The following is a 115,206-nucleotide window of genomic DNA, read 5'->3' on the forward strand; positions in this document are numbered from 1 at the left end:
AATGAAAGGGGAAAAACCATATGAACATCTCAATAGATGCCCAAAAAAAAGCATTTGACAAAATTTCTTCACGCTAAAAACTCTTTACAAATTAAGTATAGAGGAACATATGTCAACATAATAAAGGCCCTACATGACAAGCTCATGACTAACATAATACTTACTCAGTGGTGAAAGGAACAAGACAGCCCTGGCTGGTTTAGCTCAGTGGTTGGAACATTGGCCCAGGGACTGAAGGGTCCCAGGTTCAATTCCAGCCAAGTGCACATACCTCGGTTACAGGCTTAATCCCCTGCCCCTGTTAAGGCATGAGTGGGAGGCAACCAATCGATGTCTCTCTCTCACATCAATGTTTCTCTCTCTCTCTCCCGTCCATCCTTTCTGGAAAGCCATGGAAAAAATATATACTTAGGTGAGGATTTTTAAAAAAAAGAAAGGAACAAAACAAAGGTGCACACTCTTGCCACTCATATTCAACATACTACTCAAAGTTTTATCCATAAGAATCAGGTAGTCAAAAGAAATAAAGGCATCAAAATTGAAAAGATATAACTTAAATTGTCTATATTTACAGATGATATAATTTTGCATGTAGAAAATTCTAAAGACTCCACCCAAAAATTGTTAACAAATTAACAAATTCAATGAAGTTGCAGAATACAAAATTAGCATGCAAATATCAGTAGCAGTTCTCTACACTAACAACAAATATCTGGAGAAAAACTAACCCATTTATGATAACATGAAGAACAATAAAATAGGAATAAATTTAACCAAAGAGATGACAGACCTCTACACTGAAAACTATAAGACATTAGTGAAAAAAATCAAAGAAGACACAAATAAATTAAAGGGTATCAACATGTTCATGGATTGGTAGAATTAATATTGTCAAAATGTCAGACTACTCAAAGCCATCTATAGATTCAATGCAGTCCTTACAGATATTCTGATGGCATTTTTTAGAGAAGTAAAAAAAAAAAATCCTAAAATTTATATCAAACCACAAAATACCCAGAATAGGCAAAGCAATGCTATGAAAAATGGACAAACTGGAAGGCATCACACTTCCTCATTTCAAACTATATTATAAAGCTATAGTAATAACAAAAACCACATTAACTCTGGCCCGTGTGGTTCAGTTGGTTGGAGCCTTCTCCTGTGCACCAAAGGGTCATGGGTTCAATTCTGGTAAGGGCACAGGCCCGGGTTGCTCCGGACCAGTACGGAAGGCAAACAATCTCACATCCATGTTCCTTTCCCTCTCTCTCTGCAATAAAAAACCCCCCAAAAAAATCCTTGGATGAGAATAAAAAACAAAACACATTACAATATTGGCATTAAAACAGACACATTGATCAGTGGAACTGAATAGAGAATCCAGAAACAAATCCATGCATATATGGCCAGTGACAAAAATATTCAATGGAGAAAAGACAGTCTCTTCAATAAATGGTGCTGGAAAAATTAAATATCCATATGTAAAAGAACAGTTTATTTCTTTTTAATGTGTCTGTCCAGTTTTCCCAAAAAATTTTGTTGAAGAGGCTGTTCTTTCTCCCATTGTATATTTTTGGCTCCTTTGTCATAAATTAAATGACCATATATGTGTGAATCTACTTCTGGACTTTCTTATGCTCCATTGATTTATATGTCTGTTTTTATTCTAATACCATAGGATTTTGATTACTGTATCTTTGTAAAGTAGCTGGAAATCAGGAAGCACAATGCCTCCAGCTTTGTTTTTCTTTATCAAGATTGCTTTGTCTATTTGGGGATTAGTGTTTCCATACAAATTTTAATATTGTTTGTCCTATTTCTATAAAAAATGTTATTGAAGTATTTATTATAATTCCACTGAATCTGTACATTGCTTTGGGTAGTGTGAACATTTTCACATAGTTAATTCTCTCTTGTTTTTAAATGTATCTTTATTGATTTCAGAGAAGGGAAAGGAGAGGGAGAGAGAGAAATAAAAACATCAATGATGAGAGAGTCATTAATCGGCTGCCTCCTGCACACCCCCGACTGGAGATCGAGCCTGCAACCCAGGCATGTGCCCTGACCGGTAATCGAACGCCGATCACCTGGATCCTAGGTCCATGCTCAACCACTGAACCACGCCCAGCCGGGCTAATTAATTCTTTTTTAAAAATTAGATTTACTGAGGTAACATTGGTTAATAATATTATATAAATTTCAAGTGTACAACATTATAATTTGATATCTGTGTACTTGATTGCTTTCTCACCACCAAAAGTCTAGTTTCCTTCTGTTACCTTTCTCTGTTATTTATTTATTTTATAATGGTATTGTTTTATTTTTTATTGTTGACATTATTACAGATGTCCCCTATTTTCCCCCTACTTCCTCCTTCCACCCAGCCCCTACCCCACCCCAAGCCTTCACCACACTGTTGTCTGTGTCCTAGAGCTATGCATATACACATATAAGTTCTTTGATTAATCTCTTCCCATCTCCCAGCACCCTCCCCTCTGACATCAGTCTGTTCCATGCATCCATGCCTCTGGACCTATTTTGTTTGACAGTTCATTTTGTTCATTAGATTCCATATATAAGTGAGATCATGTGGTACTTGTCTTTCTCTGACTGGTTTATTTCACTTAGTGTAATGATCTCCAGGTACATCCATGCTACTGCAAAGGGTAAGAGATCCTTCTTTTTATAGTTGCATAGTATTCCACTGTATAATTGTACCACAGCTTTTTTATCCGCTCATCTACTGATGGGCACTTGGGCTGTTTCCAGATCTTAGCTATTGTAAATAGCGCTACTATGAACATAAGGATGTGTATATTTTTTCTGATTGGTGTTTCAGGGTTCTTAGAATTTATTCCCAGAAATGGGGTCACTGGATCAAACAACAGTTCCATTTTTAATTTTTAAAGTAAATTACATACTGTTTTCCATAGTGGCTGCACCAGTCTGCATTCCCACTAGCAGTGTACTAGGTTTCCCTTTTCTCCACATCATTGCCAGCACTTGTTGTTTGTTATTTATTGATGATAGCCATTCTGGCAGATGTGAGGTGATACCTCACTGTAGTTTTAATTTGTATATCTCTGATGATTTAGAGACTTCGAGAATTTTTTCATATGTCTCTTGGCTATCTGTTATGTCTTCTTTGGAAAAGTGTCTATTCAGGTCCTTTGCACATTTTTAGATTGGATTGTTTGTCTTTATTTTGTTGAGTTGTATGTGTTCATTATATGTTTTGGAAATTAACCCCTTATCAGATGTATCATTGGCAAAGATGTTCTCCCATACAGTAGGCTCCCTTTTCACTTTGGTGATGGTTGCTTTTGCTTTGCAGAAGCTTTTTAGTTTTATGTAGTCTCATTTGTTAATTTTTTCTTTTGTTTCGCTTTCCCTAAGAGATGTATCATAGAAAATTCTGCTACCTGAGATGCCTGAGATTTACTCCATTGTATGCTCTTGCTCCTTTGTAAAAAATTAGTTGACCATAATGGCATGGGTCGATTTCTGGGGTCTCTGTTCTGTTCCATTGTTCTATATAACTGTTCTTGTGCCAGCACCAGGCTGTTTTGATTACAATAGCTTTATGGTATAGTTTGACATCTGGTATTGTGATCACTCCAATTTTGTTCTTCTTTCTCAAGATTGCTGTGGCTATTTATTTGGGTTTTTGTTTTTATGGGTTTTTTTTTTTTTTTTTTAGTTCCATATAAATTTTTGGAATATTTATTCTAGATCTGTGAAATACATGATGGTGTTTTAATAGGGATTTCACTGAACTTATAGATTGCTTTGGGTAAGCATGGACATTTTAATGATGTTAATTCTTCCAATCCATGAACACAGTATATGCTTCTACTTATTTGTATCTTCCTCTATTTCTTTTTCAATATCCTATAGTTTTTCAAATATAGCTCTTTTACCTCCTTGATGGTTTATTCCTAGGTATCTTAATTTTTTATTGCAATTGTAAATGGGATTGTTTTTTTAGTTTCTCTTTCTGAGAGTTCATTATTGGTGTATAAAAATGCCATTGATTTCTGGATGTTAATTTTGTATCCAGCTACTTTGCTGAATTCATTTATTGAATCCAGTAGTATTTTGGTGGAGTCTTTGGGTTTTTCTATGTACAGTATCATGTCATCTGCAAATAGCTTTACTTCCTCCTTTCCAATTAGGGTGCCTTTTATTTTTTTCCTTGTCTGATTGCCGTGGCTAAGACTTCCAGTACTGTGTTGAATAAGAATGGTGAAAGTGGACATCCCTGTTTGTTCCTGTTCTTAAGGGAAATGCTTTTAGTTTTTGCCCACTGAGTGTGATGTTGTCTGTAGATTTGCCATATATGGCCTTTATTATGTTGAGGTATGATTTCTCTATTTCCAATTTGCTGAGAGTTTTCACACAAAAATGGGTGCTGGATTTTGTCAAATGCTTTTTCTGTGTCTATTGATAAGACCAAGTAATTTTTCTCCATTTTGTTTTTGTGATGTATCACATTTATTGATTTGTAAATATTGTACGAGCCTTGGATCTCCAGAAAAAAACCCACTTGGTCTTGGAGTATGATCTTTTAAATATACTGCTTGGTGTGATTTGCTAATATTTTGTTAAGGATTTTAGCATGCATGTTGATCAGAGATATTGGCCTGTAATTTTCTTTATTTGTAGTGTCTTTACCTGGTTTTGGAATTAGGATGATGCTGGCTTCATAAAAAGAGTTTGGAAGTCTTCCTTTCTCTGGAACTTTTTGGAATAGTTTGAGGAGGATAGGTGGTAATTCTTTGAATATTTGGTAGAACTCACCTGTGAAGCCATCCAGTCCAAGACTTTCGTTTTGGGAGACTTTTGATTACTGTTTCAGTTTCACTAGTTGTTATCAGCCCACTTAGGTTTTTTGATTCTTTCTGATTGAGTTTTGGAAAATTGTATGTTTTTAGGTATTTTTCCATTTTGCCCAGGTTGTCTGTTTTATTGGTATATAGTTGTTTATAGTATTTTCTTACAATCCTTTGTAATTCTGTTGGGTCAGTTGTTATTTCACCTTTTTCATTTCTGATTTTATTTATTTAGGTTCTTCCTGTTTCTTGATGAGTCTGGCTAAAGGTTCATCAATCTTTATCTTTCCAAAGTAACAGCTCTTGGATTCATTGATCTTTTGTATATATAATATAGTCTCTATGCCATTTATTTCTACTCTAATCTTTATTATTTCCTTCCTTCTACTTACTCTCGGTCTTTCTTGTTGTTACCTTTCTAATTCTCTTAGTTGTAGGGTTAGATAAATTATTTGAGCTTTTTTTTGTTTCTTGAGGTGGTCCTGTAATGCTTTGAACTTCCCCTCTCAGGACTGCTTTTGCTGTGTCCCATAGATTTTGGGTTGTTGTGTGCTCATTTTCATTTTTTCTCAGATAGTTTTGATTTCTTCCTTGATTTCATTGGTAACCCATTCATTGTTTAATAACAATAAATGATTAGTTTCCATGAGTTTGAATGTTTTGGGGTGTTTTTATTTTAGTTGATTTCTAGTTTCATGCCATTGTGATCCAAGAAGATGCTTGATATGATTTCAGTCCTCTTGAATTTGTAGAGACTTATTTTGTGTCCTAACATGTGGTCTATCTTTAAGAATGTTCCATGGCCTCTTGAGAAGAATGTATATTCTGCAGCTTTGGGATGAAATGTTCTGTAAATACAAATTAAATCCATCTAATCTAGTGAGTCATTTAAGGTTGCTGTTTTCTTGTTGATTTTTGGTCTGGAAAATCTCTCCAATTATGTCAGTGCGGTGTTAAAGTGCCCTGCTATGACTGTATTGCTGTCATTCTCTCCCTTACAGTCCTCCAGGAGTTTTAAAATATATTTTGGTGCTCCTATATTGGGTATATATATGTTTACCAGGGTTATATCTTCTTTTTGGAATGATCCCTTAAGTATTATATAGTCACCTTCTTTGGCTCTTGTTATGGCCTTTATTTTGAATTTTAATTTGTCAGATATGTAAATTGCTACCACTGCTTTTCTCTAGTGCTTTTTTTTGCATAGAAAACTTTTTCCGTCCCTTCATTTTCAGTCTGTGTGAGTCTTTTGTTCTGAGGTGCATCTCTTGAAGACAGCATATATCTGGGTCATGTTTTCTTTTTATTTATTCATTTATTTATTTTAATCCTCATCTGAGGATATTTTTCCATTGATTTTCAAAGAGTGTGGAAAAGAGAGAGAGGAGAGAGAGAGGAACATTGATGTGAGAAAGACACATTGATAGATCACCTCCAGCTCTTGCCCTGACTGGGGTGGAGCCTGCAACCGAGGTATTTGCCCTTGATGGGAATCAAACCTGGGACCCTTCAGTCTGCAAGCCTTCGCCTTAACTGCTGAGCCAAACCAGCGAGGGCTGGGCCATGTTTTCTTATCCATTCAGCTACCCTAAGTCTTTTGATTGGAGCATTTAATCCATTTACATTTATGGTTATTATTGATGGGTTCTTATTTACTGCCATTTTTATTCTTTATGCCTATGTTCCTCTCTCCATCTCTATTTCTTCTTTTTCTTACAATAGCTCCTTTAACATTTCTTGCAATGTTGGTTTGGTGGTTATAAACTCCTTTAGCCTTTTTTGTCTGGAAAGCTCTTTAGTTCACCTTCAATGCTGAATGGTAAACTTGCTGGATAGAGTAGTCTTGGTTTCAGATCCTTGCTTTTCATTACTTTGAATACTTCATGCCATTCCCTTGAGTCCTATAGTGTTTCTGTTGAGAAATCAGCTGACAGCCTTATGGGAGCTTCTTTGTAGGTAACTGGCTCTCTGTCTCTTGCTTCCTTTAAAATAATTTCTTTGTCTTTAACTTTTGCCATTTTAATTATGATGTGTCTTGCTGTGGGTCTCTATGTTTATTTTGATTGTGACTGTCTGTGTTTCCTGAACTCCTGTGACTTTTTCCTTCACCAAGTTAGGGAAGATTTCTGTCATTATTTCTTCAAACAGTTTCTCTATCCCTTGCTCACTTTCTTCTCCCTCTGTTACTTCTACGATGAGAATGTTGCACCATTTCATTTTGTCCCACAGTTCCCTTACACTGTCCTCAGGCTTTTTAAGTATTTTTTCTCTTTGATGCTCTAATTGAGTGATTTTTTTCTACCTTGTCTTTTAATTTGCTGATTTGGCCTTCAGCCTCTTCTAACCTACTGTTGATTCTCCATTTTTGCTGCTTCTTTGTGTTTGTTCTGTGTATCAGATAAGACCGCTATGCCTCCCAGTTTTTGTGGGGTATGATCTAAAAAGGAAATTGAGAAAATATTTCCATTTACAATAACATCAAAGTGAATCAAATTACTTAGAAATACATTTAACCCAAACTACAAAACATTGCTGAAAGAATTTAAAGAAAACCTACATAAACTGAAAGATATCTCATATGCGTGGAACATTCTATGTTTGTACATTGGAAGGCTCAATATTGTTGAAATGACAATACTTCCCAAATTGATCTAAAACCTTTCTGAAAATTGTAAAGGCCTTTCTCCCCCTAGAAAAGTGAAAGTCAATCCTAAAAGTCATATGGAATTGAAAGGGACCATAATAAGCCAAAACAATCTTGAAAACTTATGGTTCTGAATAGCTCTCACTTCGAGATTTCAAAACTTAATACACAGCTATAATAATCACAAAAGTGTGGTACTGGAAGAAGGATACACACACACACACACATGCACACAATGGACGTCTCCACTGATAAACATTTCGGTTTACGAACGCTGTAAACCCGGAATTAAATGCTTCACTTTTCAAACATGCCTCAGACAGAAGTCGAACATGCCACATGGCTTCCACTGAGTGCAAGATCCTGAGGCCTAGTTGTCAGCTGTTGATCCCTCGGTTTTCAAACGTTTCAGAGCTCGAACAGTCTTCCTGAATAGATTACATTCGAAAACCGAGGTACCACTGTGTGTGTGTGTGTGTGTGTATGTGTATAAATAAATAAATAAATATATATGAAATATATATGCTGGTGGGATAAAATTGAAAGTCCATAAATAAACCCATATATCTATGGTCAGTTGATTTTTGACAAGGGTGCTAAGACAATTAAATGGGCTAAGAATTGTATCTTCAACAAAGAGTTCTGGGAAAACCAGATATCCATGCACAAAATAATGAATTTGGTCTCCTTCATCACACCAAGCATCATAATTAACTCAAAATGGATCAAGGACTTAAATATAAGGCTAAAAACATTTAAAAACACATAGGAGTACATTTTCATGACACTGGATTTGGCAGTGTTTTCTTAGCAATGGCATCAGAAGTACAAGCAATAAACAAAACAAATACATAACTGAATTTCATAAAAATGTTAAACTTGCATACATTAAAATTACTGTAAGAAAGTAAAAGGATCCCAGCCAGTGTGGCTCAGAGGTTGAGCATCAACCTGTGTTCCAGGAGATCACGGTTTGATTCCTGGTCAGGACACACACCCAGGTTGTGGGCTTGATCCCCAGTAGGGGGTATGCTGAAGGCAGCCAACCAATGACTCTCTCTCATCATTGATGTCTCTATCTCTCCCTCTCCTTTCCTCTCTCTGAAATCAATAAAAACATATATTTTTTAAAAATCTGCAGATTGAAAAAAAAAGAAAGTGAGAAAATATTCTCCAGAGAAAGGGAGAAAATATTTTCAAATCGTGTATCTGAGAAGGACCTCATATCCAGAATTTTAAAGAATATTTACAACACAACAAAAGACAAACAATCCAATTTAAAAGTGAACAAATAACTTCAATGAACATTTCTCCAAAGAAGGTACTCAAATATCAAACACATGAAAAGGTGCTTATAATTATTAATTATCAGGGAAATGAAAATTGAAACCACAATGAAATACTACTTCACACCCACTAAGATGGCTGTAATGGGAAAAAAAGGGGTTGAATCACTTCTAAAATAAGTATTTTCCCCACAGATTTATAATCTCACAGTGTCAAAATACTAAATTCCCATTATAATTATAGTAATTGTTTTGATTATAGGTTTGTGTCTAGATTATCCTGTTCAAGAGAACAGATTAATAATTTGTGTGCAAGCATCATTTATAAGCTTCTGTTTAAAAACCTAAACATCTAAGCATTGGAGAGAATGGGTAAATTATGAAAATATCTTTATGCTGATTTTAATGAAAGTACTACAAAAATGTTTAAGACAATATCTAATAAGCTGAGCAAATGTCTATTCTACGTAGAAAAGAGCACACCATGAAAATGCATATGCAAAATTATTCTAGTTTTGTAAGAGCTTATTAAAAAGGCAATGGAAAGTGTTCATATTTTGCTATCAGGTGTGTGGAATGGGAGGCGAGCTTGCACTTGCTTATTTTTTTCATGTCGATTTTTTAAATTTAACACCATGCCCACATTGTGCATACAATTCTTTTGCAATTGATGAGAGAGAGAGAGAGAGAAGAAAAAAAATTATCCTCAAGAAGTAAAGTCTGGAATGACCAGTCAGTAAAAATTACCTAGAGATCACCCAGCTGGGGTGGCTCAGTGGTTGAGAATCGACTTATGATCCAGGAGATCCAAGTTTGATTCCCTGTCAGGGCACATGCCCGGGTTGCAGGCTCCATGGGGGGGAAGGGTTGCAGGAGGCAGCTGATCAATGATTCTCTCATCATTGATGTTTCTATCTCTCTCTCTCCCTTCCTTTCTCTGAAATCAATAAAGATGTATTTTTTAAAAAATTACCTAGATATTGATTGGGTCAAGGCCGCAGACTGAGCACTAGTGCATTTCTCTCATTCTACCACAAATCTCTTTAAATGAAAGGGCAGGATTCTGTATATAAAGAATAACTCCAGAAAAGCACAGGGGAAAAGAAAGGGCTAATTCCTAGAAGATGTAAGGCAGATGGGGCAGGGGCACTGAGGTGGGGGGTGGGGGTAGGGTGGGGTGAGGGTGGGCACTTTGGGGGCCCCAAATTGGAGAAAGGAATGCTAAGTGGTTAGGTAGGGAGGTTGTGGGTTAGGCTGTGCCTGATTTTGAAAGGGGGCGGGTCGGGGAGCAGAGAATCGCTGCGGGAGCCCAGGGCAGAGGTGGGCCTGAGACTTGGGGGGCGGGGGCAACCCAGTGTTTGGCAGGAAGGGAAGGCCTCTCTCCTGGCAGGAAGCTGCGCTACGGAGTGGGGGAGGAGACGGCTGCAGTAGTGGCTGGTGGGATCCTGATGTGGCAGAGGGGCCTCTGCCGCCGACTGGGAGGCAGAGGGTCCGTGAGCACAGTGCTGGAGACACAGCCGCCACCCTCTTCGCCTGCCGGCACGCCCTCCCAGACACGCTCCTCATCTACGGATCCTCCCCAACCAGCTTTTGCAAGCTCCCTTCTTCGTGCTTGCTGATCCTCTTTCCCCTTCAGGCTCACAGCGAAGGCAGCAGAGAAGTGCGGGATTTGGGCACGTGAGGCCCGCGATCCTCGGCTTTCGGGAGTCTGTGTCACCTCGCACAGTGTTGGAAATCAGGCGGGAGGAATAGGTGGTGCCCCCTATTTCTTTGATCCTGACCGCAGCTCTCTCTCTTTTGCGTAGCTGGAACGAACTGGGGAGGAAGGTTACTGCAGGCACGCACCAGTATGCCTTGATTTCCAGCTTTCCAGTGTAGCTTTCGGGAAAAACTTAGGCGTGGGTGCATGGAGTGCACTGATTAGGAGACAAAGCTCACCGTGTCATGCATTGAATTTATTTTTTCTTAATTTCCTTTCTTGGACTGCCTTGCTACTGTGCTCCTCTCAAGCATGAAGACCCCTTTCGGAAAGGCGGCTGCAGGGCAGCGGTCCAGAACAGGCTCAAGGCATGTCAGTGTACCTGTTACCGTGATGAAGAGAAAGGCTGCACACAAGAAGCAGAGGAGCAGACCGCCCTCCCAGCCTCAGAGGAACATCGTGGGCTGCAGAATTCGGCACGGATGGAAAGATGGAGATGAACCTCTAACACAGTGGAAAGGAACCGTTCTGGATCAGGTACCTGTAAATCCCTCTCTGTATCTTATCAAATATGATGGATTTGACTGTGTTTATGGATTGGAACTGCACAGAGATGAAAGAGTGTCATCACTTGAAGTCTTTCCTAATAGAGTTGCATCATCTAGAATCAGTGATACACACTTAACAGAAATTATGATTGGCAAAGCAGTGGAACATATTTTTGAGACAGAGGAAGGTTCCAAAAATGAATGGAGGGGGATGGTCTTAGCTCAGGCACCTGTTATGAAAACATGGTTTTACATTACCTATGAGAAAGATCCTGTATTATATATGTACCAGCTCTTAGATGATTATAAAGACGGTGATCTACGCATCCTTCCTGATTCCAATGATTCTTCTCCTGCAGAGAGGGAGCCAGGAGAAGTCATAGACAGCCTAGTAGGTAAACAGGTGGAATATGCCAAAGAGGATGGCTCCAAGAGAACTGGCATGGTCATTCATCAGGTAGAAGCAAAACCCTCTGTGTACTTCATCAAATTTGATGACGATTTACATATCTATGTCTACGATTTGGTAAAAACATCTTAGACGTCATCTTGAAATTTGCCAAACATGAGAGACTATTTGTAAAATCTATGCACACACAAAGTCTTGATTGTTTTCCAGTTTGTAAGAACCATCTTCTCCCTTTCTGCATGCTTTTGCTTGGCAAAACAAAACAAAACAAAACAGGAACTTACACTCAGACATTTTTGGAAGAAATCTTTTGCCCGTCTCTCCAACCTTTTTTACAGGTTCCTTCCCACAGGAGAATGATTGATTTATCTAATTAATGAGAAGGGTAAAGTCCTGACATCCATTGGCCCATACTGTTATCTTTGGTGGTGTTAATAGGTTAAATGTACCAGAACACCTGTTGCCTCATTCTTTTGGGTGTGTGGACTCTCTTTACTCATTGAACTATGAAGCTTCCTGAGATATTCAGTATGACTGGCTAAGTTTCTTTGAAACTCCAACTCTTCCCTCCAGGTAATTTCAAAATGTAATTTGGGGAAGAGTGGGAATCCCATTTTGGTCTTCTAAGTTGCATTTTCATTTCTAACTGTACTGAAAGTAAGACTAACATATTGCTCCCTTTCTGATTCTTGCATCTATTGCTGCTCAACTTGTTTCAAAATCAAGAGGGCAATTACTTTTCATTTTAGTACATAAGGGTAGGCTGAGAAACCTTATGAAATTGATAAGAGGGCAAGTGTTTGTCAAGGTTTTTCATCAGTGGCATTAGGGCCTCTGTTGCCTGCAATATCCCTGGGTAGCACCTGTAGACATGGAGTGGGTTTTAACAAACAGGCTGTGCAAGCAGATGTTAGCACAAGTAGGCTTTGCCAACCCAATGGAGCATTAAGCCAGGCTCTAGCTAGAGTTCTCAGTCACAGGGTAAAGCCTGAGTTTAACAAGTGTTGTCAGGTCTGTCCAGGACCTCAAAATGAAAAGAGCAAAAACCTGGAATCAGGCTGAGATACAGATTTCTTTCCCATACCAAGAGAAACTCTGAGAAATTTTAGATTAACTTTTAGATTTGATTCTTAGGAGACTTCTGAGTCCCAGCATATGAGGTGGGCAAGACACTTGCTAGAACTAAGAAAGGCTTCCTTGTGTAAACTGGTGCACTCATCTATCATGTTGTCCTAGCAGAACTGTGGAACATATAGAATAGAATCAGTGCCATATGATCAATAGGCTTAATGATGTTTTAAGAGCTTAATGCTGGCATCGGTAGGTAGAAATCTAATAGTTACTTATTAGTGTTTTGTTTTTCAACTTTACCCTGTTTGTTGGCTGGTACTAAGATACTCATATGTGGGTAAGGGTGAGGCCTAGTGCAGCAGAAAAATAAGTAATGGAATGGGTAATGTGCCTTCCATTATTGACGGCATCGGTGAAGGTTAACCAAAGCCTAGGAGAAACGGTTGAAAAATAAGTAAGGTTTTGGAGAGAAGCACCTGGCAAAGGCCAACACTTTCTCATTGGGTTTCTGTAGAAGTTCCATTAGCAATAACAGATGGGCCTTGGACTTCTGAAAATTTGGGGCTGGGACTCTGTGGCAACACAAACACTTGGTAAATATCTTTTAAATTAGTTTAAGTTCACAAGTCATGAACAGACAGACTAGCATTCTGCTGAGGATGAAACCAAGAAAGTAGTCTGTTTTCTCCCATGTTTTCTCTACTTTTTTTTTTTTTTTTTAATATATTTTTATTGATTTCAGAGAGAGGAAAGGAGAGGGAGAGAGAGAGAGATAGAAACATCAATGATGAGAGAGTCATTGATAGAGCCCGCAACCAGGGCATGTGCCCTGACCGGGAATTGAACCCTGATCGATCCCAGGTCGACACTCAACCGCTGAGCCACGCCCGGCCGAGCTACTTGTCTTTCTTTTGATGCTGCTAAGTCTCTGTTCAGGTACTCGACTGACAACAGCAATGTAGGTCTCTACTACCCTGTGTACTAAGTCCTGGGAACATAAATTTGCTTCTAGTGGCCAGGAATTAGTGTGCTTTCTAATTTTTTGGGTGTGAAGATGATTCTGTGGTCACCTTTTGTCCTATTGATATTGATACTGTGAACTCTTAAAAATATATAACATGCAGTTATGGGGTTAAATTAATTCAGCTCCTAAAGTCCTGAAGGAACTACGCCTAATCAAGATGAAGACAGCCCAGGCTGTAGCTGCAGAAGGAACCGTACATCTATCCAGACATCTTTGTGAGATCTGTATGGCTGAAATGAGAAAAACAAGAAATTGTGAAAGGCAAAATTTTGGACTTTAATTCCTTTGGACTTTAAAATAGAAATTTAATTAGGAGCATTCCTTTCTCCTTTGGAGTTTAATAATTGGAGTGAGTTTTAATATAGTTCAAATTAAGGCATTTTCATTATGTTCTTGATATTCTAATTTTTAGAGTATTTTAATGTGCTATCTTTGGGGCTCATTGTGTAATTTTTGTAAACTATATCATATATTGTGCTTGGACATAATTATAAATTAGGGATAAAATAGTGAGTGAATTTTCAGCCTGGGGTATAATGCAACTTGGAATTCATTTCATTAATGTTCTATTCTGACTTATTTCAGAGCCTTCTAGGGTTAAAAACAGAACTGCTCACCAGTCTTCCACAGATGGAAGCAAGACATTCCTAAGATACTGCTGGTCTCCCCCACAGGGGCAGCCATAGTCTTGAGTGTTGACCACTATGGCTTAGAGAACAAAAATGTCCACGGGTATGATAGGATATATCTTTTGTCTCTCTCCATGTTCCTGACTCAAGAAAAAAATAATAAAGGACTTCCTCTCTCAAAAATATTTGGAAGAAAACTTCTGCCTATCTCCACTTGCCATTCATTCAGTCTTCCATGTGGGAGGAAGAATAACTTGATAAAATTTAAAAAGGGTTATTAGGGATAGGCAGCCTAAGTCTCTCTTGCCTCTTCAGCTCATTCCTTACAGCATGGCATGGGAAAGAATGTAGGCCCTCACTACATGGCTGGGTAAGCATCTACTTTACACTTGGGGTAGAAGTACATTTCAGGCTCAGGTCCAAACCATGTTCTCCAGTCCAGATCTATCAGTAATAAAGCTGGTATCTATTTTTATTCTTTTAAAAATGTTAATATATAAATTGTTTTTGGGGAAAAACACCTATCCCTGGTAAAAATGAAATGGTACTAAAGGGTATAAAGTAAAGAGTAGGTCTCCTTTCCCCCTTCCCACCCTTATCTCAGTCCCTCAGTCCCACTTTCCAAAGGTAACCACTGTTACCAGTTACTATGTATGCTTCCAGAGATAATCCATGTATATGCAAGCATATTATGTGTGTATATCAGTTTTTTATACAAATGGTGGCATATTGTACATGCTGTTCTGAATTTTGCTTTTTCACTTAACAATATATTAAAGCTGATATTTACCCCTCTTTGATTCCTGTATTTTTTAGTTGATTTAGAATTTGGAGGGGAAGGAGGTGTGACTAATTCAAACCTTCAAACCTGAATCTGGTTTAATGAAAACTTACATGTCCCTACAAACCCACCATTTCTGCCTGGCAAATTTTTTTAACTAGTAGAATGTGAAGTATATGTGAACATGATTGATACTGTGGAAGGAATGCCTTGAGAGAGGCCTGTATATATATTTTTCTTTCAGTGTTGAGAGTATTATAGATGTCCCCCATTTCCCCCCCATTACTCCCCTCCCTCCGCCTCCCACCCCTCCCCAATTCTTCATCTATATATTGTCTGTATCCATGAATATTTTTATTGAGGTATGTTAAAGGGGAAATCAACTGTAAATTGAAGTTGTGGGAAAACTTAAGGTAATATAATAAGTAACCCAAAAATTAAATAAACAATATTTTTTTATTGCAACATGCACTCACATATACTGTCATGTACAAATTTATGATAGTTTTTACTTGCTTTTTCTATATGCTTTACTGCATATAACAGTAAACCTATTTTAAACAGATTTAAACAGTTACCAAGCATCATTAATTCGTGTGACTAAACTAATCAAGAGGTTAGATGGGCTTCAGGCACAGTTTGATTGAGGCTCAGGCTCAGTGTGTGATTATTTAGGATTTTCTCTACTCTACTTGTCAATTTCATTCTCAGTTTGCCTTTGACTTTTCTCATGGTAGCAAAATTAGACCAGCAGTTCCAAGCTATCGCAGTCCAGAGATAAATAACCTATGTCCTGTAATGTATTCTGAACTTGCTTAGGTCACATACCTGGTTCAATCACTGAAGTTTCATGGATGAAACGCACTGAATGGCTTAGCCAGGGCATGTGCTCCATCCCTGAACCTAGGATATATCTCCCTAGAACCAAATGGATTCCTAGTAAATTCAAGGGCATGAGGAATGAATGCCATGAACCAATCACAAATGTCTAGTATTGCTTCTTACTTTGGGTAGCAAGCATCCATGGACATCTTTCTTCCCACATATCTACTTTCAAAAGTGCCCACACCTACATGTAGTGAATTTATGTTTTCAAAGGGGAAAAACCTAGTCTTATCCAGTTACTGCATTTTAGCATTGAGATTTCTAGTTGATATGCAGCCATCTTCAGATTCATTACCCTAGCAGTCTTGTCACCTGCAGTTAAATTATAAACTACCCTTCACCACAACATACCCCATATACAATTGTGGAGAAATAAGCAGGGAAAAATACCATTTTAAAAAGGGAGGAAATAGAAAACAATATAGAGTAGTTTCTGGTTCAAAGAATATCATAAACTGTTAGACAAGGAATCCCTGCCCTGGCAGTAAAGTAAGTCCTCTGGTCAGCCAGCCTCTTTTTGTTCTCTAAAAGGCAATCCCATCGAGACATATCTTAGGCGAATATCCCTTCTGGGAGATGGAGAGATTTACCAGGCTACTTCAATTTATATCATCTTGTGCCTGGAAGTTGTTCTGGGGTTAAACTGTTTGTTGTTGGCTAGACTTGGACTTGCTTAATATAATAGTTCTCAAACTTAAGCACATATTAGAATCACCTGGAGAACTTGTTAAAATACTGATTGCTGGGACCCACCAACAGACACTGTGATTCAGTAGGTCTAGGTCTATACATTTCTAAAAAGTTGTCACAGGAGAGTGATGCTGCTGGTCCTGGGACCCACACATTGAGAATCACTAAGTTATAGGTGGCAATTGTGTGAGGAATGTTCAGAGTCATTATTTCCTTAACGTAACTGATAATAAATTTACCTGGGGTGCTTGCTAAAATATAAATTCCCAAGGCTCACCTTAGATTTAATGAATCAAAATATCTTGCTAAGCAAGTAGGGAAACCTGAAAAAGCTGTACCAGATATCCCAGGTGATTCTTATCATCATATCAGTACTGATTGAGAAATACTGGTCTTGGAAATTAAGCCATTTGTGGCAATATGGATGTATCTTGAGAGTATTATGCTAAGTGAAATAAGACAGGTAGAAAAGAAAAAAAATGTATGTTTTCACTCATGTGGAGTAAAAAACAAAAAAGTAACAAAAACTAACAAAGCAAACAAAAACAAACTCATAGCTACTGACAGCATAATGGTGGTTACCAGAGAAGAAGGGGTGGAGGAGGGTGAATTGGTAAAAGTATAAAATATATAGAAGGGAGTATGGAGGCTGGGTGGAGGTGAGTAAATGGGGGGGGTGTTAAATGGGGGACAGCTGTAATAAATAAAATAAAATAAAATAATAAAATAAAATATATGGTAAAGAAGGAAACTAGACTTTTATTGGTGAGCATGCAACAGAGTATAAAGGTATCAAATTATAATGTTGTACACCTGAAAATTATATAATGTTATTAATAAATGTTACCTCTAAATTTAAGTAAAAATAAATGATAAAGAAAAATGTTACTGAAGTTCACATAAGGAAACATTGAGCACAAGTACTATGTTTGGCAGAATAATGGCCCCCTAATATATCCATGTCCTAATTTCCAAACCTTGTGATTATGGTATCTTAGATAGCAAAAGGGACTTTACACATGTGATTAGCTATCTTCAGATGGGGAGATTGTCCTGGATTATTCAGATGAGGGCAATGTAATCACAAAGCAGGAAGATCAGTCAGAAAAGGAGATTTTATGATGGAAGTAGAGTCAGAGAGTGACAGTGAAACAAGAGGGAGAGATTTGAAGATGTTACACTGCTGGCTTTGAAGATAAAAGAAGAGGACTTGAGCCTAGGAATGCAGGTGGCTTCTAAAAGCTAGGAAAGGCAAAGAAACAAATTCTCAGAAGGAGTGCATTAGAAGGAATGCAGCCCTTTGACTCAGTTGAGACTTCTGACTTTTAGACCTGTTAGAGAATAAATTTAAGGGTTTTTTTTTTGTTTTTGTTTTTTAAGAAATAGTTAAAAACAGGCAGGGAAAGAAATGTAACCTACAAAGGAACCCCCATTAGGCAATCACTGGATAACTCAGTTAAAACTCTACAGTTCAAGAAAGAATGGAATGACATGTTCAAAATGTTGAAAGATATAAGAGAGGGTTTATTTCTGGGTTCTCTGTTCTTTCCATTGATCTATGTGTCTGTTTTTGTGCCAGCACCATACTGTTTTGATTATTATAACTTTGTAGTATAGTTTGAATCAGGGAGCATGATATCTTCGACTTTGTTCTTCTTTCTCAGGATTGCTTTGGCTATCTGGGGTCTTTTCAGCTTCCATATAAATTTTAGTATTATTTGTTTTACTTCTAAGAATGATATTGGTATTTTGATAGGAATTGCATTGAATCTATAAATCGCTTTGGGTAACATGATCATTTTAACAGTATTAATCCATCCTATTAATGAGCATGGTGTATCCTTCCATTTATTTGTGTCTTCAATTGTTTTAGAGTTTTCAGAGTAGAGGTCTTTCACCTCTTTAGTTAAGTTTATTACTAAGTGTTCGATTTTTTTTATGCATTTGTGAATCGGATTGTTTTCTTCATTTTCCCTTTTGATTCTTCATTATTAGTGTACAGGAACATGACGAATTTCTGTATATTAATTGTGTATTCTGCTATTCTGCTGAATTCTTTTATTAATTCAATTATTTTTGGTGTATTCTATGAGGTTTTCTATAAATAGTATTGTGTCATTGTAAATAGTGACAGTTTTACTTCTTCCTTTCATATTTGGATGCTTTTAATTTCTTTTTCTTGTCTGATTGCTGTGGCTAAGACTTCTAGTACTATGTTGAATAATAGTGGTAAAAGTGGGCATCCTTGTCTTGTTTCTGATTTAAAAATGGGCAGAGGATCTGTATAGACTTTTTCCCCCGCAAAGAAGACATGCAAATGGCCAATAGGTACAAGAAAAAGTGATTAACGTCACGAATCGTTAGGGGAATGCAAATCAAAACCACATAGATATCACTTCCCACCTATTAGAATGGTTATTATAAAAAAGTCAAGAACTAGCAAGTGTTGGTTAGGATGTGGAACAAAAGGGAACCCTTGTGAATTGTTGCTTGGAATGTAAATTGGTTCAGCCACTATGGAAAACAGTATGAAAGTTACTCAAAAAATTAAAAATGACACTACCATATAATCCAGCAATTCCAGTTCTGGGTATTTCTCAAAAGAAAATAAAAACACCAACTCGAAAAGATATATATATCCCCATGTTCATTTTAGTATTATTTTTTATTTATTTAGTATTATTTACATCATTTACAATAGCAAAGATATAGAAGTGTGCATGAATAAGTAAATAAAATGTTTATATATCATACACATACAACAGAATATTATTTAGCCATAAAAATAATAAAGTCTTGACATTTGTGACAACATGAATGGAATTTGAGGGCATTATGCTAATTTAAATACGTAAGACAGAGAAAGACAAAGGCTGTATGATTTCACTTATATGTGGAATCTTTAAAAAAAAAAAAAAAAAAAAAGCTTAGAGAACAGATTGATGATGGGGGCCAGAGGCAAGGGTTGAGGGTGCACAAAATGGGCGAAATGAGTCTAAAGGTACAAACTTCCCACCATAAAATAAAGAAGTCATGGGGATATGATGTACATCATTGGAACAATAGTTAATAATACTGTATTGCATATTTGAAAGTTACTAAAGAGAAGGTTGAGGGTGCACAAAATGGGCGAAATGAGTCTAAAGGTACAAACTTCCCACCATAAAATAAAGAAGTCATGGGGATATGATGTACATCATGAGAACAATAGTTAATAATACTGTATTGCATATTTGAAAGTTACTAAAGAGAAGATCTTAAAAATTTTCATCACAAGAAAAAAAAATCTGTAAAATGAATGGTGATGAATATTTTAAAATTGAATTTATTGGAGTGACACTGGTTAACAAAATTATACAGGTTTCAGGTGGATAATTCTATAATATATTATCTGTACACTGTATTGTGTGTTCACTACCCCAAGTCAAGTCTCCATCCATCACCATTGGTCTCCTTTATAGATCCCTCCATCTCTCTCCACCTCCCCTTTCCCCAGCAATCACCATGTTGATGAATGTTAAACAGACTTATTGCTGTGGTCATTTTGCAGTGTATACAAATATCAAATTATTATGTTGTACACCTGAAACTAATGTATGTCAACTATACCTCATTTTAAAAAGTTTCAAACTGTTCTTTCATCTTTAATTTTTGAAGAGTCTGGGAAATTTTGGCATTAATTTTTCTTTTAATTTTGGTTGAATTTACCTATGAAACCATCTGGTCCTAGGCTCTTCTTTCTTGGGAAGTTTTTGATTACTGATTCAATCTTTTTACTTGTTATTTGTCTGTTCAAATTTTCTATTTCTTTATTCAGACTTGGTAGGTTCACGTTTCCAGAAATGCATCCACTTCTTCTAGGTTTTCCAGATTGTTGGTCTATAATTTTTATAATAGTTTCTTATGATCCTTTGCAGATCTGTAGCATTAGTAGTAATGTCTCCTCTGATTTATTATTTTACTGATTTGACTTCTCTCCTTTTTTTAAGTCTAGATAAAGTTATGCCAATTTTGTTTATCTTTCAAAAACCAACTATTAGTGTTGTTGATTTTTTCTTTTAAAAATTTTAATTAATTTAGTTATTTATTTTCCAGTTTTATTGAAATATAATTGACCTATAACATTGCATTAATTTAAGGTATACATTTCTGATCTTTTCTGTTGTGTTTCTATTCTCTTTCATTTATTTCTTCGATCTTTGTTATCTCACTCTATCTGGTACCTTAGATTTTTGTTTGTTCTTTTTCTAGTTCCTTGAGGTATAAATTTAAGGTTATATATTTGAGATTTCTTTTTTCTTTTTTTAAATATATCTTTATTGATTTCAGAGGGAGGAAAGGAGAGGGAGAGAGAGATAGAAACATCAATGATGAGAGAGTCATTGATCGGCTGCCTCCTGCACACAACCCGGGGATCAAGCCCGCAACCCGAGCATGTGCCCTGACCCGGAATCGAACTCCCATCTCCTGGATCCTAAGTCGATGCTCAACCGCTGAGCCACGCCCGGCCGGGCGAGATTTCTTTTTTCTTAGTGCAGAAATTTATCACTAATAAACATCTCTCCTAGCACAGCTTTTGCTGCATCTAATATGTTTTGGTACGTTTTTTTATTCAACTTTTATTAGTTGTAAGATTTTTCAGTTTTCCTTTTGATTTCATCTTGACCCTTTGGTTGTTAAGAAGCATGTGGTTTAATCTCCACATGTCAACATAAGAAACAGCCAAAGCTGCAGATAATTTTTATGAATTTATTTAAGTTTATTTGAGCCAAACTTACAATACATCAGGAAGCAAGATCTTAAATGCTCTGAAGAATGACAGTTTTGCAGCTCCTTTTATACATTTGTAATTAAGAAGGAAACTTAATAAAGATTACATGAAGGTGGGAGAAAGCAAAATGGGGAAATCTCTTTGATTGGAATACAAGATAGTTAACAAGATTATGTGTTCCCTTGAAGATGGTTGTGCCTCTGAGGGATCTGAAAAAAGGGGTTACTTCTGGCATTTTATAGATGGGTTAACTTAGATGCACAATAACAATGGACAAGGCTTCCTTAAGGCCAGGCAAAGATAAACCTTTTACAGGCCTGGAGAGTGATTACCCACCATGACCTGCCCACTTAAGAATTTATGATCAGGCCATCTTGTGAGGTTACTTTTTATAAAACCCTCCTTTTCATTCACAATTCTCCATTTTGGTCATAAATTAATCTGAAAGATGCATTTATGTCTAACGTTTTGATCAGACAGTGTGGTCTCAGACCATCAGGAAGAATCATTCCTAGGAAATCTCAGCATTGATGCTGCCTTGTTGAAACAGTGGAACATTGGGGATGGTGCAATAATGGATCTATTGGATGTGAGGTAAGGCCAAATTTTCCCCCAAAGTGAAGGGCAGGTAAATGGAAGGCAGTCAGGCCTTATGGCCTTCATTGTGAAAACACACACACACACACACACACACACACACACACACACACACACACACCCCACTCTGGATTATTTCTATCCTGTGAACTATCATGATTTGCGTTTTGCCTTCTGTCTCATTTTTCTATGACATCTAGTATAACATTTCCATTAGTCATAAAAAAAGAGTATTAAAAGCTATCTTATAAATGTTCAGTAGCTTGGCAATATTGCAAGGTATCTCTTTTAGTAGTGTCCACTTATAAATTCCTTTATCTAAGTCCAGCTTAAATCCATGTTGATGCCAGAGATCTTGGAAGAACCAAGCTGCTGTCTTGGATTTCCCATAGTCCTGACTATGTTTACGCATACATAATATGCTAGAAGTTTTTCATCACTTATTTTACAATGCTTCCCATGCAATTTAACATTAAAGAATATTTTGAGGTGTTCTAGAGGCCCTTCTGGAACACCACAAAGTTATTTCTACATATAATGACATTTTAACCCTTTAAATCTCAATTTCTAATGAAAACTAAGAATAAAAACCCAAAGAAAAACTAAACTATTATTCTGACTAAATCATTAGCAGACAGGAAAAGAAAATTTAAAAAATAAATTCTGAGTTTAATATTGATCCATAGACATACAGGCCTTTTCAATGTCTTGGGATAACTGTCTACCTCTGATGTCAGTAGCTTCTCATCCTAGAGGAGACTTTAATGTCTGTTGTTGGTGGAGACAAGTATCAGAGACAGGGGTAGATGTATACCTTGTAGCCGAAACCAAGGTTCAGCTGCCTGCTGCCACGAAAGCCAAACTTGTAAGACAGGTGCTGGTGAAAAAGGAAAGAGGTTTATCCAGGTGCTGGCCATCTGGGGGATGAGGAACTCTTGTCCTAAAGCCCACTTCCCCATCTCAGTGTAGGCAGAGGTTTTTATAAGGAGAGAGAGGGAAAGGAGAACAAAGAAATCAAGGAGAAAGGGTTGAAAAGTTCTCTACCTGGAGGCCAGCACAGTTTATTCTGATAAGGACCTTGGAACTGGTCAAGTGATAGTCTGGTGTGTGTGATCTTGGTCTTCATTATCCTGGTTCTACATCATCCTGGTTCTACAGTTGAAGGTCAGCGAATCTCCCAGAACTGGGATGACTGAAGGTCGGAGTCTGTATCTTTTGAAGTTAGTTCCTAGGGTTCTTATACAAACATGCTGTTTATCTACAAGCTACATATTAGTCAGAGTCAGCATTTATAGAAACAATGTAAAAAATATGGTGGGGTGGGTTATAATTCCCCACTGTTACAATTTAAGGTTAAGCAACTTTTTCAGATGAGAAATGTGAAACCATGAATTAACCCCTTTAAGTTTTATTGCACATAACTGCACATGGATTAGTTAGTAACACCTGATAATTTCCCTTCCAATGAGGTTGGAGAGTTTTTTATTTGATGTCTTTACCAATAAACAATATCTGGTTGTAAGACATGGTCTCTGAAGACTTCGTTTCCTAAGAGGGCACTATGAAATTAATCAATTACTAATTTATGAATTTCTTTATGCTGGTTAATAAGTAAATCCTTGATAATAACACAGAATATCTCCTCTTAATAAGGTTGGCTCATGTACTGTATCCAGATGCACAGAGTGACCAGTGACTGTTTCATGTGGAGAAAGGCAATGTTTACCAAAAGAAGTAGACCTCAGTCTGAAGAGAACTATAGAGAGACCTTTTGGCTAAGGAAGATTAAAAGCTTTATAAAAGTTAGCTAGTTGATTTTAAATTGTACCATTTGTACATTCCACCAATCCAGAGGACTAGGGGTGACAAGAATAATGAAAATGCTATAGAATAGGCCATATGTTACATATGAATTGCATTATTTGCTCAGTGAAATGAGTCCTTCAGTCCACGTAACTCAGAGGGAATTCCCAAACTGGGAATTATTTTTTCCAATAAAAATTTACCTACCATTAATTCTGTTGCTCTCCTGCAAGAGAATGCCTCAACCCAATGAGAGAACACACAAATCATAACTAATATATTTGTATCCTTGAAATGGTGTCATTTAAATAAAATCCAATTGACATACCTCGAGTGGGAAATGTCCCTGAGATTCATGAGGTGGTTTTCCAAAATTATATTTTAGACAGATAGAACTTCTGCTATATTTATGAGTTAACTAGGAGAAGTTTTCTTGTAATATTGTTTACTCCATGAAATAATATTTTCAGGACCCCAATGTGTTAGTTGAGGTACATGTTGAAGTATAGGCAATTGAGCTCCTTATAGGTAAGACTGATTCTTCACTGGGTCCAAACCATATCTATTTCTCTGGGTTAAAGGTTCCCCCTTTTGTTGCCATATCTTTTTTTTTTTTTAACAGGAGAAAATAAAAGTTTAATACATTCACATGGATAATTCATATAGACATGGTAAGTTAATGAAAATTCTAGAGACAGTGAGGCAACGTTATCTATATAAGGTATTTTTTTGGACAAAGGAGAAAGGGGGAAACAAGCATTAGATTTCAGAAGTGAGAAAAGGTGATTTACAGGTAGTGAGGAAAAGCAGAAAGGAACACGCACGGCAGCAGAATTCTTGCTAGGTAACTCAGAAACTATGAGACGGGGAAGAGGGGCAGTTTATGGAGCAAACAAGCACCTGCCTGAAGCCTTCTTGCTTGCCATACTTAATTTTTTTTTCCAGAGAGAGTGGAAGGAAGAAATTGAGAGATAGAAACATTGATGTGTCATTGACCGGTTGCCTCCTGCACGCCCCCCCACCAGAGCCTGGGATCGAGCCTGCAACCAAAGTACATGCCTTTGGCTGGAATCGAACGTGGGATCCTTCAGTCTTCAGGCTGAAGCTCTAACCACTGAGCCAAACCAGCTAAGCCTACCAAACTTAATTGTAATTAGGCTAAGGCTGCATACTAAGATGCCCTTCCTGAAGCAGGCTTCTCTTTGTGAATTTTTTCAGTTGTAAAAGGTGGGGAGGGTCAAAGGTTCTTTCTGAGTCTTTTTTCTTAATAAACAGCTTTAAATCAATTCTCAAAAAAGCAGCGTCAGGGCAGCAGAATTTTGGTTCCTTCATAAGCAATTGTGAATTGCCTGTTAAACCAGTATTCTTTACATTGATAAATTTATGAACAAATTAATTTCTAGAAATATACTTCCTCATAGCACAATTTTAAAAAATACACATACAGTAAAATTTACTTTATTGTACAATCTTATGAGTTTTTTGTTTTTGTTTTTTTAGTAAATGTAAAGCTTTATTTTTTTTATTGTTGACAGTATTACAAATGCCCCCCATTTTCCCCCTTCACCCAGCCGGTGCTCCACCCCAAGCTTTCACTACATTATGTGCATAGCTCTGTGTCCAGGAGCTATGCATATATGCATATATGTTCTTTGGTTAATCTCTTCTTATCCCCCCAACGCCCCTTCCCTCTGAGGTTTGTCAGTCTGTTCCATGTATCCATGCCTCAGGACCTATTTTGTTCATCAGTTTGTTTGTTGATTAGATTGCACATATAAATGAGATCATGTAATATTTGTCTCTCTCTGACTGGCTTATTTTGCTTAGCATAATAATCTCCAGGTTCATCCATGCTATCAAAAAGGATAAGAGATCCTTCTTTTTTTAAAAAAAATCTTTCTTGCCTTATTATTATTATTTTTTAAATATATCTTTATTGATTTCAGAGAGAGGGAAAGAGAGAGATAGAAACATCAATGATGAGAGAGTCATTGTTCAGCTGCCTCCTGCATGCCCCCGACTGGGGATCAAGCCTGCAATCCGGGCATGTGCCCTGACCGGGAATTGAACCCTTGAACCCCGATCGCCTGGATCCTAGGTCGACACTTAACCACTGAGCCACATCCAGCCAGGCGAGATCCTTCTTTTTAATAGCTGTGTAGTATTCCATGGTGTAAATGTCCCACAGCTTTTTTATCCACTCATCTACTGATAGACATTGGAGCTGTTTCCAAATCTTAGCTATTGTAAATAATGCTGCTATGAACATAGGGATGCATATATTCACTGCCATATATTCTTTTACTCTTCTGTAGCTGTTTTTTTTTTTTTTTTGAATTGAAAAATTGAGAATATTTTATTAATTTAGCAGGGAGCAAAGTACATTCTCATGTTTGGATAATTTGACTGCCAATTGCTGATTGATTTGCTGCAGCATCAGCTAAATGATTTCTTTTTGCTTCCATGGTGGCAGCTTTAGAATGTCCTGGAATACTGATAATTGCAAATTTTCTCAACTGCTCTATGGCATCCAATAATTCTGCAACCTTTTTTTCTCTTTCTACAACCTGTGTGTGTTTTTTCCAATAGATCACCCTGAGGAAGTTAAGAAGCTTTGTTACTTCCATAGCATTCTAAATTCATGAGCTGTACAGAGGTACAGAGACTATAGGTGTAAATATTGGCTATTTGATCTTTGGTCAATTTAAAAGCTTGAGTTAAAGCAATTAATCTGACTTGTTGGGTAGATTTTACTTCAGGTAAATGAAACCTTTCAATTAAATCCATTATGGAAGGTATTGCATATTCAGCTCTGTAATGCCCCTGTTCGTCTTTAAGATCCATCTGTGAACCAAATTAAGTCAGCATTATCAATAAGAGTTTCCTGTAAATCATTCCTAGAAGCAAGAAAGTGTTCAGTAAAAATGAACTAACAAACCAAACAGTGACAGACCCATAGATAGCGAGCAGGCTGACAGTGTGGGGCTGAGTGGGGGGTGGGGGTGGAGGGATCAAGCAAAAAAGAAAAAAACGGAAAAAAACTGATGGACATGGACAACAGTGTTGTGGTTGCCAGGGAGAGGGTGAGTGGAGGGGGGTGAAGAAGGGTATAGGGGGATAAATGGTGATGGACAGAAACTTGATTTTGGGTGGTGAACATACACACAATACAGTGTACAGATGATGTCTTGTAGAATTGTGCAACCTGAAACCTATATAATTTTGTTAGTCAGTGTCACCCAAATAAATTCAATAAAAAGGAAGGAAAATAATTTCTAAAATGCCCAGGTTGGGTGACTCAGTTGGTTGGAGCATTGTCCTGTACACCAAAAAGGTTGTGGGTTCAATTCCCAGTCAGGCCACATACCTATATTGCTGGTTTGTATGCAAAGCAAGGGATTGAAGTTTCTCTCTCACATAAATGTTTCTCTCTCTCTCTCTTCCCCCTTTCCTCTCTCTCTCAAATCTATAAAACATACCCTTGGGTGAGGATCAAAAAAAGGACAGTGTTCAGTCAGTAAAATGCAATAATGGGTGTCTTCATCCTTTAATAAAGGTAGTAAAGTTGCTGTATTAAGACTGTTGCATTGAGCTAAAGTAATTTTAGAAGCAGAAAGCAGGAGTAATTCATAAGAAACCAGTTGGCTGACTGAGTAATACTGAGTATCCTGAGAGTTTAGCAAAGATTCAACAGGATGAGGAACATAAGCGGTTAAAGCAGAGCCCATAACTATCTTTTCTGTTGTTTGCAAAACATGGCTGTAGCAGAAATGACCTTCATACAAGGAGGGAGTGCCTTTGCTACTGAGTAAAACTACTGGCTTTAATATCCTATAGGTCTATGATTTCTGACTTAAGATTTCTATCATTTATTTTCATGTATGAAAATAAAAGAAATTTATAATTAGGATGTCCAAAGCAAAAGCTTTAAATAGTTATTCCATTAGAGATTCTACAGCTTGTTTTGCTTCAGGATTCCATTGGATTAAGTCAGGTAGACCTGATTTTTAATAAGTCATATAGAGGCTGAGCCATTAATGAAAAATTTGGAACCCAGTTGCAACAGTATTCAGTCAACCCCACAAAACCACTAGGCTGCTTCTTGTTCTCAGAAGAGGAAAGGATAGGATTCCTCTGAGTATTTCAGGGTTAATTAGTAGCCTATCTTTAGATATGAGATGACTAAGGTATTTTACTTGGGGCAAATAGAATTGAAGCTTGTCCTTTGAGACCTTACGTCCTTTTATAGCTAGCTGTTGTAATAGGTAAATTGTATCCTTTGGGAAGTTTATTAATGTTCTAAAGCATAAAAGTAAATCACATACATATTGAAATAAATTGGACCTCTGGGAAAATCAACATCATTTAAATCAGCCTTTAGTATTTGAGGGAAATAGGTGGCATTCTCTATATATCCCTGGGCATTACAGTCCAAGTAAATTGGTGATCTTCCCAGGCGAAGGCAAAGAGATATTAACTGTCTTTTTCTATAGAAATGCTACAAAACTCACTACATAAATATATTACTGAAAAGTAATTGGCAGTCCTCAAGAATGGCTGAAAATAAGTTACGTAGATTTGGACCCACAGGATGTCTGGGAATAACTATTTTGTTTATAGTTCTGAGATCCTGTATAAATCTCCATCCTTTACCATTGAGTTTCTTTACTGGGAGAATAGGAGAATTGCAGGGGCTCATACATGGAATCATAAGCTCCCTTTTTAAAGTAATCTCATATAATGAGCTTAATTTCAGCCAGTACATGAAGACTGTTGTGGGGCTCACTGACCTTGGAGGCATAATTTCCCTGTTAAATTTAATTTTTCTTTTGAGCCAATTAAAAAAACAAAAAAACAAAATTATGAGCAGCCACATAAGAACAGCTCAAACAAAGTCAGGAACCTCTACCTAAAGCAGGTAGGTTCGGGATTCCAAGGAAAGTCACCCAAGTTCACCTGATGCAAAGCGGGGAGCCAGTGGAGCACAGTAATCTCCTGCTGGTACCTAGCACCGAGTCCACGGGATGATCTGGGGTTGGGTTCTTCAGAGTTCTGCTGTGCCATGCCAAGTAAATGTCAATATAAGAAATGTCCAAACATGTAGAAAATTTATGAGTTTATTTGAGTCAAACGGAGGATATGCCTGAAAACAAATATCTCAACAGACCTAGAAGAATGCTTCAGAGAATAACAGCTTGTAGTTTATTTAGCACATTGAAATTAAGGAGGGAACATAAGGAAGTTTACATGAAGGTGAGAAAAAGCAAGGCGGGGATTAGATTACAGTATAGTTAAGATTATGTGCTCTCCTATCTTCTCGGACAATTACACAATGGAGTACTATGCAGCTGTAAAAAAGAAGGATCCCTTACCCTTTGAGACAGCATGGTGAGACCTGGAGAGTATTATGCTAAGCGAAATAAGCCAGACAGAGAAAGACAAGTATCACAGTATCTTACTCATATGTGGAATCTAATGAACAAAATAAACTGATGAACAAAATAGATCCAAAGACCTACATAGAAGCACTGAAGAGACTGATGAATCTCAGAGGGAAAATTCTGGGATTACCAAAAAAGAAATTCTTAGGTTAACACACCTTTGAAATCCCTTTTTCAGACCTCTGCTTCTAGGGGTGGGTGGGTGGGGAGAGATTAACCTAAGAATTATGCATATGTGCATAACCCCCGGACACAGACAATAATGTGGTGAAAGCCTGGAGGGGGGGTGTGTGCAGGGTGGAGGGGTTCAGTGGGGGAAAAGGGGACATTTGTAATAATTTCAACAATAAAGATAAATTAAAGCATAAAAAAGAAAAGAGATTATGTGCTTTCTTGATTGTGCTTGGTCAAGCTTTAAAAGGAGGGATCTGAAAGGGTGGTCACGTATTAGAAGCAGAGGTCTGAAACAGGCATTTCAAAGGTGTGTTAACCTAGATGCACAGAAACAATGGACAGGGCATGCCTCAAGGTTGACTAGCCACCATGATATGCCCAGTTAGGAATTTATGATCAGATTACCCTGTGAAGTTACTTTCTATAGAACCGCCTTCTCAATCCACATAATTATTTAATGACAGTCTTTGTTGTTACAGCTTTTGGCTTAAAGTCTATTTTCTTCTGATAACAGCATAGCTACCCCTGCTCTATTTTGATTTCTTTTTTTTGTAAAATATATTTTTCCATGTCTTAACTTTGAATCTATGTGTCTTTCAAGCTGAACTGAGTCTATTGTAGGTAGAATAAACTTGGGTCTTGTTTTTAGGTGTTTTTTTTCTCCATTTAGCCACTTTTTGCTTGGAGCATTTAATCCATTTACACTTAAAGTAATTATTGATAGGTAAGGACTTACTATTGCCACCTTATTAATTGTTTTAGTTGTTTTTTTGTTCCTTTGTTCTTTTTCTCCCCCCCTTTTTTTTTTTCATTTTTATAAATAAAATTAAACCATCCCACCCTTCTAGGAGCTCAAGGTGCTGACAACAGTTGGAACAGAAGTTATTCACCAAGAACAAAGCCCTTCAGGTTGCCAGCGTTTCACAGGGTAAAATGGAGAGATCTCCCCTCCTAGTTGGAAGTGTGTGAAGCTTCTAAAAGCCAGCCCTACACCCTACAAGGTGGCTGCTCTGCCTTTGTTCTTTTCTTGCTGTCTTCCTTTGAGAATTAATGATTCCCCATAGTTATACTCTGATTTCTTTCTCTTTATCTTGTCTGTATGTACTGTAGCTTTTTGCTTTGTGGTTACAGTGAGGCTTAAACATCTTATAATATGTATTTATATTGTGTACCTATTAACAAACTATTATGGTATAGCTGTTTTTAATACTGTTTTTCTTTAACTTTTATACTAGATTTAAGTGGTTAATACCGTCACATTACAGTATTAGAATATCCAGAATTTGACTATATACCAATTTTACCAGTGTTTTATTATCTTCATGTTACTAGTTAACACTCTTTTACTTCAGCTTGAATAACACCTTTCAGAATTTCTTTTAAGGTATGTCTAGTGGTGATGAATTACCTCAGCTTTTGTTGAAGAACTTTGTTGGATGGAGTATTCTTGGTTGGCAGTTTTTATCTTTGATTGCTTTGAATATATTATCCTATTCTCTCCTGGCCCCCAGTTTCTCTCCTGAGAAATCTGCTAAAAGGCTTAAGTGAGTTCATTTGTATGAGGTTTTTTTCTTGATGCTTTTTAAATCCTTTATTTTTGACAGTTTTTAAATATCATGTCTTGGAAAAGATCATTTTAGATTGAAATTTTAGGGTATCTTATTAGTTTCATGAACTTCAATGTTCAAAACTCTCCAGTTTAGGGAACTTCTAAGCCATTTTTATTTTTTTAAATGTTTTTATTGATTTTAGAGAAGGAGGGAGAGGGAGAGAAATATAGAAACTGATATTTCTCTCTCAGCCAATCGATGAGAGAGAAACATCGATTGGCTGCCTCCTGCATGCTTCCCACCAGGGATTGAGCCCACAGTCATATGCTCTGACCAGGATTGAATCAGCGACCTCTTGGTGCATGGGTCGATGCTCAATCACTAAGCCACACCAGCCAGGCCAATTTTTAAAATTTAAGTTAGCTTTCTGGCCCTTTCTCCATCTCTTCTCCTTCTGGGAGTACAACAATGTGTAGAATGTTTCTGTTAAGTTTGTTCCATAAATCCCTTAGCAATTTTTATTAAAAAAAATTTTTTTGCTCTTCTGACTGGATAATTTCAAATAATCTGTCTTCAAACACACCCTTGCAGGACAATTGGTTCTGTCCAAAATGTCCACTAAGACATTTGGTCCATGCCAAAAGATTCCTGAAATTTGCTCTTGTCCAAAACGTCCACAGAGACATTTGGTTCATACCAAATGGTTTAAAATTTGGTCCTATCAAAAGTGTCCATAAACATATTTGTCCCACACAAAATTGTCCTTGATATTTCCTTCTGTCAAAAGTGTCCACTCTTAAATAATGTCTCTGGGTTCAAATAACCAAAATATTTATTTATACTTTCGTTTTTCAAGATTAATAAATGAAAAAATAATTATGTTTTATTGGTTCAATAATTGTGTTGTGGCTGTATTGTCAATGATAACTGTTGGGGTTTTTTGTTTGTTTTGTTTTGTTTTGTTTTGCCTTGTTAGCCTAGCTAGTGATGGCACTTGTCAAGGACCAAATATCCAGGACCTTTTGGTGTGGACCAAATGTCTGCCACTCAATCTCACCGATTCTTTCTTCTGCTTTTCCAATCTGCTGTTGAAGATTTCTATTAAAGTTTTCAGTTCAGTCGTTATATTTTTCAGTTCCAAATGTTCTATTGATTTTCTTTTATATTTTATATGTCTTCGTTGAACTTCTCATTTTATTTTTCTATTGTTTTCCCGATTTTGTTACATTGTTCATCTCTGTTGTTTTGTAGCTTTCTGAGCATCTTTAGAACAATTATTTAATTCCTTTTTGGCAATTATTCTATGCCCATTCCTTTGAGGTTACGTAGTTACCAAAAATTACTGTGTCTTTTGGTGGTGCCATGGTCTCCTGATTCTTTGTGATCCACGTAGTCTTGCATAGGTGTTTGCAAATTTGAAAAAGCAGTCACCTCTTCCACATTTTACAGATTGACATTGGTAAGAAAAGATCTTCACCTGGCTCAGCCAGCACAGCTTGGTGGTTGAATGTTGACTTATGAACCAGGAGGTGATGGTTCAATTCCTGGTCAGGGCACATGCCTGGGTTGCCGGCTCAATCCCTAATGGAGGGCGTGCAGGCGGCAGCCGATCAATGACTCTCATCATTGATGTTTCTAACTCTCTCTCCCTTTCCTTTCCTCTCCCTGAAATCAATAAAAACATATTTTAAAAAAAAGATCTTCACCTGAAGGTGAAGGCACATTGGAGTTTGCAGCATGCTGTCATCTCTGTTCTAGTGGTGAAGGATACCAAGTACAGGGATATATGGCCAGGGGGCATGGTGTCTTATTAGTTTGGGCTGCAGGGTTCCGCAGAATTGACAATGACCTTTTCTTTGTCAAGCCCTGTGGAAGGTCCTTAGAAGCTTGAAGGGCAGGCATCAGAGATAGATTCAGTGGGGTGCACACATTCAGCTGCAGGAACCAGCTGGAGTTGCCTGTGTAGTGGAAGGGGCTGGTGCAAAAACACATTAGTGGTGTGAAGTAGGGCAAGCAACAAGGTTTGGGGCCAACTCCAGGTTCACTTGCAGTTGCTGGAACCTTGGCTTTTGGCATGCAGTACTGTGGCTGCTGGGACTTGACACAAGCATGGCAACAGAGACCAATATTAGGAGTCAGGCCAGGGACATGCAGAAGCATAACTGGTGGAGCTAGCTATAGATGAGCCCAGTGGTGTAGGCCAGTGACAGAAGACAAAACGGGTTCTGAGTCAACAAGCAGCTGTGGTGGCTTTGGTTGCTAGTGTGTACTTTCATGGCTGAAGTATCTTACCATGGTTACACATAACAATAGAAGCGGAGGATGTATCTCTGGCTGTGAGAGTGAAGATGCACATCTGTAGGGGCTAGCCTTAAGAATGCCCATGATTTTGGGAGTTTGTTATGGAGGTCTTGGCTGGCACTGTACATTTGTGCATCAGCATAGACTTGGAGTGGCTGCTAGTAAAAGTCAAAGGCTCTGGAATAGGTGGAAATAGGGTGGAGGACTCATGTGGCTGGCATCTGCAAACACGAATACCTGTGAGGTAAAACCTGGTGAAATTTGCAGGTCTGTGGCAGCTGTGCTGGCCATTGGTTTGTTCAGTGGTGAAAGCAGCTGAAACGGTCTTCTGCAGAGCTGGTCACTGGAAACCATGGTCATTCTTAATGCATGGCTGAAACTGGTAACCTCTGTTTTTCTTCTTTGTTTCTAGCCATCTATATATCTCAGCTCTGTTAGCCTTTGGGTGGAGTAAAACCAAATCTGGTTCTTCTTGCAGTGCCACAAAAGGCTAGAGAAGCTTTTCACTCACTTCATTCTCCCTTTTCCCATCAGGGGAACTATTTCTAGCTGGGTAGTTCCCTCTCGGTAATGAGCAACCCTGGCTTTGGAGATGGAATGATGCAGACAAAATGAACCTATCTTTCCTTCCCTTTTTGTGCGATTATTTTCATATATTTGTTCCAAAGTGTGTTGAACTTTAAAAAATATATATATATTATTATTGTTGAAAGTATTACAGATAACCCCTCCTTTTTCCCTCATTGATCCCCTCCACACCACATCTGACCCCGCACCCCAGGCCTTTGCCACACTATTGTCTGTATCCATGGGTTATGCATAAATGCATATAACATCTTTGATTAATCTCTCCCCATCGACTCCCTCACCCCCACCTTCTCACTGAGATTCATCAGTCTGTTCCATGCTTCTATGTCTCTGGATCTATTTTGTTCCTCAGTCTATTTTGTTTATTAGATTCCACATAGGAGTGAGATCATGTAAAACTGAATCAAGGAAAATCAGTAAATCAGAATAGGCTAGTAGCAATTGAGTAAATCGAAGCAGTAATAAAAAAAACTCCCAGCAAACAAAAGCCCTAGTCTGGACGGCTTCATAAAGGACCTTTCTATTTCCTTAAATTGTAGGGTTAGATGGTTTACTAAAAATTTTCCTTGCTTCTTGAGGTAGGCCTGTAGTGATATGAATTTCCTTCTTAGGACTGCTTTCACTGTGTCCTATAGATTTTGGGTTGTTGTGTGTTCATTTTCATTTGTTTCCAGGAAGTTTTTCATTTCTTTCTTGATCTTATTGGTAACCATTCATTGCTTAATAACATGCTATTTAGCCTCCATGTGTTTGAATGTTTTTGACTGTTTTTACTGTAATTGATTACTAACTTCATGCCATTGTGATCTGAGATGCTTGATATGATTTCAATCTTCTTGAACTTGTAGAGACTTGTTTTGTGTCCTAACATGACCCATGTGCACTTGAGAGGAATGTATCTTCTGCAGCTTTGGGGTGAAATGTTTTGTAAGAGTCAATTAAATCCATCTGATCTAGTGTGCCATTTAGAGTCACTGTTTCTGTGTTGATTTTAGTCTGGAAGATCTATCCAGTGAAGTCAGTGGGGTGTTAAAGTCCACGACTATGACAGTATTGGTGTTGATCCCTCCCTTAAAGTTCTTAAGGTTATTATTGATAGGTCCTTATTTATTGTCCTTTAAATTCTTTATGCCTATGTTTCTCTTTCTATTTCTTCTTCTTATTACACAGGTTCCTTTAACATTTCCTGCAATGCTGGTTTGGTGGTGATAAACCCCTTTAGCCCGTTTGTCTGGGAAGCTCTTTATTTCACCATTTATTTTGAATGATAGCCTGGCTGGATAGAGTAGTCTTGGTTTCAGATCCTTCTTTTGCATTACCTTGAATACTTCATGCTATTCCCTTCTGGCCTGTAGTTTCTGATGGGAAGTCAGCTGACAGCCTTAAGGAAGCTCCTTTGTAGGTAACAGATTGCTTTCTCTTGCTGCCTTTAAAGTTCTCTGTCTTGAATTTTTGGCATTTTAATTATGATGTGTCTGGGCATGGGCCTCTTTGGATTCTTCTTGCATGGGACACTCTGTGCCTCCTGAACTTGTGTCACTTTTTCCTTCACCAGGTTAGGGAAGTTTTCTGCCATTATTTCTTCAAACAAATTCTCTATCTCTGGTTTATTCTCTTCCTCTTTTGGCACTCCTATGATGCGAATAATGTTCCATTTCATGTTGTCCCACAGCTCCCCTAACTGTGCTCCTGTTTTTTGTTTTTTCTTTTTGGATCTCTGAGTGATTTTTCTCTACCCTCTCTTCTAATTTGCTGATCTGATCCTCAGCTTCCTCTAGTATGCTGTTTATTCCTTCCAATGTGTTCTTTATTTCTCCTATGTCATTCTACATTTCTGACTGGTCATTTTAAATAGCTTCTATATATTTTTTTCATGCTGATGAGCATCCTTACAATCAGTATTCTGAACTCTATATCTGATAGATTGCTTATCTCCACTTCATTTAGCTCTTTCCTAGAGATTTCTCTTGTTCTTTCATTTGGGACTTGTTTTTTTGTTTCTCCATTTTGGCTACCTATTTGGGTTTGTTTCTATGTATTAAGTAGGCCCCCTAGGACTCTCAGTCTTTTTGAAAGGTCTCTGGTGCAGGCCAATGTCAGATGCTGTTTGTGACTGGCCTGAGCACCCTGTTTGGAGCTATCAACAACCCACGGCTTTAGGTCCCCTTCTTTGGGGCTGGGTGCGGTTCAACAGCATCAAGATGCACATCTAAGTCTGCTTTTCCAAGGCCTGGGTCCACAGATCAGGCAAAGACTCAAAGCACTCTGAGGTCTGCCTGCAGGTTGGTTAATCTGATTCTGTTAATGAGCCTCAGGCTGTAGAAACTCCAGGGGTAGGGTGAGAGGTTTTCCAGCAGGGTCAGGCAATTGCTTTCCCCTCAGGCAAAAGCTCCTTGGAAGATAAATGTCTGCTTCTGCAGTATGGGGGAATGACTCAGCACAGGAATCCAGAGAGGTGCCCTCTGAACTCTATCTCCAGAGCCCACCACCCTAGATTCTCTTCATACAGCTCCAGTCCACTCTGCCATCCTTCTGCTGGAGCCCAAGGTGAGTGGCTATATGCAAAACTTTGTATGTTGGTTCTTAAGAGGGTGCCTGCATTTCCAGCCATCTTTCCCTGGCAGATGGAAACCTGACTGCTTTTCACAGCCAGATGTTATGTGGGCACCTTTCTCAGTTCTGGTGCTCCTGGCTGGGAAGCTTAGGCTGGGGTTTAGGCCCCAGAGTCCTCAGTGGGAACCTCCCACAGCTGAGATATCCGCCTGAACCCTCATCTGCTGCCCGTGGGAGCCCATCCAGCCTTCTTGTGCCTCCGTACTTCCTACCAGTCTCTATGTGGTGTCCTCTTTTCCTCCTTGATTATGAAAGTGCTGTCCAGCTCGTCTTCAGTTACAGTTGATTATTCAGGATGGCTTTTCTATATTTTAGTTGTAATCCCAGTTTGGCCATGGGAGAGTGTCAGTGTAGCTTCCATTCAGTCTGCTGCCATCTTTAATCTCTGAACTTTCTTAAGGTTACTCCAGTGCTCTTCCAGAGCTGATTTTGTTCAAACAGAGCTGCAAACTATTGATCTTTGATAGGGGACAATGGCTTCGGTAGCCAACATGGCCATCTGGTGACAGCCTAGGTATAGTACAATTTTTCATTTATTTTCAATATTTAGCTTCTCTATACCACATAAAAAGGATGCTCAAAGTATATAAACTTAATATTAGGTTCAGTAATTAGTGTTTTAGTTGCTTATATTACTTAGAAATGACCCAGACACTTAATAAATATCTATTACTTAACTTGGCATAACTCTATGATTGCAAGACAGCAAAGTAAATTTGGAAGCTCTTTTTAGGCAGACATACTGTAATAGCAATAAAATCTAACCATCATCTCAAGTCATTTCTTTGTTATCTACTTTTAACCTTATTTTGATAAGAAAATCAGATAGAATAAAAATATATGCTGACATTGTATTTAATGCTGATAACTCAGAAGGTACAGCTGTTTTTATTTAACAAACAGAATTACACTAATCTTATTTACCAAAGACTTTCAAAATTCATGTTAGTTTGAACAACCTTTGAACTTGCCCTTATATTTCTGGTAGTTTTAATAATATTTAATTTATATTAGCTCTCATTTATCTCTAAGTCAATTTAAATAGGAGTCATAATATTTTTATAAATTACTTTGGTAATTTCCATCTGGAGATAGAAAAATATCACATATACATAACATAAATGCATACACGCACACACAGACAGACAGATGCAAATAGAGATCTTATATATTTTATTGTAAAAATTAACCATGAATTGGGCAACACAGCAATAAAAACTTACTTGTTTATATAAAATAGCTGCCTCGCATCTTACTCCTCTTTATATTTATATCTCAATTGTGTTTTTGGACAAAATGAGACAAGTAAAGGTTACATGGTCAATATGAGGGATAATGCTTTTTACCCATATTTGTGGTGAAGACTTTATTTTATCTTGATACGCAATCTTACGATATTTGTAGACTATATTTAGGCTCAAGTGGTATCTAATGGCTATCTAGGGGTCACCAAAATTATCTGATTGGATAAACAGTTCAGTCTGTTTTCAATTAGCCATTTTACTTTTCAGCATCAGGCACTTGCTCTTGTTGAAACTTCAGTCCCCTGAGAGGCCCTGATAGGGGTGTGGGACGAAAGTTCAAGCAACTGTAGGGACCTGATGGGCTGAAGAAGGAAAAGTGTGGCAAGGATGGGCAGAGGAAGGAGGAAGTAGTAATCTGACATATCAAAGGATTCAAGAGAGTGAACAAAATATCAGAGGTGTTAAACAGGGGGAGGAGGAGTAGAAACAATGAAAATGGAGAGGTCTTAGAGCAGCCAGTATGGGGAGATTGCAAGATTCTCAAGGAGGCCAGAAAGTTCCAAATTATCCCCAGCAAAATCATGCCAGTGAGAAGGAAGTGGACAGAGTTGGCAAAAGGAGGAGGACAAAATAAACAAATAAAATATAGAAAGACATAGATACAGAGAACAGCCTGATGGTTGTCAGAGGGGAGGGAAGTTGGGGCCTGAGTGAAAAAGGTGAAGAGATTAAGGAGTACTACCAATTGGTAGTTACAGGATAGTCACAGAGATGTAGATTGCCACAGAAAGAATACAGTAATTACTGTCGTGACGGCTATGTGTGGGGCCAGGGGGGTGCTTGGGGTGTCAGGGATACCATTCTTTAGACTACATGATTTTGTGACCACGGTGCTGTACATCTGAAACTAGTGCAGAATGGTGTTAAGTGTAAACTGTAATTGAAAAATCAATCAGTTACTTAATTAAATAAAAACAGTAAGAAGGATGCAGCCCCACCTCAGTTTAGGGTCAAAGGAAAAATGTGGAAGGGACACAATAAGGGCTACACATATTGCAAACATTTCCTTTGTGGAAAAAAAGGGAAAGGCAGCAGTAGTAGCAGCTTCTCCTGGGTCAGGAAATATTGGTTTAAGGCTGACTCTTATAGGACATCCCTATGTTACATTAAACATTTTGCTCTCTCTTGACCTGTTCCATACTCAGTGTAAGTGAGGAGGTGAAGTAGTTAATCTTAAATGCCCAAACAGCTCTAGAATTCGAATCTGTTCTCACCAACAAACCTTGTTTGTGTATGCTTAATGCCTTAACTTCTATGTACCCAATTAGTAATCTTCTATGTATCTAATTAACAAGTTGAGAGGAGTGATATTAGAGGAATGCTGGTGTGAGAGATCCCCTTGGCCCCTCCCCCTGAAATTTCAACAAATTAACCAACTATAATTCAACAAAGAATTCCCTACTCAACACAGAGGCATGCCTGAGACCTGCACATTGAAACATCTAAAGGTGGGCAACCTTGAATAAGCTGGGAGACAAGAAGGGAGGAAAGCTCAGACAGTCCTCAGATGCAGCCCTGCAGTCATGAGTTTGAGGCATGGCCGGAAGAGGGGAGGAAGCCCACGGTAGCAGGCTCTTCCTTTGGCCAGAACAAACAGAGCGCTGCTGTAGGCAGTCCAGCAGGGCAAGCAGAGAAAAGAGTGACTGAGCCAGCAGTTGCCTGATACAGCATGGGATTCTGCCTTGTGGCTGTCCACTGTTGGGTGTGGGTGTTTCTGTCCAAGAAACGGAACCCCAGAGCCCTGCCACCCCTTGGACTCCCAAGCCCCTTGGATTTGTTTTACATTTTATCCGTAAAACAAGACCTATTGAAGCGGAACCACTATTTCCCTCTTTGACTGATCCTTGTGTTTGGTGCTTAGGGCTGGACCCCATGAAGGTCTGGGGCCTCCATTAAAGTTAGGGCAAAACAAAGCCTACCTGCAAGCAGCATGGCTGTGCTGACTTACGGAAGCCAGAAGCCATGGAGGTCAAGTCTGGGAGATCACAGAGGTAAAAAAATCTTGCGATTTAGTGCCATCTACTGGAAAATAGTAGAAAGACCTCTTCAGAGAATGCTGCTATAGAAGGAAATTTATGCCTAGATAAAGGAGAGGAGCAAATACCATGAAGAGACACAGTAATGAGGATGATCAGAAAGAAAATTAAAAATCTCCAGAAAGCAAGCTGGAACACATGGAAATATGTGATATAAATGACAGAGATTTCAAGATTGCAGTTCTGAAAATATTCCACAAGATGCAAGAAAATACAGACAGGCAATTCAGTGCACTCAGAAAACAGATCAATGAACAAAATGAGTACCTTACCAAAGAGACTGAAACTTATAAAAGAACCAATCAGAAATCCTGGAAATGAAGCATGCAATTAAGGAGATTAGGAATGAGCTACTGAGTATAGAAAACAGAGCCAATCAGATAGAGGAAAGAATTAGTGATATCAAAGATAGGAATCTAGAAATGATGCAGAGGGAAGAAAGGAGAGACCTGAACGTAAAGAAAAATGAAAGAGCTCTATGAGAACTATCTGACTCTATCAGAAAAATCAATATTAGAATAATAGGCATTCCAGAAGAAGAAGAGAGGAAGAAGGGAACAGAGAGTCTATTCAAACAAATAGTGGATGAGAACTTCCCAAACCTATAGAAAAACCTAGATCCTTGAATTCAAGAAGCAAACAGAACACCTATTTATCTAAATCCAAAGAGGCCCTCTCCAAGGCACATTGTATTAAAATTGTCAAAAAATATGGCCAAGAAAAAATTCTCAAAGTAGCCAAGGAAAAGAAAGAAGTGATTTGCAAAGGAAAACCCACTAGAATTCCATCCGATTTTTAGCAGAAACTACAAAGCAGAAGAGAGGAAAACCAAATATTCAAATGTCTGAAAGAAATTACTAGCCACAAATAATATATCCAGCAAAATTACCCTTTAAATATGAAGGAGAAATAAAGATGTTTCCAGACATACAGAAGCTGAGAGATTTTATCACCAGAAAACCTCCAAAACCTCCATTGCAGGAAATACTCAAGGGAGTTATTTTACCTGAAACAAAGAACATAAGGTCACCACCACACTACAAGTAAGATCACCAAAAAACTTACAGCATAAATAGGGATAATTTGTGACAACAAAAACATAAAAGAGGAGGGAGTAAAGGTCTAAACTGGCAAAGGAGGATGAACATCATATGCACTCAAAAGAAAAAAAAAAACACTATTGTACACATGCAACTATATTTTTAATAAACCTAATGGTAACCACACACAAAAATCCCGAAACTAGGACACATAGCTTAAAAAAAGGGGAACCCTGGTACATTGCTGGTGGGAATGCAGACTGGTGCAGCCACTATGGAAAACAGTATGGAGGTTCCTCAAAAAATTCAAAATGGAACTACGTTTTGACCTAGTGATCCCACTTCTAGGAATATATCCTAAGAATCCTGAAACACTAATCAGAAAGAATATATGCACCCTTATGTTTATAGCAGCATTATTTACAATAGCTAAGACCTGGAAACAGCCCAAGTGCCCATCAGTATACTGATGAGTGGATAAAAAAGCTGTGGGTCATTTATACCATGGGATACTATGCAGCTGTAAAGAAGTATCTCTTACCTTTTGGGACAGTATGGATGGACCTGGAGAATATTATGCTAAGTGAAATAAGCCAGTCAGAGAAAGACAAATATCACATGATCTCACTTATATGTGGAATCTAAAGAACATAATAAACTGGTGAACATAGATTCAGTGACATAGAAGCATGGAACAGACTGACGAATCTGAGAGGGAAGGTGGGGATGGGTGGGTGGGTGGTAGAGATTAACCAAGGAATTTATATGCAGATATATATAACCCATTAGGCTTGGGGTGGGGAGTAGGTGGGGTGTGGAAGGGGTTAATGTGGAGAAAAGGGGACATCTGTAATATTTTCAACAATAAAGGTAAGTTAAAAAAAATAAGAGGACACAGAGGAAAGAAGTATGAAACACCACCAAACAAACGGAGGCACAGAGCCACCAGAAAACAAAAGATAAAATGGCTATAGGAAATCATCATACATCAATAATTATCCTAAATGTAAATGGTCTCAATTTACCAATAAAGAAGCACAGAGTAGCAGATTGGATAAAAACAAAAAACAAAATACAAACTCAACCATATGCTGCCTTCAAGAGACACACGTAAGTTGCAAAGACAAAGGTAGATTCAAAGTGAAAGGGTGGAAAATGATTCTCCAAGCAAATAACATCCACAGAAAAGCAGGTGTAGCCATACTTATATCTGACAAAATAGATTTCAATACAACAAAGATAACAAGAGACAAAGATGGGCACTTAATGATAAAGGGGACACTACATCAAGAAAACATAACACTTCTTAATATATATGCACCCAACTAAGGAGCACCAAAATATATAAAGCAACTACTAACAGAACTAAGGGGAGAAATAGATCAAAACACAATCATAGTTGGGGACCTTAATACTCCATTGGTGGCTCTAGACAGATCAACCAAACCGAGATCAATAAAGAAATATCGGCCTTAAATGAAACGCTGGACCAAATGGATATAATTGACATTTACAAAGCCTTTCATCCCAGAACATCAGATTATACATTCTTCTCCAGTGCACATGGAACATTATCAAGGACAGACCATATGTTGTGTCACAGTACTAGCATCAACACATTGAAGAAGACTGAAATTATACCAAGCATATTCTCTGACCAAGATGCCTTGACATTAGAAATCAACTGCAAAAAGGAAGTAAAGAAACCCACAAATACATGGATATTGAACAACATATTACTAAAAAATAACTGGATCAAAGAAGAAATAAAAGGTGAGATCAAAAAATATATAGAGAGATAAATGAGAATGACAATACAACATATCAAAATTTCTGGGATGCAGCAAAAGCAGTAATAAGAGGGAAGTTTATATCATTACAGACCTATCTCAAGAAACAAGAGAAATCCCAAGTAAAAAACCTAACATCACATCTTAAAGAACTAGAAAAAGAACAAAAGCAACCCAAAGTCAGCAGGAGAAAGGAAATCATAAAAATTAGAGCAGAATTGAATGAAATAGAGAACAAAAAGACTATACAAAAAATTAATAAAACTAAAAGCTGGCTCTTTGAAAAGATTAATAAAACTGACAAACCCCTGGCTAGACACACTAAGGAAAAAAGGGAAAAGACCCATGTAAACAAAATCAGAAATGAGAGAGATCACCACAGACATCACAGATATACAAAGGATCATACTAGAATATTATGAAAGACTATATGCCACCAAATTCAATAACCTAGAAGAAATGGATAAGTTCCTAGAAATATATAACCTTCTTAGACTAAATCATGAAGAATTGTAAAAACTAAATAGACCGACCAGCAGTGAGGAAATTGAAACAACCATCAAAAATCTCCCCCCAAAAATAAACATCCAGGACCAGATGGCTTCACCAGTGAATTCTACCAAACATTCAAAGAAGATTTAAAACCTATCTTCCTCAAACTCTTCCGAAGAACTGAAGAAGGGGCAATACTTTCTAACCCACTTTATGAGGCCAATATAACCCTGATACTAAAACCTGGCAAGGATAACACACAAAAAAGAAAACTACAGACCAATATCTCTGATGAATACAGATGCAAAAATCCTGAACAAAATACTAGCAAATGTAATAAAGCAGTACATCAAAAAAATAATACATCACAATCAAGTGGGATTCATTCCAGGGCCACAAGGATGGTTCAACATACATAAATCAGTCAATATAATAAAACACATTAACAAAAATAAAAATCACATGATCTTATCAATAGATGCAGAAACACTCCATAAAATAGGAATAGAAGGAAAGCACCTTAACAGAATAAAGGCCATATATAAACCCTCAGCTAATATCATACTCAATGGTGAAAAACTGAAAGCTTTTCCTCTGAGATCAGGAACAAGAGAAGGATGTCCACTCTCACCACTCTTATTCAACATAGTTCTAGAAGTGCTAGCCACAGCAATAAGGCAAGAGAAAGAAATAAAAGGATGGAAGAAGTAAAATTGTCACTTTTTGAGGATGACATGATTCTGTATATAGAAAACCCTAAAGACTCCACCAAAAATCTATTAGAAACAATAAACTAATACAGTAAAGTTGCAGGATACAAAATTAATGTACAAAAATCCATTGCCTACCTGTATACTAACAACAAAACTTCAGAAAAAGAAATGAAAACAATTGAGACATTGACATTTTATCTACTGGTTCACAATGAGGCATGAAATTTAAGAGAAGACAGAACAGAAAAATATTACTGAAATATAAACAGTGAAAAAGATTGGAACATTGAGGGAAATAGCATTGTTGGAAAGAAAGGACCCAAGTCATGAAGACCATTTGATGCCTGACTGAAAAGTTGTTCTTTATTCAAGAGGGGGATATTTTATGAATATTCTGCAGCTCAGCTTTCCTGGGGCACACTTTCACCTACAAACTTTGAATTCACACACGGCACTTTCTCCTTTTTCTGTTTTGTGGTGCTATTATCAGAGGTCATATCAATAGAGTTAAAGCTTTTGCAAAGGATATCACCACTATGATATAGTAATAAATTTTTAGATGCACTGGCATATTTAAACCCAATTTTATGTAAGTCCCAATTTTATGTAAGTTCAGTGTATCCAAGTGGACAATGTGAAGGGAAGAATTATATTTCATAATACCTGAATCACAAGAGCAGTTAGGACAATGGATCTAAGACAAAAGGAAATGCAAATTATAACTGGCTGGCCTTATAAAATTAAGGCAATAGAGGAAGAATAAATGCAGGACCAGGTGAATTTTAAAGTACTATGTAAGCAATGTGCTTTGAAAACAATCGCAGGCTTTGTCCTAATAAGACCCCCTAGGCATCTATCTCACAACACTCTAAAATGCATATTCGTGTTCAAAGATATTCTACACAGTTACTATAATCATACTGCCTTGGAATAGCTGAGCATGAAGCAAGTCACCAGGTAAACCAAGATATAGCCATTGATGGAATAGCATGTGGACATGGTAAACCTGAATACCTTGAGGGGGAGAAGGGAAGGGGCAATGCTATAATGTGGAAAAGGAAGAACCCAATGTATTTGCTAAAGAATGAGGTATCCTGAAGTGCTAGTCTTTTAAATGTGCCTTTCCTCTGAAAAGTCTGTATGGAAGCCAGTGCTTTCCCCTAGTAGTTCTGCTCTTCCCCCAGGGTTTTGGCAGGCCCTGAGGTCCTGTTTTCCTGAGTCTTTCCCTCTGCTGGTACTAGAGGTAAAACTGAGAATGCAGTGGTGCTTGTGTTAAACAAAACACTTCCACAGCTGAAAGCTTTTCTGAAGGAAGGGTTTATATAGCCAAAATGCTAGCTAGAAAGGATCAGGTCCCAGTGCCTACAGGTTAAACCAGCACAAGCAGGGCTGGGTGAAAACAACAAACATGCCCTCTGTCCTGGAGTTGATGGGCACTTTGTTACAGTTTGTGGAATAGGTAAGTTGTTTTGAAAATATTTACATTGGGTATAGATAAAGAGAGTGGGAGAAAATGAAGCAGGGCTAGTTCTGGGACAGGTGCATAATCCTTAAGGAAAATGTTTTTGCTTAAGGATTGATGGTGGGCAAGAGTCCAGAAAGTTCATGTGTAAGCATAAAGCTGGGGTGCATGCTGGTTGGTGGTGCCTGACTATTCTCTTTAGATAATGGAGGGAACAGCCACCTGGAAATTAATTCAAACATTCAACATACATTCAGGAATGTAAGTAGCCTTTTGTTGGTTTTGCCCTGTAGTTTTTAAAAATTTTTCTTTCTTTTTTTTTTTAAGTTCTCACCTGAGGATATTTTTCCATTGATTTTTAGAGAGTGGAAGGGAGGGAGGAGGGGGTGAGAGAGAGAGAAACATCAATGTGAGAGAGACACATTGATTGGTTGCCTCCCAAGCACAAACCCCGACCCAAACAGGGCATTGAGCCTGCAACCAAGGCATGTACCCTTGACTGGGAATCAAACCCGAGACCCCTGGGTCCGTGGGCCGACACTCTAACCACTAAGCCAAACCAGCGAGGGGCAAATTTTATTTTTCAATTACAGTTTACATTCAATATTACTTTGTATTAGTTTCTGTTGTGCAACATAATGATTAAACAATCATATACTTTACAAAGTGTTCCTCCCAATATTTCCGGTACTACCTGGCACCATACATATTTATTACAATCTTATTGACTATATTCCCTATGCTGTATTCTACATCCCCATGACTATTTTGTAACTACCAATTTGTACTTAATCCCTTCACCTTTTTCACCCAGTCCCCCAACCTCCCCTTCTTGCCATGCCCTTTTGAACTGAGTACCCTCTCTTGTCTCTTCCTTCCACCCTCTGGCCTGCTGTAATTTAATTTAGGATATCTCAGAATTTTCTCCTTGTCACTTGGATGGTGGCCACCAGCACACTTTCACCACGGAATGTGAACTCTGGTGAAACTTGGGCCTCCAATGAGGGCAGGGATCACAAAATATCCTTGACAAAGGCAAAGCAGAATGGTATGTACCAGAGAATGGGTGCTTTTTAAGTAACAAGGTCCACACTTACAAAGGATATTTTAAAGGAGCACTTAAGTCCAAACTGTTAAAAAAAAGAGAAAAAAAGAGCCCGGCCGGGCATGGCTCAGCGGTTGAGCGTCGACCTGGGATCCAGGCGATCGGGGTTCGATTCCCGGTCAGGGCACATGCCCGGGTTGCGGGCTTGATCAATGACTTTTTCATCATTGATGTTCCTGTCTCTCTTTCTCCCTCTCCTTTCCCCTCTCTGAAATCAATAAAGATATATTTTTAAAAAAAAGAAAGTATTTTCCCTAGAACTGATAGGGAGAGGTTGAGATTGTGAAAGAAGAGTTTGGTCGAATAAATTCATTCTTATTCTGACCTTTCCTGGCTTTTTTTTTTTCTTTCCAATTCGGAGTCACTGAAACCTCCAATGTGGCCCCGGTGCTTGCCCCTGTTGAACAAACTCAAAGAGTCTGGACACTTTGCTAGAAATAAATAATACAATTTATTCAAGGGTATTAGGGTTTACAAACTAGAAACATTGCTAGGAAATAGCCAGAGTCTTCCAAAACAAAAGAAAAAGAAAAGCTAAGTGTCTTATAGTAAAAGGTACATTCTTGAGAAAAATCAGTCCTGCATTCTTAGCCTCTGGATTGGTCCAAGATGGTAATTCTCTAGATGACCAGTGATGTGGACACTGCATGTCATGTGGTCTGGATACATGAAAATTCTTTCCTTCATCCTTCAGGGGTTAAATCAGAGGGTTATCTGGAGGTTTGATGTATGTACCGGCATTGAGGCAGGACTGGAAAGTTCATAACTTTGTCTCAGTCTAGTTAAAACAAGAATAGAATAGTTTCCTCATACCTTAACCTACTTGATATTAGTAATTAGCAGCTTGACTATAGTGGCTCCATTTTATTTCTGCACTCCATTCCTAATTTTCCCCTTTTGATCAGGATTTTTCTTTCAGAAACCGTCATAGATCAAACAAAACATTTTAAAGTCCCTCGATGCCAAGGTGACAATGCCTTTCTTGGGTCCATTATGTCCCATGTAGGGGAGATGTGGGCAAGAGACATGCTTACCATATATGAGTTTATATTCAGTTCAATATTTGTGCAATTTTTATGTTGAAGCCTTAGGATAGGTCCAATTAGAACATTATTATATATATTTTAAAACCAGTTTAAGTCTTGAAAATAGGACAGTTCAGTTAAACAGCCGTCTCATTTCAGGAGGTGATGATGCAGGTGGTTCCCAAATTTAGGCCTATGGTACAAGCAATCTGGTATTTACTAAGAGGCATCCCTATGGAAACAAAAAGATAAGCAAAGGTTACTTACTGATGCAGAGTATAATCCTAATGTCTCATTTCTGAAGACTGCCAGTTGAAAAGATTTCTAGAATGTCTGGGTTAAAGAATCTCTAGGTGGAGTAAAGGGAGGAAGTGATGATCTGATAGACTGCAAAATGAATGTCTCTGGTGATTTTTTTTTTTGCAACTGGCATTGAGATTGTGCATGTATAAGGTGTTGTGATTGTTCTGAAGTTTATATTGCTGTCCCACTTTAACTTGCATGACTTTTGGAAAAGAGCAGTTTTAATTTTCAATGATTTCAAGTCAGAAGGCTGGGAGAAAAATTGGAAATGTTAGTTTGGAGAGTCAGCCAGATGTTGTAGGAAACAAGAACAATTCTGGTCCAGTCCAACATACAGGTAGGAAAATAAAAACTTCAAAATATAATGAATAGCACTGGAATTTAATATCCAAAATGGTGTATTACTCAAATATAATTTTTTCAGAATCACCTAATTTTTTAAAAAGATAGCCAAATTAAGACCAAGGTGTTTCCAAAATAGGTCTATTTAAAAAAAAATCTTTTTCTGTTATTTACATAGAAGCAGCAAAATTGGGCTTTTAAAAATTGGCTTTGCTGGAATTTTTCATAAGGTATCTTCGGATTGAATTTTAAAAGGCCTTTTGAGGCCAGAAAAGTCAAGGCAAGGACTTGCCATTCAACTCTGCCTGCAATACCTATAGATTTGGTGAGTTCCTTTCCTCTCAAGGTTCCAAAATATCTTGAGTTTCCTGTGTCTGCCAGGAAGTGACCTTTCTTACTTACCTGGTAAGGCTGCTTGGGGCCCTGGAAGGAAGGTATCAGGCTGATATTTGCAAGGGTTTTACTGGCCTACATAAGTCAAACTTAGCTCCTTACAGCTGTTTGGTCATATCTGAGTCTATGCATGTCTCTTTCAAATATGACATTCCAGTTAAAGCCTTTATAATATAATCAGTTTCCAATTGTGTTCTGTTACAAAGAAAACAGATTCTTATTGAACTTATGCAATAACAAATAAGAATACTCACACAGAGTTTCTGAATTCTGGAGGAATCAAGTAGGGAGAAAAAGACAAATGTTTCAATTCTGCTCACGAAGGTATATTTTACCAAATTGCTCTAAGTCATAGGTAGCTTAAGAGAAAAAGTTTTCTTATATCTGCAAAACAAAAGATTAAAGAACCAGTAATATTTCAAACAGAAGTCACAGAAATTATAATCATTCTTATCAGTTCATTCAGTCCCTTGTTATTAATTTTTGTTGCTCTTGATCTTTTTGTTAATAGCACTTTATGAATCCAGTTTTTCCATTAGTTTTCTTGACTATGCCTGATGATCGAGGGTGTTGGGGTTAGTGGTAGATAACTCCAAAAAGTTTGCAAGGTTTTCCATCAAGGTTTGTATGATTTACTTAGTAAAGTGTGTGCCTTAAACACTAGAGATTGTGGAAGGTATGCCCCAACTTGCAAACACATTTTCTGACCATTTCTTTGCCACTGAGAATGGCATTAGCCTTTTGGCAAGGAAAGGCTTCAACTCATCTGGAAAACACATACAAGAACATATCAAGAACCCATAATAAGTGGAAGTTGAATGGTCAGCTTAAATGCACTATGGAGAATGAAGGAATGCAAAAAAACAACAAAAGAGCTTTGGCGAGGCAGCGTTGAAGAACCAAGTGGTTGTCTTGGGTTTTCTATAGTCCTGTTTGTTTAAGTTTATAGCTATTCTTTACCCATCTTAGTTTCTCTGATTTAGGAGCAGATTGTTGCCATGTTACAAGGTTATCAAAGTCAGGCACCGAGGGGTCAGTTTTGCAGAAGCAGAATGGACTTCATCTGCTTGTGCCACAATCTTTATAGATTTTGTTGATGTTGCCTTTACATGAAAGTCAGCTAAAAGAATTTCCTTGATACTCAGGTTCAGTTCTTTTAGTATGAGCCTCAATTTTTAAGACAGATATCTTATTCAAGAACATATCAGAATTCCAGGAATTTCCCACATTTTCTGGAACATTTATACACCTATACAGACACAACATGCAGAAGGCTTAATATTTGGACAGAGATTATTATGAAATAATACTTCATATATTGACCAAAGTAATAATAAAATATTTCAAAGACAAATATAGAAGGTTAGCTCTTACTATTGAGATGATTCAGTTTTATTAAGTAACCAAAGACCTGATTAAGATGACATAAAACACAGAATATTATTTAGATAGAACACAGAATCATTGCTTTCTTGGCAGAAAACTTTTCACAATATCTAATTAAGAGAAGTCCAAAAAAAGTTTGTTCTTCTAGGAGATGAAATGGTACTCACTTTACTTCTATTCAACTTATTAGAAGTCCTAGCCACAGCAATTAAGCAAATATATATTATCCAAATTGGGAAGAAATAAATAAAATTATCCCTGTTTGCTGATGACATGATCATATATGTAGAAATTCTTAAAAGGTCCCACCAAAGAAACTGTTAAACCTAATAAACAAATTCAGTAAAATTGCAGGATACAAAATCAACACACCAAAGTTGTACAAAATTCACATTTTTATACACTAACAATGAATTATCTGAAAAAGAAATTATGAAAAAGCCACCTAGAGTAGCATAAAAAATAGAAATAAACTTAACCAAGGCAGTGAAAGATCTGTAAAGTAAAAACTAAAACAATGATGAAAGAAATTGATGAAGGCACAAATAAATTGAAAGTTATCCCATATTCTTGAATTGAAAAAATTAGTATTGTTAATATCTTCATACTACCCAAGCACAATCTATAGATTCAATGCAATCCTTATCAAAATTCCAATGGCATTTTTCACAGAAAGAATCCTAAAAGTCACATGAAAATGTAAAATACCCCCAAATAGCTCTAAAAAATTGTGAGAAAAAATAGCGAAGCTAGAGGCATCACACTTTCTGATTTTTATCTATATTACAAAGCTACAGTCAGCAAAAGAGTATATGGTGTTGGCATAAAAACAGGCACATAGACAGATGAAATTGAATAAAGCACAGAAATAAACCTATGCACATATGGTTAACTAATTTGCCAAAAATAGACAATGGGGAAAGAAGGTATTTTCAATAAATGTTGTTGGAAAAACTGGATATCCACATACAAAAGAATGAAATTTGACACTTTTCTTAAACTATACATAAAAATCAACTCAAAATTTATTAAAACTTAAACATAATATTGAAAATTACTAGAAAAAAACAGAGGGGCAAAGCTCTTTGACATCAGTCTTGGCAATGGGTTTTTGTGGTTTTTTTTAAATAAAATACCAAAAGCACAGGCAATAAAAAGCAAAAGCAAACAAGTGGAACTACATCAAACTAAAAAGTTTCCACGCAGCAAATGAAACAATCAACAAAATGAAAACACAACCCATGGAATGGGAGAAAATATATGAAAACCATATAAACAATAGGAATAATATTCAAAATATATAAGAAACACTTAAAACTCAATGTGATGATAATAATAATAATAATTCAATTTAAATATGGCCAAAAATTTGAATAGACATTTTTTCCAAAGTCATAATGACCAATGCATATGTGAAAAGATGTTCAACATCAATAATCATCAGGGAACTACAAATCAAAAGCACAATGCAATATCACCTCTCACTTGATAGAATGGCTATTAACAAGATGACAAAATTTAATAAGTGATGAGATTGTGGAGAAGAGGGAACCTATATACTGCTGATGGAAATGTATACTGATACAGCCATTTTGGAAAATGGTATGCTTATTCCTTAAAACTTAAAAAAAGAACCTCCTTTGATCCAGAAACCCCCCTTCTGGGCATATATCCAAAAGAAATAAATTCACTATTGTGAAGTAATATCTGCACTCCCATTGTCACTGTAGCATTATTCACATTATTAAATATGGAATATTTATTAATATTTCCATAAATAAATATGGAAACAACCTAAATGTCCACTGATGAATAAATGTATAAATAACATGTGATCATATATGTATAACATTAATCCATGAGAAAGAACAAAATCCTGCCATTTGCAACAAGACAAAAGAACCTGGAGGACATTATGCCAAATGAAAGAAGCCAGACTCAGAAAGACAAATATTACATAATCTCTCTTATATGTGGAGAGGATGATATATATATCTCCAAACTTATAATAACAGAGAGTAGAATATTGCTCATCAGCTGACTTGTGGGGGACAGGGAAGATTTAAAAAAAATTAGAGTGTTAGTTGCCAGAGTCTAAGGTAGATGGAGTCAGGAGCAGTTATTATTGAATGAGTACAGAGTTTTGCAAGATGAAAGTATTCTTTAGATGTATGGTGGTGATGGTTGCACAACCATATGAAATTTATTATCATTTAACTGTACATTTAAAGATGGTTAAGATAGTAAGTTCTATGTTATGAGTATTTTACCACAATAACAAAAATGTAATTATGTAAAGTGTGGATGTTAATTAATTTGATTGTCATAATCCTATAACAATGTATACATATATAAAATCATCACCATAAATATACATTTTTGTTAGTCTATCTCAATAAAGCTGGAAAAACTAAAAAAATACATTTTAAAAAAAAAGCTGTTTCTTTGAAGACATCAATAAAATTGATAAGCCTTTAGCCAAGCTAATTAAGAAAAAAACACAAACAGGACACAAATAACTAATATCAGAAATAAAAGAGGGGAAATCACTACAGGTACTATAGATATTAAAGGGATAATAAAAGAATACATGAACAACTCTAAGGACACAACTTAGATAAATGAAATGGACCAACTGCTTGAAAGATACTATTTGCCAAAACTCATACAAAAATAGACAATCTTAATTGGCCTATATCCATTAAAGAAATTAAAATAGTAATTAATAATCTTCCAAAAGAGAAAGTACCATGCCCAGATAGGTTCACTGGTGAAGTCTACTAAATTTTAAGAAAGAAATTATATAATTTTTCTAAAAGCAGTATACTTCCCAGCTCATTCTACAAGGCCAATGTTACCCTAATACATAAAGCAGACAATGATATTATCAGAAAAGAAAACCTCAAACCAGTATCTCTTGTAAATATAGATGCAACAATTTTCAACAAAATATAAGCAAATTGAATCCAACAATGTATGAAAAAATTTTATATCAATATCAAGTGGGATTTATCCTAGATATGCAAGTTGATTGAACATTCAAAAATCAGTTAATGTAACCCTTACATCAGTAGGCTAAAGAAGAAAATATACATGTTCAGAGATAAAGCACTTGACAAATTCCAGCACCCATTAAGAATGCTAAACCTTCTCAATAAACTAGGAATAAAGGGGAATTTCCTCAATTTGATAATGAATATCTACAAAAAACAGACAGCTAACATCATGCTTAATGGTGAAAAATTCAAAGCTTACCCACTAGTATCAGGAGGTCCCCTATCACCACTCCTTGTCAATACTGTACTGGAAGTACTAGCTAATGCAGTAAGACAAGAAAATAAAATTATATATATATATTTCAAAAAAATACATAAAACTGTCTTTGTTTGCAGATGACATAATAATCTATGCAGAAAATCTGAGAGAACTGACAAAAAAAAGAAACTCCACATTGAACTAAAAAGTGATTATAGCAAGGTTGCAGGGTACAAGGTTAATATACAAAAGTCAATTGTTTTCCTATATACCAGCAATGAACATGTGGAATTTTAAATTGAAAACACAATACTATTTACATTGCAGCAAAATAAATAAAATACTTAGGCATGAATCTAACAAAATATGTACAAAATCTATATGAGATAAACTACAAAACTCTAATAAAATCCAAGCACTAAATAAATGAAGAGATATTCCATGCTTGTGGACAAGACGACTCAGTATTATTAAGATGTCAGTTTTTCCTAACTTGATTTATAGATTCAATGCAATCCCAATCAAAATCCCAGGAAGTTATATTATGAATATCAACAAATTGATTCTCAAGTATATAAGGAGAAGCACAATATCCACTATAGCCAACACAATTCTGAAGAAAAACAAAGTTGAAAGACTGATGCTACCTAACTTCAAAACTTATTATAAAGCTACAATAATAGAGGCAGTATGATATTAGCAAAAGAATGGGCAAATAAATCAATGGAAAATAATAGAGAGCCAAAAAATAGACCCACAGAAATATAGGCAAGTGATCTTTGACAAAGGAGCAAATACAATACAATGAAATAAGAAAGTTTCTTCAACAAATGGTGCCAGGAAAACTGGACATCTACACACACACACACACACACACACACACACACACACACACACACACAATGATTCTAGACACAGTACTTACACTCTTTAGAAAAATTAAGTCAGAAAAGATCACAGACCTAAATGTAAAACACAAAACTAAAATTCCTAGGAGATCATATAGGAAAAACCCTAGATGACCTTGGGTTTGACAATGACTTTAGATACAACATAAAGAACTCATTGATAAGCTGGACTTCATTAACATTTAAAATAACTGCTCTGCAAAAGACAACTTCAAGAGACTGAAAAGACAAGCAACAGACTGAGAAGAAAATATCTGTAAGGGGACTGTTATTCAAAAATATACAAAGGAAACTTAAAACTCAACAATAAGAAACAACCAACCTGATTAAAAAATGAGCCCAAAACCTTAACTGCCGAAGATGATATACATGGCAAAGAAACATAAACATCAGGGATATACAAATCCAAGCAACAATGAGATACTACTGCACACCTATTAGAATGACCAAAAATCCAGAACACTGAAAATGGCTAATGCTGGCTAGAATATGGAGCAAAAAGAACTCCCATTCATTGCTGCTTAAAATGCAAAATGGGCCCTGGCTAGGTGGCTCCACTGGTTGGAGTGTTGTCCTGTGCATTGAAAGGTTGCAGGTTTGATCCCTGGTCAGGGCACATACAAGAATCAACCAATGAATGCATAAATAAGTGGAACAACAAATTGATGTTTCTCTCTCTCAAATCAATTTAAGAAAAGAAAAGGGGGGATGGGGGATATCTGTAATAGTGTCAATAAATAAAATAAAATGCAAAATGGTTCAACCACTTTGAGAGACAGTTGGTTGATTTCTTACAAAGCTAAACCAACTCTTACCCTACAGTCCAGCAACTGTGCTCCTTGGTATTTTACCAAAAAATCTGAAAATATGTCCACACAAAAATCTGCACATAGGTGTTTATAGCAGCTTTATTCATAATTGCCAAAACTTGGAAGCAAGCAAGTTGTCTTTCAGTAGGTGAATGGATTTGTATAATATGGTACATCCATACAATGGAATATTATTCTGCTCTAAAAGTAAACAAACTATTAAACCTTGGAAAGACATTGAGGAAGCTTAAATGCATATTACTAAGTGAAAGAAGCCAATCTGAATAGATTACATACTGTATGATTCCAACTACATGGTATTCAGGAAAAGGCAAAACAAGGGAGACAGTAAAAAGATCAGTGGTTTGGTGGCCAGGAGTTGGGGGTGGGGAGGGGAGGAATGAATAGGTGAAGCAGATGATTTCTAGTGCATATGTTCATATATCATTATACATTTGTCCAAACCCCTGGAATGTAAAACACCAACAGTTAATCTTAACGTAAACTGTGTAATTTGGGTGATTACAATTAACTAATGTAGGTTTATCAGTTGTAACAAATGTACCACTCTGGTGGGTGATGTTGATAATGAGGGAGTTTATGCATATGTATGGGCACTCTGTACTTTACACTCAATGTTTTGTGAATCTAAAATGGCTCTAAAAAAAATCTTTAAAAAAATTCAAAGAGGAAGGAAATCTTATCACATGCTACCTTAAGAACATTATGCTAAGTGAAATAGGACAATTACAAAAAGACAAATGCCATATGATTCTACTTATATGAGGTATCTAGAATAGTCAAACTCAGAAGCAGAAAGTAGAATGCTGTCTGCCAGTGGATAGGTGGAGGGGGAAATGAGTAGTTTACTGTGTATAGAATTTTAGTTTTGCTAGATGAAAAGATTGGTTACACAATATGAATATACTTAACACTACTGAACTGTATAGTTAGAAATGGTTAATAAAGTAAATTTTATGTTGTGCATTTCAGCACAATTTAAAAAGGGCATTCTAATACACTGTTATAACATGAACAAACCTTGAAGAGGCTATGTTAAGTGAAATAACCTATATACACACACAAAACAAATATTGTGTAATTCCACTGATACAGGGTAGTCAGAGAAGTTCAATTCATATAAAGTGCCTTGGTCAGGTGGGTCACTTGGTTGGAGCGTCATCCCGTACACCAAAAAGGTTGTGGGTTCAATTCCCAGTCAGGGCACATATCTAGGTTGTAGGTTTGATCCCCGGTTGGGTCATATGTGGAAGATAACTGATCAATGTTTCTCTCTCACATCGATATTTATCTCTTTCCTTTCCTCTCTCTCTTATAAAATCAATAAAAGCATATCCTCAGGTGAGGATTAAAAATATATATATCAAAGAGAAAGTAGATAGGTAGTGTTCAGGGGATGAGGGAGGAAGAAACAAGGAGTTGTTGCTTAATGGGTAGAGCTTCAGTTTGGGAAGATGAAAAAGTTCTGGAGATGGATGATGGTAATGGCTGTACATTAAACATATGTGAATGTACACTTAAAATGGTTGAAATGGTAAATTTTACATTATGTATAGTTTACTGCAATAAAAAATCTTTGGTATATTCACCCACTAGCAGCCAAGATATTCAGGCAGCCACCAGAAGCTGGAAGAGGCAAGAAATGGATTTTCTGTTAGAGCCTCTACATGGAGCCCAGCCCTGCTGAAAGCCTAATTTTGGCCCATTGATGTTAATTTCAGAAATTTGGCCTCCAGCACTATGAGATAATACATTCTGTTGTTTCAAGCCATCAGGTCAGTGGAAATTTTTTATAGCAGCCCCATGAAAATAATGCAGCTCCTCACATACATCTAGGTGACTTGTGATCTGGAGAAAAAAAGGTATTCTGTATGACCTAAGACATGTTCCGGGGAAGTTAAGCCTGGAACTCTGTATTTACTTGCCTGTGCTTTCTTTCTATTCTGCACCATATGGTACATTCATGAGCACGATCTGTAGAGGTTTGTGAGTCCTGTCAATTATCCGGCCTGTGTAATCTCTGCAGTCCACATTATGAAAAAGATTTTTGTAACAACTCCTGACTCAATAATTTAAGTAATGGCTAAGGCTTTTATGGGGAGGAAGAAAGATGAGGGAAGTGGGTTTGAGAAACTGTTGTTGCCAGGATGGTTCCTGGCCATCACTGGGGTGAGGTCACCCAAACACGGCAAGCATGGATGACAGGAAAAACATACTGATGTCCCAGGTCTGGGGACATTGCAAAAAACAAAACAAAAACAAAAACCCTTTGGTATAAAATCTAAAATCTATGGTACAATTTGCGTATCTCCTTATGATCTCCACTACCTATTTCTCCTGCCTGATCTCTCACCACTCCATCTACTTTCTTTTAATTAGTCAAATATGCAATATTTTCTCATCTTTGGGTTTTCATATGGTTGCTCTGATTGACCTCTTTCCCCTTCTGTTTGCCTAGTTACTATTCATTATTCTTCAGCTTTATACTGAATATGTTACTTTGTGAACTGTACCATTTCCCTTCTTTTCAGGAATTGTCCCTCCCTGATTCCTTATGACTGTTGAGACTGTCAATCAAGGAGCCTCATCTTTCTCTCCTTAGTGGTGAGCATATAGTCTTAGACTCTCCAATCGGAGCACCTACTCTGGAGGATAGTGATTCATCCATAAATTGATATGTGATCCAAAAAGTCAAATTAAGTACTTTTTGAGCTACTTATATGTGGAGTTGGAAAAGAGACCACCTTTCCTTCTGAATGCGTGAGCTTGATGTAATGTAATTCGGAGTGCCATCTTTCTCATATGAAAAGATGGCCTGGCTAAAAATAAAGAAAGCTGACCTGAGGGATGAGAGATGTCTGAGGACAACTTGAGCACATGGACCTAGGCATGCCTTATAACTTGTTTAATGGTCTGCCCTTCCTGTTAGACTAAGCTACACTGACTGCTCTCTTACTCACCATGATATGCCCAGTACTTGGTATAGCATTAGTCACATTATAAGTATTTAATCAATAAGTTTTGAAAGACTGAGTCATTATTATCTATGGGTTTATGCCCATTTTACAATAATATAAATATTTATCAAAGCTTCCTTCTAATATTTTTGTGATTTGATATCTCATTTAAACTTATGGTACAAGGAGGGAGATCTAATTTTTCCCCATATGATCAGCCAGACATACTTAACACAATTTAATGAATGATTCAGCCCTTCCCCACTAATTCAAAATGCCACCTTTAGATTCTTAGATAAGCTTATGTCCGTTTCTGGGTTATATATCCTGTTACGCTGATTTGTGTACATTATTTCTATGATAGTAATAAACAGTTTTATTTATTGTAGCTCTACTATATTATTTAATGTACATAAAGATATCCCCAAAATTAATTTTAATTTTTTCATCAAATTTCTGAACAATTTTGAACTATGTGAAACACTGAAAGTTGCTGACTGAGGTTTTCTCATTCTTGTATTTTTCACAATAATTTTTATTAATGCTTTTAATTAAGATACCCTATTTATTTAATGAGTATTTTAGAAATGAAGTGGAATATTACAAATAATAAGCACATCAACCATCCTGACCAGGAAAACAGTTAAGATGTAGAATAAGGGATATCATAGAACATATAGATAAATACCATCGAAAAACTGATAATAAAATGAAAAGAATGTTCTAGAAACTTAATTTTTTTCAAATTTTACCCCTTCTCCCCCACATACACTTTTCTGATATTTTCATACTATCAAGTATGAGGAATGGCCATTTGTAGGAAGAAGATCATATTCTGACACTCATTTTAGTAATATTTTATATTTGGAGTTATTATGAAATTTTTACTGAAAATTCACATTTTCCTAGATAGTAATCAGACAGAACTAACACAGCAATGAGAGACAAAATTTAATGTGACCTTAATGGATTTATAAGAATTCAAAGTTATATAGTAAGGACTGCGTGTCACCAAAAGAGAACACTGATGGCATTATTTGCTTTGGTGAGTTCACCATGATCCAGGACATGGCCTTCAATCTTAGAGGTTAAACCTGATCTTGGTCATGTCCCAGAATTAATCCAAATCAAGAGATGGAACTATGCTGATTATATCATAATATTGAAAGATATAAAATGAAAACAGTTTATTAATTTATATTGAGAAATGCAATTAACACACACATCAGGTACATCTGTTAAGAGGATAATACCCCACTTTCTCTTCTAGGTAGATTACAATGGAAGCAAAATTATTAGAGTGTTTCTTCTTAAACATTAAATCAAAGTCATAGAATGCTGATAACTGGCTTTGTGATTTATACCTGATATATCTGCCTACACAATGAAGATTTATCTGTCACATACACCAGAAATTTACATCACCCTAGGCATTTTTCCCTGAGAATAGTGCTGGGATGTCTACCTCTGTGTGTCTTGTTTTTCTAGGCTTCCACAATTGGTTACGGGTCCCATTCTGTCCCCATTACCCATAAACACATTCTTATATTACTTAGAAAACCTATATTTATTGATTTACACAAATACATAAATATAATTTAATTGCATATAATCCAAACAACATAGGCAAAATTACTCTTGCCACCAAACCTGTCTTTCTTTAGTCACCTTATCTCTAGAAGAAAACACGAGTATCAGTTCTTTCTAGACCTTTTTCTTTCTCTTCTTTTTTTTCTTTAATCCTCATTCGAGGATATTTTTTCCATTGATTTTCAGAGAGAGTGGAAGGAAGGAAGGCAAGAGGGTAGAGAGAGAAGCATTGATGTGAGAGAGACACATTGATTGGTTGCCTTCTTCATGCATCCCAACCAGGGCCGGGGAGGAACTTGCAACCCAGGTATGTGCATTTGACTGGCAATGGAACCCACGACCCTTCCATGCACAAGCCAATGCTCTAACCACTTAGCCACACTGGCCAGGGATAGACCTTTTTCTGTGTATTTATATGTATACAGAGAAGGTAGTTACAGTAATATAGTTTTTGATAAGAGGTTTTAAATATAAATTATACCATATATACTATTCTGCGAATTTTAATCCACTTAATGTCTTAATAATTTTTCTATATCAAAACAGATCTATCTCAATATTTCAACTGCTTCACGATATTACATGGTATAACAGAATAATTTTCTCTAGAGTCCTGTTTTATTCATCTTTGTGCTCTCAAACCTGAAAAGTGCCTTTGTATCATAGCAGGTCTCCAATTAATAGTTGGTTAATATATTAATTACTTTTCTGGACATCTATTATATACAGAACATGACTCATCATTCAAGATAAAAAGAAATACATATAATGCTTCTGACTTCAGAAAGTCTGCAATCTGTTTGCAAATGCAAGGTATAGAAAATAATAATAACAATGACAAAAACAATAGAAAATATTTATATAACACGCACCATATGCCAAGGGCCATTCTAAGTGATAATTTATTGAGTTGTTCCTTTGTTAAAAAGTATTTAGTAGCACTGCAACTTTTTTTTATTACAAACAATGAAGCACATTTGTTCATATGTGGGAGGATCTCCATAGGTTCCATAAATGAAATATGCATCAAAGAGTACACACTTTAAAGTTTTGATATTGCTAAAATAATATAAAAATTTTGCAATCTCATAGACAATGGATATTTCATCACAGCCTTTCTAAAATTAAAGATTATGGACTTTTAATTGTTGCAAATATGATGGGTTAAAATGATGTCTCACACTGAATTATATCTCTATGATTAATAATGAAGTCAACTTAATTTATAATTATTGGTCATTTATATTATGTCTTATAGGAACCATCTGTTTTGTTTTTTTAATATGTTTTTATTTATTTTAGAGAGAAAGGAAGGGAGAGGGAGAGAGAGAGAAACATTGATCTGCTGCCTATGCACGCCCCCTACTGGCGATCGAGCCCACAACCTGGGCATGTGCTCTGACCTAGATTTTAACTGTGACCTCTCTGGTTCACGCTTAACCACTGAGCCACACCAGCTGGGCAAGAACTGTCTGGTTTTTCACCATTTTTCGATCGGAATAGTGTTTTTGTATTATTATATACAAGTGTTTTACATATTATGGAAACTAATAATTTATCCATTATATGTCTTTTAAATCTTATCACACTGTACATTGTCTTCTAAATATGTGTATGATGTCTTTCATCATTAAGATTGAATGTTTTATATAAAATATTTTATTTGCAAAGGTAATAGACATTGAAACAAAAGACAGATAAGATTAATAATCTTCATTCCCAATCAATAGAGGTTAACAGATATTAATAGCCTGAGGTGGTAGTGACAGCAAGATGGCAGTATAGGAGTTTCCAGTACTCCTCCCCTAACAGAAACATCAATTTGAACAACTATGAACAAAAATACCTTCTCAAGAGCTAATGACTGCAGGTGAAGGATTAAAGGATCTGGGTGGAGCACAGAAATAAGAAAAGATGCAATGAAGTGGGTACAAGTCCTGGCAGTGCAGCACAGAGAGCAACATTCTCTTATTGGGGGAAGAGAATTAAGTGAATACCTGACTTCAACATGGACTTCGGCACCAGACCTGAACCAGTGCCAATCCAGCCCCCCAAGCCCCAGCCTCCAGGCAGGCTCCCAAGGAGCCAGGGACATGACCCACCCCAGTGTGGAACTGGAAGCAAAAGCCACAGGTACCAAACAAACTCTTAAAGAACCAGGCTACTAGCCCACCTCAGCATCTGGATGGTAACTGTGGGCCCAGCCTCCAGAACAGCTCTAACAAACTAGCCTCTAGCCCAGCTCTTTTGAAACCAGACACCAGGCTTGCCCCTGCACCAGATAGGCTGCAATGACTAGGCCCCTGATCTCCCCAGTGCCAGGATGAACCCCAGCTTCAGCCTAAAACCCTGCCCCAGAGACAGGGTGACCTCATGGAACCAGCCTCTTGAGTGGCTTTTCTGGACCCTAACCCCCAGCCTGTCATAATGCCAGGCCCTAGAAGACCCAGCCTCCAGACCAAATCTTGAGGATCCAGCCCCAGCACCAGGCCAGTCTCTACAGACAAAGCCTTCAACCTGGCACCCTGTGGCCCTAGCATCCTGGTTGATCTTGTGGCTCTAGGATAACCTCACAACCAGGCTTATCCCAGCAGACCTAGGCTCCAAGCCAGCTCTGGCAGACCCAGGCTCATGGTCCACTTCAGTGCCAAGCCAAACCCCACAGACCCAGCCTCCAGGCTGGCTCCTGTGGACCACAGTTCCCAGCTGACTCTCATAGACACAGGGCCCAAGCTCATTACCATGGACTCTGGCACGAGGCCCACCCTCTCATCCAAGTCCATCTCCCAGAGATACAGGCTCCAGGCCAACCTTGGACACCAATGTAAGGACAAATGAATCACAAATAATTAAGGAAACATGAAACCAACAAGGGAAACTAATAAAGCTTCGGTAAGTGACTCTAAAGAAATGGAGATCTATGAACTATCTGACACAGAATTCAGAAAAATTCCTCTTACAGAAATTCAGTGAACTACAAGAATATACAGAACACTAAACAAAATTAGGAGAACAATGCATAAACAAAATGAGAATTTCAACAATGAAACAGAAACCATTAAAACAACAGGGATCCTAGAATTAAATAATACAATTACTGAAGAATTCAATAGAGAGCTTCAACATCAGACTCAACGAAGTAAAAGAACTAGTGAACTCAAATACAAGATATTTGAAATTATCCAGTGAGAAGAAAAAATAAAGAATAAAAATATTGAAGAGCCTGGCCAGGCGAGGCTCAGCAGTTGAGCGTCGACCTAGGATTCAGGTGATTGGGGTTCGATTCCCGATCAGGGCACATGCCCGGGTTGCGGGCTCAATCAATGACTCTCTCATCATTGATGTTTCTGTCTCTCTCTCTCCCTCTCCTTTCCTCTCTCTGAAATCAATAAAGATATATTTTTTTAAAAATACTGAAGAAAGCCTATGAATTATGTAATACTATTAAAAGAAACAACCTACTTATTGAGTCCTAGAAGGAGAATGAGGGAAATGCTCATTTAAAGACATTAATTGCTAAGAACTCCCCAAATCTGGAAAGAGATTTGGACATCAAAGTTCATAAAGCTCATAATAACCCCAAAAGTTTCAACCTTTAAAGCAGAAACAGAAAAAAATTCCTCATATACAAGGGAACCTCTATAAGCTGGTTATTATTCCACTCTCACCTTGCAGGCCAGGAGAGTGGAATAATATATTCAGAGTGCTGAAAAAAAACCTGACAACCAAGAAAAGAATGAGAAACACTTTCCCAAACAAAGAAAATATGGCTACTATCAACAAATCGACAAATGACAAGTGCTGGTGAGGATGTGGAGAAAGGGGAACCCTAGTACACTGCTGGTGGGAACACAGACTGGGGCAGCCACTATGAAAAACAGTATGAAGTTTCCTCAAAAAATTAAAAATGGAACTGCCTTTTGACCCAGTGATATCACTTCTAGGAATAGATACTAAGAAACCTGAAACACCAATCAAAAAGAACTTATGCACCCCTATGTTCATAGCAGCACTATTTATTTACAATAGCTAAGATCTGGAAACAGGCCAAGTGCCTATCAGTAGATGAGTGGATAAAAAAGCTGTGGTACATTTACGCTATGCAGCTGTAAAAAAGAAAGATCTCTTACCCTTTTGGGCCAGCATGGGTGGAACCGGAGAGTATTACGCTAAGCAAAATAAGCCAGTCAGAGAAAGACAAGTATCACATGATTTCACACATATGTGGAATCTAATGAACAATATAAATTAATGAACAAAATAGATCCAAAGATATAGAAGCATGGAACAGACTGAGGAATCTCAGAGGGAAAGCGGGGGTGGATGAGTGGGTGGGGAGAGATTAATCAAAGAACTTATATGCATGTATGCATAACCCATGGACACAGACAATAGTATGGGGAAGGCCTGGGGGGGCGGATGTGGGGTGGAGGGAATCAGTGGGGGAGAACATATGTAATACTTTCAACAATATAGAGAAATTTTAAAAAAAGAAAAGATGTGAGAGCTCATTACCACTAAATTTATTTTGGAAGAAATGCTAAAGGATATTCTTTAAGTTTAAATGAAAAGATAATAACATGACAACAAATAGAAACATAAAACTAACTGTAAAGGTAATATACAGTCATGTGCCACATAATGACTTTTCAATCAACTGCAAACTGCATATATAAAAGTAGTACTACTGGAAGATTATAATACAACTGAAAAATACCTATTGCAAAGTAGTAGCTGTAGTAACATCACAGTGCAACACATTATGTGATTGTGATGATGCTGGTGTAAAAAACCTACTGCACCAACAGTTATATAAAAGTACAGTATGTACAATTATGTAAGTATGAAATACATGATAATGATAATAAACAGCTATGTTACTGCTTTATGTATTTACTATACTATATACTTTGTATCATTATTGTAGACTGTACTCTTTCCACTTATAAAAAAAGTTTGCTGTCCAATAGTATGCTGTGTTATGCCAGCAGCTGCCTCATACATCTTGTGTTTACCACATCACTTAATTGAATCATTTCCTCTTGTGCTTAATTTAATCTTGTGATGTTTTATACATTAATATGCTATACAGGCTTGTACAATAGGAACAATAGGCTATACGATATAACCTAGGTGTGTAGTAGGCTATACCATCTAGGTTTGTGTAAGTACAGTCTATGATGTTCACATAATGGTGCCCAAAAATGAATTTCTCAGAAAGTATCCCCATCTTTAAGTAGTGCATGACTGTAGTCAAATTCAGAATACTCAAATACTGTAATGGTGATACATAAATCAATTTTAACTCTGGTATAAATGTAAAATTAAAAAGTATTAAAAATAATTACAGCTACAATATTGTGTTATTGAATACACCATATTTAAAAGATATAAATTGTGACATTAATAACACAAATGTGAGAAGAGGAGAATTTAAATTGTAGAGTTTTTATATACAGTTGAATTTATCACCTTAAAATAGACTTATATTTATAAGACACTTTATTTAAACCCCATGGTAATGACAACTAAAAAACTTGTGGTAGATATAAAAAAGATAAAGAGAAAAGAATCAAAATGTACCACTAAAAATCATCAAACCAGAAATGAAGACAGCATGACAGAAAGAAACTATAGAAGTCATAAAACACAATTTTTAAATGACAATAGTAAATCCTTACCTATCAATAACTAATTTCAAATAAAATGAGGCATAAGACATTCCTCATTTATGTTCCACTGCAAAAATAAAAAAAATCACATCTATCCAGGGAAAAAAGTTCCTTTAAGGAAGCTGCGGAGTCCACCACCTTAAGCCTTAAGCAAAGGGACCCAGGATGAGTCTCACCCACCAATGCATCTTATAACAGAAAGACAACCTCAGTTCTAGCTGTGGTCACTGCAGTAGTCTGTGAACTGGCTCCAACACCTCTTAGCCACAATCAGGGAGCCCCTGGAGAACACTGAATTAGACAATTACTCACGGATGAGAAAGCCTTTGTGGATGTCCAGGTATCAAGAGAAGTGCCAAACTCCATTGGAAAAAAAATTAATACAAGATTAGATGCACTGGAATGAATAACAGAAACAGTCATCTTTACCTGTGTCACCCATCACCCAAGCAGCAAAGTGTAGGGAAAAGAGAGAATTTGTCATCCCATGAAAGAGAGAGCATGTGAGCGAGTACCCAGGTTCCCAATCTGTGCAGAATTTTGCCAAAGGGGATAATTTCTACCTAACCCCATCCAGAATACAGAATCATGAGCTATATGAAGGGGAGGGGCAAAAAGAGGCAAGGAGGGCAGCAGACAGGACACATACAGACATTAAAGGGATGCAGATCCTACTAAATGAATTAAAGATTCCATAACATAGCCTGCCCACTAAGAAAGCCTTACCTACAGATCCTCTCAACTGGCCCATGGGCACGCCAATGACCCATGTGCCTCACCAACACACATCCCCTGCCCTGTGACTGGCTCCTTCTGTGTACAGTTGCAATGGGTAGGTCAAAACCACCCAGCACATATAGTCTACACAGAGGTCACTTCTGCACAAGGTTGCTTTCTCAAGACATGGACAGAGAACTATTTTGCCTCATTCATATAAACATAGAAAGTCAAACAAAATGAGAAGACAGAGGAAAATATCTCAAATAAAGGAACAAGAGAAATCCTCAGGGGGAAAAAACACTAATGAAAGAGAGGTAAGTAATTTACTTTATAAAGAATTCAAATAAATGGTCATAAAAATGCTCACCAAACTTGAAAGTGAAATAGAGGAACTTAGGTAGCATTTCAACAAATGGGTAGAAAGTACAGTAAGAACCAAGCAAAGCTGAAGAATACTATATCTGAAATGAAAAAAAAAAATGAAACAAAAAACATTAAAAGGAATCAACTGCATATTAGCTAATACAGAAAAACAGATCAGTTACCTGGAAGACAGACTAGTGGAAATCAAGCAATCAGAGCAACAAAAAGAAAAAAACACTTTTTTTTTAAAGGATGATAGCTAAAGAGACCTCTGGGACAACATCAAGCACACACATATTCACATTATAAAATGGAGGAGGAGAAGGAGGGGGAGGGGCAGGGGGAGAAGGGAAACAAAGAAGGAAGGGAGAAAGAAAGAAAGAAAGAAGCAGATAGTTTATTTGAAGAAACGACTGAAAGCTATCCTAGTCTGGGAAGCAGCATCCACATCCAAGAAGCACAAAAAGTATCAAACAAGATAAACCCAAAGGGACCCACACCAAGAATATTTTAATTAAAATGGCAAAAGTTAAAGAGAAAAAGAAATTCTTGAAGGCAACAAGAGGAAAACAGTCTGTTACATACCAGGCTATCAGCTGATTTCTCAGCAGCAACCTAACAAGAAGAAGGGCATGGCAGAACATATTTAAAGTGTTCAAAGCATGGAACCTACAACCTAGAATACTTTACCTGACAAGGTTATCATTCAGAATAGAAGGAGAGAGAGAGTTTCCTGGATAAGTAAAACAACTTTATAAGAAATGTTAAAGGGTCTTCTTTAAGCACAAAAGGAAAGGCCATAATCAGAAATAAGAAAATATGATAGGAAAAAACTTACATAAAGGCATATATTCAATAAACACAGCAAATCAACCATTTTAAAAGCTAATATAAAGGTCAGAGACAAAAGTTAAAACTAAAAACAAAAACATAATATTTAGTTAGGAGATACAGAAAGCAAAAACTTCTAAACTATGACATTAAAACATAAAGCATGATAAAATCCTAGAAGTGGGATCACTGGGTCAAAGGGCATTTCAACTTTTAATTTTCTGAGGAAAGTCCATACTGTCTTCCATAGTGGCTCCACCAGTCTGCATTCCCACCAGCAGTGTACTAGGGTTCCCTTTTCTCTACATCCTTGCCAGCACTTGTCCGTTTGTTAATTTGTTGATGGTAGCCATTCTGGCAGGTGTGAGGTAATATCTCATTGTTGTTTTAATCTGCATCTCTGATAATTAGTGACTAAGCATTTTCTCATGTTTCTTGGCCATCTATATGACCTCTTTGGAGAAGTGTCTATTTAGGTCCTTTGCCCATTTTTAAATTAGATTGTTTGTCTTCCTTTTGGTGAGTTGTATGAGTTCTTTATACATTTTGGAAATTAACCCCTTATCAGATGTATCATTGGCAAATATATTCTCCCATACAGTCGGCTCCTTTTTCATTTTGTTGATGGTTTCTTTTGCAGTGCAGAAGCTTTTTATTTTGATGTAGTCTCATTTATTTATTTTCTCCTTTGTTTCATAGTAGCACTATTTACAATAACTAAGATCTGGAAATAGCCTGTGTCCATCAGTAGATGAGTAGATTAAAAAGATGTGGTACATTTACACAATAGACTATGCAGCTGTAAAAAAGAAGGATCTCACCCTTTGAGACAGCATGGAAGGACGTGGAGAGTATTGTGTTAAGCAAAATAAGACAGTCAGAGAAAGACAAGTATCACATGATCTCACTCATATGTGGAATCTATTGAACAAAATAAACTGATGAACAAAATAGATCCAGAGACACAGAAACATGGAACACACTGATGAATCTCAGAAGGAAAGGGGAAGGGGGTGGGTGGGAAGAGATTAACCAAAGAACTTATATGCATATATAATGCAGTGAAGGCCTTGCGGGGGGCAAGAGCAGGGTTGAGGGGGTCAATGGGGATAAAAGGGGGACATCTATAATACTTTCAACAATAAAGATAAATTTTTAAAAACATAGAGCATAGAGGGGAAAGGAAAATGTATTCCTTTTATAATATATTCAAACTTAAATGCCTATTAGCTTAAAATAGACTGTTATAGATATAAAATGATATACATAAACCTCATGGTAAGCACAAAGCAAAACTCTAAAACTATAGAGAAAGAAACCTAAACAAAATACTAAAGAGCCCAGCTGGTGTTGCTCAGTGGTTGAGCATTGACCTACGAACCTGGACATCACGACTGGATTCCTGGTCAGGGCACATAATCAGGTTTTGGCCTTGATTCCCAGTAGGGGGTGCAAGAGGCAGCAGATCAATGACTCTCATCATTGATGTTTCTATCTCTTTCCTTCTCCCTTCCTCTCTCTGAAATCAATAAAATCGTATAAAAAAACAAAACACTAAAGAAAACCATCCAACCACTAGGGAAGAGATCAAGAGAAGAGAAATGGAGCAGAGAAGTACTACAAAGACAATCAAAAAGCAATTTAAAAAAATGGCAATAACTACATACTTATAAATAATTTAAATATAAATGAAATAAATGCTCCAACAAAAAGACATAGGGTGGCTAAATGGATTAAGAAACATGACCCATCTATATGCTGATTACAAGAGACTCACTTCAAATTGAAAGACACATACAGACTGGTGATAGTTAAGCGTGGAAAAAGATATTCCATGCAAAAAGAAACATAAAGAAAGCTGGGGTAGCAATACTCATATCAGACAAAACAGACTCTGAAACAAAGAAAGTAAAATAAGACATAAAAGCACATTACATAATTTTAAAGGTGTCAATCCAAGAAGAAGATATAACAATCATAAATATCTACACATACAACAGAGGAGCATCTAAATATATGAAGCAAATATTAGTGGACAGAAAGGGAGAAACTGACAGTATTACAACAGTAGGGGACTTTAATATCCCACTGACATCAATGGGTAGATCACCCAGAGAATTAATAAGAAAATAATGATCTAAATTGTCACATTAGACTAGATTGACTTATTAGACATGATAGAACACTTCATCCAAAAACTGCCAAGCTCAAATAGACCATTCCCCAGAATCAATTACATATTAAGCCACAAAACAAGCTTCAATAAATTCAAGAAGACTAAAATCATATCAAGTATCTTTTCTGACCACAACTTGCCTGAAACTAGAAATCAACAACAGGAAAAACACAAGGAGGAAATCAAACAGGAAATGAAAAAGCTACCTTGAAACAAATGGAAATGAAAACACAACTTTCCAAAATTTATGAAATGCAGCACAAGCAGTTCTAAGAAGGAAGTTCCTACTTATATAGGCTTACATCAAGAAACAATAATAATCCCCCAAGTAATTTAAATTTACACCTAGCCCGGCCGGGCATGGCTCAGCGGTTGAGCGTCGACCTGGGATCCTGGCGATCGGGGTTCGATTCCAGGTCAGGGCACATGCCCAGGTTGTGGGCTCAATCAATGATTCCCTCATCATTGATGTTTCTATCTCTCTCTCGCCTTTCCTCTCTCTGAAATCAATAAAGATATATTAAAAAAAAATAAATTTACACCTAAAAGAGCTAAAAAAGAAGAAACAAACCCAAAGTTATTATCTATCCTTCTTCAACTATTTCAAAAAATTGAAGATAAAGGAACACTTCTAACCCATTCTATAAAACCACCATTACACTGATACTAAAAGCAGACACAGGCATTACTAAAAAAGAAAATTTCAGACCAATACCATTAAAGAACATAGATCCAAAAATTCTCAAAAAAATATTAGCAAACAGAATTCAACCACATATGAAAACAATTATACACCATGACTAAGAGGGATTGATCTGAGGGATGGAAGGATGGATCAACATCTGTAAATCAATCAACATAATATATTAAAAAAAAGAATAAAAATTATATGATCACCTCAATAGATGCAAAAAAGCATGATAAAATTCAACATGCTATTATAATAAATCTCTCAATAAAGTGAGTACAGAGGGAACATACCTCATATATAATAAAGGCTATATATGACAAACCACAGCAAATATCATACTCAATGGTGAAAAGCAGAAACCCCTTCCTTGACGATCAGGAACAAGACAAGGATGCCCACTATAACCACTTCTATTTGACATGGTATTAGAAGTCCTAACCACAGCAACTAGTCATGAAAAAGAAATAAAAAACATCCAAATTGCAAAGGAAGACATAAAACTGTTAATAACTGCAAATGACATGATATTGTATCTAGAAAATCCTAAAGACTCCACCAAAAAAAATTATTAAAACTAGTAAATGAATTCAGTAAAGTAGCAGGATACAAAATCAATATACAGAAATCTGTTCTGTTTCTGTATACCAATAACAAACAATCAAAATGAGGAATTAAGAAAACAATCCCAATCTTAATTGCATCAAAAGCATAAAATATCTAGACATAAATTTAACCAAGGAGGTGAAAGACCTGTACTCTGAGAACTATTGCAAACTGAAGAAAGATATCAAAGTGGACACAAATAAGTGGAATGATATATCATGGTCAAGGATTCAAAGAATTGATATTGTTAAAATGTCCTTGCTACTTAAATGTCAATGGTAGTCTTCTCAGAACTTGAAAAACTAATCATAAAATTTATATAAAAGCACAAAAGACCCTGAGTAGCTAAAGCAATCTTGAGAAAGAAGAACAAAGTTGGAGGTATAATGCTCCCCAAACTATACTACAAAGCCACATTAATCAAAACAGTATGGTACTGGCATAGAAACAGACATATAGAACAATGGAATAGAACAGAGAGCCAAGAAATAAATTTTCTATTACATGGTCAATTAATTTATGGCAATAGAAGCAAGATTATATAATGGGGTAAAGAGAGTTTCTTTAATAAGTTTGTTAGAAAAGCTGGACAGATACATGCAAAAAAACCCACAAAAAACTGGACCACTTCTTACACCATATAGGAAAATAAACTCAAAATGGATTAAAGACTTAAATGTAAGACCTGAACCATAAAAATCCTAGAGGAAAATGTAGGCAGTAAACTTTATGACATCAATCTTAGTAATACAATTTAAATATGTCTTCTCAGGCAAGGGAAACAAAAGAAAAAATAAGCAAATGATACAATATCAAACTAAAACATTTTTGCATAATGAAGGAAAGCATCAACAAAACAACAGGACAACCTACTGAATGGGAGATGATATTTACAAGTGACATAGCCAGTAAAGGGTTAATATCCAAACTATGTAAGAAACACATGCAACTTAACACCATAAAAACAAACAATCTGATTAAAAAATGGGCAGAGGACCTTAATAGACATTTCTCCAAAGATGACAAACAGATGAACAACAGACACATGAAAAGATGCTCAACATAATTAATCACTAGGGAAATGCAAATCAAAACCACTCAAATGCAACCATACAACTCTCAGAATGGCTATAAGCAAAAAAATCACCAAATAAGTGCTGGTGAGGATGTGGAGACAAGGGAACCCTCATACATTTTTGGTGGAATTGTAAACTGGTACAGCCACTATAGAAAACATTATTTAGATTCCTCAAAACAATTAAAATCTAGCTGCCACAGACCCAGCAATAGAACTTCTGGGTATTTATCCGAAAAAACAAACAAACAAAAACAGCAATTTTAAAAGATATATGCATTTGTATGTTCACTGCAGCATTATTTACAACAGCCAAGATATGGAAGCAATCTAGGTGTCCATCACTAGATGAAGAAATAAACAAGATTTGGTATAGGTAAAATGGAATATTGTTCAACAGTTGAAAAAGAATGAAATCTTGCCATTTGTGACAATATGGATAAACCAAGAGGGTATTATGTTAAGTGAAATAAGTCACACAGAGAAATACAAATATCAGATGATTTCACTTATATGTAGAATATAAACAAAACTAAACTAAACGAATAAACAAAACAGATACAGACCCATAGATACAGAGAACAAGCCGATGGTTGCCAAGGGGGAGGTGGTTGGGGGATAAGTAAAACAAAAATTAAATTAAATTAAATTAAACTCTAGGGACAAAAAGGCAGGATACATCAGCTCTGCAGGCCAGCAACAGAATACAGAAGATGAAATGCAGACTGGACTCAAAGGCTCTGTCTTTTATCAACTAGGTTGCCTTTGTTCTTAAGCTGAACCCCTTCCGACTCCCTCAACATTTCGTCACTGCTTTCATTTCAAGCAGCAGCAGCCACAGGCCATGTATTAAATAGAGGAGGCAAAGGTTTGCCTTTACTTACTCCACTTCTTTTTTCCTCACACCTCTTAACCTCAAAAACCCAGCAATTTTATCATCATCATTGTCACAATTTTTTCATCTCCACCTTCCTCCCATGTGCACAGCACACTAAAGAGTGTATACTTTATAAACCACTTGTATACCCACTGTTTCTCTTGGCTCTTTCAATTACCTTGTGAGGTCACCCATGTGGAAACTGATGCCCAGGAAGGCTGCAGGTTTGGCTGAACTCAAGCCTGGGTATTATTGGTTTTGCTTCCTCAGAAAGCTGTATTTTTAAAATGTGTCTCTCTGAGTTATACTGCAGTTTCCTAATTTTACAGTTCTACATTAAGAGACTCACCTTAGATCTACCAAGAAATAAGGAAGAATGATGTGTGGAATATGGAACACAAACCAACCCAAGGTCAATCCAAGAAAACTATTTGGATAGAGAATGAAGAAGTCACAGAAAATATTAAGATATAATTGAGGCTAGCCTATTTAAAGATGCCAGCACTGGAACCCACAAAAGAATACAAATAATTTTTAAAAGAACCATACATATATGATAGAGCTGAAGAATACAATGAATGAAATGAAAAATGCAATAGGGAGCATCAACAGCAGGCTTGATTATGCAGAAGACAGACTCTAACACAGAAGAAAGGACCTTTAAAAGAAAAAGAATGAAAAACAGTAACGAGCCCTGGCTGGTATGGCTCGGTTGGTTGGAGTGTTGTCCTACATACTAATAGGTGGTGGGTTCAATTCCCGTTCAGAGCACACACTCAGGTTGTGAGTTTGATCCTAGGTTGGGGTGTGTGTGGGAGGCAAGTGATCATTGTTTCCCTCTCACACTGATGTGTTTCTCTCTCCCCCTCCCTTTCTCTCTCTAAAATCAATTTTAAAAAAGAAAAAGAAAAAAACAGTAAAGAAAGCCTACATGATCTATAATATAAAATCAAAAGAACCACTTTGTGAAATATTAGTGTTTCAGAATACTATATTTATTAGTGTTTATAATTAATATAAACAAATAAAGAAAATATGTGAAAAGAAATAATGGCCAAGACTTTCCCAAATCTGGGGAAGGATTTGAATATCGAAGTTCATGAAGCTAAAAGGTCATTAAACAAAATCAACTTAAAAGTATCTTCTCCAAACAGTATTATGCTAACAGTGTGAAAAATCAAAGATAGAAAATCTTAGGAGCAGTGAGAGAAAAAATTTGTAACTTACAAGGGAACCCCCATTAAGATATCAATGGGTTATATATTCAAGTTACTGAAAGAAAAAAAAAATGTCACTCAAGAATATTTAACTTAACAATGCTTTCCTTCATAAATGAAGGAGAGACAAACAAAAGTTGAGAGAATTCATCACCACTAGATCTGCCATACAAGAAATGATGGAGTTCCTCAAACTAAAATAAAATGATACTAATTAGGAATACGGAAACGTGAAAATAAACAACACACTGGTAAAGGTATATATATAGTGAAACTCAGAATACTCTAATACCGTAACATAGTGGATTGTTACCACTTAACTGTAGTATAAATGATAAAGAAAAAACTACTAAAAATAACTATAGCCACAATAATTATTAAACAATACACAATAGGAAAAAAATAAATTGTAACCTTAAAAACATAAAATAGAGGGAAGTAAAAAGATTGAGTTTTTGTGTGTGATGGAAGTTGTTACATTCATAAAAGAGTGTTATATCTATAAGATGCTTTATATAAACCTCATGGAAACCACAGAGCTATAGTAGATTCACAAAGAATAAAGAGAAGGGAATCAACCAATTCCATTAGAGAAAAGAATAAATTTTGAAAAGCAGGCAGCAATAGAAGACATATAGAACTTTGGAACTACAAAACAGCCCCCAAAATAACAAAATGTCAACAAATACATATCTATCAATAATTACTTCAAATGTAAATGAACTAAATTCTCCAAGGAAAAGACAGAGTGCCTGAATGGATTAAAACACCAAACCAAAGAGGATTAAAGGTGGTAGTGGGCTGAGTGGAAGCTACACTGACACTCTCCTGGGACAAAACTGGAATTACAACTAAAATATAGAAAAACCAACCAGAATAACCAACTGCAACTGAAGACTAGCTGGAGAGCACCCTCATAACCAAGGAAGAAAAGAGGAGACCACATAGAGACTGGTAGGAAGTTCAGAGGCATGAGAGGGCTGGCTGGGCTCCCACAGGCAGCAGCTGAAGGTCCAGAGGGATATCTCAGCTGTGGGGGGTTCCCACTGAGGACTCTGGGGCCTATACCCTAGGCTGGGCTTCCCAGCCAAGAGCACCAGAACTGAGAAAGGTGCCCACATGACATCTGGCTGTGAAAAGCAGTCAGGTTTCCATCTGCCAGGGAAAGATGGCTGGAAATGCAGGCACCCTTTTAAAGAGCCAACACACAAAGTTTCATGTGCAGCCACTCATCTTGGGCTACAGCAGAGGGATGGCAGAGTGGACTGGAGCTGTGTGAGGAGGACCTAGGGTTGTGGGCTCTGGAGATAGAGCTCAGAGGGTACCCCTGTGGATTCCTGTGCTGTCATTCCCCCATACTGCAGAGGACATGTTTCTCATGCAGATATTTTGCTGCTTTTGCCTGAGTGGGAAGCAATTGCCCCACCTTACTGGAAAACCTCTAGCCTTACCCAGAGGAGTTTCTACAGCCAAGGCTCATTAAGAGAATCAGATTAATCAGCCTGCAGGCAAAGGCAGACCTCAGAGTGCCTTGAATCTCTGCCTGATCTGTTTCTGGACCCAGGCCTTGGAAAAGCAGACTTTGGTGTGCATCTTGGTCCAGTCCAACCGCACGCAGCCCAGCAGAGGAGACCTCAAGCCAAGGGTTGTTGATAGCTCCAAACAGGGTACTCAGGGCCAGTCACAAACTGCGTCTAACATTGACCTGCACCACAGACCCTCCAAAAAGACTGAGAGTCCTAGCAGATCTACCCAATATATAGAAACAAGCCCAAACAGGCAGCCAAAATGGGGAGACAAAAGAACAAGCCCAAAATGAAAGAACAAGAGAAGTCTCCAGGAAAAGGGCTAAATGAAATGGAGATAAGCAATCTATCAGATGCAGAGTTCAGAATACTGATTGTAAAGATGCTCAACAGCATGAAAAAAGATATGTAAACTATGAAGGAAACTAAGAATGACACAGCAGAAATAAAGAATACATTGGAAGGAATAAACAGCAGATTAGAGGAAGCTGAGGATAGGATCAGCAAATTAGAAGACAGAGGTAGAAAAAAAATCACTCAATCAGAGATCCAAAAAAAGAAAACAATTAAAAAGCAGGAGGACAGTTAGGGGAACTGTGGGACAACATGCAATGTAACAATATTTCCATTATAGGAATGCCAGAAGAGGAAGAGAATAAGCAAGGGATAGAGTATTTGTTTGAAGAAACAATGGCATAAAACTTGCCTAACCTGGTGAAAGAAGAAGTCACACAAGTTCAGGAGGCACAGAGAGTGCCAAGCAAGAAGAATCCAAAGAGGCCCATGCCCAGACACATCATAATTAAAATGCCAAGAATTCAAGATAAAGAGAGAAACTTAAAGGCAGCTAAAGAAAAGCAACCCATTACCTACAAAAGAGCTCCCATAAGGCTGTCAGCTGACTTCTCATCAGAAACTCTACAGGCCAGAAGGGAATGGCATGAAGTATTCAAGGTAATAAAAAGCAACGATCTGAAACCAAGACTACTCTATTCAGCAAGACTATTACTCAAGATAGACGGTGAAATAAAAAGCTTCCCAGACCAAAAAGAAAAAAAAAAAAAAGCTACAGGAGTTTATCACCACCAAATCAGCATGGCAGTAAATGTAAAGGAACTGCTGTAATTAGAAATAGAAATATATAGAGAGAAACATAGGCATAAAAAATTAAAATAGCAATAGATAAGTATCTGTCAGTAATAACCTTAAAAGTAAATAGATTAAATGCTCCAATCAAAAGACATAGGGTGGCTGAATGGAATAGAAAACATGACCCAAATATATGCTGTCTTCAAGAGACCCACCTCAAAACAAAAGACTCAAGCAGGATGAGAGTGATGGAAAAAAATTTTCCATGCAAATGGAAATGAAAAAAAGCTGGAGTAGCAATACTCATATCCGTATCAGGCAAAATGGACTTCAAAATGAAGACCATAACAAGAGACAAGAAAGGTCACTACATAATACTAAAGGGATCGATCCAACAAGAGGATATAACCCTGATAAACATATATGCACCCAATATACGCGCACCTAAATTTCTAAAAAAACTTCTAGAGGAATTTAAGGGAGAGACTGACAGCAATACAGTCATGCTAGGAGACTTTAACACTCCACTGACTTCACTGGGTAGGTCTTCCAGACAAAAAATCAACAAGGAAACAGTGACCTTAAATGACACATTACTTCAGATGGATTTAATTGACATTTATAAAACATTCCACCCCAAAGCTGCAGAATATACACTCTTCTCAAATGCACATCAGTAAATGAGTGGAGAAAAAAGCTTTGGTACATTTACACATGGAATACTATGCAGCTGTAAAAAAGAAAGATCTCCTATCCTTTGGGACAGCATGGAGGGAACTGGAGAGTATTATGCTTAGTGAAATAAGCCAGTTAGAGAAAGACAAGTACCACATGATCTCACTCATGTGTAGAATGTAATAAACAAAATAAACTGATGAACAAAATAGATTCAGAGACATAGAAGCATGGAACAGACTGAGGGATCTCAGAGAGAATGTGGGGGTGGGGGAGTGGATGGGGAGAGATTAATCAAAGAACTTATATGTTTACAAGCATAACCCATGGACACAGACATTGGTATGGCTAAGGTCTGGGAGTGGGGTGGATGCGGGGTGGAGGGGATCAATGGGGGAAAAAGAGGGAAATCTGTAATACTTTCAACAATAAAGATAAATTTAAAAATATATATATCATGAAGTAGAATTTTATTAGAAAAATCATTAATAAACCATTGAACTGAAAGGAAAAAAAACTATGACAAAAGATGCAAGAATATACAATGAGGCAAAGAACTTCTTCAGTAAATAAAGTTGGAAAAACTGGACAGATACATGCAAGTAAAGGAAACTAGGCTATTATTTTACACCATGTATAAAAACAAATTCAAAATAAGGAGGGGTGGAAGGGGTCAATGGGGAGAAAAAGGGTCATCTGTAATATTTTGAACAATTAAAAAACACACAAAAAAGTAAATTTAAGACCTGAATGTAAGATCTGAAACCATAAAACTCCTAAAAATTTATAGGCAGTATGCTATTTGACATTGGTCTTAGCAATATTTTTTGGACCAGTCTGCTCAGACAAAGGTAACAATAAGCAAAAATAAACAAATGAGATTACATCAAAATAAAAATCTTTTGCACAGTAAAAAAACAAACAAAAAACCCCCAACAAAATAAAAGATAACTTACTAAATGGGAAAATATATTTGCAAATCATATATCGTATAGGGGATTAATATCCAAAATATATAAAGAACTTACACAACTTAATATTAAAAAAACAACCACCCAGTTTAAAAAAAGGTCAGAGGATTTCAATAGATATTTTTCTTTTTTTTTCTTTTTTTAAATTTATTTATTTTTTTATAATTTTTATTTTTGTTTAAAGTATTACAGATGTCCCTTTTTCTCCCCAATGACCCTTCCCCCACCCCATTCCTTCCCCCTCCCCAGTCACTCTCCCCACCATTGTCCGTGTCCTTGGGTTGTGCATATATGCATATAAATTCTTTGGTTACTCTCTCCCCCTCCACCCCCTCTCCCAGAGGATTTCAATAGACATTTTTCTTTTTTTTTTCTTCTTTTTTTTAAAAATATATCTTTATTGATTTGAGAGAGAGGAGAGGAGAGGGAGAGAGAGGGATAGAAACATCAATGATGAGAGAGTCATTGATCGGCTGCAGCCCTCAACCTGGGCATGTGCCCTGACCGGGAATCGAACCCCAATTGCCTGGATCCTAGGTCGACACTCAACCGCTGAGCCATGCCCGGCCGGGCTCAATAGACATTTTTCAGAGAAGACATACAAATGGCCCACAAGCACATAAAAAAATGCTTAACATCCTTAATGATCAGGAAAATGCAAATCGAAACCATAAAGAGATATCACTTCAAATCTGTGAGAATAGCTATTATCAAAAAGTCAAAAAATAACAACTGTTGGCAATGATATAGAGAAAAGGGAGCCCTTGTATACTATTGGTGATAATGTAAAATAGTGCAGTCACTATGGAAAACAGTACGGAGATTCCTGAAAAAATGAAAACTAAAACTCCTATACAATCTACCAATTCCATTTCTGGGTATTTATACAAAGAAAAGAAAAACATTAATTCAAAGAGATATATGTACCCTTATGTTCATTGCAACATCATTTACAATTGCAAAGATATAGATGCAACCTAAGTGTCCATCAGCAGACTAACGGATAAGGAAGATTATATATATACATATATATACATATAAAATGAAATATTACTTAGCCATATAAAAAATGAAACCTTGCTATTTGTGGTACCATGGATGGACCCAGACGGTACTAGACTAAGTGAAGTTAGTCACATATAGACAAATAGCATTATGATTTCATGGAAGTTCAGTTAAAAAGCAAAACAAATGAATGCACAAAACCAAGCAGAAATATACTCACAGGTACAGAGAAACAAGCTGGTGGTTACCAGAGGGGAGAGAAGTTGGGGAGCGAAATAGGTGAAGGGACAAAGAGGTACAAACTTTCAGTTATAAAATAAGTAAGTCATGAATATGTAGAGTACAGAATAGGGAATATAGTCAATAATACTATAATAACTTTTCATGGTGACAGATGGTAACTAGACTTGCCATGGGGATCATTACAGAATGTATATAAATATCAATCACTATGATGTACACCTGTAACAAATACGATATTGTATGTCAATTATGTGTTAATAAAAAATTAAAATAAAAAATCTTTAAAATGACACCCAAAACTTTTAGAACTAACGATCAAATTTAATAATGTTGCAGAATACAAAGTCAATATACAAAAACCCGTCATGTTTCTATACACTAATGATGACACATCAGAAAGAGAAATTAATAGAATAATACCATTTACAAGCATCAGAAATAATAAAACGTCTAGGAATAAAATTAACTGAGGTGAAATACCTGTACACTAAAAACTATAAGACACTTCTGAAAAAAACTGAAGATAAAAATAAACAGATAATCAATGTTAATGGATGGGAAAAATAAATATTGTGAAACTATCCCTACTACCAAATCTATCTACAAATTCCATACAGTCCTTAGCAAAAATACAATGGCATTTTTTCACAGAAATAGAAAAAAATCCTAAAATTTGTATGGAACAACAAAAGACCCCAATAGTTAAAGCAATCTTCAGAAAGCAGAACAAAGCTGGAGGCATCACGCTTCTTGATTTCAAACTTTATCATGAAGCTATAGTAATCAAAAGAGTATGGTATTGACATTAAAACAGACACATAGATCAATGGAACAGAATACAGTGTTCAGAAATAAAATCATACATTTATGTTCAATGAATTTACAACAAAGGAACCAAGAATATAAATGAGGAAAGGATAAATGGTGTGGAGAAAACTGGACAGCCACACGCTAAAGAATGAACCTGGACCACTATCTTACACTATACACACACACAAAAAAAAACTAAAAATGGATTAAAGTATTGAATATAAGGCCTGAAACCCTAAAACACAGAATAAAACATAGACAGTAAGCTCCTTGATGTTGGTCTCAGAAGTGTTCTTGTAGATTTGACTCCAAAGGCAAAAATAACAAAATGGGACTACATCAAACTAAACAGCTTGTGCGCAGCAAAGAAAACTATCAACAAAATGAAAAAGCCACCTAGAAATAGAGAACTATATTTGCAAACCATACATCCAAAATATATGGGGTTAATATCCAAAATATATAAGGAACGTATACATCTCAACAACAACAACAAAAACCCAAACAACTCTATTAAAAAGGAGCAGATTCTCTGAATAAAGATTTTTCTAAAGGAGACATACAGGTGGCCAACAGGCACATGGAAAGATGTTCAACACCACTTACTATTAGGGAAATGTAAATGCAAACCACAATGAGATATCACTGCACCTGTTAAAATGACTATCACCAAAAAGACAAGAAACAAGCGTTGAAGAGGATGCAGAGAAACAGGAACCTTCATATACTATTGGTGAGAATGTACATTAGTACAGCCACTATGAAAAACTATATAGGGAGATTACTCAAAAAAATTAAGACTAAAACTACCATATGATCCACCTATCCCACTTCTGGTTATTTATCCAAAGAATATGAAAACACTGATATGAAAACATATATGCACCCCTATGTTCACTGCAGCATTATTTACAATAGCCAAGATATGGAAACAATATAGGTATTTATAGACAAATAAAATTTTAAAAACATGTGATAGATATATATGTGTGTGTATATATACATATATGTAAATATATGTATGTATATTTATATGAATACTATTTGGCCATGAAGAAAAGTGATATCCTGCCATTTGTGAAAACATGGATGGTCCTTGAGTGTATCATGCTAAGTCCAGGAGAAAAAGATAAATACCATATGACTGCACCCATATGTGGAATATAAAATGAAAACAAACTCATAGATGCAGACAACAGATCATTCTTTAGCAGAGGTAAAGTGGAAATGGAGGGAGGGTGAAGCGGATAAAAAGGGTCAATTTTATGGTGAGGATTGGAAACTATACTTTTGGTGGTTAGCACTATGTAGTAAATACAGATGTTGAATTATAATGTTGCACACATGAAACTTATATATAATGTCATAAACCAGTATTACCTATATTTAAAAAACACATCAATTTCCACCTTTATCAGAGCGCATGGGTACATATAGTCCACTTGTGGAAAAAATTCTGCATCTATTATTCATGTAGACCCTTATATACACTCTTTATTGTTGAGAGTAATAGTCACAAAACTAGCTTTCACTCACATTTTTGCAGGTCAAGTACACTGGTGTCATGGCTGACTTTGAAAGCTTGGAGGAGTTGATACATACTGATTTGACAGTTCTGCCCAAACTAAAATTGCAATAGATTTATCTTAATATATTGTTACATGCACACAGTCTTTTTATTTTAATTATGTCGCTTGACCTTCATAATAGCTTATGAGTCAAATGTTACAGATATTTATTATCCTTATATACAGAGATGAAAATTGAACTCAGATGTTTAATGACTTGCTTCAGGTAATATAATCAGAAAATGAAAAAATTATATTTGGCCCTAGCCGGTTTGGCTCAGTGGTTAGAGCGTCAACCCGAGGACTGTAGGGTCTCAGGTTCAATTCCAGTCAAGCATGTGTACCTTGGTTGCAGGTTTGATCTCCAACCCCAGTCTGGGCACGTGCAGGAGGCAACCAATTGATGTGTCTCGCTCACACTGTTCTCTCTCTCCCTCTCTCTCTCTCTCTCTCTCTCCTTCCACTCTCTCTGAAAAGCAGTGGAAAAAATATCCTCAGGTGAGAATTTAAAAAAAAAAGAAATTATATTTGAACCCAGATTTTGTGATTTCAGAAAAGACTGTCTTATAACAACATAAAAATACCTCTATTCACTATTATTTTTCCTCAAAAGTGAGTTATATTACCATCCTTTTAAAAGAAAAATAATGTTACATTCTCTTAGTATGACTATATCTTTTTTAGTCCAATGCTATTTAAATATATACACATTTCCTAGATTACATAAATTTCTAAACCTTATACCTCTTAGAAAAAAAGGAAATAGATAAATTCTAACATGATAGTGACTCAATCTGCAGTTGTTGGCTTCGAAAATGAAAGTAGGGCATAATAAGCCAAATAATGCAGGTGGCGCAGCTGGCATGCCTCAGAGGTTGAGCATCAACCTATGATCTAGGAGATCACGGTTCTATTCCCGGTCAGGGCACATGCCCGCGTTATGGGCTCGATCCCCAGTGGGGGATGTGCAGGAAGCAGCCGATCAATGACTCTCTCATCATTGATGTTTCTCTCTCTTTCTCCTTCTCCCTTCCTCTCTGAAATCAGTAAAGGCATATTTAAAAACACACACACATGAAACAAATAATGCAGGTGACCTCTAGAAGCTGAGAACAGCCAGTGAGGAAACAGGGAGAAATTGAATTCTGCCAAAAACAAAATGGGTAACATAAAGAGTTCCCCCCTAGAGCCTCCAGGAAGGAATGCAGCCTGTCACACCTTGATTTTCATCCAATGAAATCCATACCAGACTTCTGATCTACAGAACTGTAAGATAATAAATGTGTTGTTTTTAAGCCCCTAATTTTGTAGTAAATTTGTTATAGCAATTTAAAAAAAATACAAAACCAGCCCAGCCGGTGTTGCTCAGTGGTTGAGAGTCGTCCCATGCACCAAGAGTTCACGGGTTCAATTCCCAGTCAAGGCATATGCCCTGGTTGTGGGCTCTACTCCCAGTAGGGGGCATGCAGGAGGCAGCCGATGTTTCTCTCTCTCATTGATGTTTTGGTCTCTCCCTCTCCCTGCCTCTCTCTCTAAAGTCAATAAAAACATTAAAAAAATACAAAATCAATGCAAGGAAAGTTGGTGAACTTCCACGAAAGATAAAGGACTGAGGTGATATGATAAAAGGTCAGGAAATAAGATTATCAGGAAAAGAACTTAATCATATCATATATTCCTTTTAAAAATGATCATTCTTATAATACTGCAGAAAGGTCTGCATGCAAGGAGAGGGAAAAAACTGGCTAACTTCACAGAGAAAGGTGGTTAAGAAGACTACAAGTGAAGCTGCTGACAAAACTCTTCTGAAAGAGAAAAACAGCAAGGCTAAGCAAATGTTCTGAGGCAGGAAAATATGATGGCAGAATAGACAAGAGCACTACCTTTAATGATGAGCACTTCTACATAGAGGTAATCTAGACAAGGAATGTGGTGCTATTTATAAAGTATAATTTTGCCTATGTCCAAAAATATGTGACTGTTTCCTAACGGAAAAGTATAAAGTACCTGCCTAGCTATCCATGAATTCACCAAAGGGCATCAAAGCGTTACATCCTGAAATCTCCTCAACAGCATTCTGTAACAAGAAATTAAAAGTTCAAGTTACAGAGCAATTTGACACCAAGTGCTTCCTAGTATGCAATATATTGTGAAGGGCAAAACATACTTTCAGTGGTATTCCTTGACAGAAGTGTATAAGCTAAATCTAATCACGAGGAAACATCAGATAAACTGAAATTGGAGTACATGCTATAAAATAACTGTTATCATCTTCAAAAAATATTTTTCTTAGACAAAGAAAGTCTAAGAAAATATTGCAGATTAAAGAAAACTAAACAGACATGACAGCTAAATGCAATATATGATTCTACATTGGATCCTGGATCATTTTTTTTCTATTTTATGCTTGAAAAGACATTTATTAGCATAATTTGTTAAAATAGCTAAGATCTTTAGGAAATACATGCTGAAATATTTAGGAATCAAGAGGCACCTTGTTGTTAAATGGTTCAGAAAAAATATGTGCAGTATATGTATTTATATATGTATGTGTATATAAATATATATAAATACAATTATAAACATAAAAATGTAAACATAAACAAGTGTGCTTCTTGATATTTACCAAAAGGAGTTGAAAACTTATATCCACACAAACACCTGCACATGGATGTTTACAGTAGCTTTATTCATAATTGCTAAAACTTGGATGCTACCAAAATGTTCTTCAGCAGGTGAATGGATATATAAATTGGTACAGACAATGGAATGTTACTAAACAAATGAGCTATCAAGACAAGAAAAGACATGGAGGAACCTGAAATGTATATTACTAAGCAAAATAAATCAACCTGAACAGGCTACATACTGTATAGTTTCAACTATAAAACACTCTGAAAAAGGTAAAACTATGGAGACACTAAAAAGATCAGTGGCTGCCAGGGGCTGAGAGGAGAGAGATGAACAGGCAGAGCATAGAGAATTTTCAAGGGAGTGAAATACTCTGTAGATGCTATAATGATAAATATGTCATTATATATTTGTTGTTACCCATAGAATGTGTAGCACCAAGAGTGAACAATAGTGTAACTATGGACTTTGGGTGGTTACCTGTCAACGTAGGCTCATTAATTGTGACATCATTTGTGCCACTCTGCTGATAACAGAGCAGGCTATGCATGTGTAGAAGCAAGGGGAAGATGAGAAAACTCTGTAACATCCTCTTAATTTTGCTGTGAACTTAAAACTGCTTTTTAAAGTCTTTTTAAAAGGTCAACAAAATTAGTATCATTAATAATGAATGGGACAGAGTGCCACTAAATAAGTTCTTTTGCTTTCTCCACCAGCGTGTTGTGTGTGGTTGATTCTCCTTCACCATGACTTTTTTTTTTTTTTAAATATATCTTTATTGATTTCAGAGAGAGGAAAGGAGAGGGAGAGAGAGAGATAGAAACATCAATGATGAGAGAGTCATTGATCGAGCCCGCAACCGGGCATGTGCCCTGACCAGGAATCGAACCCCAATCGCCCGGATCCTAGGTCGACGCTCAACCGCTGAGCCACCCCTGGGCGGGCTCCTTCACCATGACTCCTCACAAGACTTTCATGATCAAGAGGTTCCTGGCCAAGAAACAAAAGCAGAATTGGCCCACTCCCCAATGGATTTGGATGAAAACTGGTAATAAAATCAAGTACAACTCCAAGAGGAGACATTGGAGAAGAACCAAACTGGGTCTATAAGGAATCACACATGAGAGATGGCTCACATGTTTATGCCGTATCTAGGTTGCCTACATCTTTAAATGACTGAAAAGATCACTACTGTCTGGACAGTTGGGCATTTTAATTGGGAAATTACTGGAAGCATGATTTTTGTCTTGATTTTTTTTTCTGCAATAGTAGGTTGGTTCAGTAATAAATGTGAGACCTTTTAAAAATAATGATAATAATAATAATAATGATGATGATGAATAGGACAAACTGGCATTTTGTGCCTTCTGATGTGATGTAATAACAAGGACCACAGTAGTCTTGCTCAAAATGCTTAATTACAGGAATACAGACAAGTTCAGAATGTGAAACATAGGCAGCACAGCTATCTGGACTCATTAGAAATGCCAATGTTATAAAAAATTAAAAGAAAAAGAAGTTGCTATACTAGATTTTAAAAAACCTCAAAAGGGTATGACAACTAAATACAGTGCATGATGCTTGACTGAATACTGGATCAAAACAAATAAAAAATGATAAAGGAAATTGTTAGGACAATTGGGGAACTTTGATATAAACAGTATATTGATAATAGTGGTGTATTAATGTTAAATTTCTCTGAGTGTGATAATAGTAATGCCCATTTGCCCAGCTGGGCGTGGCTCAGCGGTTGAGCGTCAACCTAGGACCCAGGAGATCGGGGTTTGATTCCCGGGGGAGACACATGCCTGGGTTTTGGGCTGGAGGTGGCTGACCAATGACTCTCTCATCATTGATGTTTCTATCTCTCTCTCCCCCTCTCCTTTCCTCTCTCTGAAATAAATAAAGATATATTAAAAAAAACCCTGTAATTCCTGTTCTTAGGAGATAAACACTTAAATGTTTAGAGCTGAAGTTCCATGGTATCTGCAAGTTACTTCCAAATGGTTCAGCAAAAACAAAGTGAGTGTGCGTGTACATACTTATAAAGAGATATATGTAGCAAAATAAAGAATTGGTGGATCAACCCAAAGAATGTCTAAAAAGTTAAAATTTTATTTAAAAAGCTGGTGAAGACAAATAATGTTTGGAGATATAAAGCTTATCTTTTCTACTAATTATAGATCCTGCTGTTAAGTTCAGAAAGAACTCAATGCATTTACTTTTGTTGGTAGAACATTTTCTGAAAAATAAAAGAAAAAAGTGAGTAAGTAAAAGGATGGAAAAAGAAATACCATCCAAACAAAGGAAAGTCTGTCAAACAAAAGAGACTTTTTACATGCAAAAAGTAAAACAGGTCACTAAAAATAATAAAAGATGTATCTATTTCAGACTTTTATGCATATAATAAAAAAGCCTCAAATATATAGATCAAAAATTTACAAAATTATAAGAATCTGACAAATCCACAATCACAGTGGGAGATTTTAAGCAAAACAGAGAAAGACTCATAGATAGAGAACAGGCTGACAGCTGTAAAGCTGGGGTGGGGGAGGTGGTTGGAGGGCTGGGTGGGGGCAGATGGAGGGATTGAGCAAAAAGAAAAAGAAAGAAAAAACTCATGTACACGGACAACAGTGCAGTGATTGCCGGGGGGAGGGGGGGAGGATATGGGGGGATAAATGGTGATGGACAGAGACTTGGGGTGGTGAACACACAATACAGTGTACAGATGATGTGTTGTGGAATTATGCACCTGAAACCTGTATAACTTTGTTAACCAGTGTCACCCCCATAAATTCAATAGAAAGAAAAAAATTACTTTCTCTATAATTGATAGATTTAGCAACTAACAACATTAATGGTGATATAGAAGAATAATCATAAGTTTAATAGACATTTATAGAACCCTACATGCAATAATTGGAATATACAAAATCTTTTCAGGCTCACATAAAACATTTAAAAATTGATCATGTTCTCTATAATACACACCTCAACAAATATTAAATTACCAGTATCATATAAACCATGTCTGTACTATGTTCAATTAAAAGGAAAAGAATAACAAAATGTTAAGGTAAAAAATATTCATGTACCCATGTCTTGGTTTCTAAATACTATTTCCCATTAGAGGAAATGATTTTCCACAAAGAAATGATTAATGAAGCAGGAAATGTAAGACAGGCCTGAAAGCAAGAAAGTAAAAATATTTGGAGGTCAAAGTATGTATCAAAGAATGATGGGGACATGTTAAAAGCCAGGGACACCAGCTTGAGTTGGTTGCCACTGGATAAATATGGGAAAATGAATAATAAAAAATGATAGAAATAGGATATTTATGAACTAAAGTAACAAAATCTCTTCCTTGAAGTAGAGTACAAGCTAATAAATGCAGTAAAAATTATGCAGTTTGAAAATTACCATTTTGCAGCCATCATATAAAAATTGATTCAGTCAAAAACCATCATGGCTATCAAACCAGTGGATTTTAGTTTGATGAGAAACAGGACATTCACACGGTTTCAAAGTATCCCCAGCAAAATCATTAACTGCAAAGAGAAAAATGGTAACTTTATAGTGGCTGAATCTAGCAAGCATTATCTTAACCAAGTAATCAAGGTTAACATTACTTCTAAAGGGTCAAACCAGCATCATGTGCCGCTGATACGATGCTCTGAGAACAATACAACATTACCTCTCTGGTATTCATGCCAAAATGCAAAAACAAAATATAATAATGAGAAAATGGCACACAAACTTCAACTAAGAGGCATAATAATTTTCTTATGTTTTTTTAAATTGTCAATATCATGAAAGACAAAGATAAGTTGTACTGTTCCAGATTAAAGACAACTGAAGAGACACGAAAACGAACTGCAATGTATCACCCTGAATGAAAACTTTGACTAAGAAAAGAAAATAGCTATAAAAGACATTATTGGGACAACTGGTCAAATTGGAACATGGCCTAGATTATACTATTGGAACACAAATTTCAGACTACACTACAAAGATATAATAGTCAAAACAGTATGGGATTGGAGGCAGGTCCAAGATGGAGTAGAAGAGGACTCTGAACCTGCCTCTCCCACAAACCACACCAAATATACACTTACATACAGAGCAATTCTTCTTGACAACTGAAGGTTGACCGAACAGCTTCTGCACATCAAACTAGAAAGAGAAACTGCAGAAGAAAGTTGGGGAACCACAAAAGCTCTCTGGAATCTGTGAGACCTCTCCAGAATTGAAGGTGGTGATGAGTACCATTGTTAACCTTCCCCTTCCACCGGGATAACACAGGTCGGACATCTATCCAGGTGCTTCAGCAGACCTGCAAAGCTGCTGCAGGACATTCCCAGCTTATTCTCAATCTGGCCCAGGATATCCAGGGTGCCACTGCATATACCAACAGTGGGATGACTCACCAGGAGCTTGCTCCGGCCCTGAAAGCCAGACCAAGAAGGGGTCACGGCATGCATATGTGTACTAGGCTGCTTTGCCCAGAGGCTGTACCTGCCTCAGACAGCTGAGATACTACTGCATATACACACACTGGAGCAGACCACCGGGGGCCCACTTCAGCAAGGACAACTATACTAACAGAGAGCCACTGCAAGTGCAAATGCACTGGGCCACCCTGCACCAAGGATGCTGAAGCTCCAGCCAAGCAGTGTATCAGGTGTCGCATGTGCCCAATATGACTCCAAATGGCCTGCCAAAACCACCCTGCACACTCAGTCTAATACAAGATCATTTTATCAAGATTGGGAGAGAAAGCTACTCTATCTAATTCACAGAAAAAAAACAACAGAAAGTCAAAGAAAATAACAAAACATAGGAATACGTTCCAAATAAAGGAGTAAGAAAAAAGTCCAGAAATAAACCCTAATGAAATAAGAGATAAATAACTGCCTGATAAGAAATTCAAAGTAATGGTCATAAAAATGCTCACAAAACATTGAGAGTAAAATAGAGGAATTCAGAGAGAAATTCAACAAAGAGTTAGAAAATATAATAAAGAACCAATCAGGGCTGAAGAATATAATCACCAAAAGGAACCAACAGCAGGTAAGAAAATACAAAACAAATTAGTGACCTGGTAGGTATAATAGTGGAAATCACCCAATGAGAACACCAAAAAGAAACACACACACAAAGACAAATATAGTTTAAGGGAACTCTGGGACAACATCAAGCACACAAAAATCTATATTATAGGGATCCCAGAAGAAGCAAAAGGGGAAGAAAGTTTATTTGAAGAAATAATGCCTGAAAAGTTTCCTAACCTGGGGTAGAAAAAAAAAATACACATCCAGGTCCAGAAAGCACACAGAACTCCAAAAAAGATGAAACTAGTCCTGGCTGGCATGGCTCAGTAGTTAGAGCATTGGCCTGTGCACTGAAGGGTTGCAGGTATGACTCCCAAGTCAAGGGCACGTACCTGGGTTGCAGATTCCATCCCAGGCCCTGGTTGGAACACATGCGGGAGGCAACCAATTGATGTGTCTCTCACATCAATGTTTCTTCTCTCTCTCTCTCTCTCTCTCTCTCTCTCTCTCTCTCTCTCTCTCTCTCTCTCTCTCTCTCGCACCCCCTTCCACTCTCTGAAAAATCAATGGAAAAATATCTTAGAGAAGATTAACAACAATAAAAGAGAACTCATAGAGGCCAACCAAGACATATTGTAATTAAAATGACAAAAGTTAAGGATATAGAGACAGCAAGAGGGGAGAAACAAGTCACATACAAGGGAAACCCCATAAGGTTATTAGCTGATTTCTCAGAAGCAACTCTACAGGCCAGAAAGGAGTAGACAGGATATATTTAAAGTACTGATAAACACTCTAGAATACTCTACCTGAAATAAGAAAATAGAAATTGAAGATTAAAAGACAGATGTAGCAAAATTAACTATAGCTATAATAAGTAGTTAGGGAATACAGGAAATACAAAGATCTAAAATATGACATCAAAAACTTAAAGTATGGATTGGGAGTAAAAATGCAGTCCTATTAAAATGCACCCAAACTTAAATGTCTATAAACTTAAATGGACTCCTATAAATATAGATTAATACACATGAACTTCATGGTGACCACAAACCAAAAACTACAAAAAACACATCAAAAATAGAAATATGAACTCCAAAAAATGCTAAAGAAAACCAACAAACTACAAGGGAAGAGATCAAGAGAAGAAAGGAACAGAGAAGAACAACCAAAACAACCAAAAAGTAATTAACAAAATAGCAATAAGCACATACCTATAAATAATTACTTTAAATGTAATTGGACCACATACGCCAATCAATAGGCATAAGGTGGCAGAATGGACAAAAATACAAGACCCACCTATATGCTGCCTACGAGAGATTCACTTTAGATCAAAACACAAATGGACTGAAGTGAAGGGATGAAAAAAGATATTCGATGCAAACAGAAACAAAAAGAAAGCTGGAGGAGCAATACTGATCTCAGATGAAATACTTTTTAAACAAATAATGTAAAAAGAGATAAAGAAAGACTTTCCATAATGACAAAGTGGTCAGTCTAAGAAGAGGACATAACAATTGTAAATATATATAGACCCAACATAGGAGCACCCAAGTATATAAAGCTAATATTAACAGACATAAAGGCAGAAAATAAAACAGTAATACAATAATAGTTGAAGACTTTAATACCCTACTTATCTCAATGGATAGATATCCAGACAGAAAATAAGAAAATAATGGTCTTAAATGCCACATTAGAACAGATTGACTTAATAGACATTTATAAAACATTTCATCCCCAAACTGCAGATTACACATTTTTCTCAAGTGCACATGGAACATTTTCCAGGATAGACCACATACTAGGCCACAAAAAAAGTCTCAATAAACTGAAAAAGATTGAAATTATATTGAGCATATTATTTTCTGACCACAACAGCATGAAACTAGAAATCAACTACAGGAGGAAAGCTAAAAAACACACACAAATATGTAGAGATTAAACATAGTACTAATCAAAAACAATGGATCACAGAAGAAATTAAGCAGGAAATCAAAAGCTACCTTGAGACAAATGAAAACACAACCTTACAAAATTCATGGAATGCAGCAAAAGCAGTTATAAGAGAAAAGTTTATAGCTATACAGGCCTACCACAAGAAGCAGGAAAAATCCCAAATGAACAATGTGATTTTATTCCTAAGGAAACTAGAAAAAGAAAAACAAACAAAACCCAAAGTACACGGAAGGAAGGAAATAATAAAGTTTAGAGCAGAAATAAACAAAATAGAGACTAAAAAGCAATGGACGAGATTAATGAACCTAAAAGCTGGATATCTGAAAGAATAAATAAAATTGACAAGCCTCTACCAAGACTCAAGAAAAAAGAGCCCAATAAATAAAATCAGAAATGAAAGAGGGAATATTGCAACCAACACCACAAAACAAGGATCATTAAAGAATATTATGAATTATATGCCAACAAATCAGACAACCTAGAAGAAATACAATGATCTCTAAAAACATAAAACCTGCCAAGACTAAACTAGGAAGAAACAGAGAATCTGAACAGACCAATTACTAGCAATGGAAGTGAAGTAATAATCAAAACCTCCCAAAAAACAAATGGCTTCACAGGTGAATTCTACAGAACATCTAAAGAAAAATTAATACCTATCCTCCTCAAACTACTCCAAAAACTTGAAGAGGAAGGAATGCTTCTAAACTTATTGTAAGAAGCCAGGATTATTCTATACCAAAACTAGAAAAATACAATATAAAAAAAGAGAATTGCAGGCCAATACTCCTTATGAGTATAGATGCCAAAATTCTCAACAAAATACCAGCAAGCCAAATTCAACATTAAAAGGATTATACACCACAATTAAGTGGGATTTATTCCAGGGATGCAAGAGTGGATCAACATCCACAAAACAATGTGATCCACCACATCAACAAATAAGGATAAAAGTAATATGATCATCTCAACAGGTGCAAAAAAAGCATTTCACAAAAGTCAACATCTATTTGTGATAAAAACTCTCAACAAAATTGGTACAGAAGAAAGTTACCTCAAATGATAAAGGCTATATATGAAAAGTCCATAGCTAACATCATTTGCAATTGTGAAAAGCTCAAAGCTTTTCCTCCATGACTAGGAACAAAACAAGGATGCCCTCTCCCATCACAGTTATTCAATATAGTACTGGAAGTCATAACCACAGCAATCAGACACGAAAAAGAAATAAAAGGTATCCAAACTGGAAAGGAAGAAGTAAAACTGTCACTATTTGCAGATGACATTATAATATATATAGAAAACCCTAAGGAATCCACCAAAAATTAATAGAATAAATGAATTCAGTTGTGTAACAGGAAACAAAAATCAATATGTAGATATCCATCACATTTCTATACTCTAACAAATGATCAGAGGAGAAATTAAGAAAATAATCCCATTTACAATAGTACCAAAAAAATACTAGGAGTAAATTTAACCAAAGTGAAAGACCTGCACTCTGAAAACTACATGACATTGAAGAAAGAAAACAAAGAGGACACAAATAAATGGAAGGATATACTGTGTTCATAAACTGGAAGGATTAATATTGTTAAAAGGATCATAGTACCCAAAGCAATCTACAGATTCAACGTAATCCTTATAAAAATACCAATGACACTCTTCTCATTACTAGAAAAAATAATCCTAACAGTTATATTGAACCACAAAAGACCACAAAGAGTCAAAGCACTCTTGAGTAAGAAGAACATAGTGGGAGGTATCATATTCCCTGATTTCAGACTATACTACAAAGCTATAATAATCAAGACAGTATGGTACTGGCGCACACACACACACACACACACACACACACACACACACACACACAAACAACACACATATATCAATGGAACAGAACAGACAGCTCAAAAATAAACCCTTGCTTATATGATCAACTAACCTGAGACAAAGGAAGTATGAATATACAATGCAGAAACAACAGTCTCTTCAACAAGTGGTGTTTGGAAACTGGACAAACAGATGCAAAAAAAAAAAAAAAAAAAGGGAACTGTACCCCTCTCTTACATCACATATAAATATAAACTCAAAATAGATTAAAGACTTAAATGTAAGACCTGAAACTATAAAAGTCCTAGAAGAAAATATAGTTAGTATATTTGACATCAGTCTTAGTAATATCTTTTTGGATATGTCCCTTCAAGAGAAGCAAACATAAGCAAAAAGAAACAAGTAGGACTTTGTAAAACAGCTTCTGCATAGTGAAGGAAACCATCAAGAAAACAAAAAGACAGCCTACTGAATGGGAGAAGACATGCACAAATGATATACACAATAAGGAGTTGATATCCAAAATATATTAGGAACTCATACAACTCAGTAACAAAAACGATAAACCCAATCAAAAAATGGCCAGAGGATATGAAAAGACATTTCTCCAGAGAAGATATACAGATGGCCAACAGACATAAGAAAAGATGCTCAACATCACCAATCATCAGGGAAATGTAAATCCAAACCACAATAAGGTTATACCTCACATGTGTCAGAATGGCTATCATCAATAAATCAACAAACGAGTGTTGGCAAGGATAAGGAGAAAAGGGAAACAACATGCACTGTTGGTGGAATGGTAAATTGGTGTAGCCTATATGGAAAACAGTATGGAGGTTCCTCAAAAAATTAAAAATAGAATTAGCATACAACCTAGCAATTCTACTTCTAGGAATTTATCAGAAACAAATGAAAACACAAATATGAACACATATATGCACCTCCATGTTCATTACAGCATTACTTACAATATCCAAAATATGGAAGCAATCTAGGTCTGCACTGATAGATGAATTGATAAAGAAGATTTGACATATACATGGTGGAATATTACTTAGTCATGAAAAGAATGAAATCTTGCCATTTGCTACAACATGAATGGATCTAGAGAGTATTTTGCTAAGTGAAATAAGTCAGAGAAAGACAAATACCTTATTATTTCACTTATATGTGGAATCTGAAAAACAAAACAAACAGAACAAAACAAAAACATTCATAGATACAGAGAATAAACTAATGTTTGCTAGAGGGGTGGGTGGTTAGAGGATAGGTGAAAAGTGTTAAGGGGAATAAAAGGTACAAATTTCCAGTTATAAAATAAATAAGCCATGGGGAATATAGTGTGCAACACAGGGAATAGAGTCGATGACATTGTAATAATTTGTATGATGACAGATGGGTTACTAGACTTAGTGTGGTGATCACATTGTAAAGTATATACATGTTGAATCATTATGTAGTAGACCTGAAACTAATATAATATTACATGACTATTATACTTCAACAAAAATTTATAAAAAGAGAAGTATGCCAAACTCATAGAACAGAGAGTAGATTTTTCTGGGGTGGGAGGGTGGGGGAAATGGATGAAGTTGGTCAAAGTGTATAAATTTTCAATTATTACAAGTTCTCAGGATCTAGTGTACAACAGGATGTACATTATACTATAGTAAATAGTACACTTATAGTATATTTAACTATATAGAGTTATATAACTATAGTCATAGTATAGTACTATATACTATAGAACAGTGACTATAGTTAACAATACTCTATTGTATGTTTAAAAGCTGTTAAGAGAGTTGATTTTAAAAGTTCTAAGCACACACAAAAAGTGGTAGCTATGTGAGATAATTTATGTATTAAATAACCTTATTGTGCTAATCATTCTGTAATATATATGTATAGCAAATCATCACATTAAACTTAAAAATGTTATATGTTGCCCAGCCGGGCATGGCTCAGCAGTTGAGTGTCGACCTAGGATCCAGGCGATCGGGGTTCAATTCCCGGTCAGGGCACATGCCCGGGTTGCGGGCTCGATCAATGACTCTCTCATCATTGATGTTTCTCTCTCTCTCGCTCCCTCTCTCCTTTCCTCTCTCTGAAATCAATAAAGATATATTTTTTAAAAAAATGTTATATGTTAAATATATTTCAATAAAGTTGGGAAAAAAGATTACAGCTTACATTGTCCATTTGAAATATATGCATGAAACAGACTGATAGATCTCAGAGGGGAGGGGCATGGGGAGATGGGAAGCGATTAACGAAAGAACTTATATGCATAGCCCATGGCCACAGACAACAGTGTGGTGAAGGCCTGGGGTGGGGCAGGGGCTAGGAGAAGGGGTGCAAAGGTAGGGGGAAATGGGGGACATCTATAATATTTTCAATAATAAAAAATTTTAAAAAGAACAAAAAGAACATCTGTTTTAACAACTGAAAAAAAAGCAAAGAATAAAAATGCAACAACAAGTAAGAACTGGTATCAAAAAAGGTAAAATAAAAATAGTTGGGTCAACCAGATATTAAGTGTCTTTGATATGATGCCTTATGAAATACATATACTATTTTAAGTTCAAAATGCATAACATGATTTCATCAGGCCTCTAAATATGCATTCCACTTTACAGGAAATGTGAGATATAGAGGAACGCACTAAACGGCACCAAGAAGCAGCAATTAGTTCCATCTAGAAGGTGGAGTGTTCTGGTTCAACACCTGGCATAGTCTCCTTAACAGATCAAGGTTATAAATTGTGGAATGGAGCTGAGCAACCCAGGAAGTTCGGTGGGAGAGGAGGATTAAAAGGGAGCCCCAAGAGAATGTGCAGTATTATCTTGACTGTGATTATGGTCTCATCGATATGATAAAACTTACCAAATTGTACATTTTAAATATGTGGACTGTTAACAGTTTATTAATGTTAACTATACTGCAATAAAACTGTTAAACTGTTTTAAAAAAGAAATATATGTTTTCCCAAAATCATCCCTTTTTTCAGTAAGTATGAGTGTATAATTTTGACAATAAAGATTTATGGAACAATGTCAAATTTTTATTATGTCACATGTACTGAGGTTGTGTAAGGGAAAGACATCATTGTGAGAATATATATCCTGAAGTATTTACAGGTAAAGGAGCATGATGTCCGCAAATTATTCTCAAAAAGTTCAGAGAGAGGAAAAGGGAGAGTGGGGAGGAGAGAGGAAGAGGGTGAGGTGGAGGAGAGGGGGAGAGAGGGGGAGGAGAGGGGAAGAGGGAGAGAAGGAGGAGAAGGGAAAAGGGAGGGGGAGGAGAGAGGGAGAGGTAGAGGAGAGGGGGAGAAGGAGAGGGGAGTGGAGAGGGGAAGAGGGAAGCGGGAGAAGAGGGAAAGAGGGAGGGAGGAGAGGGGGAGACAGAGGGGGGAGGAGAGGGGACGAGGGAGAGGGGAGAAGAGAGGGGAAGAGGGAGGAGGAGGGAGAGGGAATGAGGGAGAGGGGGGAGGAGAGGGGGAGAGGCAGAAGAGGTAAGAGAGGGGAAGAGGGGAGGGGAGGGGAAGAGGGCAGGGGGAGGAGAGGGAGAGGGGGAAAGGGGGAGGAGAGAGGAAGAGGGAGAGGGAGGAGGAGAGAAGAGGGAGAGGGGGAAAGAGAGGGGAAGAGGGAGAGAGGGGAGGAGAGGAGATTAAGGAGAAGGGAGAGGGCGGGGAGAGGAAGAGAGGGAGAGGTAGAGAAGAGAGGAAGAGGCAGAGCAGGGGAGAGGGGAAGAGGGAGAAGGGGGGAGAGGAGAAGTAGAAGAGGTCTAGGAGAGGGGAAGAGGGAGGGGGAGGAGAGAGGAAGAAAGTGGTAAAGGAGAGAGGAAGAGGATAGGGTGGAGGAGAGGGGGAAGAGAGGAAGAAGGAGAGGTAGATGAAAGAGGGAGAGGGGGCAGGATAAGGGAAGAGGGAAGGGGAAGGAGAAAGGAAGAGGGAGGGGTGTAGGAGAGGGGTAGAGGGGGAGGATAGAGGAAGAGGGAGAAGGGAAGAGAGGGGAAGGGGAAGAAGTGGAGGAGAGAGGGAGAGGGGGGAGGAGTGGGGAAGAGGGAGAGGTGCAGGAGAAGGGAAGGAGTGAAGAAGGAGGAGAGAAAAAAGGTATATAATGGGGGAGCGGAAAGACAGGAAATGATAAAGAATGATATAGAAACAGAATGACATAGAGTGATAAAGCGACGGCAATGTGTTAATTGGTGAATCAAGGTAAAGGGTATATGAGAGTTCTTTGCAATATTCTTACATATTTTAAGTGTAGAATTAGATTAAAATAAAAAAAGTTTAAAAAACACAAGCATAAATATCAGCAATAATTCCATCATTGAATGGTATAATCACACTTTTCCTATGTATTTAATGAAAGAAAAAGTTTTATATTGTCAAAATCTATTGTAATGAGGAGCCAGTGTATAATTTTGTTTTTGTTACCAGAAGGGTAAAAAACATTAAACACTTTAGAGCAGAAAATAAGATGAAGTTTGTCTGTAACTGAACTAATGATTTCACAATATGATTTTTTAAAAGAGACATGTGTTTGTAAATTTTTAAAAAACACCAAATAACTCATGAGTCAAAAAGAAATCATAAGTGAAATTTAAAAATAACTGAATGATAATAAATTACTATGTATAAAAACCTATGAAAATCTTCTAAAGTGGTACATAGTTAAAAATTTATAGTCATAAATTATTTTAGAAAAGTGAAAATTACTGAGTTAAAGGTCCAAATAAATAAATTAGAAAAATAGCAAAAAAAAAAAAAAAAGTAAAGAAAAAACGATAAAAGCAAAAATTACTAAAATAGAAAACAGAATATTTAATGCTGAGTTCTGATGAAATCAAAAGCAGGAAATGTATTAGAAATTGATTATCTTAATTTATCACACAGTCACTCTGTCATATTAATGGAGAAATAACCCATATGATCATGTCAATAAATACAAAGTATCTGGAGAAAAATTCCATACTCATTCATAATAAAAACTCTCAGCAATTTAAGAATATAGGGTGTCCCAAAAAATGTATACACACACTTTGAATAATTATAAAAGCTGTGTTTATTAAAATATATTTCATTTTCTTTCTTTTTAATCCTCACCCGAGGATATTTTTTCCATTGCTTTTCAGACAGAGTGGAAGGGGGAGAGAGAGAGAGTGAAACATGGATGTGAGAGAAACACATTGATTGGTTGCCTCCCCCACGGGTCTCCACAGCCTGCAACTGTGGTACATGCTCTTGGCCAGAATCGAACCCAGGACACTTCGGTCCACAGGCCGATGCTCTACCCACTGACCCAAATGGGCTAGGGCAAAATACATTTTATTTTAAAAATTGAGCTATCAGCTGTTAAAGTGTGTATACATTTTGGGGCGACACCCTGTAGAAAGGAGCTTCCTAAAGCTGCAAAAGAAAATCTAAAAATAATGAAACATTTTCAGAATTTCCTTGTAAATTCAGTAGCAAGACTAGGAAATTCTCTATCACTTCTATCACTTCTACTATATTTTGTTGTACTGAAGATCCTAGCTAGCACAGTAAAACAAGCTGAAAAATTGCTAAAAATATTGAACAAGCTAAAAATTTAGAAAGGAAGAAATTGTAATTATTCCCAATACAATTAACAGAGAATCCATAAATTATTAGAATAGAATTCAGAAAGGGTACAGCATATAAAATGAGTATGTAAATATATCAATCATGTTCCCATTTACCAGAAATAATGAGATAATGTGGTTTAAAAGATATATTTCACTGTAACAACAGAAACCATAAGGTAATTAGGAGTTAATCTAACCAAACAGCTTATAGATTACATTATTATGTGGTGTGTGTGTGTATGTGCGTGTGTGTATATATATATATGTATATATAGAGAGAGAGAGAGAAAGAGAGAGAGATTCATATAGTGTAGAATATGGTTTCAATTTTATCATTTGGTGATAGCTTTTTGGTTTTTGTTTGGCTAGTCATCTGTAATGTCATAATCAATTTAGTGTCATAATCAACTCTTATTTTTCTTCTCCCCTTAATGAGTTTTTGGTAAAGACATTACCTTAAAAATCACAACTTTCCAGTGTAGAACAACACAAAAAGCAGGGTAGCATTGTCAATAATCTTCATTGTCTTCATTGGATAAACTACTTTATGAATGCACCAAGGAAATGGAGTCATACTGTAATCCCTCAAAGACTGAAAAATAGTAAAATACGGTAAAATCATTTTTTCTGTTGCTGTTTATCTCTTTTCCCTGGCCTCAAGTCCTTATGCTCCATCATTCCTACATTTCAATTATATATTCCCGTAAAACAGTTATATAGATAGTATTAGAAAAGGTTTATTGCATAGCAATAATAAATAATACTATTAATAATAAGCATAATAATAAGCATAGACTATAGAAGCCCTTTAGAACAGTATCTGGCTCATAAAAATGTTCATTAAATATTTACTATTTTTACAATTTTCAATGATTTGAATCACTGGAGGAAATTATGTAGTTCTTGCACTTCTTGCCATATGCTACCTCCTTTGCTTTCTATCTAAGCACTGCTCTCCCTATGCTCTCCCTCCCACCACCACTACTGGTTTGGACACAGAGGTAAAGTTAAGGGAAGTGAGGCTGTAAGGGACGGGTAGGGAAACTTTTTTCTGCCAAGGGCCATTTGGATATTTATAACATCATTCACAGGCCATACAAAATTATCAACTTAAAAATTAGCTATGAAAAAAACTCCTAGATTTATTGAATTTTGAGTCCCGCCTGTGTTTGCCTTGGCCAGGCCAACAGTCCCCACCCCTGCTGTAAGGAATGACCAGGCGACGCTTTGAAATAAAATAGAGCCCCTTCATTTTCTATGCACTATCACCAAAGCCTAAATCCAGAATCCCCTTAGTTGCCACTGTTGTCCTATCATTCATTGACTTATTTATTCAAATGTCTGTTTCACTCCTACTATGTACCAGGCACTATGCCTTGGTCATCCATCCCTTCCAGCTGCCAGCACAATGCAAGGGCTTCATAGTGAGGTTTATTGCATAAATGAAGAAAGGATGGCCTGTCTCTTTTGGATTACAAGGCTCTGTGAGGCTTAGATAAGATTTTGGTTTTATTTTTTGCATTCTATAAACTCATGTAAATAGAAGATTGTTTCTCTGATATTAAAAACTGGACTCCGAAAATACATCACTTGTTTGAAAATCTTCAATAGTTGCCACTGCTTAAGGATCAAACTGTATATTCCTTAGTATAACATTCAAGGCCCTGCAACATTCTACTTCACCTCCTAGGTCTTCTCACAGGTTTCAGAGTTATAGCCCAGCTTTTCCCAGAACAAACCTATCTTGGGGCTTTTGCTCTAGAAGCACTAGGTCTGAAAAACACTCCCTCCTCCTCCTCCACAGGGCAGATGTCACTCACCCATTAAGGCTCACTCAAATTTCCCTTTTTCTTTTTGAAAGTTCATCACTACCAGGCAGAATGACTTGGTCCATCCTAGGCTGCTTTCTGAATACACTGAACAAGCAAACGTTATGGCACTTGGGTTTGACTTACCATATTGCAACAGTTTTTACTTATTAAATTCTCCCATTCTCTGTACACAGAGAAACACACACTACTGTAGCTCACCTTATAAATACCTTCAGCTGACACAGTGCTAGGCATAGGAATTAGGCCTTGAATGCACTACTAATCTTGAGCAAAGCGTTTTTAAATTGAAAAGTTTCAAATGTACACAAAAGTAGTGAGAACATTCTAATGAATCGCCATGAATACATTACCTAGCTTTAACAATTACCAACTCATGAACCTTGGTTTGTACCCCCCACCTGGACCCCACTAAATTACTTTCGAGTATATAAAAAAATTCAAGTCTACTTCTTAAAAAATAGAACCCACAATTATCACAACTAATATATTAAAAGTAATTACTTAATGCCATTAAACATCCAAAATTTCATCCAAGCATATTTTGTAAAAGAGCTATTTAATGTTTGCATATTCTTTCTTCAATTTTAAAATCGTGGAGAGAACAGGGAAAATGGGAAGGAGATCTGGGAAATGCATAATTAAGTTTCAGAGAGCAGGATGAGAAAGGAAGAATCTGACCTGGTTTAGGGTGTGAGAAGTGTATTCTACTACTTCTCTGGAGGAGGAGGTTGCGACTTCAGGCCCGGTGGTGCAGGAGGAGGTGCGGAGGGGAGAGGGGTACTACCTCCGTTTGGAGTCCCTTCCGGATAATCCCACCGTGGAGCTAGGAGGCAGCGCTTTTTTGGAGGCTTGGTTTCCCGCGTGTTTCCAGGTGGGAGCGTGGATCTCCCGGAGGTACAAGGTTGGTCCCCCATAAGGATTATCGGACCTGGGCGTCAGCTCTCTCTGGTGGGCCTTAGCAAGCCCGAGACCTGAGATGGCGGCGGGTCCCCTCCCCTCCAGACCCAGAGCTTCCTCTGGGTTTCTCTCTTACCGTATTTCCTGTATCCTGAGACGTATATCCCCTCTCCGCCTCCGCCCAGCTCCCTACCCCACCCCATTTTAACGTTGCTGCCAAGATGGGTCTTTGAAAAAAAGATTCGTTTATATAATATAATGTTTTTCCATGTCTTTTCCCTAGTGTAGCGAATTCTAAGAACAGTCATATACAGCCTGTGCAATTTTATGATTAGAAGAAATTCAGGTTTGCCCCTAAGCCATAAAATCTGCATTGATTGTTGAGGGGCGGGGCGGGCGAACAAAGAAATTATTGAAGAGCTAAGGGCTTTAGGATCGAGTTGCAGGCGTACAACACAAAGCTGTGGAACTACCTCCGACCCTTTGAAAAACAATATACACCTGCGACAGTCGACGAACGTGCAAAATACCACACTAGCATTGACCTTGGAAATTGAATATGGAAAATAAATTCACCGTATGTCGTAGAATCTAAGATCATTTTCTTCTTCATATTTTAACAAATTAGAAACCTCTAAAGACTTATCTTTTTAAAAAATGTTTCAGCATCTAGGAAATCTTGGACAATTGATGGTATGTCATACTTTAATTGGCAATGTTTGTTTTTTCCCTAGAGTTGTGGAAAATAATGACTCATCTTACTATCGCAGGTGTTTCGTATTCTATGATATACGGTAACTAACCAGAAGAGGGTGCATATTGGCTTAGAAGAAGCTACTGGAACTTACTTCGTGGTTCACACTCATTCCCCTTTGGCTATGGACAAACTAGACCGCACATTCCCAGCACTGTCCTAATTTTTTAAACTGGAGATAGTTCAATCCTTAATATCAAAATATAACTGACTTTCAAAATACTCTGCTAAATGCAAACTTTGCGATATTTAAGTAGCCGATAAAACACTTTGAGTTACTTTCCAGGAGATAATACCTTTTTTACCTTGCAGGACTATTGCCGTAATCAGTTATAATGCAATTAAAGCGCTTATTAATAATGATTGCATCTCATCTCCACCATCACTACCTTCCTCCAAGTACCAGTGCAGCCTTTTATACAAACTAGATACTCAGGAAATGTTCGGAATACAAATGACCCTATGGTTTTCTACTAGTAGGTTAATAGAAATATGTAGAGGGAAATCAAGAGAAACAAGGTTCTAGAGCTAGATGGGTTGGGACTGGACATATAGATGTGGGAATCATCAACATAGATGTGGTAGTTAAAGTCATGGAAAGGGATGATATCCCCAAGAGAAAATATAGAGAAAAGAGAAGTGGGCCAAAGACAGAATAGTGAGTAATTAGAGACAGAAAAGAGAAGCCTGCTACAAAGGCTAAGAAAAATGGCCAAAGTCAGAGGAAAGAACTCTAACCAGGGTTTCTCACACTTGACACTATTCACATTTGAGGACAGATAATTTTGGGGGAGGGGGAAAAGGCCTGTCCTGTGCATTGTAAGATGTTTAGCAGTATCCCAACCCAGGCCAGTAGCACTCCATTTGTTCCTTTCCTAGTGTTTTTCACCTCAGTGAATGTCATGCCTTCAACCCAGTAGAAGTCAAACCTTGGAAACTTTTAAAATTTATTTTTTATTTATTTCAGACAGAGTAAGGGGCAGGGAGAGAGAGAGATAGAAATATCACACCCCCCACTGGGGATGGAGCTGCAACAGAGGCATGTGCCCTGACCAGAATCCACCCATGACCTCCTGGTTCATGGGTTGATGCTCAACCACTGAGCCATGCTGGCCAGGCAGTTTTTATTATTATTTTTTTTTGATATTGCGGAATATTTTATTATTTTCCAAAGTAAATGAAGTAACACTTTTGCAGTCTTTTTACATGAGTCTCTAAATCTTTGAGACTAAAGACTTTAAGAGTAAAAGTTGAAATGAAGTTGTTTTATACCTATAGTCTTTGTAAATTAAGAGAAATATGTGCCTATTTTAGTGAAATGACAGGAATTAAAAATTATATCAAATCTAGGTGGATTTGAATTATTATAAACATTTGACTTGAGGTGAAAACAGTTCCATCTTAGAGCTACTGCCATCAACCTAGAATCTTTCTGTTTCAATTGGATTTATTTATTTTTATTTTTAGTTGTAGTATAATACATATCACAAAATTTATCACCTTAACCATTTTAAGTGTACAGATTAGTAGTGTTAAGTATATTTCCAAATTTGTACAATCTCCAGAAATTTTTCATACACATTAAAAATAACTTTCCGTTTCTCCCTCTCTCCAGCCCTTGGCAACTACCATTATACTCACAACTGGATTTTTGTTCATTTGTTTTGTCATAGCAAGATGGAAAACTAAAGCTTTTTACTTCTAGGTTTCAAAATAATTTTTCCCCATCATGTTTTACAAGTTAAGCTTTCCGCCCCCCACCCCCACCCCTTGATGAATTAGCTGAATGTGAATCGTGGAACCAGAAGAGGGCACTGTTAGGTTGAAGTACCAGATTTGAAAAGTGCTGTAGATTCGAATTTCTTTCGTGATTTCAAGTGCCCAAAGACTGAACAAAGGCGAAGAACTAAACTGAACTCACCTCGGGGTGATATTAATGTTTTCACTTAAGTGGTTTTTTTAAATTGAGAAGCAGGTTGATTCATTGTGATTTCTTTTGGAAATGAACTTTCATCTCAAGGCCAAGAATTTTTCTCTTCCATGTGGAAATATAAAGGACTTCTCTGTTCATTGTTTTTTTTTTATTAAAAAAATTTTTAATGTTGACCTTATTGCAGGAGTCTTACCCCTCCCCCTTTACCTACCTCCACCCTCCCCTACGTCCCCCTTCCTTAGCTTAGGTACATACCTAAGGACAAGCATCTTGGAGTTTCTGTAACATTCTCATAAAATGAAAAAAAGAATGATTTGGAGGGAGAATACACATGATTTTTTTTGGTTTTACTTTAGGTTTTAATGTATTATTTAATTAGGAATTTTAAAGAATTCTATGACGTATTCACAGTTTTTGTACTTAGTTTTTTGTTTTGTTTTTAACTTAACCATACAGTTTGGCAAGTTTTCCAGATAACACATTCTTTCTAATCATTTTATTTTTATTTTTATAAATTCATCTTTATTGTTGAAAGTATTACAGATATTCTCTTTACCCCCCATTGATCCCCTCCACCTCGCATCCACCCCCCCAAGCCTTCCCCACTCTACTGTCTGTGTCTGTCCATGGGTTATGCATATATGCATATAAGCTCTTTCATTAATCTCTCTCCACCCACTGCCCTATCCCCATCTTCCCATTGAGATTCCTCAGTCTGTTCCATGCTTCTAAGCCTCTGGATCTATTTTGTTCCTCAGTCTATTTTGTTTATTAGATTCCACACAGGAGTGAGATCATGTAAAACTGAATCAGGAAGAATCAAACCTGAATAGGCTAATAACAACTGATGAAACTGAAGCAGTAATAAAAAAAAATTCCAAGCAAACAAAAGCCCTGGTCTGGATGGCTTCACAGGGGAGCTTTCTAATTGCTTAAGTTGTAGGGTTAGAGAGTTTACTAAAAATTTTTCTTGCTTTTTGTGATAGGCCTGTAGTGCTATGAACTTACCTCTCAGGACTGCTTTCCCTGGGTCCCATAGATTTGAAGTTGTGTGTTCATTTTCATTTTAAAATGTCTTTTTAAAAGTTTCACAAAAATCTCAATTTATGGACTTATTATAATTTTTTTAACTTTACTTTTATTGTTGACACAATTACAGATGTCTCCATTCCCCTTCCCTTTTGCCCACCTCCACCCAGCCCCCACCCAGCCCCTTCCCTCAGGCCATCACCACACTTGTCTGTGTCTGTTTGTTATGCATATATGTTCTCTAGCTAATCCTTTCACTTTCATTCAGTCCCCACACTGACTCCTCTCTAACAGCTGTCAGTGTGTTCCCTGTATCCATGCTTCTGTTTCTACTTTATTTGTCAGTTTATTTTGTTCAGTAGATTCCAAATATAAGTAAAATCATATGGTACTTGTCTTTCTCTGACTGGCCTATTTCACTCAGCATCATAATTTCCAGGTCCATCACAAAAGGTAAGATGTCCTTCTTTATGGCCACATAGTATTCCATTGTGTAAATGTACCACAGCTTTTATATCCACTCATCTACTGATGGGCAATTGGGCTGTTTCCATAATTTTTTATTTAACTAATTCTCAATTGATGGATGCCTGTCAACACTTTGGTTGTTTCCAGTGTGTTGTTTTTTAATTAAAAATTAATCTACATACCATAAAATTCACATTTTTAGTGTATACAATTCAGTATTTTTAAGTATATTCACATAATTGTGCATCTATCACCAATATCTAATTCTATAATATTTTCATCACTCCCAAGAAACCATGTACCCATTAGTAGTCATTCCCAATCCTCCCTCCCCACAGCCCCATGAAAACATTAATCTATTTTCTGTCTCTATGGATTTGTCTATTTGGACATTTCAGATAAATGGAAATGTACAATATATGGTCATATGTGGCTGTCTTATTTCACTAACCATAATATTTTCAAGATTCATGACATTTTACCATGTATCAGTACTTCATTTCTTTCTATTTATTTTTATTGTGATAAAATATACATAACATAAAATTTACTATCTTTGTATTCTTTTAAAATTGAGATTTAGGCTACTTTCTTAACCATTTTAAAGTGTATAGCTCAGTAGTGTTAAGTACATTCACATCTTATTCAACCAATCTCTAGAACACTTGTCATCTTGCAAAACTTAAATACTATACTCATTAAACAATAACTCCCCATTCTCCACTGCCCCCAGCCCTTGGCAATCACCATTCTACTTTTGCTTTTATGAGTTTGACTATTGTAGCACTGTGTATAGACAGTATCATACAATATTAGCCTTTTGTAACTGAATTATTTTATTTAGAATAATTTCCTTAAGGTTTATTCATATTGTAGCATGAGTCAGAATTTTCTTCCTTTTAGAAGCTGAATAATATTCCATTGTATGTATATATTACATTGTGTTTATCCATTCATCTGTTAATGTACACTTGGGTTGCTTTCACCTTTTGGTTAATATGAATATCCTATTATGTAGACGGGTGCACAAATATCTCTTGAAGATCCTGATTCAAGTTTTTTGGATAAAACCCAGGAGTGGAATAGCTAGATCATATGGAAATTTTATGTTTAATATTTTAAACAGCCATTTTTCATAGTGGCTGTACCATTTTACATTATCACCAACAGTGCAAAAGTATTCCAATATCTCCACATCCTCACCAACAATTGTTATATTTGTTTTTTTTAATAGTAGTCATCTTTTTTTTTTTTGCTGTTTGTTCACAGTCCTGTTTTTTAAACTTGTGTGTAACTGACATACACATATTAGTTTCATGTATACAACATGATTCAATATTTGTATATATTGTGAAATGATCTCCACCATAAACCTACTTATCATCCATCACCATACAGTTACAGAAATTTTGTTTCTTGTAATGAGAACTTATAAGATTTACTCTCCTAACAATTTTAAAATATGTAGTACAGTATAATTAACTATAGTGAGCATGCTTCACATTACATCCCCATGACTTATTTATTTTATAGCTGGAAGTTTGTACCTTTGGACTCCCTTCACCCATTTTGTCCACCTACATCCCTCGGACTCTGGCAGCCAATTTATTCTCTGTATGTATAAGCTTGTTTTGTTTTTGTTTAGATTACACATATAAATGAGAGCACATGATACTTGTTTTCTTCTTTCTGACATAGTTCACTTAGCACAATGCACTCGAGTCCATCCATATTGTTGCAAATGGCAATATTTCATTTTTAATGGTATATATATATATATATATATATATATATATATATATATATATACATGTACATATACATATACATGTTCTTCTATGGATACTTTTTTTAAAGATTGTGGCCAAGAGTCATATGAAAAAATGCTCAATGTCTCGAATCATCAGACAGATGCAAATTAAAACCACAATGAGGTATCACTTCACACCTATAAGAATGGCTGCCATCAACAAATCAACAAACGGCATGTGCTGACAAGGATGTGGAGAAAGGAGAACCCTAGGACACTGCTGGTGGGAATGCAGACTGGGGCAGCCATTAAGGAGAACAGTATGGAGGTTCCTCAAATAATTAAAAATGGACCTGCCTTTTAACTCAGTGATTCCACTTCTGGGAATATATCCTAAGAATCCTGAAACACAAATCAGAAAGAACGTATGCACCCTTATGTTCATAGCAGCACAGTTTACAATAGCTAAGATCTGGAAACAGCCCAAGTGCCCATCAGTAGATGAGTGGATAAAAAAGCTGTGGGACATTTACACCATGGAATACTACGCAGCTATAGAGAAGAAGGAAATCTTACCTTTTGTGACAGTATGGATGGACCTGGAGAATATTATGCTAAGCGAAATATGCCTGGCAGAGAAAGAGAAACACATGATCTCGCTGCGCAGTATTCTGTGGTGTAAATGTACCACAGCTTTTTTTCTTTTTTTAAATACATCTTCATTGATCTCAGAGGGAGGAAGAGAGAGGAAGAGAGAGTTGAAACAACAATGATGAGAGAATTATCATTGATTGGCTGCCTCCTGCATGCCCCTGACTGGGGATCAAGCCCGCAGCCCAGGCAAGTGCCCCTAGTGGGAATGGAACAGCGATCTCCTGGATGCTTAGGTCAACACTCAAATGCTGAGCCACGCCCGGCCAGGCCACATTTTTTTTATCCACTCACCTACTGAGGGGCACTTGGGCTGTTTCCAGATCTTAGCTATTGTAAATAACTCTTCTACGAACATAAGGGTTCATATATTCTTTCTGATTGGTGTTTTGGGATCCTTAGCATCTACTTCTAAAAGTGGGATCATTGGGTCAAAATGGCAGTTCCATTTTTAATATTTTGAGGAAATGCCACACTCTTTTCCATAGTGGCTGCCCCAGTCTGCATTCCCACCAGCAGTGCACCAGGGCTCCCCTTTCTCCACATCCTCGCCAGCACGTGTCATTTGTTGATGTGTTGATGATAGCTATTCTTGGCAGATGTGAGGTACTACTTCATTGTCATTTTAATATGCATTTCTCTGATGATTAGTAACTTTGAGCATTTTTTCATCTATCTCTTGGCCATCTGTATGTCTTCTTTGTAGAAGTGTCTGTTCAGGTCCTGCCCATTTTTAAATTGGATTGTTAAGTTCTATGAGTTCTTTATATACTTTGGAAATTAACCCCTTTTCAGATGTATCATTGACAAATATGTTTTTCCATACAGTGGGCTCCCTTTTAATTTTGTTGATGGTTTCTTTTGCTGTGCAGACGCTTTTTATTTTGATGTAGTCCCATTTGTTTATTTTCTCCTTTGTTTCTCTTGTCCTAGGAGATGTATTGGCAAACATATTGCTATGAAAGATGTCTCAGATTTTGCTGCCCATAGTTCTGGGATTTTTATGATTTCACAACTTACATTTAAATCTTTTATCCATTTTGAGTTTATTCTTGTGTATGGTGTAAGTTGGTGATCTCATTTCATTTTTTGCATGTACCTGTCTAATTTTCCCAACACCATTTATTGAAAAGACTGTCTTTACTTGATTATATACTCTTGCCCCTTTGTCAAATTTAAGTGAGTGTTACGACTTGATCTGATTTCTGGGTTCTCTGTTCTGTTCCACTGATCTATACGTCTGTTCTTGTGCCAGTACCAGGTTGTTTTGATTACAGTAGCTTTGATGTATAACTTGATAGCTGGTATTGTGATCCCTCCAACTTTGTTCTGCTTTCTCAAGATTGCTGAGGCTATTTGGGGTCATTTTTGGTTCCATATAAATTTTTTGAGTATTTGTTCTAGATCTGTAAAATATGCTGTTGGTATTTTAATAGGGGTTGCATTGAATCTATAGATTTCTTTGGGTAGTGTGGACATTTTAATGATGTTAATTCTACATATCCATGAACACGATATATTCATACACTTGTCTATATCTTCCCCAATCTCTTTTTCAACATCCTGTAGTTTTCCGAGTACAGGTCTTTTACCTCCTTGGTTAAGTTTATTCCTAAGTATCTTAATTTTTTTATCCGATGGTAAATAAGATTGTTTTTTTTTTGTTTCTCTTTTGAGAGTTCATTATTCATGCATAAAAATGCCATCGATTTCTGGGTGTTAATTTTGTATCCTGCTTCATTGCCAAATTCATTTATTAAATCTAGTAGTTTTTTGGTGGAGTCTTTAGGATTTTCTGTGTACAATATTATATCATCTGCAAATAATGACAGTTGTACTTTCTCCTTTCCAATTTGGATGCCTTTTATTTTTTCTTCTTGTCTGATCACTGTGGCTAGGAGTTATAGCACTATGTTGAATAAGAATGGTGAAATTGGACAACCTTGTCTTGTTCCTGTTCTTAGGGGAAATGGTTTTAGTTTTTGCCTATTGAGTATGACGTTGAGTATAGGTTTGTCATATTTGGCCTTTATTATGTTGAGGCATGATCCCTCTATTCCCACTTTGATGAGAGTTTTTATCAAAAAAGGGTGTTGGATTGTGTCGAATACTTTTTCTGCATCTATTGATATGATTATGTTATTTTTGTCTTTCAATTTGTTTATGTGATGTATCATATTTTTTGATTTGGGAATATTGCGCCAGCCTTGCATCCCTGGAATAAATCCCACTTGGTCATGATATATGGTCTTTTTAATATATTGCTGGATCTGATTTGCTAATATTTTGTTGAGGATTTTAGCATGTATGTTAATCAGGGATAATAGCCTGTAATTTTCTTTCTTTGTAGTGTCTTATCTGGTTTTGGAATTAGGAGAATGCTGGCCTCGTAAAAAGAGCTTGGAAGTGTTCTTTCCTCTTATTTCTTGGAATAGTTTGAGGAGGGTAGGTTTTAGTTCTTTAAATGTTTGGTAAAACTCCCCTGTAAATCCATCTGCTCCCAGTCTTTTGTTTATTAGGTTTCTTTTTATTACTTCTTCAATTTCATCAGTTGTTATAGGCCTATTCAGGTTTTCTGATTCTTCCTGATTTCGTTTTGGAAGAATTTTTTTTCCAAGAATTTGTCCATTTCATCCAGGTTGTCCAGCTTGTTAGCACACAGTTGTTCTAAGTATTTTATTACAATCCTTTGCATTTCTGTGGTGTCAGTTGTTACTTCACCTCTACGGTTGCTGATTTTATTTATTTCGATCTGCTCTCTTTGTTTCTTGATTACTCTGGCTAAAGGTTCATCAATGTTGATTATCTTTTCAAAGAACCATCTCTTGGCTTCATTGATCTTTTGTTTTTGTTTGTTTTTTTAAGTCTCTATGTCATTTATTTCCACTCTGATCTCTATTATATGCTTCCTTCTACTTACTCTGGACTTTTGTTGTTCTCTTTTTAATTCTTTAAGTAGTAGGGTTAGTTAATAAGAAATTTTTTTTGTTCCTGTGATGTAGGCCTATAGTGGTATGAACGTCCCTCTCAGAACTACTTTCACTGTGTCCCATAGATTTTGGGTTGCTGTGTGTTCATTTTCATTTGTTTCTAGGAAATTTTTGATTTCTTTCTTGATCTCATTGGTAACCCATTCACTGTTCAGTGACATGCTATTTAGCTCTGTGTGTTTCAATGTTTTTGAGTGTTTTTACTGTTGTTGATTTCTAGTTTCATGCCATTGTGATCCTAGAAGATACTTGATATCCTTTCAGTCTCGTTCAACTTGTAGAGACTTGTCTTATGTCCTAGCATGTGGTCTATCTTTAGAATGCCCATGTACACTGAGAAGAAATGATCTATAAATGTTAATTAAATCTATCTGCTTTGGTGTGTCATTTAGTGTCCCTGTTTCCTTGCTGATTTTTTTGCCTGGAAGATCTGTCCAGTGAAGTCAGTTGGGTGCTAAAGTCCCCTACTATGACGGTATTGCTGTCGATCTCTCCCTTAAAGTCCTCCAGAACTTATATTTATATGAAGTCTAATATGTCAAATATGGGCATTCCTAACCCCAGTATTTATAATGGTATGGAAAATGTTTTCCATCCCTTCATTCTCATTCTCTGTGAGTCTTTTGTTTTGATGTGGGTCTCTTGTGAACAGCATATATGTGGATCATGTTTTCTTATCCATTCAGCTACCTTATGTCTTTAGATGGGAGCATTTAATCCATTTACATTTAAAGTTATTATTGATAGGTACTTAGTTATTGCCATTTTATTTCTATATGCCTATGTTTCTCATTCTTTCTATTTCAACTTCTTATTACAGTAGCCCCTTTAACATTTCTTGCTGGTTTGGTGGTGATAAACTCCTTTAGCCTTTTTTTATGATAGGGGAAGCTCTTTATTTCAGCATTTATTTTGGATGATAGCCTTGCTGGACAGAGTAATCTTGGTTTCAGATCCTTGCTTTTCATTACCTTGAATACTTTATGCCATTCCCTTCTGGCATGTAGACTTTCTGATTAGAAATGAACTTACAGCCTTCTGGGAGCTCCTTTGTAGGTAACAGCTTGCTTTTCTCTAGCTTTCTTTAAGATTCCCTCTTTGTCTTGAATTTTTGGCATTTTAATTATGATGTGTCTGGGAGTGGGCCTCTTTGAATTCTTCTTGCTTGGGACTCTCTGTATTTCCTGAACTTGTGTGACTTTTTTCTTCACAAGGTTAAGGAAGTTTTCTGCCGTTATTTCTTCAAACAGGTTCTCTATCACTTGCTCACTTGCTTCACCTTCTGGTACTCCTATGATGCTGACATTTTTACATTCTGGTTGCCTGACAGCTCCCATAAAATGTTCTCCTATTTTATAATTGTTTTTTTTCTGTTTGGACCTCTGACTGAGTTATTTTTTCTACCATCTCCTTCTTTAAAAAAAAAAAGTATCTTTATTGTTGGAAGTGTTACAGGTAGGCCCTCCTTTTCCCCCCATTGATCCCTTCCACCATGCATCTGCCCCCATCCCCCAGACCTTCACCACACTATTGTCTGGGTCCATGGGTTTAATAATGCGTTATTTAGCCTCCATGTGTTTGAATGTTTTTATTGTAGTTCTTTCATTAATCTCTCCTGACCCACTCCCCCACCCCCGCCGTCCCACTGAGATTCATCAGTCTGTTCCATGCGTCTAAGTCTCTGGATCTATTTTGTTCCTCAGTCTATTTTGTTTATTAGATTCCACATAGGAGTGAGATCATGTAAAACTGAATCAGGAAGAATCAGAAAACCTGAATAGGTTAATAACAACTGTTGAAATTGAAGCAGCAATAAAAAAAATCTCAGGAAACAAAAGCCCTGGTCTAGACAGCTTCAGAGTGGAGCTTTCTAATTCTTTAAGTTGTAGGGTTAGATAGTTTACTAAAAATTTTTCTTGCTTTTTGTGATAGGCCTGCAGTTCTATGAACTTCCCTCTTAGGACCGCTTTCACTGTGTCCCATAGATTTTGGATTGTTGTGTGTTCATTTTCATTTGTTTCCAGGAAGTTTTTGATTTCCCTCTTGATCTTATTGGTAACCCATTCATTGTTTAATAATGTGTTATTTAGCCTCCATGTGTTTGAATGTTTTTATTGTAGTTGATTTCTAATTTCATACCCTTGTGATCTGAGATGCTTGATATGATTTCAATCTTTTTGAACTCGTAGAGCCTTGTTTTGTGTCCTAACATGTGGTCTAACTTTGAGCATGACCCATGTGCACTTGAGAGGAATGTATATTCTGCAGCTTTGGGGTGAAATGTCCTGTAAATATAAATTAAGTCCATATGATCTAATGTGCCATTTAGTGTCACTGTTTCTGTGTTGATTTTTGTTTGGGAGATCTATCCAGTGAAGCCAAAGCCAGTGCGGTGTTAATGGCTGTACTGCTGTTTATCTCTCCCTTAAAGTCCTTAAGGTTATTATTGATAGGTCCTTAATTGTTGCCATTTTAATTCTTTATGTCTACGTTTCTCTCTCTCTCTCTCTCTCTCTCTCTCTCTCTCGCTCTCTCTCTCTCTCTCTCTATATATATATATATATTTTTACTATTACAGCAGTCTCTTTAACATTTCTTGCAATGCTTCTATTTCTACTTCTAATTACAGCAGTCCCTTTAACATTTCCTGCAGTGCTGGTTTGGTGATGATACACTCCTTTAGCCTTTTATTGTCTGGGAAACTCTTTATTTTACCATCTATTTTGAATGATAGCCTTGCTGGATAGAGTAGTCTTGGTTTCAGATCCTTGTTTTACATTACCTTGGATACTTCATGCCATTCCCTTCTGGTCTGTAGAGTTCCTGATGAGAAGTCAGCTGACAGCCTTATGGGAGCCCTTTGTGGGTAACAGATTGCTTTTCTCTTGCTGCCTTTAATGTTCTCTTTGTCTTGAATTTTTGGCATTTTATTTATGATGTGTCTGGGAGTGGGCCTCTTTGGATTCTTCTTGCTTGGGACTCTGCCTCCTGAACTTGTGTGACTTTTTCCTTCACCAGATTAGGGAAGTTTTCTGCCATTATTTCTTCAAACAGGTTCTCTAACCCTTGCTTACTTTAGACCTCTTCTGGCACTCCTATGATGCAAATATTGTTACATATCATGTTGTCCCACAGCTCCCTTAGACTGTCCTGCTGTTTTTTAATTGTTTTTTCTTTTTGGATCACCGATTCAGTGATTTTTTCCTACGCTGTCTTCTAATTTGCCAATCAGATCCTCAGCTTCCCCTAGTCTGCTGTTTATTCCTTCCAATATATTCTTTATTTCTGCTATGTCATTCTTCATTTCTGACTGGTCATTTTTCATAGTTTCTGTATATTTTGTCATGCTGTTGAGCTTTCTCACAATCAGTATCCTGAATTCTATATCTGATAGATTGCTTATCTCCATTTCATTTAGCTCTTTTTCTGGAGACTTCTCTTGTTTTTTTATTTGGGCCTTGTTTTTTTGTCTGCCCATTTTGGCTGCCAATTTTGGTTTGTTTCTATGCATTGAGGCCTCCTAGGACTCTCAGTCTTTTTGAATGGTCTCTGGAGGAGGCCAACGTCAGATGTTGTTTGTGACTGGCCTTGAGTACCCTGTTTGGAGCTATCAACAACCCACAGCTTGAGGTCCCCTCTTTTTGGGCTGGGTGCATTTGGACAAGACCAAGATGCACACCAATGTCTGCTTTTCCAAGGCCCAGGTACAGAAGAAGCAGACCAGGCAAAGGCTCAAAGCACTCTGAGATTTGCCTGCAGGCTGATTAATCTGATTCTCTTAATGAGCCTCCGCTGTAGAAACTGCACCTGGTAAGGCAAGACGTTTCTCAGCAATTGCTTCCCCCTCATGCAAAAGCTGCTTGGAAGGCAAATGCCTGCCTGTGAAAGACATCCTCTGTTAATGGGGAATAACTCAGCACAGGAATCCAGAGTGGCACCCTCTGATCTCTAGCTCCAGAGCCCACAACCCTACGTTCTCCTCACACATCTCCAGTCCACGCTGCCCTCCCTCTGCTGGAGCCCAAAGTGAATGTCTGCAAACAAAACTTTGTGCACTGGTTCTTTAAGAGAGTACCTGTCTTTCCAGCCTTTTCTTCCTGGCAGACAGAACCCTGGCTGCTTTTCACAGCCATATGTTATGTGGGCTCCTTTCTCAGTTTTGGTGTTCTTGGCTGGGAAGCCCAACCTGGGGTTTAGGCCTCAGAGTCCTCAGTAGGAACCCCCCACAGCTGAGATCCCTTTAGACCTTCAGCTGTTGCCTGTGGGAGCCCACCCAGCCCTCTCACCCCTCCATACTTCCTACCAGTCTCTATGTGGTCTCCACTTTTCCTCCTTGGTTTTGAGGGTGCTTTCCAGCTCATCTTCAGTTGCAGTTGGTTATTCAGGATGGTTTTTCTATATTTTAGTTGTAATTCCTGTTTAGTCCCCGGAGA

At 36.8% G+C, this 115,206-nt stretch overlaps 2 protein-coding genes and 1 pseudogene across 15 annotated transcripts; 2 read left to right on the forward strand and 1 right to left on the reverse strand.

Moving 5' to 3' along the window:
- Window positions 1-10,170: 10,170 nt before the first annotated feature.
- Window positions 10,171-14,935, forward strand: SPIN3 (spindlin family member 3). 2 transcript variants are annotated; one of them, XR_013997958.1, is made up of 3 exons: window positions 10,171-10,514; window positions 10,773-10,998; window positions 13,636-14,935. XR_013997958.1 is itself a non-coding variant. In XM_081124901.1 (2 exons), the coding sequence occupies exon 2, from the start codon at window positions 10,774-10,776 to the stop codon at window positions 11,548-11,550; it is 777 nt and encodes a 258-aa protein (XP_080981027.1). In that variant the 5' UTR covers window positions 10,191-10,514; window position 10,773; the 3' UTR covers window positions 11,551-14,935. The 2 variants fall into 2 exon arrangements, 1 of the variants encoding a protein (XP_080981027.1); XM_081124901.1 differs by having other exon boundaries at window positions 10,191-10,514; window positions 10,773-14,935.
- A 31,773-nt stretch (window positions 14,936-46,708) lies between these two features.
- On the reverse strand, window positions 46,709-101,302 carry NBDY (negative regulator of P-body association). 12 transcript variants are annotated; one of them, XM_081124911.1, is made up of 6 exons: window positions 100,980-101,302; window positions 98,925-99,061; window positions 83,391-83,456; window positions 81,348-81,435; window positions 48,596-48,725; window positions 46,709-47,535 (listed from the first exon to the last, which is right to left on the reverse strand). In XM_081124911.1, the coding sequence occupies exon 1, from the start codon at window positions 101,213-101,215 to the stop codon at window positions 101,009-101,011; it is 207 nt and encodes a 68-aa protein (XP_080981037.1). In that variant the 5' UTR covers window positions 101,216-101,302; the 3' UTR covers window positions 46,709-47,535; window positions 48,596-48,725; window positions 81,348-81,435; window positions 83,391-83,456; window positions 98,925-99,061; window positions 100,980-101,008. The 12 variants fall into 12 exon arrangements, with proteins under 12 accessions (XP_080981037.1, XP_080981038.1, XP_080981039.1 ...); XM_081124912.1 differs by having other exon boundaries at window positions 83,387-83,456; XM_081124917.1 differs by having other exon boundaries at window positions 46,716-47,535; window positions 48,596-48,611.
- LOC308551424 (large ribosomal subunit protein eL39 pseudogene) lies at window positions 84,965-85,202 on the forward strand (annotated as a pseudogene). The gene has a single exon. The product of its transcript is annotated as a large ribosomal subunit protein eL39 pseudogene (transcript).
- Window positions 101,303-115,206: the final 13,904 nt, after the last annotated feature.

Source organism: Miniopterus schreibersii, assembly GCF_964146895.1.
Source record: "Miniopterus schreibersii genome assembly, chromosome: X".
Lineage (NCBI taxonomy): Eukaryota > Metazoa > Chordata > Mammalia > Chiroptera > Miniopteridae > Miniopterus > Miniopterus schreibersii.

Coding starts and splice junctions, on each gene's coding strand:
- SPIN3 (XM_081124901.1), top strand. CDS start 10,774: ATGAAGACCCCTTTCGGAAAGGCGGCTGCAGGGCAGCGGTCCAGAACA.
- NBDY (XM_081124914.1), bottom strand. CDS start 101,215: ATGGGGGACCAACCTTGTACCTCCGGGAGATCCACGCTCCCACCTGGA.